This window comes from Muntiacus reevesi, chromosome 4 (assembly GCF_963930625.1).
Source record: "Muntiacus reevesi chromosome 4, mMunRee1.1, whole genome shotgun sequence".
NCBI classification, from domain to species: Eukaryota; Metazoa; Chordata; class Mammalia; order Artiodactyla; family Cervidae; genus Muntiacus; species Muntiacus reevesi.
Genome location: NC_089252.1, coordinates 119,015,500 through 119,159,678, shown reverse-complemented (window position 1 = coordinate 119,159,678; position 144,179 = coordinate 119,015,500). Strand labels below are relative to the sequence as shown.

The following is a 144,179-nucleotide window of genomic DNA, read 5'->3' as shown; positions in this document are numbered from 1 at the left end:
GTTCAGGTAGTGAACATTTCCCATGAAATTTTGTTTTGGGAAAGGAGGTGCCCAAGGACAGCTTTCACATTGATTCTACTTCAAAAAATCTCAAGGTCAGGATAATTTTGTGAGGCCAGTTTTCCATAGAAAACAGAGCATTGTTTCCTGGTTCTTGGTGAGAACAGGCTGTCCTTTGAATATTGCCAAGCAGAGAAACTCTTGCTTTATCAGGAAAGAAATAAAGTTGTTCAGGGAAATCTTTTGTCTTTTAAAAGGACCAAGCACAGTTATTTGCAGCATCCAAGGGATGGTTGAGCCTTGTGCTGTGCAACATGAGACTTGTGAAGGAGTAATTTTTGTATGATCTTAAATTTATTGTTCAATAAGCATCCTCATTCTATTCCTCTATCATAAAAAAATAATGAGCTGAGTATAACCTATCATTTCCTGCATTAAGGATTCACTTTGTGTGTCTCTAATTAATAGTATACATATATAATTTCCTAAATCAATGTCATCAAGGGTCTTTAACAAAATTAATGAGAAATATTTACATCTCTTCATCACCTTTGGGCCATTTGCATAATAGCAACAGATAAGAGGAATACAGCTCTACATTCTGTTGTATTCCCAGCTTTTGTATTTCTCCCAAACTCTTAGGCTCAGCAGTTCTAAGTTGTTTAAGCAAGACATCACTTGGCCATTTTGAATCCCAGTTTTTCCCCCATAAAACATAGCACCACGGATAATCACAAATTGAGTTGTTAGTACAAAAGTAATTGTGATTTTGGACCCTGAAATTTAAATCATTATAAAATATAAATCATTATAACTAGGCTCAAACACATCTTTATTAATCAAAATAGAAACCATTTCAGTCAACATACTTTTGCCAAATGAGAAATAAGTTTGTTTATTTCTGTAGGGTAAAAATCATGCTTCAGAATTTGATGAACTCTTAGAAAGCACTTCCTGGCAGTTGTGGAAGCATTTTCCCTGCAAAAAGTTGTTGAAATGCTTGAAGAAGTGGTAGTCAGTTGGTGAGAGATCAGGTGAATATGGCAGATGAGGCAAAACTTTGTAGCCCAGTTTGTTCAACCTTTGAAGCACTGACTGTGTGGGCATTGTTGTTGAGAAGAATTGGGCCCATTCTGTTGACCAATGCCGGCTGCAGGCATTGCAGTTTTGGCGCATCTTGATTTGCTGAGCATGTTTCTCAGATGTATTGCTTTCACCAGGATTCAGAAAGTTGTAGTGGATCAGACGGGCCGCAGACCACCAAACAGTGACTGTGACCTTTTTTTGGGTGCAAGTTTGGCTTTGAGAAGTGATTTGGAGCTTCTTCTCCATCCAACCACTGAGCTGGTTGTTACTGGTTGTCGTATAAAATCCACTTTTTTGTCACACATCACAATCCGATTGAGAATCGGTTCCTTGTTTTTGGGTAGAATAAGAGAAGATGACACTTCCAGATGACAACTGGATGCCAGCTCACAAGGCACCCACTTATTGAGCTTTTCACCTTTCCAATTTGCTTCAAATGCCAAACGACCATAGAATGGTCGGTGTTGGCTCTTCAGCAACTTCTCCTGTAGCTGTAAGAGGATCAGCTTCAATGATGGCTCTCAATTCGTTGTTGTCAAATTCCGATGACTAGCCACTGTGCTCCTCATCTTCAAGGTTCTTGTCTCCCTTGCAAAACTTCTAGAACCACTACTGTGTTGTATGTCTGTTAGTGGTTCCTGGGCCAAAGGTATTGTTGATGTTGTGAGTTGCCTGCAGTGCTTTACAATCCATTTTGAACTCAAGTAAGAAAACTGCTCAGATTTGCTTTTTGTCTAACATCATTTTCATAGTCTTAAATAAATATAAAAAAGCAACAAGTCATTAGCAAAAAAAAAAAAAAAAAAAAGCCAGAAATGCACATTAAAGTGATGTATAACATAACCACATTTATTTAAGAATGCATTCCAGTATCAAACAGCAAATTTCAACAATGCAAAAACTGCAGTTACTTTTGCACCAACTTCTATAATTCATAATGTTATTGCTAAATTTGAAAAAGTAACATAGAGTTTCTGGCATATGGGCATACATGTATACATACACACACACAAATACACACGAGTCATCTCCAAGCCCTAAAGAATTCAGGAAGAATGTTTGTAATAGGAGGGAGGATTTATATAAGCTTTGTAGCAGATGTCAGCTCTATTAAAGGCTTGCATCAATACTCTGTGAAGCAAAAAGGAGAAATGACCATCTCCGGTGGACCACTGCCCAGGTTTGAGCCTGAACTTCCCTCTGCTGTCCTGGCGTGCTGGGAGCAAGAGAGGCACAGTACCTGCTGTTTTAGGACTCTGGAGGGAGACTTGCCCAGGGTTTGAATCCTGGCTCAGGCACTTCACATTTCTTAAAGTGAGGCCAGTACATATTCTACTTCTGCTCTAGGGTGGCTGTTAGGAGAATAACATAAGTTAATGAATGTAAAATGCTGACATGAATAGCTAAACAGTGTTTGACTCATTATAAATTCTCCATTAATGATAGTTATTTGTGTTTGAAGTTCAACCAGGAATTTTACAAGGCACATAAATGTGAGAAAGCTGAAATTGAAAATTTAACACCATCAAATAGGATGGAGACAATTGATTACTTATTGCTCCCATGTTATGATTTATCATTTGGAAGATGTGATCTTACAGGAAACTGACACTGTTGTTGGCATGATCAATTAACATGTCTCTAGAGATGCAAGGGGAAATGTAACTTGATGAACCTGTTGTTGAATTGCCATACCTAAATTAAATGTAGAGTTAAGCTGGTAGCTGCCACAAGGTACCACTGCTGCTGTATCCTTAAGAGAAGCAAACAGGAATAGATTTCTTTCAATTACAAGGAAATTCCAAAACCTTCTTTGCTATGGTATCAGCATAGTTTCTTGGGAAGCAGGTGCCTATCCGTAAGTAAAAGAGGTATGTGTGTGTATGAAGTGAAGTTGCTCAGTCATGTCCGACTCTTTGCGACCCCATGGACTAATGTAGCCCACCAGGCTCCTCCGTCCATGGGATTCTCCAGGCAAGAATACTGGAGCGGGTTGCCATTTCCTTCTCCAGGGGATCTTCCAGACCCAGGGATCGAACCTAGGTCTCCCGCATTGCAGGCAGACGCTTTAACCTCTGAGCCACCGGGGAAGCCCTGTGTGTGTATACATGAACACAATCCCACACGCACTGTTGCATGAGTGACTTAAAGAGGTCAGGGATCACCAAGTGCATTGGCTACACAACATAAAAACAAAAGTAGTGGAGACTGATTTTGGATACTAGAAAGAGTATCTCAAATGTCTAGTGAAAATTCAAATCTCATAGTTCATTGAAAGTTGCATTCTTCCTGCTTTTCCCTCCCAAGATCACTTCACTTTTGTCTATCCACACACACTTTCCCACCCCTCCTCAAATTTCAGAGGTGTCCCCTCTTCTGTGCAAAGTTATGCTTTCCAAGTCATTTCTCCCCACTCCATCAAGGGGAGGACCCTGTTCCCTTATAGTTTCCTCTCTCATTTATGCTTGTGACTTCTTTGCATTTTCTGACTCTGACATTGCGACTCATGTAAATGCTCAAGAATTTCCTTATTTTTTTTTTTAATAAAAGTTTTTTTTTTTTTTTAATGTGGACCATTTTAAAGTCTTTATTGAGTTTGTTACAATGTTGCTTCTGTCTTATGTTTTAGGGTTTTTTTTTTTTTTTTTTGGCCCTGAAGCATGCGGGATCATAGTTCCCTGATTAGAGATCTAACCCACACCCCTTGCATTGGAAGACAAAGTTTTCACCACTGGACACCCAGGGAAGTCTCACTTCTCCATATTTTAAAAAAACTTCTCATGTCTTTCTTTACCTACCTACCCCTCTTACTTTTTCTTCCCCCCACTGAATTCATCCAAAACTCATGTGTAATTATCTCAATGTCCTCAACTCCCATTCACTTTTTAAAAAATTTAATTTACATTTTTACCAAAATGTAAATTTTGATTAAAATTTCAGCTTAAGGGGTCAGATAGTTTTCCAAAGCTTATAACATAACCCCAGACTTTGCCTCTCTGGCAGACCATAGGCAATACACTTTTATTTCTTTTGTTTTTTACTCTTAATATCTTTATGTAGCATACTACTTGATTTTTACATTGTAGGCTCTATCTATTGACCACTTCTATGAAAAATGAGGTTTCTTCTATTGTTAACTCTGTCCTTCACACATGTACTTCCAAGAACTCCCTTTCCTGTATAGTTAAAGACCAATTTTGGTGTCACATGGCTATGACTTTTAAATGTCATTCACAGGGGACTCACATGATTAGATGTCCTTTCCTGCACACTTTTAAAAATATTCCCTGGAGTTAATTTCTTTTGTCTTCATTGCTTAGTTTTTCTATGAACTGATTTAATCCCTCAAACACACCAGGTATTTTATCAGTTTCATCTTTTGCAGACTTCTTTACTGGAATTTCTGACCTGCTCCAGTTTTGACTGGTTGTGACATGCCTGTCCTTTTGTCAACTTAGCTCATCACTCACGATTTCCTCTGCCTAACCCTTGAGGTGGATTTCCTGTTTCTATACCCTCTTTTGGTAGAATAGTAACTTCTGGAGAAAGGGTACATAGGGGATGTGTGTAAATATTTTGGTTTCCTGCATGTCTAAAAATCTCTGCAGTCTTTCATTACACTTGGTTGGTAGTATGTTTCTATATATAATGCTGAATCAGAAGTCACTTTCTATTAAAATTTTGAAACCATTCTGCCATTGTTTTTGTGTTGCTAAGAAATCCAAAGATATACTAATCCTTGATTTTTTGTGACTTAATTTTGTTTATTTATTTACTTTTATTAAACAATAGTTGATTTACAATATTAGTTTCAAGTGTATGACATAGTGTTTTAATATTTTTATAGATTAAAAATTTTTTTCCATTTATTTTTATTAGTTGGAGGCTAATTACTTTACAATATTGTAGTGGTTTTTGTCAAACATTGACATGAATCAGCCATAGATTTACATGTGGTCCCCATCCTGATCCCCCCTCCCACCACCCTCCCCACCCCATCCCTCTGGATCTTCCCAGTGCACTAGCCCTGAGCACTTGTCTCATGCATCCCACCTGGGCTGGTGATCTCTTTCACACTTGATAATATATATGTTTCAATGCTATTCTCTCAGATCATCCCACCCTCGCCTTCTCCCACAGAGTCCAAAAGTCTGTTCTATGCATCTGTGTCTCTTTTTCTGTCCTGCATATAGGGTTATCATTACCATCTTTGTAAATTCTATATATATGTGTTAGTATACTGTATTGGTGTTTATCTTTCTGGCTTACTTCACCCTGTATAATGGGCTCCAGTTTCATCCATCTCGTTAGAACTGATTCAAATGAATTCTTTTTAATGGCTGAGTAATATTCCATTGTGTATATGTACCACAGCTTCCTTATCCATTCATCTGCTGATGGGCATCTAGGTTGCTTCCATGTCCTGGCAATTATAAACAGTGCTGTGATGAACATTGGGGTGCACGTGTCTCTTTCACATCTAGTTTCCTCAGTGTGTATGCCCAGGAGTGGGATTGCTGGGTCATATGGCAGTTCTAATTCCAGTTTTTTAAAGGAATCTCCACACTGTTTTCCATAGTGGCTGTACTAGTTTGCATTCCCACCAACAGTGTAAGAGGGTTCCCTTTTCTCCACACCCTCTCCAGCATTTATTGCTTGTAGACTTTTGGATAGCAGCCATCCTGACTGGCGTGTAATGGTATCTCATTGTGGTTTTGATTTGCATTTCTCTGATAATGAGTGATGTTGAACATCTTTTCATGTATTTGTTAGCCATCTGTATGTCTTCTTTGGAGAAATGTCTGTTTAGATCTTTGACCCATTTTTTGATTGGGTCATTTATTTTTCTGGAATTGAGCTGCAGGAGATACTTGTATATTTTTGAGATTAATCCTTTGTCTGTTGTTTCATTTGCTATTATTTTCTCCCATTCTGAAGGCTGTCTTTTCACCTTGCTTATAGTTTCCTTTGTTGTGCAAAAGCTTTTAAGTTTCAGTAGGTCCCATTTGTTTATTTTTGCTTTTATTTCCAATATTCTGGGAGGTGGGTCATAACATGGTATATTTCTCCATCTATTTGTGTCCTCTTTGATTTCTTTCATCAGTGTTTTATAGTTTTCTATTTATAGGTCTTCTGTTTCTTTAGGTAGATATACTCCTGAGTCTTTTATTCTTTTTGTTGCAATGGTGAATGGTATTGTTTCCTTAATTTCTCTTTCTGTTTTCTCATTGTTAGTGTATAGGAATGCAAGGGATTTCTGTGTGTTGATTTTATATCCTATAACTTTACTATATTCATTGATTAGCTCTAGTAATTTTATGGTAGAGTCTTTAGGGTTTTCTATGTAGGGGATCATGTCTTCTGCCAACAATGAGAGTTTTACTTCCTCTTTTCCTATCTGGATTCCTTTTATTTCTTTTTCTTCTCTGACTGCTGTGGCGAACACTTCCAAAACTATGTTGAATAGTAGTGGTGAGAGTGGGCACCCTTGTCTTGTTCCTGACTTTAGGGGAAATGCTTTCAATTTTTCACCATTGAGGAAAATGTTTGCTGTGGGTTTGTCATATATAGCTTTTATTATGTTGAGGTATGTTCCTTCTATTCCTGCTTTCTGGAGGGTTTTTTTTTTTTTATCATAAATGGATATTGAATTTTGTCAAAGGCTTTTTCTGCATATATTGAGATAATCATATGGTTTTTATCGTTCAATTTGTTAATGTAGTGTATTACATTGATTGATTTGCAGATATTAAAGAATCCTTGCATTCCTGGGATAAAGCCCACTTGGTCATGATATATGATCTTTTTAATATGATGTTGGATTCTGTTTGCTAGAATTTTGTTAAGGATTTTTGCATCTATGTTCATTATTTTTATAGATTATACTCCATTTAAAGTTGTTATTAAATATTGGCTATCCTCCTTGTGCTGTATAGTACATCCTTGTATCTCATTCATTTTATACACAGTGGTTTGTACCTCTTAATCCCCTATTCCTATATGACCCTCCCTACTTCCTTCTCCCTTCTCTGTAACTGTGCATCTGTTTTGCTATACTGTATTTATTTTAAAAAAACTTTTAGGTTCCACACACATGTCAAAACATATAGAATTTGTCTTTGTTATTTTTACAGAGTATAATATGCTCCAGGTTCATTTATGTTGTGGTAAATGGCAATATGTCATTCTCTTTCTCTCTCTCTCTCTTTTTTTTTTTTTTACAGCTGAATAATATTCCATTATATACATTTTATATGTATATAATGCATATATGTATATGTGTGTATACCTCACATTTTCTTTATCCACTCTTCTGTTGATTGGACATTTAGGTTGCCTCCATATATTGGATGTTGTAAATAATGCTTCTTTGAACATCGGGTTGCAAATAACCTTTTTGAATTAGTGTTTTGTTTTTTTTTTTCCAGATACACTCAAGAGTGGAGTTGCTGGATCATATCATAGTTCTATTTTTAGTTTTTTGAGGTGCTTCCATACTGTTTTTAACAGGGACTACACCAGTTTAAATTCCCATCATGGGTACCAGGGTTCCCTTTTCCCTACCTTTTTGCTAACATTTGTTATTTGTGGTCTTTTTGAAAATAGCCATCTTGACAGGTGAAAGCTGATATCTCATTGTTTTGATTTGCGTTTCCCTGGTGATTAGCAATGTTGTGCATATTTTCATGTAATTATAGGCCATCTGTATGCCTTCTTCCAAAAAATGCTTATTCAGATCTTTTGCCCATTTTTAAATTGGGTACCTAATAAGTGGCTTCGTGGTGCTGGAGTGACTTTGAGAAGATACCTCACATCCTAGGGCACAGGAGAAGCCCCAACAAGATGGTAGGAGGGGCAAAATCACATTTAGAATCAAACCCTATACCCGCCAGAGATGCTCAGAGGGCTCAAACAAACCTTGTGTGCACCAGGACCCAGAGACCCCCACACAGACTGAGACAGAACTGTTTTTGGGGGTCTCCTGAGGAGGTACGGGTCAGCCATGGGCTGCCTCAGGGGCAGGGGCTCTGGGTGCAGCAGACCTGGGTATGGCATAGACCCTCTTGGAGGAGGTCACCATTTACTCCACCATAGAACTGCCAGAACTTACATAGGACTGAGGAAACAGACTCTTGGAAGGCACAAATAGAATCTTATGTGCACCAGGGCTTAGGAGAAAGGAGCAGTGACCCCACAAGAGACTGACCCAGACTTTCCCATGAGTGTCCAGGAGTCTCCAGTGGAGACATGGGTCAGCAGTTGCCTGCTGCAGGCTTGGGGGTTCTGAGTGTAGCAGTGTCTGCATGGGACCTTTTGCAAGAGATTGCTATTATCTTCATTACCTCCACCATAGTTTGGCCTCAGGTAAAAAACAGGGAGAGCACAGCCCCACCTGTCAACAGAAAATTGGATTAAAGATTTACTGAGTATGGCCCCACCCATCAGAGGAAGACCTAGTTTACCCTCAGTCTCTCCCATCAGGAAACTTCCTTAAGCCTCTTATCCTTCTCCATCAGAGGGCAGAGAGACTGAAAACCACAATCACAGAAAACTAACCAATCTGATCACATGGACCACAGCCTTGTCTAACTCAATGAAACTGTGAGCCATGCCGTGTAGAGCCACCCAAGACGGATGGGTCATGGGGGAGAGTTCTGGCAAAACGTGGCTCACTGGAGAAGGGAAGGGCAAACCACTTCAGTATTCTTGTCTTGAGAAACCCATGAACAGTATGAAAAGGCAAAAAGATAGGACATTGAAAGATGAACTCCCCAGGTTGGTAGGTGCCTAATATGCTACTGGAGATCAGTGGAGAAATGACTCCAGAAAGAATGAAGAGATGGAGCCAAAGCAAAAACAACACCCAGTTGTGGATGTGACTGGTGATGGAAGTAAAGTCTGATGCTGTAAAGAGCAATATTGCATAGGAACCTGGAATGTTAGGTCCATGAATCAAGGCAAATTGGAAGTGGTCAAACAGGAGATGGCAAGAGTGAACATCAACATTTTAGGAATCAGCAAACTAAAATGGACTGCAATGGGTGAATTTAACTCAGATGACCATTATATCTACTACTGTGGGCAGGAATCCCTTAGAAGAAATGGAGTAGCCATCATGGTCAACAAAAGAGTCTGAAATGCAGTACTTGGATGCAATCTCAAAAACGACAGGATGATCTCTGTTCGTTTCCAGGGCAACCATTCAATATCATGGTAACCAAGTCTATGCCCAGACAAGTAATGTTGAAGCAGCTGAAGTTGAACAATTCTCTGAAGACGTACAAGACCTTCTAGAACTAACACCCAAAAAAGGTGTTCTTTTCATTATAGGGAACTGGAATGCAAAAGTAGGAATTCAAGAAATACCTGGAGTAATAGGCAAATTTGTCCTAGGAGTACAGAATGAAGCAGGGCAAAGGCTACTAGAGTTTTGCCAAGAGAACACACTGGTCATAGCAAACACCCTCTTCCAACAACACAAGAGAAGACTCTACACATGGACATCACCAGATGGTCAATATTGAAATCAGATTGATTATATTCTTTGCAGGCAAAGATAGGGAAGTTCTATACAGTTAGCAAAAACAAGACTGGAAGCTGACTGTGGCTCAGATCATGAACTTCTTAATGCCAAATTCAGACTTAAATTGAAGAAAGTCGGGAAAACCACTAGACCATTCAGGTATGACCTAAATCAAATCCCTTATGATTATACAGAGGAAGTGACAAATAGATTCAAGGGATTAGATCTGTTAGACAGAGCGCCTGAAGAACTATGCACTGAGGTACCTGAAATTGTACAGGAGGCAGGGATCAAGACCATTACCAAGAAAAAGAAATGCAAAAAGGAAAAATGGTTGTCTGAGGAGGCCTTACAAATAGCTGTGAAAGGAAGAGAAGTGAAAGGCAAAGGAGAAAAGGAAAGATATACCCATTTGAATGCAGAGTTCCAGAGAATAGCAAGGAGAGATAAGAAAGCCTTCCTTGGTGATCAGTGTAAAGAAATAGAGGAAAGCAATAAAATGGGAAAGGCTAGAGATCTATTCAAGAAAATTAGAGATACCAAGGGAACATTTCATGCAAAGATGGGCACAATAAAGGACAGAAATGGTATGGACCTAACAGAAGCAGAAGATAATAAGAAGAGGTGGCAAGAATACATCGAAGAACCATACAAAAAAGATCTTAATGACCCAGATAACCGTGGTGGTGTGATCACTCCTCTAGAGCCAGACATCCTGGAGCCCGAAGTCAGGTGGGCCTTAAGAAGCATCACCAGGAACAAAGCTAGCGGAGGTAATGGAATTCCAACTGAGCTATTTCAAATCTTGAAAGATGATGCTGTTAAAGTGCTACACTCAATATGCCAGCAAAATTGGAAAACTCAGCAGTGTCCACAGGACTGGAAAAGGTCAGTTTTCATTCTAATCCCAAATAAAGGCAATGCCAAAGAATACTCTAACTACCACACAATTTCACTTATCTCACACGCTAGCAAAGTAATGCTCAAAATTCTCCAAACCAGACTTCAACAGTGTGTGAACTGAAAGCTTCCAGATGTTCAAGCTAGATTTAGAAAAGACAGAGAAACCAGAGATCAAATTTACAACATCTGCTAGATCATAGAAAAAGCAACAGAGTTCCAGAAAAACATCTACTTCTGCTTTATTGACTATGCCAAGGCCTTGACTGTGTGGATCACAACAAACTGTGGAAAATTCTTAAAGAGATGGGAATACCAGACCACCTGACCTACCTCCTGAGAAATCTGTATGCAGGTTAAGAAGCAACAGTTAGAACTGGACATGGAGCAACAGGCTGGTTCCAAATCAGCAAAGGAATTCGTCAAGACTGTATATTGTCACCCTGCTTATTTAACTTATATGCAGAGTACATCATGAGAAGTGCTGGACTGGATGAAGCACCAACTGGAATCAAGATTGCTGGGAGAAATATCAATAGCCTCAGATATGCAGATGATACCACCCTTATGGCAGAGAGCAAAGAAGAACTGAAGAGCCTTTTGATGAATGTGAAAGGAGTGTGCAAAAACTGGCTGAAAACTCAACATTCAGAAAACTAAGATCGTGGCATTCAGTCCCATCTCTTCATGGCAAATAGATAGGGAAACAATGGAAACAGTGACTGACTTTATTTTGGGGGGCTCCAAAATCACTGCAGATGGTGATTGCAGCCATGAAATTAAAAGACGTTTACTCCTTGGAAGCAAAGTTATGACCAACCTAGACAGCATATTAAAAAGCAGAGACATGACTTTGCCAGCAAAGGTTCGCCTAGTCATGTATGGATGTGAGTTGGACTATAAAGAAAGTTGAGTGCCAAAGAATTGATGGTTTTGAACTGAGGTGTTGGAGAAGACTCTTGAGAGTCCCTTGGACAGCAAGGAGATCCAACCAGTCCATCCTAAAGGAAATCAATTCTGAATATTCATTGGAAGGACTAATACTAAAGCTGAAACTCCAATACCTTGGCCACCTGCTGCAAAGAACTGACTCCGGAAAAGACCCTGATGCTGGGAAAGATTTGAAGGCGGGAGGAGAAGGGATCAACCGAGGATGAGATGGTTGGATGGCATCACTGACTCAATGGACATGAATTTGAGTTAACTCTGGGAGTTGATGATGGACAGGAGGGCTGGCGTGCTGCAGTCTATGGGGTCGCAAGGTCAGACACGACTGACCAACTGAACTGAACTGAAAAAATGACTCAAACTTCTCACTCACAAGGAAGGATATCTGAGACCCTATCTCTCCTCTTCCGTATCCCCTGTTAACTGTGTGGGTCCTGACTAGGTCACTTCTCCATGCTTTCCATCAGACTCTATTTGGATCTTTCCTTCCAGCTTTGGTTGTAGAAGAGTTTCTGCCAGTCTCTAGATTGTTTTCAGTGAGAATTGCTCCTCATATGGTCATATTTTTTATGTATTTTCAGGGGAAATTGAGCTCAGCATCCTCCTCTATGCCCTCTTCATCTTCCCTGCTTATATTTTCATTTTATTTTTCTCTACAGCTACTTTTTTAGGAATATGTTTGTGAACAGTGTCCTGAAATTTCTCAGGATATGCTTTGACATGGGATATTTTATCTGTTGTATTTTGGGGGGACACTCTGTGGATGTTTTCAATGTAGGACGTGTTCTTGAATTTATTATTTGATGATTTTCTTTCCTCCATTTTCTTTATTCATTCTTTCTGAAACTTCTATTATTTGAATCTTGAACTTCTCTTGTTGACTGTCCAATTTATTTTATTGTTATCTTTTGATCTACTTATTAGGAGATTTCCTCATTTTTCTTAGTTTTTCCTTTTCTAAGATTTCCCTTTGTTCATTTCTGCAAACATGTTTCTATTTTTCCAAGAGTTCTTTCTCATTTTTGATTGCTTCCCTTATCTGCAGCATGTCTATTCATGTTCCAGGGTAACACGTCTTGCTTCTCTGACATGTAAACATTAGTGTTTTCAGGTTTTCACCTCCTTGCACAGCTGATTTATTTGCTGCTTGTTTTGTTTTCTGCCTTTCATGTTAGTGGCTTTTTTTAGTTGTTTGGGGATCCTCAACTATATGTTTATGTTTAAGTTGAAGAACTTAAAAGCTGATGAAAATATCTGAAAGAATGGTGTGTATTCTGCATCATGGACAATAAGCTTAATGGTGGAGATGCGGCTGCCTGTTTCCTCAGGAATTCCTGGTATCCATACTTTAGGACTTGTCCCTTGTGCTGGCTGGAGTCTCTGGGAAAGCTGTTTCTAATCTCCTGTATGGAAGTTGTAATTCTAGCTGCCAGTTTTATGGGGACAGACTTGTCGAAGAGGGCTGAAGATTTCAATGTTTGGTATTCAAAAGTCCTCCTTTAAATCCCAATTCCCACTCACCTGGAATTCAGTATGGGTACACTTGCAATGACTGTGTTGGCATCTTCTAGTACAAGAACTTTTTCACTCTCTACAGACTATAAACTTCTAATCTTTTCTAAGAGGTGAAGTCTGTCTACTGGAGAGAGTGACCATCTTGGAGTCTTTTCTGTACAAATCCTCAAATGATTCTTCTCTTTTGAACCCCATGTGCATGCTAGTTGCTTCAGTTGTGTCCGACTCTGCAATTCCATGGACTGTAGTCCGCCAGGCTTCTCTGCTCATGGAGTTTTCCAAGCAGGAATACTGGAGTGGGTTGCCATTTCCTTTTCCAGGGGATCTTCCAGACCAGGAATTGAACCCATGTCTCTTATGTCTCCTGCATTGGCAGGTGTTCTTTACCACTAGTACCACCTGGGAAGAGACAAACTTCAGCAGCATTAGAATCTGGTGCCACTACTTCCAGAATACTTGGATAGGGGATCTGTGGAAAGAAATGATTGGCTCCTTAACTGTCTTCACTGTTGATTTAAGATTCAGCTTTCTTGATATCGTGTAGTCCTTTGCCACTCATCCATCAGTTTTCCAGATTCCAAAATTTTTTGTTCCCTCCTTGCTTATTGGGTTTGTGTCCACAGGTTAATGGGTTTCAAAATTTCTTTACTGTTATCTTGGTGAATTCAAGAAAGAACAAGAGTACATGAATATTTTCTATCTCCTACCTTTAACCAGGTATTCCTACTCATCTTTCTTTTAAAAAAAATATTTTATTTATTTTTTATTTTGTCTGAGCCTCGTGGCATGCAGCATGCGGGATCGTAATTCCTTGCCCAGGGGTCAAAACCCATGCCCCCTGCAGTGTCTTAACCACTGGACAACCAGGGAAGTCCCCTATTCACCTTTCAAGTAACTTCTCTAACCACACTTTTCACTACCAAAACCTACCTGGTAAGGAAACTGATGACTCAGATCTCCACATGATTTGTCTTACAAGTGGCATTTGAAACGAGCCATTTTATCATCCTTGAAGGGCTTCCCAGGTGGTGCTAGTGGTAAAGAACCCACTTGCCAGTGCGGGAGAACTAAGAGACATGGGTTCAATCCCTGGGTCAAGAAGATCCCCTGGAGGAGGGCATGGCAACCCACTCCAGTATTCTTGCCTGGAGAATCCCTGGACAGAGGAGCCTGGTGGGCTATAGTCCATAGGGTCGCAAAAAGCTGGACATTACTGAAGTGACTTAGCATGCACGCAGGCATCGTCCTTGAAACAATTCCTTTCCCTAGGATTTGCAACTCTCTCACTCTTGAATCCCCTACTTCTCCTCATCGCTCATCGCTTCATAGGGTCCTCTTTCCTAGCCCATACTTTTAATGTTAAAGTATCCCAATATTCTTACCTTTGTTTTTTCTCTTTTGACTTTTTGCCTGTCTGGGGTCATTTTATTTTTTCTCATGGTTTTGATTATCTCCTTACAATGAGAGATTCATGAATCTCTATCACTGCTGACTTTTCTCTTGAGTTTTAGTCTTTGGTATCCAACTTTCTGATCTTTGTTTTTAGCCTCAACTTTAAAATTTTCATAACTAAACTCATCTTTCCTCCAAAACTGTTTTTTTTTCTTACCTTCCTGTCCTTCACTGTGAAAGTAGCTAACTTTGCCTCCATTTGCACATTCATTTCAATGTTCTTGACCTACATATGGTCTTTGGAGTCTTTTTTAAGCTGCTTGTAACCTCTTACCAACTCCTTCATTAATGATTAATTAAAATCTAAATGCATGCTTATTTGATAGCTACATGAGTGTCATGACATTATTATTTTTTAAAAAATGCTTTAACAGTAACCAAAAGTTGTCTTGGGTGATTGTCTTATCTAATGATGATCCTGGATATTTTAAAATACTTTACATTATGGTCTGAATAAGACACACTCTAGAGATGATCTGAAGCTGTCCTTCATATGGGACATCAATATTATCATTTAAGATTAATAGAACACATTAGTCATTCAGGGTCAAGTTTAAAACCTTTTGTCTAAGGACAGGCCTGACTTCAGGGTCTTGGTGCTAAAACTTAACAATTCATCTCCTGCCATGAGGCTGGGAACAAAGACAATTTTTTTAAAGGTATGTAGAGTACCATATGGGGCCCTTATGGGGCTCTGGGCATATGGAATTAGAGATGTGGAAATAGTCTTGAGGATTATAGAAAGGAAGATTTGGCAGAATAATAAAGGAAGGAAAATTACATCTTGAACACCCTTTCAATCTTTATCAAATTATAACAATTTAAAATATCATTTAACCATAAAAGAGTATACCTTAATTAGATCCACTAAGTTCTGGAAAATGACAAAATATTGATTACAAAAGTCTATGAAAGGAAAGCAGGTCAATTTAGGACTGGCCACACAAAGAATAATTTGGACTAATCAAAGAAAAGAATCTGTCTCAGTGATATACCTTATTTATGGCAAACTTTGACAAGAAAGATAAGTTTAAGAAGGTCGAGAGTTAAAGAGTAAGATCTTAATGTATCTTGCTTTAAGGAAAAAGTTTATCATTTGTAATCAACACATTGATTGTATGCAAATTTATGTGGTTACAAAATGCTCAGAAACAAAATGTTTCCTTAATTAAACATTCTGCCTCCTTATATTTTGATTGCATTATTCATTTGCTTTACAGAACAAATGTGAATTCCTTAATTATCATTGTATTAATTAGTGAAGTTTTTCATAATATAGAAATCTAGAGAATGATTAATGAAGGAAAAAGAAAGGAAGCTGAATTTCTCATGAGATTTTGTTTTGTAAAATTTTCTATGTATTTCCCTCTTGTTTAAAGATGTAACTGCCAGTGCTTATTTTTTGAGTGTCTGTTAGGGTTTAGAAGATTAGTCAGTGTTCTGCAGGTCTTTATGGGCTGGCTACCAAGAGAATAAGGTCAACAGTCTTAGGAATTACAAATATGATCACTTGCTGAGAATTTACAAAAAGCAGTCTTGTGTTGAGCGCATTATATGTAGCTATCTTGTGAAAGAAGTAAAACAACTTTCCTTTTCCTGAATAATTCCCCCGTCAACTCTTTGTATGACTGACTCCTTATTTCTTCACATCAACTGAAACACTACCCCCCAAGAAATGCCTTCAAAGTAGATTCTTACTATCATTGACATTCTTGACAGCTTGTCCTTTTCCTTCATTGTTGTTGTTGAGTCGCTAAGTTGTGTCTGACTCTTTTGAGACCGCATGGACTGTAACCTGCCAGGCTTCTCTGTCCATGGAATTCTCCAGGCAAGAATAATGGAGAGGGTTGCCATTCCCTTCTCCAGGGGATCTTCCTGACCCAGGAACTGAACCTGGATCTTTGGCATTGCGGCCATATTCTTTACCATCTGAGCCACAGCAGAAGCCCATTACTTAGGGAAAAGCAAAAATCACAATATCTATTCATTGATTAGCATTTAATATTCACTAGATATGGATCATTGTATGAGAGACATGAAGTTGAAGAATATAAACCCTAGCTGCTTGCATACTAGTAGAAAGAAAATGCAAATAGACTACTAACTCTAATAGAGAATACTTAAATTGAGTTATGGGGGAAAATGCTGTAAGGGATGAGAAGGAAAAGAATTGTTTTACAATGTTGTGCTGGTTTCTGCTGTATAATAATGTGAATCAGCCATAAGTATATGGTTATCAGCTCCCTCTTAGGCCTCTCCCACCTATCCCATCCTGCCCTTCTAGGTTGTCACAGAGAAATGGGCTGAACTCCCTATTTTTAAGGCAACTTCCCACTAGCTATCTAGTTTACACTTGGTAGTGTATATATGTCAATGCTTCTATTTCAATTTATCCTACCCTCTCCCTCTCCTGCTGGGTCCACAAGTCTGTTCTCTACATTTGTGTCTCTATTCTTGTCCTTCAAATAGATTCTTCAGTGCCATTTTTCTAGATTCCACAAAGTGTTAGTCACTCAGTCATGTCCAACTCTTTAGCCCACCAGGATCTTCTGTCCATGGAATTTTCCAGGCAAGAATACTGGAGTGGGTTGCCATTCCTTTCTCCAGGGGATCTTCCTGACCCAGGGATTGAATCCACATCTCCTGCATTACAGGCAGATTCTTTATGATCTAAGCCACAAGGGAAGCCAGATTCCATATATATGTGTTAATACATGGTATTTGTTTTCTGCTTTCTGACTTCACTCTGTATAATAGGCTCTAGGTTCATCCACCTCAGTTCAACTGACTCAAATTCATTCCTTTTTATGGCTGAGCAATATTCCATTGTATATATTAATATGTACCACAGCTTCTTTGTCCATTCATCTGTCAATGGACGTTTAGGCTGCTTCCATGTCCTGGCTATTGTATATGGCACTGCAGAGAACTTTGGGGTACACGTGCCTTTTTGAATTATGGTTTTCTGAACATATATGCCCAGTAGTGGGATTGCTGGGCCATATGGTAGTTTTATACCTAGTTTTTAAAGAAATCTCCATACTGCTCTCTACAGTGACTGTATCAGTTTACTTTCCCACCAACAGTGCAAGAGGGTTCCCTTTACTCCACATCCTCACAGGAAAAGATCTATTTTAAAAACATGTCATGTGAGAAGTATCATTTGAGTTAAAAGTTGAACAGACCTGACTCTCTCAATGATTATTGATATGGGGAGAATATTTGAGGCAGGAAGAATGGAAAGAATAAAAGGATATATAGAGCTGGTAAAGTCAGAAAAAGTCCTTATTGATTGGCATGGATGGTACACATTGGGAAGTCTTAGAAATTAAGATTAAAAGGGGAGATTGGGAGACTGGTGTTGAAGGGTTTTTAATGCTCTTCAAGGTGTTGAAGGGCCTTGAATATGAGGAATTTATATTTTGTTTAGGAAACAGAACTATCCAAGGTATTTTTGTTAAATGTAAGAAATTTTTAATTGATTATTTGTTCTGACTGTTCACCATAAAGTAGAGAGATGAAGATTACATTGTGGGAAAATTCTCCATGGGTCTCTCACACTGCTGAATATCTTCTGAGCAGACATTGAAAACTTTTATTTTGGATAGGTTTTCAAGAATGTCCTTAAAAAAAAAAAAGAATGTCATTGGAAAATAGATATTGCATCTCCCCTGTGGCGGAGGGATTTTAAAGAGGAAGATTTTAAGAAGTTGGGATTTCGTAAGCTGAGTCTCTCCATGTGATATAAACTAACTATCCTCAACATCCACCTAGACTGCTGGGCATTTCTCCTTTGGGACTTGGGGATCCGAAAGAACCAATGAAAAAGAGGCTCATAGACGGTGCTGTGCCATGAGTTATATAGACATTTGTCTCTGATTCAGGAGTCTCATGTCTTCTGACAGCAACCATTCATTCAATTGCAATAGGCTAGTTTGTTAGTTTGAAAGTAGGGTAAAACATCAGAACCTTCACAGTTCTTGACAGACTGAAATGTTAAGATCCCAGGAGCCAGTTAATGTAGTAGTTTAATAATGTACGATATGGTTTTGGCAGTGGACTTGAGGCTAGAAGTTTTCAGAGATGGAATTAACAAAATGTGTCAGTAAACTGGAAGAAAGAATTAAGGATAAATATTTTTGAGTCTCAGCTTCCCATGCAATGATGCCTGTTTCATTAAAAAAAGCAAACAGGATTAAGGGAATGAAAACACAAGCCACAGAATGGGAGAAAGTATTTGCAAGACACATTATCTGACAAATGACTGTCTCTAAAACCTTAGCAATAAGAAAGCAAACAACCCAAAGAAAAACTGAGCAAAAGATCTGAAAAACACCTCACAACAGATCTACAGATGGTAAATAAAAGTATGAAAAAGGACTCATATGTTATTGAACAATTGGACATTAAAACACAGTGAGATACCACAACACACTTATTAGAATGGCCAAAATCCAGAATACCAACAACACCAAATGTTGGCAAGGATGTGTAGAATCAGCAATTCTCATTCATTGTTGCTGAGAATGTAAAATGGTAGATCTACTATGGAGGACAGTTGGCAGTTTCTTTTAAAACTAAACATACTCTTACCATATGATCTAACAATCATTCTCCTTGTATTTAACTATTTAACTAATTGAGTTGAAAACTCCTGTCCATATGAACACTTGTACATAAATGTTGATAGCAGCTCTATTCATGTTGCCAAAATTTGGACACAATCAAAATATCCTTTGATAGGAGAATGGATAAATAAGCTGGCATATCTATACAATGGAATATTCAGTCAGTTCAGTTCAGTCGCTCAGTCATGTCCAACTCTTTGTGACCCCATGAATCGCAGCATGCCAGGCCTCCCTGTCCATCACCAATTCCCAGAGTTTACTCAAACTCATGTCCATCGAGTCGGTGATGTCATCCAGCCATCTCATCCTCTGTCGTCCCCTTCTGCTCCTGCCCCCAATCCCTCCCAGCATCAGGATATTTTCCAATGAGTCAACTCTTCGCTTGAGGTGGCCAAAGTGTTGGAGTTTCAGCTTCAGCGTCAGTCCTTCCAATGAACGCCCAGGACTGAACTCCTTTAGGATGGACTGGTTGGATCTCCTTGCAGTCCAAGGGACTCTCAAGAGTCTTCTCCAACACCACAGCTCAAAAGCATCAATTCTTTGGCGTTCAGCTTTCTTTACAGTCCAACTCTCAGATCCATACATACATGACCACTGGAAAAACCATAGCCTTGACTAGGTGGACATTTGTTGGCAAAGTAATGTCTCTGCTTTTTAATATGCTATCTAGGTTGGTCATAACTTTCCTTCCAAGGAGTAAACGTCTTTTAATTTCATGACTGCAATCACCATCTGCAGTGATTTTGGAGTCCCCAAAAATAAAGTCTGACACTGTTTCCACTGTTTCCCGATCTATTTCCCATGAACTGATGGGACCAGATGCCATGATATTATTTTTCTGAATGTTGAACTTTAAGCCAGCTTTCTCACTTTCCTCTTTCACTTTCATCAAGAGGCCTTTTAGTTCCTCTTCACTTTCTGCCATAAGGGTGGTGTCATCTGCATATCTGAGGTTATTGATATTTCTCCTGGAAATCTTGATTCCAGCTTGTGCTTCTTCCAGAGCAGCGTTTCTCATGATGTACTCTGCATATAAGTTAAATAAGCAGGGTGAAAATATACAGCTTTGACATACTCCTTTTCCAATTTGAACCAGTCTGTTGTTTCATGTCCAGTTCTAACTGTTGCTTCCTGACCTGCATATAGGTTTCTCAAGAGGCAGGTCAGGTGGTCTGGTATGCCCACCTCTTTCAGAATTTTCCACAGTTTATTGTGATCCACATAGTCAAAGACTTTGGCATAGTCAATAAAGCAGAAATAGATGTTTTTCTGGAACTCTCTTGCTTTTTTGATGATCCAGCAGATGTTGGCAATTTGATCTCTGGTTCCTCTGCCTTTTCTAAAACCAGCTTGAACATCTGGAAGTTCATGGTTCACGTATTGCTGAAGTCTGACTTGGAGAATTTTGAGCATTACTTTACTAGCATGTGAGATGAGTGTAATTGTGCAGTAGTTTGAGCATTCTTTGGCATTGCTTTTCTTTGGGATTGGAATGAAAACTGACTTTTTCCAGTCTTGTGGCCACTGCTGAGTTTTCCAAATTTGCTGGCATATTGAGTGCAACACTTTCCCAGTTTCATCTTTCAGGATTTGCAATAGCTCACTGGAATTCTATCACCTCCACTAGCTTTGTCCTTTTAATGCTAACTAAAATGAAATATTAGTTACTGTTAAAAGGAAATTAATTATTGAGCCATGAAAAGTCATGGAGGAAATGTACATGCACATTCTTAAGTGAAAGAGGTCATTCTGAAAAGGGTACTCTGAGTTGATTTTGTTCACAACACTTCTGTTACCAAATAATGGTCTTTTTTCTTCCCCACACCAAGCAATTCTCCAACTTTCCCAACACCAGAGATGTCCTACAACTCTGTTCAGTTCTGGCATCACCTACTCAAAGTTAGCACAAGCTCTGGGGGTTAAGGACACAGTCTCACAGAGGTCCCCACATGCCTTCTTCAGGTTCTATAATTTGCTTATGTGACTCACAGAACATAGGAAGGCACGCTCCTTAAAATTGCTGGTTTGTTATAAAGGATACAACCCAGGAGCAACCAAATGGGAGAGGTATACAGTAGAAGGTGCTAGGGGATTGCTGTGCACAGAGCTTCCAGGCCTGCTCTGGTCATGCCACCCACCTGGCCCTCAATGTGTTCACTAATTTAGAGGCTCTCTCAGTATCATTAGTTAGGGGTTTTTACGCAGGTCTCATGAGATATACATGATGGGTTAAATCCTTAGCTATTGATGATCAATTCAATGTCCAGCCTCTCTCCCCTCCCAGAGGTCAGGGGCGGGGCTGAAAGTTGCAATCAAGCCTTAGTCTCTCAGGCAACCAGCTACCATCTGAAGTTATTTAGGGCCCCCCAGTCACCAGTCATTTTATTAGCATACAAAAGACATTGTTATTCTTCTGAAGGCTCTAGGGGTTTTGGAAGCTGTCTGCCAGGAACTGGGACAAAAGCTAAGCACATATTTCTTATTATGCCACAGGTTCAGACAGTAGAGTTCCAACTCTGAAGCATTTTGAAAATGGCAAGACTATACACAGAGTAAAAAATCAGTGGTTGCCAGGAGTTGGAGTGGGGGAGGGAAAGAGGACGGGTCAGTGGAGTACAGGGGAATTTAGGGCCATGAAACTATTGTGCATGATACTTGAACAGTGGGTTGGGTATATGTCATACTTTCACTAATATCCATAGAATGTACAACACAAAGAGTGAACCTTAATGTGAACTATGGGCTTTAGTTATTAATAATGTGTTAATAGTTAACACATCAATTGTAATAAATGTACCACACTAAAGCAAGATGCTGTTAATAGGGGAAATTGGTGGGGTCAGGGTTTTCTCCATCTGGGTGACATTGCTACCACCAAGTTGTTCACAGTAGGATTTGAGTGGCATCTATGATCCTCTCTTTTTCTCACCTTCAACACTGATTTTAGCTCTAAAGCATATGTTGAATCCAATTGCTTCTCTTCCTCTGCATGTTCAACCTAGACAAACCACCATCATCTTCTTCCTGGATCACTGTATCATGTCACTTTAACTGCTTAAAAGTTGCCGTGTTAACTTGCTAGGGCTACCATACCAAAGTACTATAGACCGGGTGACTTAAGATAAATTAATCTTCCTATAATTCTAGAGGATAGAAGGCTAAGGTCAAGATATTGGTATGTTGATCTCTTCTGAGGCTTCTCTCCTTGGCTTGTAGGTGGTCTTCTCTTTGCATCTTCATATGGTCTTTCCTCCATGTATGTGTCCTAATTTCCTCTTCTTATAAGGACATTAATCATATTGGATTAAGGTCCATTTTAGTGACCCCATTTTACCTTAACTACCTCTTTAAAGGGGACTTAAAGAGTGGCTTTAAGTCTTTGGTGGCTCAGCCATAAAGAATCCTCTTGCCTATGCAGGAGACACTAGTTTGATCCCTGGGTGTATTTGTGTATTTGTTTGCAACCTCAAGTTGGTGGAATATAAGGTTCGTAAGAGCAGCCTCATTTTTCTTTTGCAGTGTTGTATCCTGGCACATATGGGTATTAAAATGTGCCAATCAGTGTGCTAGGTAATAAGAAGGTAATGGTGAATACAATAGATGATCTTTGTTATTATTAAAAAATAAGCTAGTGTATTCAGGTAACTTGCTGTTTAGTCATTCACTCAATAAATATTTACTGAACATCTACTATAGTCTGAAAGTGAAAGTTGTTCAGTCGTGTCCAACTCTTTGTGACCCCATGGACTATACAGTTCATGGAATTCTCCAAGCCAGAATACTGGAGTGGGTAGCCTTTCCAGACCAGGGATCAAACCCTGGTCTCCCGCACTGCAGGTAGATTCTTTACTAAGCCACAGGGAAGCCTTGTGTGAAAAACTGACACATTGGAAAGACCCTAATGCTGGGAAAGATTGAAGGTGGGAGGAGAAGGAGACCACAGAGGATGAGATGATTGGATGGCATCACCAACTCAATGGACATGAGTTGGAGCAAGCTTTGGGAGTTGGTGATTACAGTGAAGCCTGGCGTGCTGCATGGGATTTCAAAGAGTCGGATACAACTGAGAGACTGAACTGATCTGAACTGTATTCTGAGTCCCAGGGACAGGTAATAAACAATACATACAGAAAATGTTCCCGATATTCTGAAGTTTCCATTCCAGAAAGGAAAATTTCAATCAGACAAAGAAATATGTAATCCAGTGAGTAGAGAGGAGAGCTATCTCACTCTGCAGATGAAGAGGATTCCCCAGAGGGGAGAGGAAATGGGAAGGCACTCAGTTGGGAGCACATTTGGCAAGTCCAAGGACCAGCACGGAGTCCACTGTGGCTGGAGCAGCCTGAGTGAGGGAGAAAGGGAGGAGGAAATGAGGCCAACGAGGCAGCCAAGGGCCCATCTTGTGTGGCTTTGGATTTCATTCTAGTTGTGATGGGAATCCATTAGAGGGTTCAAAGCCTGGGGATGACATAATCTTTTACTGCACAGAGAATTGTTTTATGAACTATTTCCTGAAAGTTCTTTACGGGATTGGCTGCGACTCAGTGGTTCTTGAGAAACTTGATATTTCTGGCTGATACTGCATATACATCAGGTCCTGTACTGGTAGCTAGAAATTCTGGAATATGTTCCCAGATTTGCACATTCCTTTCAGACGGGCCTTGGCTAAGCCAGGGTTTTTGGCTTAACAATTCCTCTTCACACTTGTACATCCAAGAAAGCATGAAGAGTGAAGAGGAAAGAGAGCAGAACGCTTACAGTAATTCTCTGGCTCGCTGAAGCTTCCAGTGGAGCACGCAGAGAAGGTTTGGGTCCTTTCCACAATTAAAAACAACCAGTACCCTTTCCTTTGGAATATTTTTGGAAGTTTAGTGATGAATGTAGGTAGAATTAGGAGTCAATATGACTCCATGTAGGGCTTCCCTGATGGGTCAGTGATAAAGAATCTGCTTGCCAATGCAGAGGATGCAGGTTTGATCCCTGGGTCAGGAAGATCCCCTGGAGAAGGGAATGGCTACCCATTCTTGCCTGGGAAAATCCATGGACAGAGAAGCCTGGTGGTCCACAGTTAATGCGATTACAGAAAGTCAGACACTATTTAGAGACTGAGCACAAGCATGATGACTTCGTGTAAAGTGAAGCAATCCCTTGATCTTGTTTTACCCACAGGCACTTGCATGACCCCAAGAGTAGCTTATTTAAAAAAGTTTTGACCTCCTCACATGGTTGGCCTATGACTGAAGCATTTTTTGAATCAGGCACGTTGTTAATAAATAAGAGAAGTACTTGGAAGTTCAAAGAAGGACACAGTACAGCCTGAGTATAAATGAAAAAAGGAGCTAGAGGAGATTTCTAGGAGAAATGGCATATTCCATGCTCTTTTCTGGAAAGATTTCACTTGGTTATTGTATCCTTAAAGATAGCTATTTGAATAGTGTACTTTTATTTGCTATGGATTGAAATTAGGGTGATCCATTCATACAGGCCAAGAGTAAGGAGAACGTAGCCAGGCCCTCTTGTTTCTAGGTGTTAGACCATAGAATTCCTGGGATATCTATTTTGTTTGCCTTCTTACATTAAGAAAGGCTTTCCAAGTGTACAAGGAAAATCTAAATAGGACTCTCCATGGTTAAAAAAAATTCAAACCAGAGTCTGAATTCTTTTCTACCTGAGCTTATAAGGGATACATGTTGCCTCTTACAGAGATGTGAAATGGAAGTTTGAGATTTCCTGATAAATGACTTCTTATAGTTATTTTCTGTTATGTATTGCCTCCTGGGAAGCAGAATAGACATGCAATTCATTCCCACTGTGTGAGGTTGTATAAACCTTTCTAATTTGGAATTAGTTACTTGTGAGATCCTAATGCGGTAAAATGTCTATGTTTATTTCTGACTAGTCATTAAAGAAGCCTGTGTCACATTTTCTTGGCTCCTTTAGTTTGAGAATCTGGTGTCTGATGCAAGCATTAAATATGCTTGTATCAGACAGCCTATTCTGTTTTGTTTTTTTTTTTTTTATCCCCACCCTATTTTATTTTATTTTTTTCTTTTTAAATTCTGTGTTGGTGGCCTCCAGTAACTTCCCTACCTCTTAACCACTGTTACCCCAAGAGCCTAATTATACTGGAAGCTAATGTGTACCTGTGAACTGTCCACACAAAGGCTGATTCAGGAAGAACTCATGGGAAAGTAGGTTGGCATTTAAACTATACATTTAGAAAGCAAACAACCAGGCATCAGCACAAAAATGAAGTATCCAGGGATCCTGGGTTGGTGATTACATAGCTGTGTTTTGCATTCTTCATTCTCTTGTTAAATGTCATCCATATAAGGGCCTACATCCCAGTTTGGAGAGAAGAATGATAAGATAGACCTCTGAGAAATCAGCTAGTAAAATCTATAGAAATGGACCAAGAAAGCAGTCATGTTTAAATGAATTTTTGAAATATCTAAAATGCAATGAAAAGGTGATCTTGGAAGCTGGACTGAATTGTAATTGAGTGAGTGAGTGCTAAGTTGCTCCAGTCATATCCAACTTTTTGCTACCCTATGGATTGTAGCCCGCCAGGCTCCTCTGTCCATGTGATTCTCCGGGGAAGAATACTGTAGTGGATTGCTATTTTCTCCTTTAGGGGATCTTTTCCATCCAGGAATCAAAACCAAGTCTCATGTCTCCTGCATTGGCAGGCAGGTTCTTTACCACTAGCATGATCTGAGAAATCAGTTTGGTAAATGGATACCTAGTCAATTTTGATGTCTTCTTATCTAGGGATAGACTGTGATCACAAGACAGGGCATGAACTGAAGAGAGTATAGGGCAAGCCACCTGGAGGAGAAGGAATACGGTGGTGCATTACTGCCATATTGTGGAAGAAGAATGTCTTTCGGTGGATTTAGTTTTTGGATTCCTCGGATGGTTCTAGACTCACCATCAGCTTACCAAATCTTGGCAATGTGTCTACTGCCTCCTTTACTGAATTTACTGTCTCCTCCTTCCACCATGAAAACCCCTGTGTGTGTTCTGGCTTCTCTGTTGCTTTCTGAAGGAAATGGCAACCCACCCCAGTATTCTTGCCCTGGAAATCCCATGGACAGAGGAGCCTGGCAGGTTAGATTCCATGGCATCACAGAAGAGGCAGACATGACTTAGCAAATAAACAGCAAGCAATAGTTGATGTACAATATTATATGTTTTAGGTGTAGCATATAGCGATTTACAATGTTTAAAAGTCATATTTCATTTATAGTCTTTACAAACCATTGGCTATATTTTTACACTGTACACATATCCTTGCAGCTGATTTATTTTATGTCTGGTAGTTTCCACTTGGTCCCCTACCCCTACACTGCCCCTTCTCCTTCCCTCTTCCCACTGGTAACTACCAGTTTGTTCTCTGTATCTGTAAGGCTGTTTCTTTATGGGAGAGGATTTTATGATCATCCTGTATCTCTTGCTAGATGGCTTGATGGGGGATAATTCTTATGATAAACTAAGAAATTGACATTCTCACTGGGAAGACCCAGAGGAATCGGGTGGAGAGGGAGGTGGGAGGGGGGATCGGGATGGGGAATATGTGTAACTCTATGGCTGATTCATATCAATGTGTGACAAAACCCACTGAAATGTTGTGAAGTAATTAGCCTCCAACTAATTAAAAAAAAAAAAAACTCAACAATCGAAAAACTAAAAAGAAATTGACATTCTGACTCCTGTGAGATAATTTAAAGGGAATCTGCTCTAAGAAGCAGATCACTTAACAAAAGGCTGGCAAAGCTGAATTTAGGGAGCTGCCAGGCCAAGAACCAGACCCCAAGCCCACCCAGTAGCTGGCCTTTTTCTCAATGTGCTGTAATTTTTACAAATATAAAAGGAATAAAAACACTGCAGTGAGGATTAATAAGAATTCATTGTTGTTGTTGTTGTTCAGTTGCTAAGTCATGTCCACCTCTTTGCGACCCCACAGACTGTAGCACGCCAGGCTTCCCTGTCCTTCACTATCTCCTGGAGTTTGCCCAAACTCACGTCCATTGAGTTGGTGATGCTATCCAATCATCTCATCCTCTGTGAAAAAGAAATCATAGGCATCTCTAATCCATCATGGTCAGAAAACAGATTTTTAATTACTGTACCATTTTGCTTCAATCTTTACTTAAAAACACAATAGATTTTGGTGATCCAAAGTCTGTATTCTAATACATACTTTCATATTTTTCTTTATGTGACCTTTATTGGTTATTAATTTTATGTCCAGGTGAAAATCCAGAATATTTGAGAATAAAAATACCCATAAAAGAGGAAGAATATTAGTACCCATTCTTCATAAACCATATTGCTACTTCACAATGACAGTTTCACTCACATTTTTTTTTTGAGCTAGAACTAATACTGCAAGTAGATATGGTGGTTTCAGAAGGTCCTACAAAGAAGAGGGATCATTCTCACTCCAGATGCTTCTTGTTCCTGGTGAGAATATGCAGAATGTTTTTATGAGCCAGGATCCATAAGCTCACAGGATAGGAAGCAGAGACCACTGTGTTCAAATGAAAGCATAAGAGGAATGCTGGTCTCTAGAATGCTGGAATCAGATCGGAGGCCAAGAGCCAAGCTTCTGCTCCTATAAAAGCGATCGTAAAACCCATAAATGAGCAACCTCGATTTTCCAAAAATAAGAAAAAAGGTTTTTCAAATGAAGTGCTAAAGAGTACCAAAACTTTCTCTTCACTCTTTTTAGAATGCGTGACCTCATCACCGCATGCACTTGCACATTCACATCTAAGCACAGTCATAAGGAAGAGAAAATTCAGCATTTTTCTTCTTGCTACTGTTATCAGCCTTTGAAAAATGACCTGAATATTCACAATGTCAAATATGACCCTGTAGTATAGAGTGATGGTGATAATGGGAGGCTGTATAAGATGAAAAAAATAATGTAATCTCTTCTCTACGACACATGGCTTGGTTTTTCAGTACCCACTCCACTGACAGGGACTTCCCTGATGGCTCAGATGATAAAGAATCTGCCAAGAATGCAGGAAACCCAGGTTCGATCACCGAGTTGCAAAGATTCTGTGGAGTAGAAATGGCAACCTGCTCCAGTATTTTTGCCTGGAAAATCCCATGGACAGAGGAGCCTGGTGGGCTACAATTCATGGGGTCCCAAAGAATCAGATATGACTGAGCAACTAACGCTTTCACACTTTCCACTGACAGATGTATTGATTAACTAGATTTTTGGAGCAAAATATAAAGAGGAAGTTGTCTTCCTCTCTGGTGGTCTAAAATCCAAGAGATCGGAACGTTTCTGTGTTTAGTGCCACCCCCCAGAGCTCTGAATATAGTGGGTATTCAACAGATATTTGCTGAAAGAATGACTAAATAGTAAGTTATCTGAATATGCTAACTTATTTTTAAAAATAATAACAAAGAGCATCTGTTTTTGCTCACATCATAATGAGGAAAAAACTTTCTTTTTAAACTATTGTTACCAAAATATCTAGTTACTCAAAATATCTAGTTACTCAGTATATATATTAATATATATACTTACATATATAATATATATAGTACTAGATTATATACATATATATGTGTGTATATGTGTATCTATATATACACACATATATCTATATAATCTTCCATGAAGGCAGGGATTTTTATCTTTTTTAGTAAGCTGCAGTGCTTCCAGCTCTTAGTATCATGCATGGGACATAGAAGACATTCAAAACATTGGTTGAATGAATTATTAGGCATATGTTGTAGAGGAAACATAGTGATAAAATTATGGACCTCTTGTCAATGTCTGTTTTCTGGTTTACATCCCAAATGTAGGCCTAATTTGCCTGATGACCTAGAGGAAATGCTGTATAGGGTATCTGACTGTTCTACTCATGCCCTTTCCTCTGCTTTGAACACAGGGAATCTCTCTTTTTTCTGTGCCAGGGTTCCCATAATGCTATGAAAACCTAGTTTAATACAACTGCTTTGTGGAGAGTCTTCATGATTATTCAGATTTCAGTCCTCATCCTGCTTTACTCTATGCAGTCACTGTGTGAGATAATAATTGACATGATTAGAGCGTTAGGAGAACTTTATCTAAATTTACTGAGACTTTTCCTTCTGCCCTACAGCTGTCGTTTCTTGTGATATCCCACTCTTCATTGATTCTCCTTTCAGACCTGGCCTTTCACTGGGTCTGAGAGTTACTAGTGACCCTCCCACCCCTCCCGCACCCACTGCTTGTCACCGTTAACTGTGTTATATGACAGTTTCTCCAGATCGAAGGCGCTAACTGACTCACAATCACTCTATGTAACCCAAGGGACGGTTTATGCAAGTGGACAGAATACTGATCTGATCATCATGAGGTCTCACTTCCAGAAAGAGCTCTGCCAGTTTTGTGAGCTTGGGCTACTCAGTCTTTCTGAGATTCCCTTTTCTCATGTGAGGATTTATCTAGATCGTTGTTTCTACATAGATCCACGTATATGTCTTTCAAAAATATGTTCTGAGGTCACATTCATTTGGGAATTGCTATGTGTATACTTAGTGGGGCTTCCCAGGTGGCTTAGTGGTAACGAATCCACCTACCAGTGCAGGAGATGGAGGAGACATGGGTTCAATCCCTGGGTCGGGAAGATCCCCTGGAGAAGAGAACAGCAACCCGTGTCAGTATTCTTGCCTGGGAAAAATCCCATGGACAGAGAAGGGGGTTGAAAAGAGTGGGACACAACTGAGCAACTGAGCACACCTACACACACCCCCACATACCCGCCCACCCCCCCCACACACACACTTTATCACCTACTTGAACATTAGCAAGTTGAGATGCTGACAAGTCCTGAAATAAAGGAAATAATTTACTTGGTAACTGACTTTTATTGTGAGGAGAGGAAGCATCTTGGTAGTTCCTTTGAAATTTATGAAGGAGTCCCAGTTGAACTTTCTAGAAGTCTTGGCTTTAATCACACATCCCTTTATTTTCCATGCTAGTTACTGTGGGCATAGAGATAAATAAGTCAGGATATTGGCCTTTCATGCATAAAAATCAGTGTTATAAAGGATAGTGATTTTAGACTAAAGACTTGTTTAAATTTTAGTAGCATAACAACTGAGAAGCAAGGAGGTCTTCCCAGAGTAGGGGCAGTGGATAAAGAAGAGATTTCCATAGGTGAGATGCCATTTGAGCTGAGCACTAAGAGGTGGTTGCAATAACTCACCGAATAGGGCTTGCTGCATGCTGTTGCTTCAGTCATGTCTGACTCTCTTGTGACCCCCATGGACTGTAGCCCACTAGTCTCCTCTGTCCATGGGGATTCTCAGGCAAGAATACTGGAGTGGGTTGCCATGCCCTCCTCCAGGTGATCTTCCTGATGCAGGGACCCAACCTGAATCTCCTGCATTGCAGGCAGATTCTTTACTATCTGAGCCATCAGGGAAGCCCTCAGCAAGTAGAGGAGGTAGAAAAGAATATTCCAGGCAGAAGGAACAACATACACAGAGGCATAACATCCCCAGGTATATTCTAGGTCTGTGAAATAATTCTGAGGTTATGGAGTCTAAGAGTGGAGGTTACCTAGGGAGAGAGGAGCAGGAGAAAGTTCTGGGAGATGTTTTAAGTCTCATTCTGTGAAGTCTGAAATGTATCCCGTAGGTAACAGGAAGCCATCCTTAGAATGGTTTTTAATCAGGGAAAGTACATGGCAATAAGTATTTTACAAAGGGAATTATGGAAAGACAAGAGAAAAAATTCTGGCATGCTAAGACAGATAGGAGAGAGATGAGACTGATAGGAAAACAAATTACGATTTTATTGAAATGTCTCAAGTAAGAGATGATAAAAAGTTGAATGACAGTGGCAAAGGATGAGAAGTAAGAAGCAGGTTTGAAGGCAATTTAGGAGTGCAACAGACTATGGGAAATGTTTGGATATGAGGCAAAAAAGAGGAATACAAAATGACTGTGTACCATTTGACCTGGGCAAATGGTGATTATCAAATGTACTAAGACAGAAACAGTGAGTTATTTCATATAGATTTTGTATTGGACTGAGGATTCTATTACACAGAGTAATTTTCCAAAAACACACACTCATAAATTTTCTTTTTGTTTCAGGGTTCAGTAGCAATTTAACCAAAGACTATATATATATATATATATATATATATATATATACATACATATTAAAGGAGATTCAACATCTATTGAAAAATCTATTTCAAACCGAAATTTGATAGGTACTCTCAATACATTCTTGTCAAAAAAACAGCATTTTAATCTATACATTTCTTTTGATTTTACCTTGAAATGATAGATAATCATTTCTAGGACTATAAATCCATTTGTTTTTCATTCAGTCAACAACTCTCTTCTTTCAGCCGTGGATAGTTCTGTATACATTATTATCTCAGTAGAAGTTTGTGAAATTATTTTTATTTTCTAGGAGAAAACAGCTCAGGACACCAATAATTTCATGATCATTTGAATGTTAAGCCAACATTTTTGTGTGTGAGTTCTCAGTTGCTCAGTCATGTCCTACTCTATGTAACCTCATGGACTGTAGCCCACCAGGCTCCTCTGTCCATGGGATTTCTCAGGCAAAAACACTGAAGTGGGTTGCTATTTCCTCCTCCAGGGGATCTTCCCAACCCAGGGATTGAACCCACATCTCTTGCATCTCCGGCACTGGCAGGCAGATTCTTTACTACTGGCACACCTGGGAAGCCCTCGTTATTTTTTTAAGTAACCCTAAATTTGGCCTTAACTCCAAATATTATTGCCACTATTACATTAAAGATTTGATATTTAGGGAATGTGATTTTTCAAAGGCATCTTTGTATGCCATTGAAAAATTAGAAAAATATTCTTTTAGCTCATCAAAATTTTAAGAAGTCCATGCTTGCTTAATGTGTAGAACTTCACAAAGATTTAAAAGAATAATTTTCCCCAACAATCTTTTGAAGTATAGAGTTCTTTGACTGGGGGGAAAAAGAACTCCCGTTTAAAAGCAGGATGTGGAAATTAGCATGACCCAAACTATTTACACAAAAGCAGTCTACACCTCCCTGATTAGGGCAGGCAATTTTGCCTTTACATGTGACAGCTGCCTTTTATATTGTACTGGAAACAAATTGTACAATCTATGATCACTGAACTATGATTACCTTCTTACTCTCAGTTTTCTGTTCAAGAGGACCAGGGTATACAGAAACTGAGTTAGTTGAGAGAAGTGTTGTTAGATACGGTTTTCCAGAGGAAGAGAAGTATAGTGCCCACCTTTAAAACCAACTGAGCTATCAGAATGGCTACACGTTGGAAAATGACCACAGTAGTGACAGTCAGAGAACTTTTTCCATTTTACTTCGTAAAGAAAAATTCAAAAGCTGAACAGTCTTAGGATGGACAGGGCCGCTTCTCTCCACCACCACCCCCCCCCCCCCATTTCCCTTAGCAGCAATGCATTTAAGGCAGCTTCATGGAATTGTTTTGAATTAAATTTTGAAGATTTGGAAGGGAGGTCTAAGTAACAGTTGTTCTCACTCTTCTGGGGTTAAGGATAAAGGATTGCTGTAGCTAAGCCTGAAGACTTTGCAGATTTCTAAATGCATTTTGTTGCATCGAAAACAAGTTTTGTACCCTTGAGAAAAGGCAGTGCAAAAATGAGGTGACACAATGTCCCTTTATCTCAGGGCAAAACGACCTGCTTTCGTGGTAGCGAAAGTAGGGGCAGGGGAAGTCAGTCTGTGTTGTCTGAACCCAGCAGCGTTGTGGCATGGCCGTGCCCTTCTGTCCCTGCTCCAGCCCCTCTCCCTTATCCTAGCAGTTACTTTAGGGGAGGCAGTTTTGGAGAAAGGATCATAAATATTCTGACCCAATACCCCAGGAGCCATGTAAGCAAAAGAACACACCTGCCTAGAGATAATCCTTGTGATATTTAAATGTGTGGGTTAATTTTTTTTATCCACTTTAATAACCAGATTATCACTCTCCCCTCTCCACTTCTTTGCTTTCTATTTTTGCTCTGAAGCTGTGAGTGCAGAAATCTCTGCAGGCAAATTACTCCAGAGCCATCACAGAACAATCCTACAAGAAAGAGTTAAACTCACAGAATCAGGATTCCTGATCCTTTTCCAACATGGCAGGTGTAAACGTCTGTATAAAATGTTCTATGTTTATCTTCAACTTTGTGTTCTGGGTAAGTTTTTCTTGTAATTGTCAATTTTATGCAAGAAACAGGATCTTGATACAAATAGCATAAATGAGAACAGACTGCACTAGAGAAATATGAGGAGGAGGAGAATATATTTTCCATTTACTTGTTTGAACATGTTTGTTCTTTCTTTGGTTATTTCAGTAATTGAAAATGAAACAATGACCCCAAAAAGTGCACTTCAGGTTCTGTGGGGATAAACATTTCATAAATGTTTTGATATTGTTATAAAACAATCACAGAGGAAAAAATATCCCTTAACTAAAGGACAGTTCTTAGTTGTACATCACACAGTCGTCCTCAGTTTGACTCAGTGAAAAATCTGATCTGATTCCACCTGGAGCCCAATTCCATAATTCTAACCTTTACACCTGGGGTTGAAACAGGTGAATGGTAGAGTGTAAAGACATCAGAAGAGGATCATTTTCAAAGGTCCAAAGAAGAAACAATGGTCATTCTAAACTTGAGAGAGAAACAATAAAATTATTTATTCATGGAAAAATTAATCTACCTCACTACTTTTGAATCAGAAATTTAAAGCTAGTATTTTGATGTATTATCACCTCATCTTTTAATCAATAAAGTTTGTGTTTTAGCCAACTCTTACATTTCTCTTGAAAGTCTACTGACATAAGAAATAACAGATTGATAAGCAGCATCTAACATTGAAAAATGGAAAAATGAGGTATGGATTGGGATGTTGGAAAACTGATGTTGTCATTTTAATATAAATGGTGCCATTAAGATTGTTTAATCTTCACAATGGTGTGATCACTCACCTAGAGCCAGACATCCTGGAATGTGAAGTCAAGTGGGCCTTAGAAAGCATCACTATGAACAAAGTTAGTGGAGGTGATGGAATTCCAGTTGAGCTATTTCAAATCCTGAAAGATGATGCTGTGAAAGTGCTACACTCAATATGCCAGCAAATTTGGAAAACTCAGCAGTGGCCACAAGACTGGAAAAGGTCAGTTTGCATTCCAATCCCAAAGAATGCTCAAACTACCACACAATTACACTCATCTCACATACTAGGAAAGTAATGCTCAAAATTCTCCAAGCCAAACTTCAGCAATATGTGAACCATGAACTTCCTTTGTTCAAGCTGGTTTTAGAAAAGGCAGAGGAACCAGAGATCAAATTGCCAACATCCGCTGGATCATCTAAAAAGCAAGAGTTCCAGAAAAACATCTATTTCTGTTTTATTGACTAGGCCAAAGCCTTTGATTGTGTAGATCACAATAAACTGTGGAAAATTCTGAAAGAGATGGGCATACCAGACCACCTGACTTGCCTCTTGAGAAACCTATATGCAGGTCAGGAAGCAGCAGTTAGAACTGGACATAGAACAACAGACTGGTTCCAAATAGGAAAAGAAGTACGTCAAGGCTGTATATTGTCACCCTGCTTATTTAACTTATATGCAGAGTACATTGTGAGAAATGCTGGGCTAGATGAAGCACAAGCTGGAATCAAGATTTCCAGGAGAAATATCAATAACCTCAGATATGCAGATGACACCACCCTTATGGCAGAAAGTGAAGAGGAACTAAAAAGCCTCTTGATAAAAGTGAAAGAGAAGAGTGAAAAAGCTGGCTTAAAGCTCAACATTCAGAAAACTAAGATCATGGCATCTGGTCCCATCAGTTCATGGGGAATAGATCGGGAAACAGTGGAAACAGTTTCAGACTTTATTTTGGGGGACTCCAAAATCACTGCAGATGATGATTGCAGCCATGAAATTAAAAGATGTTTACTCCTTGGAAGGAAAGTTATGACCAACCTAGATAGCATATTAAAAAGCAGAGACATTACTTTGCCACTAAAGGTCCGCCTAGTCAAGGCTATGGTTTTTCCAGTGGTCATGTATGTATGGATGTGAGAGTTGGACTATGAAGAAAGCTGAGCACCAAAGAATTGATGCTTTTGAACTGTGGTGTTGGAGAAGACTCTTGAGAGTCCCTTGGACTGCAAGGAGATCCAACCAGTCCATCCTAAAGGAGATCAGTCCTGGGTGTTCATTGGAAGGACTGATGCTGAAGCTGAAACTCCAATATTTTGGCCACCTCATGTGAAGAGTTAACTCATTGGAAAAGACCCTGATGCTGGGAGGGATTGGGGGCAGGAGGAGAAGGGGCCAACAAAGGATGAGACGGCTGGATGGCATCACCGACTCAATGGACATGAGTTTGAATATACTCCGGGAGTTGGTGATGGACAGGGAGGCCTGGCGTGCTGTGATCCATGGGGTCGCAAAGAGTTGGATATGACTGAGCGACTGAACTAACTGACTGAAGTCAGTAGAAAAAGCCCAAAATGCTTAAATCAAATAATTGTTTTGTGTACTGTTATTAAAAAATGACTTATACAGTATAAGCAGAAGAAAGTTCTGTTGTTTTTTTTTTCACCTGGTAAATAGGTAGCTGGTATCTACATGTTGGTAAATTTCTATTTCCTATTAAAATAATGATATTCTTAATTAAATTTAAGTAGAGGCGTACAGTCTTACTGCCCAGAATGACTTTCAGTGTCAGTAGTCGTAATGAGTACAAGTGATATATTGGTAAAGTAAATAAGAGAGAATATAGATAAATAAAATAGAATAAAGAAGTTTTGTTCTTTGTGCTTCCTCTTTTCTTTAGAAAAATGGGCTGCTTTTGCAAATATTAAACGAGGCACATGAATATATGCCAGATTTTAGAAGTTTGTTCTGATCAATTTCCTCCCTTTGAAATTTTTAAAATTGATTAAATATTGAGAATAGAATATAAACAAAGAAATGCCTATGTAGTTCAGCTGGCTTTGCTTTTAAGTTTTTATTATGGAGAACCTCAAACATTCACAAAATAGAAAAGGGTAATCAATCCCATCAGCCAAGCCCAAGAGCCATGAAACCATGGCCAGCCTTTGCCCCTTGATATTCTCATGTACTTTCCCCTCCACATATTATTTTGAAGCAAATCCTGGATACACCATTTCATCTGTAAATACTTTAATGTATATCTCTAAAAGATAAAGAATTCTCTTTTTAAAAAATTTCAACCATCACACTAAATTCATAAGAGTTTTAAAATTGCTTATCAAATATCTATTCAAGATTCAAATGTCCAATTCCTCACAAATGTTCCTCTTTGAATCTGAATACAAAGTCCAAACACTGTGATGGGTTGATATATCTTTTATGTCAGTTTTCATCTTTAGGTTCTCCATCTAGGTTCATCTCCCCACTCCTCTCCCAGAAATTTTATATAGTTGCATGTTTGGTTTGTCTTATATTTTCCATGATCTGGATTTTGCTCTTTGCATATCCATGATATAGTTTAATGTGTTCCCTTGTCTTCTATATTATCTCTAACTTAGTAGTTGCATTTGGCAATTTGATAAGACTCAGGTTATTATTTGGGGTATATAGGGGATAACTAATTTATAAGTGATATTTTGTTCTTTCATCAAAAGGTATATACTGTCTGACCATCTCACTTTTTGTGATGTTAGTAGCTATTGGTGCTTAAGAACCTAAACCTGTCAGTTCATTAAGCGTCTCAGAATGGTCATATCCTATATCTATTATTCCCTTCATTGATTAGCTGGAATAGTTTCAACAAGGAGAGATTTAGCATTTACTAATTGGTTAACATTAGTGTCCAGTTTTTATTTTTTAAAAAAGGCAGCATAAATGTTTTTACACTTTACTCAACAGATTTCAAAATGATGAGTTAATTTTCTGGTATCATACAGCAGTAATAAGCAAGTAGCTTTTTAAATATCCTTAAAAATAATAGAGTTAAATACTATCACCATTCTTATCCTCACTGATGTGTAATTTATTCCGTTTTTGGCAATGGGAGCATCTTCAGTTTGGCTCCTGAGTCCTTTCTACATGACCGTAATATCTTTGATAGCTTCTTCACTATTTAGGATGATAAGATGTTCCAGGCTCACTTTCTTGTTTCCTGCCCCAGACCTGGAATCGGCTATTTCTCCAAGAAGTCCTGATACCTGTTTTTAAAAAGCTGCAACCACTGTCTTTTTATGATACACAATATATATGGGCCATTTAAACAAACTGAAGTAGACATATGCTAATAAATATGCTTCTATTTTAATAACATGTCTCAGAGTCTTCAAACTAGTAGCAATCCTCAAATTATAAAGTCAAAATTTTATAGTCAAAATATATCCCTGTTGTATAAAAACAGCATACAAAATTTTGATGACGAGCGTAAATACATAGAGATCAGTGTTTCATTAAATTGCTTATCAGGAATTTGAAAGAAATCTGAATTTTAAACTGAAATGAAAAAGACAGTCTAGGAAACGGATATGTTACAGTTTCAGAATTATAAATTTAAGATGAGCGTACAAGGTGAGCTGTAGACATCTGTATATGCTGTACCCGAACATTGTCACTGCTTTTCTGGAAACCTGTGATTATTTTATGGTTACCTCTATCTCTGCTTTCCTGATAATCAAGTCTTTCTGATGGTGTGAATTTAAGTTAGATGTTTCTAACTTCCCTTAAAAGGCCTTGTTCTTCCCATCAGCATAGTGGTGGGATTTACAATCTTTAGGTATCTTGAGGAAGAGCAACAGTCATGAAAAGTGAAAGTGAAAGTCATGCCCAACTCTTTGCCACCCCATGGACTATAGTACATGGAATTCTTCAGGCCAGAATACTGGAGTGGGTAGACTTTCCCTTCCTCAGGGGATCTTCCCAACAGTCATAAAGGCTGATAATAACTTGTCAGCCAACAGGGGACATCAATATTTTCTTCCAAAAGTTAGAGCAGGAGGAGTCTGTGAGGTTAGGGAACTATCCCTATTCTATTCTTCCCTGGACTCCCAACCCAGAGTTCTCAGCTGGAGTTTTACAATCCTTCATAGGAAATTAGCAATTTGTCACATTTCTAATGTTTACTAAAGCGAATATTTTACAGTCCCACTGATGTGGTTTTCTTGTAGATATCCATGACCTTGTGTTTTCAAATGCATTCTTTCTGGTGTAACTTTCGCTAAGCTAAGCCTTTGTAAAGCAGGGCCAGATGTTGAAATAACTCCAAGATATGCATATGGTCATTTAAGCTAACACACCACTTTCTTTTGTAAGAGAACTTGAGATAAGTCATGTAAGTAGGCAGTGATTTCTACTGGTTAGAATATGTAATTGAAGAAAAATAAGTGAAAGTAAAAATCATTTTTAATCACTCATGCTAGAGTTTGATGCAAATTAGAGTGAATGAGAGGTATGGTAGAGAATATGTAAATCATAGGTATAAAACCTATTTCTCTGAGTCTTGTGTTGAAACAGATAAACGGCCCACATTTTCTTATGGTCCTCTTAGATAAGTCTGGCTTAGGAGTGTTTTGGATGCTTGGAGTATCTTATGGGTCTGGTGCAGAAGAAATCTGGCAGGTTGCAGTCCACAAGGTCACAAAAGAGTTGGACACGACTTAGTGACTAAGCAATGATAATGAGGAGAAGCATGGAACACAGGGCCTGCAGCACACAGATACGGTGAAATTATTGCCAGAGGCAAAGATTGTATAAAGGCTGGCTTTTCATGAAAGAAAGCAGAGTGAAGTAACTTTACTAAACCCAAATGGGGGAAGGTGAGAAGGAGGAGCCAGGTTGTAAAACCAAATGTGTTAGCAACTGAAGGAAGTTGACACATGAAAAGTCTTGAAGAGAGCAAAAGGATGTCAGGAATTGAGAGAGTTCAGAAACCAACATTTCAATGTCATTGTTGCATTTTTTTTATGGTACCTGGGCCTGTAGATTGGATGTGCTGAGAGCCATTAAAACAGTTAAAGCAGAGTAGGGGCTTTTGGTAGCTCAGTGGGAAAGAATCTGCCTGCCAACGCAGGAGATGCAGGTTCGATCCTTGCATTGGGACGATCTCCTGGAAAAGGAAATGGTAACCCACTCCAGTATTCTTGCCTGGGAAATCCCATAGACAGAGGAACCTGGTGGGCTATAGGCCACAGGGTCGCAAAGAGTCGGTCATGACTAGTAACTAAACAACAACAAAGCAGAGTAGACATAACCATGAGATGAGATCCCTGAAAAATAAGGCGCGATTATATTTCATTCTGATTGATGAAGTCCCCCAAGTTGAAACTTGACCATGACGAAAACATGTGAACTTTGAAAATATAATGGTTGCCTACCACTATGTAGTTAGCTTGGAACTATAACAATGACAAAGGTCCTGGAGCCCAGAGGTCAAGAGTTGAGTCTCAATTTTTTCATCACCAGTTGTGTGACTCTGGGGAAATTGTTTAACCTCTCTGAGCTTTACAATTCCTTATCATAAAATGGGAATAGTAATAGTTTTAACTTCACGGGTTGTTGTGAAGTTTGGATGGGTTCATATATACAAGGAACTCAGAATAATGCTGAATAAATGTTTAAGAAACAGATATTTCAACCATTGTCATATAGGCATTTTTATGAGATAGAGATATGAAACCACTCTGCATAGTGAGAAGTAAATTTTAATGTTGGATTTTGAAACAGAAGAAGAAATAAGATGGCAAGAATTATGGTAAGGCAGAAATTCTTCTATCATAAATTAGAAGAATGGAAAGAAAGTAGATTTTGAAGAAACTAACAGACTGAGATGCAAATCTTGAATCAACATTGCTTTGTGGTCTGTTTTCCTGATATTGACGTCTTTCTGTAGTTATGGATTTCAGTTATATGTTTCTAACTTCCCTGAAAAGCCCTTTTTCTTCCCATCAGCATAGTGGTGGGACCTACAATCTCTAGATGAGATATCTTGTGTAACAGCAACAATTGTAAAGACCTATATTCCTTGAGTTTTCTTTGCCTCAGTCTCTGCACTTGTTCAATGATGGTAATTTTATGTGGTAGGATCAGTGGTGAAGATTAACTAATCTACTTTATGAAAGTTTGTGACTAAGGACTGACACACAATAATAATTCAATTAATGCTGTTTTTCCAACTCCAGCAATCAAATTGCTTTTTAATTTAAAAATACTGGAATCTGAGGTGATAGTATTTTAGCCCTACTCTTATCCTTTTCCAACCTCATGGGACAAGGAATCTGTGGGGCTAGAGGGAGGTGTTCACTCCACTTTGGGTACATACCCCAAATATAGTCACATTGGGGATTAGGGTTTCAACATAGAAAGTTAGGGGGCACATAACTCAGTCCATAGCATACTCGTAAGCAAGTGTCAATTACCTAATTTCTTAGAATGCTGGTTCAGACCAACTGCATCCTAATTTCATAAAAAGAAAGATGTCTCAGGAGAGCTGAGTGGCAACAAAAATGAATTTCTTCAGAGAGAAACCAAAAAGGAGGGTGAGGTGGGTGAAGAAGGCCTAGTAAGTCCTGCAGTGTCCACTTCAGGGACCTGGGGGCCCAACATATCACTTCATTTCCTTTTACAACCTTAATAACAGACAGGAGGACAGACCTGGATGCTTATTTTTTAATTCATACTCCAAATTATTTAAGACATTATAAAAAGATCCAGAGTGAATTCTTAAAGTCAACTGGAGAAAGGGCTCTAAGAACCTGAAGATCAGTGTTATAATAATTGGGGTAAAACAAGTTAGTATCAATCATGACTCTAGGCTGATTGTTCTTGATATAAAAGTTAAATTTAATTAATTTAATTAATAAATTATGACACAGTTCTTAAAATTTTCTCATGCATAATTTCATTAAAAAGTCAAGTAAATATAATCATAATAACTATCATATAATTAATGTTATTTTCAGTTAAAGCTAAAAGTCAGAGTGACTATTAAGACCATTAATGTAAATCTACCTGTTAAAGGGAGAAAAAGAGAAAGAAAGAAAAATATCAGTCAACAAATTGAAATAACAAACAAAAATCCAACTGTTATAAAATTACTAAAAATCCCAGAGGGTCTCATTATCATTTGACATAAATTCTTACAGATTTATTTATTAACAAGAACCACTAAAATGAGCATTGGTCTTCATCTGCAAATGAAATTAGGATTTAGCAGAAAGAAGGAAAAGAAGTAAGAAGGGTTTTCAGACTCTAAAGCTGTTTTCTCAATGTTTTGTGTTTTACAGTGTGTGCGTGTGCACACCTATAAGATAATTAACTTGTATAGGTTATTTGGGGCTTTGGCAAAGAGTTCTTTAGTAGAAAGCTTTGGTTTTCCATTGTGTTTGTTGTTTTGAAGTAAGGGCAGGGCTAAATTTGGAGTGGTGCTAGATTTTTGCCATGCAACAGTTATCTCTTGGGAGATTCCAGTTTCTTTATTGAAATGAAATGTTTGAATCTAGATGATTTTTGAGATCTATTAGGAAGCATAGGTTTAGCCACTCGTTGCACTTACTATTGCTTTCACAAAGCCCTGGGTCTGCTTCCACACCAAATGTAATGAGAAGCCATTAAGTGAAACAGCTCTTTGGCGGTTTGGAACGTACGGCCCAAGCATTCATGAAAACAATGATGCTACTAGGTCACAGGGTTTGGAGGACTTAGACATTTCTCTGTCAGAGCACCCTGAGGCCAGAATAGTCTGGAAACTCCTCTAAAGTCTACTGCTGTGTCTGTCGGTTACCAAGCTTGTTCTTAACATCTCTGTCTAATAATTGATCTTTGATTTTTTTTAAGGCTACAACATCTATACCATAGACAAACAAAACAAAAAACCCAAACCTAAAAGACAAGGTTTTTTCTTACACTAAAGTAAAATGTGTTTCACATTTTATGTGTTGGCCTTGGTCCAAATTAAATAATCTGGTACAGTCATTACAGGAATTTAAGACTTTAAATACTGTTCCTCATTGTTCCTCTTCTCTGGGTAAGCTTTACTACCTAAAAGAGCTTATTTTTAAGAGTTTGTTTGGGTACAGTGTTGTAAACCATTGTTGCTTAACTGCAAATTTTGTCAAATGTTCTACTGTTGCCTGTATATCTGGCTTGAATCTTGTAGGAATTTTTGGTGATTATCAGTTACACCCTTCTTTTTCGGTCTAAGACAGCTTCTGAGAGACAAGCCCAGAGGTCCAAGAAGGATATTTTTTCTTAAAATTGTTATGACGTAACTTTTGTATGTTATGTGAGTGTGCATGTGTGTGCTCAGTCATGTCTGGCTCTCTGTGACCCCATGGACTCTAGCCCACCAAGCTCCCCTGTCCATGTAATTTTCCAGGCAAGAATACTGGAGAGGGTAATCAGTTCCTTCTCCAGGGGATCTTCCCGACCCAGGGACTGAAACCACATCTCTTCTGTTTCCTGCTTTGGCAGTTGGATTTTTTTTACCACTGAGCCACCTGGTAGTGCTTTGCATGCTAAAATCTAGCAAAAACAGAGTTGAAATATGGAAAACCATCTTTCCTATCCCCCATAGTGAAGATGACTTCTTGTCCTAGACCTATGAATGACTGTGGATGGGAAGCAGATTATTCTTATCAAACTTTGCAACTACAGTGGAACATTCAAGCAATTATCTATACATGAATATTCCTCACTTATGTCTTTTAGGTTATAATGGTAGAAGTAATGATAAACCACTGTAACCAGATGGCTAGGGTTGTATGGAATTAGAGTTTTAGTTTATCTTAGGCACATTCTAACATTTTTTTCCCCTTTTTTTTCTGCAGCTGTGTGGTGCCATTATCCTTTCCATAGCTATTTCGATACGAGCAGGGAAAATTGGTCAAGAGGTAAATAAATATGTTACACCACTGACAAAGTAGTTTATTTCTCTTATAGTGAGGAAAGTAACGATAGTAATAATAAAATGTTTTTATGGCATTTTCCTAACTGCTTCACATAATTATTTGTGCTACATGACTTTATAATTAATTAATCAAGGTTATGCACTCTATGCCTGGCACTGTATTAGGCATTAATGAGTCCTTCTGGAGAATGGAGAAGCTGTTATTCCCCAAACAGGAAGATTGCATTGACAGCAGAGGTGAGAAGGGGCCAAAGTAGAATCAGCCTGCTTTGTTATTTGTTAAAGGGCAGCCTAAAATTATCTGCAGGATATAGACTGCTTTGCCTCTCTAACCAAGAGAAATTTTTGTACAAGATATTGACAATTAATTTGGCTGATTTCCAGGGTGAGGTGTTGCTCCAAAAGGAAAGATGGTAAGATGTTCTCTTGGAGAAGAATTACTTGAATCTGTTATATTTCTTTTTTAAACTGTTTTAAAGGCAGCAAAATTCAAAGATAGTTGTAATGACTTGGGGCAGCTGGTATTGAGGGTAATCCCTTATAACAGTAAAAGGCTGGTCGTAGCCATGTAACTCAGCAATTGACTGGTGATGTCCCACTTTCTGACATCAAGATAAGATTAGCAGGATCCCGTTTCTCCCACCACATGCCATTCCATGGCTGCCAAAGCACTTATCAGGATTTCTGCAGGTCTGGAGGAAGTTTAGTTCATACAGTTAATTCTGGATCTAGTCTTTGATTTCCATACACATGGTTTCTGTTTGTACCAGTGTCACAGTGTGGAAAGAGTGTGGGGTTGCTCTGTCAATTTTAGTCAGCACAGGTGCCGGCACCATTTCCTGACTTCCCTGCTTCCTTTCTCCTGTCTCCCTTCTTCTTAGGGATGTTCCACCCTTGAGATTATGATTCTTACGTCTTGCAGGGCAGTTACCCTGTGCTCTGTAATCTGGATTCTCGCCACTGTTCAATCTCACATTTTCTACTCCTAGGGCCATTTCAAAGTGTTTGCCCAAGTAAAGTTTCCTCTTTAAGAGGAATATCGGTTCTTATCTAATAAGTATTAAGGTATTCTTAAAGCAAAAATTCAGGTAATGCTTTATCTATTAAAACTTATTTGACCATGGTGCAATTATATGCTATTAGACATAATAATCTAGTTGAAAGAAAAAGCAAGTTGACATCTCTTCTGATTCTTTTCCTAAAATGGGTGGGTTTTCTGGACCTTTCTTTTTTTTTTTTTTTTCTCACCTCTCTGTCTCTCACTGTTTCTCTCCTGTTTGTCTTTCTTTCTTTCCCTCTTTCTCTTTCCTCCTTCCCTCTTTCTTTCTTTTCCCTTTCTTTCCTTTCCTTTAAAATTTGCTTTCTAACATTAGAGAACCCAGAAAAGCACAGTGGTGATTAGGCACGTGCTCGTCCTGAGCCTCGCCATGGTGAGGACACTGAGGGGGAGACAACTGTGGTAATGAGAACATTCGATTCCATCTGGGCTTTGTTTTATGCTTATAAATATAATGGTGACTTCTTTGTGTCCTAGGATTCTGAAATTTGAGCCAAGAACAGTATTCAAAAATGCACAGAATCTTTGGGAAGCTGATGTCTGACTTGGGAACTCATAAATAAGCTTAGACATGAACACCCATTGATTTAGAGGGTGCTTTGGCCTTTTTTAAGATGTGTGTGCAACCTGTCTTTTATTTTAAAATTTTATTGTGTTTCTGGTAGATATGCAAATGCTGTATTTTCCCCCCCACCCCCCCATCCTTCTGGTAAACAAACTTGGTGTTTAGTCTCAGAAATCACACATATTGAATGTATTAAAGAGCTGTCCTCGAGACAGTGTTACACCAAATCTGGGGATAAGAATGAATTAATAGAGCTAGACATCATCTTGAGTTATATTTTGACTCTTGCACTCTGTCTCTTTCCCTAAACAAAAGGCAGTATATTCCAGGACAACTTTAACCAGCTTGATGTATATTTATTCAAAGTCAGTGACAAAGAGTCAAGACTGTGCAGAGAACCAAATTTTACTAGTGGAAAAACAGGAGAAGTTTTAGAAGGGGAGACCTGAGAGCAAACACAGAAAAGAAGGACAATAGGATGTCTTTGTACACATCTTTTAGCAAAGCCATGGGTGCTAAAGTGTCCCCTAGAGACGCCTCATTCTCCCTCAGGATGAACTCAGCCCTGCATGAGGCAAAGTGTACATGCAGCCATCCTAGGAGATCCCTTATAATCCAAAGAGGACCCTGAGCCTTCTTCTTCAAGGTTCTGTCATGTCCTTTCCTATAGAAATCCCCCCTCATCCGAAGACACACAGAGACAGTGTTCTTCCAAGACAGCTTTTAAAACTCTACTGTCTCTGCCCTGACTGCTTCCCAGGTGGAACAGTGGTAAGAATCTGCCTGCTAATCAATGCAGGAGATGCAGGTTCAATCCCTGGGTCAGGAAGATCACCTGTAGAAGGAAAAGGCAACCCACTCCAGTGTTCTTGCCTGGAGAATCGCATGGACAGAGGAGCTTGGTGGGCTACAGTCCATGGGGTCGCAAAGAGTCGGACACGACTGAGCCACCATGCACACACATCTGTCCCCGAAACAAACACCTGAACTCAAATTTTCATTTTGTTTCTAAATAAGAATAGCCACTTGTTGGGCTGGTTTTAAAAGAGACAGCATCAGGTAGCCAGCACATTGCTTTCTGGCCACGTTGGTAGTGGGTCCCTGTGCCCAGATCGGTCTCATAGAAGTGCTTCATTACCTGCCAAATAAGTGCTGGCCACACTATCCAGGGGCCTCCCAGGCGGCTCCGTGGTAAAGAACCTGCCTGCCAATGCAGGAAACTCAAGAGATGTGAGTTCCATCCCTGGGTCGGGAAGATCCCCTGGAGAAGGAAATGGCAACCCACTCCAGTATTCCTGCCCGGAAAATGCCATGGACAGAGGAGCCTGGCAGGTTACAGTCTGTGGAGTCGCAAAGAGTCAGACGGAACTGAATGACTAAACAACGGCAACAGCACACCATTCACGTCTCACTGGTAGCTGTCTGACCTCCTGTTTCTATATCTGTGTTGTCTGACCAAAGTACCGATAACTCAGCTGGTGAAGCTTCAACTGTCTTGGATTCCTTAAGGTTTTCCTGACTGGCTACAATGTCATGAAGCAGCCTTTGATGGTGAGTGGGTAGACCAGGTTTCCTGGTGCTGCTTTTTTGGGTTGTTATCTGTCTTCACTCAGATGCCATGCCTGGTTACTAACAAAACTGATTTCTTAGCTCCAATCTTAACAAGCAAACCAACTAAAAAAAAAAAAAAAGAAAAGAAAAGAAACCAAAAAAGCCTGAAAAAGAGGCAAAAAAAATCTTTAGTACATAACCAAGCTTTCTAAATATGCAAATTGAAACAGTATCTGTAAGCCTCAACTCTTAATTTCAAAGAAAGCCTTGGGTATTCACAGAGGCTGGCCTAATTCTTTCATAAGTGGGAAACTGGAGCCCAGTAAAGTTAGAAACTAATTCATGGTTAGAAGAAACTAATTTATAAAGACTCTGACTAGAATATAGATTTTGTTTTTAGTGTGCTTAAATCTTCAGCACATTCCTTCTTTCTGATTGTCAAACAAAGGCTTTGTCTAGGCTATGGATTGATTTTAAAAGTCTTTAAAAATGTAAAGATCATGAGTAGTAGTGTTCGTTTGTTTCTTCGTATTTCCTGTTAAAGGCACACATCTGCATGCTATGCCGCAGATCCCAGAAGGCAGCCTCTTAACTAGTGTAGTAACTAGTGGTCTGCCTAGAAATAACCCAGTAGATAAAGCTCCTGAGAGATGAATGGGCTGTGCGCAGCACTCATATGTAACGCAGGCACAGAGTTTCATTGTTTCACTGTGATTTGCTTCTGGTCATATCTGTAGAGCAAGAGATAGATTGAGGCTAGGTGTTATGATAGTGATGAAGGTTATGGATGTGGGGAAGAGAAGAACCAATTTATGCAGGATTGGTAGTCCGGCCTATCATAAAGAGACCTAAGATATTTTCCTCAATATCCCATTTCTAAATAGACAGACAAAAGAGTTTCTGGAAGACTCTATAGACTATACTTCCTGGGAACGAGATAGACTTGATACGGAATATCAGGAATTAGACTTATTTTCTTAGTTTAAAATATGGTTGGTTTGTTTTGGCAAATGTATAGACCTCTGTAATCACTATTACAATCAAAATGAAAAGAATTTTTATTAACTCATGAAAGTTTCCTCATATCCCTTTGCAGTCTGTTCCCTCTTTACTTGATACTCTGCTCAAAGTCCATCACTGCTCTGATTTCTATCATCATAGGTTGGATTTACCTACTCTTTTTTAAGTTCCCCATCTGGATATTTTTTTAAAAATCAAAATATAGTTGATTTACAATGTTATGTTAATTTCTGCTGTACAGAAAAGTGATTCGATTATACTGTACATATATATACATTCTTTTAAAATATTCTTTTCCATTATGGTTTATGACAGAATATTGAATACAGTTCCTTGTGCTATACAGTAGGACCTTGTTGTTTATTCATTCTGTATATAATAGTTTTCATCTGTTAACCTCAAATTCCCACTCCATTCCCTCCCACCCCACCTCCCCCTTGGCAAACACAAGTCAGTTCTCTATGTCTGTGAGTCTGTTTCATAAAAGTTCATTTGTGTCATATTTTAGATTCCACATGTAAGTTGTATGATATGGTATTTATCTTTCTCTTTCTGACTTACTTCACTTACTTTGATAATCTCTGGGTTCTTTGATGTTACTGCAAATGGCATTACTTTATTCTTTTTAATGGTTGAGTAGTATTCCTTGTTGTGAGTATGTGTGTGTGTGTCTTTGTGTGTAGCATTGTATGAATGTGTGTGTGTATATATATATACACACACAGAGCATATCTTAAAAAAATTTTGTTTTATTTTATTTTTAATTTGAGAATAATTACTTTACAATATTGTGATGATTTCTGCCATACCTCAGCATGAATCAGCCATAGGTATACATATGCTCCCTCGCTCTTAAACCTCCCTCCCACCTCCCTCTCCATCCAACCCTTCTAGATTATCACAGAGCGCTGGCTTTGGGCTTCCTACAGCAAGTTCCCACTGACTCTACATTTGACATGTGGTGATGTATACGTTTCACTACTACTCCCTCCAGTCATCCCACCTTCTCCCTCCTCTACTGTGACCAAAAGTCTGTCCTTTATGTATGCATCTTCTTTGCTGCCCTGCAAACAGGACCATCAGTACCATCTTTCTAGACTGACTCTATATGCATTAATAATGATATTTGTCTTTCTCTTTCTGACTTACTTCACTCTGTATAATAAGCTCTAGGTCCATCCATCTCATTAGAACTGACTCAGATGCATTCCTTTTTATAGCTGAATAATATTCCATTTTGTATATACACCACAACTTCTTTATCCATTCATCTGTTGATGGACATCTAGGTTGCTTCTATGTCCTAGTTATTTTAAGTAGCATATATAGCATATATTCTTTATCCATTCATCCACTGATGGACATTTAGGCTGTTCCCATGTATTGGCTATTGTGAATTGCTTTAAACATAAGGATGCATATTTTTTTGAATTATAGTTTTACCCAGATATATGCCTAGGACTAGGATTGCTGGGTAATATGGCAACTCTATTTTTTGTTTTTGAGGAACCTCCATACTGTTTCCCATAGTGACTGCAGCAGCTTATATCCCACCAACCATGTAGGACGGATCCCTTTTCTCCACACCCTCTCCCTCACTTTTTTGTAGACTTCATGATGGCCATTCTAAATGATATGAGATGATATCTCATTATAGTTTTGATTTGCATTTCTTTAATAGTTAGCTATATCGAGCACCTTTTCACATGCATGTTAGCCTTCTTTATGTCTTTGTAGAAATGCCCATTTAGTTCTTCTGCCCATTTTTTGATTGGGTTGTTTTTATTGTTGTTGCTGTTGATAGTGTTATGCCCGATGTCCGAATCCCCGAGCGGGAAGAGAGAAGGCTTCCGAGACAATGCAACTCGCAGGAAGGGAAGTTTATTACTGACTTGAGTCAGGACTCCCCGCAGCAACCAACGCAGTGGTGCGGGTCAGAGAGCCCCGAGCCCAAGCTGTTACACAATTTTGTAGGGCGAGAAGTGGATTGGTTAAACAATTTCATTGGTCAATACTTTCGCGCGGGCGGGACTTTCCTGGGGGTTTCCGCCCCATTCCTAATTTCCTAATTGGCAAACATCGGTGAAAGCTAATTGGTCCTAATTGGAAAACAGTGGTCATTGTTAAGCGAAAGCTACCTGATAGTAGGAAGGCCTGCTCCTAATCTAAGCTGCGTTACTTCTGCTCGCCTCACAATAGCATGAACTATTTGTATCTTTTGTAAATTAATCCCTTGTAGGTCGCATTATTTGCAAACATTTTCTCCCATTTTGTAGGTTGTCTTTTTGTTTTGTTTATGGTTTCCTTTGCTATGCACAAGCTTGTAAGTTTGATGAGATCCCATTTGTTTATTGTTGCATAGATTTATCTATTCTTGATGGCCATATAAATGGGATTATACGTCAGTCACTCTCTTGAATATGGTACATTTTGCCGAACATAATGTTTTAGAGATTTATTCATACTGTTGAGTCTATCAGTAGTTTGAGGAACTTAGGCTTTATAATTTAACTAAACTACCATAAAAACATATATATGCTGCTGCTGCTGCTGCTAAGTCACTTCAGTCGTGTCCTACTCTGTGCAACCCCATAGACAGCAGCCCACCAGGCTCCCCCATCCCTGGGATTCTCCAGGCAAGAACACTGGAGTGGGCTGCGGTTTCCTTCTCCAATGCATAAAAGTGAAAAGTGAAAGTGAAATCACTCAGTCATGTCCGAGTCTTAGTGACCCCATGGACTGCAACCTACCAGGCTCCCCCGTCCATCTGATTTTCCAGGCAAGAGTACTGGAGTGGGGTGCCATTGCCTTCTCCGATAAAACACAAACTACACAAATCAAAGATCACATCATGGATAAAACTACTGATCCTTCTGAACTTTAAAAAATTTTTGTTTGAAAAGCCTATTGCATTTCTTTCATCCAACATCCAATATAAAGCTTCAAAAGGCATAAAATTGGAAACATTGGACAAGTAACACCTCAATAGAAGGTAAGCTCCTTAAAGGCAGGAATTTTTGCTTGTTTACATCACTATGACATCTCAGTGTCTTAGAACACGGTTTGGCACATAATAGGTCCCCAGTGGATATTTGTTGAATAACAAACATCAAGAAAATGAATTTTCTGCCATTAATCTCTTTTTCATTTTCAGATTCTTGTTCCTGGGGATGCTAACCTTAGCCCCTTTATTGTTGTGAATATGTTAATTTTTGTGGGTGCTGTCATCATGATTCTGGGTTTCCTGGGATGCTGTGGTGCCATGAAAGAAAACCAGTTCATGATGATTTTGGTGAGTTTTCCCAATACATCTCAATACCCAACCTTCAGACTTTGGAGGATTATCTCTCATTCCCATTATCTGTCAGAAGGACTTGTGAAGATTGATGTAACTCTCTCACTTTATTTAGAGGGTTTTGTTGTGGAAGCTAATATAATTATCTCAAATTAGAGGGTACCATGAGAGAAGTAATCCAAGTCTATGCCCCAACCAGTAACACTGAAGAAGCTGAAGTTGAACAGTTATACAAAGACCTACAAGACCTTCTAGAACTAATACCCAAAAAAGATGTCCTTTTCATTATAGGGGAGTGAAATGCAAAAGTAGGAAGTCAAGAAACACCTGGAGTAACAGGCAAATTTGGCCTTGGAGTACAGAATGAAGCAGGGCAAAAACTAAGTTTTTGGCAAAAACAGAGTTTTGCCAAGAGAATGCACTAGTCATAGCAAACACTCTCTTCAACAACACAAGGGAAGGCTCTGCACATGGACATCACCAGATGGCCAGCACTGAAATCAGATTGATTATATTCTTTGCAGCCAAAAATGGAGCAGCTCTATACAGTCAGCAAAAACAAGACTGGGAGCTGACAGTGGCTCAGATCATGAACTCCTTATTGCCAAATTCAGACTTAAATTGAAGACAGTAGGGAAAACCACTAGACCATTCAGGTATGACCTAAATCAAATTCTTTATGATTATACAGTAGAAGTGAGAAATAGATTTAAGGGATTAGATCTGATAGAGTGCCTGATGAACTATGGATGGAGGTTCGTGACACTGTACAGGAGACAGAGATCAAGACCATCCCCAAGAAAAAGAAATGCAAAAAAGCAAAATGGTTGTCTGAGGAGGCCTTACAAATAGTTGTGAAAAGAAGAGAAGCAAAAAGCAAAGGAGAAAAGGAAAGATATACCCATTGGAATACAGAATTCCAAAGAATAGCAAGGAGAGATAAGAAAGACTTCCTCAGTGACCAGTGCAAAGATAGAGAGGAAAACAATTTAACGGGAAAGGCTAGAGTTCTCTTCAAGAAAATTAGAGCTACCAAGGGAATATTTTATGCAAAGTTGGGCTCAATAAAGAAATGGTATGGACCTAATGGAAGCAGAAGATATTAAGAAGAGATGGCAAGAATACACAGAAGAACTGTACAAAAAAGATCTTCATGACCCAGATAATCACAGTGGTGTGATCACTCACCTAGAAGCAGACATCCTGGAATGTGAAGTCAAGTGGGCCTTAGGCAGCATCACCATGAACAAAGCTAGTGGAGGTGATGGAAATTCAGTTGAGCTATTTCAAATCCTAAAAGATGATGCTATGAAAGTGCTACACTCAATATGGCAGCAAATTTGGAAAACTCAGCAGTGGCCACAGGACTGGAAAAGGTCAGTTTGCATTCCAATCCCGAAGAAAGGCAATCCCAAAGAATGCTCAAATTACCACACAATTACACTCATCTCCCATACTAGCAAAGTAATGCTCAAAATTCTCTAAGTCAGGCTTCAGCAATACATGAACCATGAACTTCCAGATGTTCAAGCTGGTTTTCAAAAAGGCAGAGGAACCAGAGATCAAATTGCCAACATCTGTTGGATCATTGAAAAAGCAAGAGACTTCCAGAAAAACATCTACTTCTGCTTTATTGACTATGCCAAAGCCTTTGACTGTGTGGATCACAACAAACTGTGGAAATTCTTCAAGAAATGGGAATACCAGATCCCCTGACCTGCCTCTTGAGAAATCTGCATGCAGGTCAGGAAGCAACAGTTAGAACTGGACAATGGAATAACAGATTGGTTCTGTTAGGACTGGTTCTGTTAGGATCTCCTTGCAGTCCTAGGAAAAGGAGTACGTCAAGGCTGCATATTGTCACCCTGCTTATTTAACTTATATGCAGGGTACATCATGAGAAATGCCAGGTTGGATGAAGCATAAGCTGGAGTCAAGTTTGCTGGGAGAAATATCAATAACCTCAGGTAGGCAGATGACCACCACCTTTATGGCAGAAAGTGAAGAAGAACTAAAGAGTCTATTGATGAAAGTGAAAGAGGAGAGTGAAAAAGTTGGCTTAAAGCTCAACATTCAGAAAACTAAGATCATGGCATCTGGTCCCATCACTTCATGAAACTCATTAAGGAAGACTAACAAATAAACAATTAGCTACAGCAAAGGTGGTCCAAGAAGAAAAGAGCAATGATAAAGGAGGGAACTTTCAAGCTGGAAGCAGAAATGGATAAGGTGTTTGTATGGGTAAGGGTGTGATGAGCTTTCCATGGAGAGAGCCTGGCAGTACAGCGCTAGCATCTTTGGAGAATTGAAAAATCTTGGGTATGGCTAGAGTGTATAAGGACTATTTTCAGTAAATGATGGAAGGTGGGTCTGAGTGTGGACTAGCATCAAATCACAGTCCATGCTAAGAAAATTGTAAGGACATGAGATAATCAGATTTGTCCTTTAGAAATCTTCAAGGATAATTTGGGTTGAGATAATCAACAGATAATTCACTTTGAACACTTACACAGTAGACAATAATAAGTGGATATAGAACAAAAAATTTTAAATTCAAGTATTTATTAGATAGAAATCTGACATAAGAGTTTATCAGAGTTCATCTGAACTTGTTTCTTCTCTACTAAAAGAAGTATTGTGTCAGTCCCTGAACAAATATTTTTTACCTGATGGTTTATTATGAGGCAAGGTAAAAGAGCTTTCAGTTCAGTTCAGCTCAGTTGCTCAGTCATATCAGACTCTTTGTGACCCCATGGACTGCAGCACGCCAGGGCCTCCCTGTCCATCACCAACTCCTGGAGTCCACCCAAACCCATGTCCATCGAGTCAGTGATGCCATCCAACCATCTCATCCTCTGTCAACACCTTCTCCTGCCTTCAATCTTTCGCAGCACCAGGGTCTTTTCCAATGAGTCAACTCTTCGCATGAGGTGGCCAAAGTATTGGAGTTTCAGCTTCAGCACCAGGCCTTCCAAAAAACACCCAGGGCTGATCTCCTTTAGGATGGACTGGTTGAATGTCTTTCAGTCCTAGGGACTCTCAAGAGTCTTCTCCAACATCACAGTTCAAAAGCATCTATTCTTTGGTGCTCAGCTTTCTTTATGGTCCAACTCTCACATTCATATATGACCACTGGAAAAACCATAGCTTTGACTAGATGGACCTTTGTTGTCAAAGTAATGTCTCTGCTTTTTAATATGCTAAGTTGGTCATAACTTTTCTTCCAAGGAGTGTCTCTTAATTTCATGGCTGCAGTCACTATCTGCAGTGATTTTGGAGCCCCCCAAAAATAAAGTCTCTCACTGTTCCCATTGTTTCCCCATCTGTTTGCCATCAAGTGATAGGACTGAATGCCATGATCTTAGTTTTCTGAATGTTGAGTTTTAAGCCAGCTTTTTCGCTCTTTTCTTTTCATTTTCATCAAGAGGCTCTTTTGTTCTTCTTCACTTTCTGCCATAAGGGTGGTGTTATCTGCATATCTAAAGTTAATGATATATCTCCTGGCAATCTTGATTCCATCTGTGCTTCATCCAACCTGGCATTTCTCATGATGTACTCTGCAGAGAAGTTAAATAAGCAGGGTGACAATGTACAGCCTTAATATACTCCTTTCCCAATTTGGAACAAGTCTGTTGTTCCATGTCCAGTTCTAACTGTTGCTTCCTGACCTGCATACAGATTTCTCCGGAGGCAGGTCAGGTAGTCTGGTATTCCCATCTCTTTCAGAATTTTCCACAGTTTGTTGTGATCCACACAATGGCTTTGGCATAGTCAATAAAGCAGAAGTAGATATTTTTCTGGAACTCTCTAGCTTTTACAATGAAAGAGCTTTAATGGAACTCTAATATCATCCTAGGTGGTTGCTTTTTGATTAATAAGGCCTCATTTGCATTTTGAGGACTTAATTACTTGAGGAGCTTTTTATGAAAAACTCATTTGTGGGAACCTCTGAAATTAGAATTCAGTATATCTGAGGCAGGTTTCAGGACTATATTTGTAAAAAGACTCCAGGTGATTCTCATAGTGGTAGAGACATTGTTTTGAAGTCAGTTCTGAAATTTGTCTTGAAGTTTGAGTTTGTATTTGATGAAGAAAAAAATCACATTCAAATAACTTCATTTCAGTTTTTTAACTTCCCTCCATTCAACATGGTATTGATACCTGCAATCCTATGATTCAATTTTAGTTTTAATCATTTTCCTTAATCAGTCTCTGGAGCAAATGTTTCTGAGCAGTAATGGCTCCAAATTTGATTCTTGAGGCGGAGAGGGGAATAAATGAAGAGCATGGTTAATACTCCTACTGTAATTAGGATCCCTACTTCAGAAAGAAGCGCCATGTCCAAAATATCCCCACATGGTTTCAGAATGTAATGGGGATAATATTGAATATATTTTCCTTTCCTTTTTTTATTTTTTTCAGTTTTTCGTAGGACTGCTTATGATCCTACTCCTGCAGGTGGCAGCAGGTATCCTAGCAACTACTAGCAAATCTAAGGTGTGTACCCGTATTATACCTGACAGTTTTGGAAAAGTCTGAAAGACTGACATGCTACCTCCTGGCATGAATCATTTAGCAGCACTTTTCAATTTTCAGACTGAACAAACTCTGAATAAGACTCTCATGATTAATGCACGTCTTTTGAGTTCAACAAATGAAAATGAAAGAGTATTCCAGAAAGCCTTTTCTGAACTTCAAGGAGAGGTAATTAGAACTTGTGGGTTATTTGGAGAGTTGGACAGTTTTCCTTTTACTTAATTTTTGACAGGTGTGTTCCTTAAGAATTGGAAAAATGTCTCCCTTTTGCATATTTTGACCAATTATTCTGTCACTATGCAATAAGAAGAATCTGGGACTATTTCTAATTTTTTTCCCAGCTTCTTATGAAGTTCTGAGGCAGTTTAGGACAGATATTAAGAGGATATGTTTATGATAGATTAAGTCTTGATTGAGCGAAATCAATAATTACTTTAATATTTACCATTTCAAAGGACAGTGTGTTTTGAATGCTTGGAATTTCCCTTCTCTCTCTGCCTCCATGCCCCACTTCTTTTAAAAATAATTATAGCTATTGTTTATTGTCGGAGAAGGCAATGGCACCCCACTCCAGTTCTCTTGGCCTGGAAAATCCCATGGACGGAGGAGCCTGGTGGGCTGCAGTCCATGGGGTCGCTAAGAGTCGGACACAACTGAGCGACTTCACTTACATTTTTCACTTTCATGCATTGGAAAAGGAAATGGCAACCCACTCCAATATTCTTTCCTGGAGAATCCCAGGGATGGGGGAGCCTGGTGGGCTGCTGTCTGTGGGGTCGCACAGAGTCGGACACGACTGAAGCGACTTAGCAGCAGCAGCATTATCTTTAATAGACAAATGAGGGGATTAGAACTTAGAGAGGCATGACAGCTAACAAGTGATGGAGTTGGAATTTGAATGCAGATCTGTCTGACTCACTAATTCTTTTTAATCAGTATGCTAGCCCCCCTCCCCCTAGGTATGTATGTATGTATTTACTTTGGTTTCTTCACTGTCTTCAGGGTAAAGTCAAGATTTGGACAGAGGTGAAGGTATTCCACTATCTGGCTCCTACCTTGTATTTTAACTTTACTAAAGAGAGCTCCAGAAAGCACTGTGGTCCAACCAGGCTTGTCTACTCAGGGTGTCTTAAATAATTCTGCCTCATCCTTGGAATGTACTTACTACTTTTCTTTTTCTTTTTTTTTCTTTTTGACTTGCTTTCTTTAAAAAAAAAAATTAATTGGAAGATAATTACAATATTGTGATGGTTTTTGCTGTACGTCAGTATGAATTGACCATAGGCATACATGTGTTCCCTCTCTTCGGAATCCCCCTCTTCCCTCTTTCCCCCCAGCTGTTGCAGAGCACTGGCTTTGACCGCCCTGTGTCATACATCAAACTCCCACCGGCTATCTGTTTTACATATGTTAATGTATATGTTTCAATGCTATTCTCTCAAGTCATCCCACCCTCTCCCTCTCCCACTGAGTCCAAAAGTCTGTTCTTTCTTTACAAATACTACCTGAACTTTGAGACTTGACTGAAATATTGCTCTGTGAAACTCCTCCCCTCTACAGTTTATTTATCCAGAATTTCCATCATACTAATGACATGTAGCATTTATTTCACGTATATCATAGAAACCCTCAGAATCTCAGAGTAGAGCAGGCTTTTACAGGACATTTAACCTGACTTGTCATTAATTGGGGCTTCCCAGGTGGTACTAGTGGTAAAGAACCCATCTGTCAATGTAGGTAGATGTGAGATGTGAGTTTCATCCCTTGGTCGGGAAGATCCCCTGGAGAAGGGAATGGCAACCCACTCTAGTTTTCTTGCCTGGAGAATTCCATGGACAGAGGAGCCTGTTGGGCTACAGTCCATAGGGACGTGAAGAGTCGCACATGACTGAAGTGACTGAGCACACACGTCATTAACTGAAGTATTTTATGTTTATGTTCATCCACCTTCTAACTAAGTATAGAAGAGCCAACAGTTTGCCCATTTTGCCCATCCCATCCCATTCCCTTTGCATCTAAGTCTGATGATTAATGTGTTCTTTCTTAATTTGAAACAAAATCTTTCTCCCCTAGAATTTATATAATTTAGTTTTAGTTCTTCCTTATGGAGTTTCAGAGGAAAAAGAAAATCTACTTCTACATATTGCAACTTTTTCTTTGAAACTGGCTTCTTGTATGACTTCTAAGAGCTTTGATTTTCAAGTCAAAACATCCTAACATCCCTGGTTTCTTGAACTATTTATCAGATGACATTTCCCCCAGAGCCCAGTTCCTATTTGGATAGACTCCAGCTAGTAAAAATTCTGCTTAAAGCATCATTTCCAGGAGCTGAAACCTGATATGAGTTAGTCCCTGTTTAACTTCCTCTGTGTTGTGTTTCTCCTAGCTCAGCCAGAGCTGCATTCCTTGATCCTCTCTCCTCCTGGATCATTCCTACTTTAGAGTCCAGATTAATCCAGATTTAAGAGCAGGAAGAATTTAGGCAACTCAGCTTCTCCACTGGGAGGGGCCAAGCATCCTTGATTTTCCCTGTTAATCTAGGACAAAATATACTACCGGTAACCACAGGGCCTCTGGGTGGGTCCTGAGTCACACTTGGCACATGTTGTCCCTGGTATCCAAGGTCTTAGTGTCACCCATGGGATTCTAAATGTTCTGTTTGTTGTAGTACAATTCTTTTTTAAAAAAATACATGTACATTTATACTTTTCTTCTGAAGACAATACACTTACTGTCAGATATTTTGATACTGAAGCTGAAGTTTCAATAATTCAGCCACCTGATGTGAAGAACCAACTCATTGGAAAAGACCCTGATGCTGGAAAGATTGGGGACAGAAGGAGAAAGGGGCGATGTGGATGAGATGGGTGGATGGTATCACTGACTCAGTGGACAGGAGATTATGCAGACTCATGTTTGGGAGATAGTGAAGGACAGGGAAGCCTGGGGTGCTGCAGTCCATGGACTTGCACAGAGTTGGGCACGACTTAATGACTGAACAACAACCACAAATAATTGCTTTACAGTGCTATGTTAGTTTCTATTGTACAGTGAAGTGGATCAGCTATTTGCACCTCCCTCACACCCCTCATCCCAGCCCTCCAGGTCATCACAGAGCACTGAGCTGAGCTCCCTGTGTGGAGCACAATTCTGACTTATTTCCGTGCATGAATTCTGTGCCTGAAGCTTCTTGGGTTCACAGGACTATGGTCCTCTTTTACAGAATTGTCTATTCTGGTTTTTGCTTGTTTTACAATATATATCCACCAGGACTTTCTTTTCTATCTTTCAGTAATGCTTCTTCGGAAAAAGAAAACTCTGGCTGGGTGGCCTGGGGTCCCATCACACAGAGATAATTTGTAGTTACTAAGTGACTTTCTTTTTGGTTTTCAGGGAATTCCCACGCAAATTCTCTGCTAATATACTAGTAGAACATGCCCATCTTGGATTCTTGGAAATGACTATTTGTCTCATTCACTGAGAAGTGCCTTGTTCATCCAATGCTACTACACTTTCAATACATCCCAACCAACTTCTTCCCCAGCTGCTCCCACACCTGATCTCATGACTAGATTCCAAACCAAGTTTAACCTTTCTACCTTCGGCTCTGTCTCCTGTGTATCTCTATGCTGTCTTAAGGGATACTGTATTTCAAAAATGGATTGATCTGTGAGTGTATATAGTGAGACTTATATTCTTTTTGATCTGCTGTGTCTGTATCAGTTAATATAATTCTAGTTTATTTAATCAGAAAGAGTGAGCAATTGATTGTGTCTACTGTGGAAGCAAGAAAGGAAGGTGTTTCAAGATTACTTTTTTGTTAATATTGATTGACTTTGAAACCATCTGAAATCTCCAACTCTTTTCATGTGAATATCTAATGAGTCATATATTTGTGCAAGTGAATCTTTGAGCCAAATCACAAGGCTTTATATCTGCCACAGTTTGGACCTGCTGAAGGCCATTGTGTGAAATATCTTTGGAACTCCAGTTTGTATTTAAGTGTATTAATCATTATTCCCATCTCTATATCAACTATAGAGTTGAAAAGGTGTTTTCCATAATGTTATCTAAAGTATTCATACTAGTGTTGAACAGATCCTGTTCATGTGAGAGTGTAAAGGAAGCTATAATAACAACCACCACAAAACACAATCAACAGTGATGATAACATATGTTGAGTACTTTCTAGCCCAGGCATTGGCTAAACACTTCATATCTTCACATGGATATTCTAATTTTATCTTTACAACAAAACTGTGAATGAATTAGACTATCATTAAAAACTATCATTATCTGTATTTTACAGATGAAGAAATTGTGGCATAGAGAGGTTTAAGGAACGTGAGTAACATGGTCACTCAGTAAGTGAAAGTCCTTTTGATATCCTTGTATGGCAATGCATCTGAGCCTTAGAAAACCATCCAGTCTTCGTTCTATTTTCTTAAGCATTTTTTTCTTCTTTTCTGCATGAAAAGTTTAGTCTCTAATTAGAGCAAATGTGACAAGATGAGAGAGAATTAGCTCTCACTTTCATCTAATAATACTATAACCCATTACTCTGAGTCATTGGGCTCATTGCTTTCTTGTTATCCTTTCCCAAATATGACCACAATTTCTCTTAGTGTTTGCCCATGTTTAGTTGCCTTAGGAAGCATCACTTCAAACAAAGCTAGTGGAGGTGATGGAATTCCAGCTGAGCTATTTCAAATCCTAAAAGATGATGCTGTGAAAGTGCTGCACTCAATATGCCAGCAAATTTGGAAAGCTCAGCAGTGGCCAGAAGACTGGAAAAGGTCAATTTTCATTCCAATCCCAAAGAAAGGCAATGCCAAAGGATGCTCAAACTACTATACAATTATATTAATTTCACATGCTGGCAAAGTAATGCTCAAAATTCTCTAAGCTAGGCTTCAATAGTACATGAACCAAGAACTTCCAGATGTTCAAGCTGAATTTAGAAAAGGAAGAGGAACCAGAGATCAAATTGCCAACATCTGTTGGGTCATAGGAAAAGCAAGAGAATCCCAGAAAAACATCTTATTCTGCTTCATTGACTATGCTAAAGCCTTTGACTGTGTGGATCACAACAAACTGTGGAAAATTCTGAAAGAGCCAGGAGTACCAGATCACCTTACCTGTCTCCAGAGAAACCTGTATAGTCAAGAAGTAACAGTTAGAACTGGACATGGAACAACAGACTGTTTCAAAATTGGGAAAGGAGTACATCAAGGCTGTATATTGTCACCCTGCTTATTTAACTTCCATGCAGAGTACATCATGAGAAATGCTGGACTGGATGAAGCATAAGCTGGAATCAAGATTGCCAGAAAAAGTATCAATAATCTCAGATACGTAGATGACACCACCCTTATGGTGGGAAGTGAAGAGGAACTAAAGAGCCTCTTGATGAAGGTGAAAGAGGAGTGAAAAATTTGTTTTAAAACAGAACATTAAAAAAAACGAAGATGGCATCTGGTCCCATCACTTCATGGTAAATAGATGGGGAAACAATGAGAGATAGTGAGAGACTTTATTTTCTTGGGCTCCAAAATCACTGCAGATAGTGACTGCAGCCATGAAATTAAAAGATGCTTACTCCTTGGAAGGAAAGTTATGACCAACCCAGACGGCGTATTAAAAAGCAGAGACATTACTTTGACAACAAAGGTCTGTTTAGTCAAGAGTATGGTTTTTCCAGTAGTCGTGTATGGATGTGAGAGTTGGACTCTAAAGAAAGCTGAGTGCAGAAGAATTGATGCTTTTCAACTGTGGTGTTAGAGAAGACTTTTGAGAGGCCCTTGGACTGCAAGGAGATCAAGCCAGTCAGTCGTAAAGGAAATCAACCCTGAATATTCATTGAAAGGACTGATGCTGAAGCTGAAGCTCCAATACTTTAGCTACCTGATATGAAGGTGGCTAACTCATTGAAAAAGACCATGATGCTTGGAAAGATTGAAGGCAGGAGGAGAAGGGGATGACAGAGAATGAGATGGTTGGATGGCATCACTGACTAAATGGACATGAGTTTGGGCAAGCTCCAGGAGTTGGTGAAGGATAGGGAAGCCTGGTGTGCTGCTGCCCATGACATCGCAAAGAGTTGAACATGACTGAGCGAATGAACAACAACCAAATGTTTGGTTTATTTTAAGCCTTAACCTTCCTGACATTATTCTAAGAATTTCATTCTTCATTTCCCCCTCTTTGCTGTTTTACAGATGTCTATGTAAAATTCAATCTCATGGAAGACCAACTGAGCATCTTCTTTGGGTTTTGAAATGCCTCTCACTCTTCTCCCCCTTTCCTCCAAAGGTGATCAAAGGTCTTGAGATAGAAATTCCACCTTATAAACCTCTCATATTTTTAAAGTAAAAGTGCTTTAAAGAAACTTCGACTTTCTTATGAGCCCTCTAGAAGCTTATTTCCTAAGATATAAGAAACATAAATCTGATTCTGCCTCTCTTTTGTCATTAAAAAGTAGAAGGTGAGTGCTTAATATTTTTTCCAAATTCTTCAGACTTTTGGACCTGAAACTTTATTTTTCCTCTGTTGATATGAAGTCCAAAATGGGATATTCTTTCATTCTTATTTCTACATTCAGGGAGGTAGGTGAGGTTACTCACATAATAATCTGGTATAAGAAGCATCTTTATAATGATTTCAAAAGAATATGATTCAATGTGTTAACAGTGTTTTTATCTTCTCTAGTGACTGTTTTTCACATCTACTTTTCATCAAACAGTTAAAATGTTGTGGTTTGGTCAATGGAGCTTCTGATTGGGGAAGTAATTTTCAACACTATTACAAGACATGTGAATGTTCAGGTGAATCAGATCCTTCTTGTACAAAGTATAGTGGAAAAACTATTTACAAACAGGTGAGAACAAATTCAATTTGGCACAGTAAGTGGTTCTGTTATTTTATTCACAATGAAAGTCTCTATAAAATATTACGTTGTAGCAATTACAATGGGAATCTTGATATAAAAGTCCCAGGAATTTCCCTGGGAAATAAAAAATAAACCCTTTTTAAAAGATAAAAGCAGATTTAAAAAATAAAAGTATTTTATTTCTTCTATGAGTTTGGCATCATTTAAACTCAACTTTACTAGATCAAAGAATCATTCTGCTACAAGGGGAGGCAAAGTACAAACTAACAGATAAAATTCATTTTTGTCCTCTCTTTGGTGACTTTAATAATTTTTTGTCCACTATTTTTTTTTTCTATTTTAACATATGCTTTAGAAATATATATTTTTACTTTAATTTTCAAAGTAAAGCTTTCTTTTTCTAATCAGAGTTTGCCTTTCTCAAGTAATTGTATTGAATGCAGATAATTAACTTGGGCTTTAGAAATTTCAGCTCTGAATATTAAGTGTACCTACCAATTTGCCTAATTATTGTTCCAGTTGAGAAGTTGCCTCATACCTTTAAAGTCAATGAAAACTTGGGTTTATCTTTCATGTGTTATAGACGACATATTTATGTTACTTGTAGGTATTAATACGTGGATGTCATATTCCTTATTATTGCTTAATTCATCAAATATTTATTGACCACTTCCTATATGCTGGCCTTTTATCAGCTGCTGGATATCCTTTCCTGAATATGCTGCAGTGTCTGTACTCATGAAGTGAATGCTCTCATAGGGAAGAGAGAAAAATAATTAGGCAACTTTAATCCAATGAACTACTGGTATTTCTTGGATAGGGATAGGCACAAGATATCCAACCCCATCTAACTCAGTCTTTGGGGTTCAAGATACAGCTTCCTAGAGGAAGTGATATCTACCCCTTACCATAGAGTTTTACATAATTTATTCCTTCTTCTTGGAAGAAACTTTGGATGGATGTGTACAAAAATGACAGTTGATATTAATGTTTCATTTATTTGTTATTGTTCTTTGGTGCCTACTATGTGTCAGGTAGGCTTCCCTCATAGCTCAGTTTGTAAAGAATCTGCCTGCAGTGCAGGAGACCCAGGTTCAGTTCCTGGGTTGGGAAGATCCCCTGGAGAAGGGCATGGCAACCCACTCCAGTATTCTTGCCTGGAAAATCCCATGGACAGAGGAGCCTGGCAGGCTATAGTCTGTGGGGTCAGAAGAGTCAGACACGACTTAGTGACTAAACCACCACTACCATGTGTCAGATAGACCCTTGCTAGAATTAGACATGCTTTTGGACCCTCTAGGAGATTAAGGTCTAGTTGGGAAAGAGATACATGGAAGATATTATATTTCAATGGCCTAATTTCTATAATACCTAAAGATTTATTTTCAATCTAGCATTGGTTGAGTACTGGCTACTGAGGTTAATTATACATTAGGAAATAAAAAGTATCTCAGGGGAAACATCTCACCTGTTGACTATCACAGCCCTTTTACTAATGGGTTGGCCAAACTGTTCATTCAAGTTTTTCTGTAACATCTGCAAGATGTTATGAAAAAACCAAATGAACTTTTTGGCCAACCCAATAATTTTATCAAATTAAGGAGACTGTTCTGAAGAGAAATTGCTGTTCCAAGTATTTGAAGTAACATATTGGGGGAGAAATTATCCATCAGGTTACAGAGCTACCAAAGTGATCTGACTAAAATGTTTTATTATTAATTTTTATACTCCTCTCTGTTCTCCTTCCCTCTACATAATTTTAGTGACAAAATCTCCACAAGGAAGAGAGGGAATAAATATGATGTTAACAAATGCAGTTTCCTCTTAGGTTAATGAGGGAATTGGTAAATTAAATTGCAGATTGCTATCTGTGTCCTGTTAAAGATTCAACTAAAGATATCTTTCCTGAGGATAGATTTTGAAAAGCCCTAGTATTATCCTGAAAAATAATAGATATTCCCTCCAAATTCACACATAATTCAGCTGAAGATAGGCTTATGGTTGCACCAGTTTCCCAAAAGGAAGATCATAAAGTCACAAAATACTTTTTTCTGCCTTGTGTCATTTGAAAGAAGTCTGGAAAAATAAGAAATCTGGAATGTCCATAATTCACATTTTCCCCCTTCCCTTTTACCAAGATAACCTGATTATCTAGAGGGGAAGGAGGGAGAAAACACCTAAAATATAATGAATGTGATTCAGTAGATATCATTAATCTCCTAGTTTATCTTGAATGATATAATAATTTCCTCTAAAGTTTACCATTTTGAATCAGATGAAAATGGAGAAACCTATTACATTCAGGAATGCAGGGGAAAAAACTGTTTTACTCAACCACATGGAGAAATTTTATTTAACAAACAGCAATATTTTGTTAACCCTTTGCACTTATAAGACTATCATAGGAATAATATATTTTCTAGCATTACAGACAATCCCACTATTATATTGCATATTATTTTTCCATTTTAGAAATTATTCACATAATTTACAATTGCTGAAAATTTTAGGTCTGGCCTAAAATATTTTTTAATGAATTTATTTTTAATTGTAGGATAATTGCTTTACAATGCAATCCCTATCAAACTACCAATGGTATTTTTCACAGATCTAGAACATAAAGTTCACAATTTGTATGGAAATACAAAAGACCCTGAGTAGCCAAAGCATCTTGAGAAAGAAGAGTAGAGCTAGAGCAATCAACCTGACTCAAAACTATACTAAAATAGTTTAGGCTTGATATTTCATGCTGCTTTGAATAAATGTTTAAAAATGTAGCAGAGAGACAATTGTCTAAATTAGTTTTTTTTTTTTTTTTTGTCTAAGGTAAGAATGTAACAGTAGATATAATGATTTTTTTTTCTTTTTAAGGTAAAAATAACCCTGAGACATGTTAAGGGATTTTTGAAAAAGAACTTGTTTTTAAAAATGAAAATCTACACTATAATTAGCTGAGACCTCAACTAGGGAACTCTCTGCTGCAGGTTACAAACCTAAAAGATACACTGTCAAGGTGATAATAGCTCTGAAATGAACAATCAGATGTTAGGATAAAATGAATATTTATAGCTAAATAGTCCTAGATTCAGCAATTAGAAAGTTGAAGCATAACTTTGTTCCTCAATGCTTCCTAATGTACGAACAAACCACAACAGTCACAACCTTTTAGGGGCACGGAGTAGGAGCTGGAGTAATAGGAATAATCCAATTCCTTTTTGTTGAGTATATTCCTTGGTAGTCACGTAAAAAGTCAACCCAATGAATAAAAATCTGTTCATATTAAAACAAGGTCAAAATTTGGCAAAAAGTAATTTTTCATACTTTTGTTTTTAACAGTCATGCTTTGCCTCGATTAGCCACGTATTTTCAAGACGTTTTTTCATAGTTATTGCACTAGCATTTGGACTGGCGGCTATTGAGGTACAGTATTATCTTGCACTATTCATTCTTTGTTTATTCCCTTGTTTGTTCATTAATTTTTCTAACAAATGTATGAAGAGCCAAATACAAACCAGGTGCTCCAGAAAAGCACTGGGTACCAAGTGCTTAAGGCCCAGCAGCTGCATCTATCGTCCTTGGGTCTGGGGAGGAGATTATAGTCTTAGGAATTCACCAGGGCTGAAGCTATTATTTTTGAATGATTTCTCTCCTGGGGGAGAAAATGGAATTAGTTTCCACACAGTTTTTAGTCCCAGCTATTCTTTTCCCATTGAAAACTAGCACAGAGTTAACGTTTCTTCATTTGAAGAACTAGCACCAAACAAAATGAAAATACAAACTTTATAATTTTTTAATCTCTCTTCCTGATTTTGAAACAGAAAATAACTGAGCTCAGAAGTGTGGAGAGCTATTTTCCTGCTATTCTGTTATAGAGAAATCTAACAAGTTCTAAAAATTAGACAGTTGACTTTGATTTTCTCACTGTAAGGATTATGGACTCACTTGGAGAAAGCTTTTGAGGAAGCTTTGCTTGAGATGACTGCATTTGCTCTCATCAATTTGATTATTGACTTGATTATTGAAAAAAAGAATTCTGTATAGGTTTTTATCTTGATGGGCCCTCTTGGCAGGACTTTTGCAGAAACTGAAGGAATTTTTTTTTTTTTAATGTGACCTGAAATTCTTTGCAAAAAGATGAAATAAAACTGTTTCAGGGAAGTGTTTTGGAATCAATCATCAGATCTTGCTAATTTAGATATCAAGTGAGTCAAATTCACTCACAACCCAGGTCAGGGTCTTGGCAAGGATCCTAACGGTGTAAGGTGTTTCCCTCGTTAACACCTCTGCAGGCTGGTTTGCTCAATGAAGTGACTTCTGCTTCACTCTCACAAATGCTGCCCAATGTTCTCCTTGGGTTTTCTGGTATTTTTTACCTCTCTTCTGCCACATCACTATCTGAGAGGAATTTTAGCAGAGATTGAAGCAATTTAGTATCCTAGATTGTCATTTAGGTTACTGGTGGACTTTCCCAGCCAAAGCATAAGAGACAGTGTTGGAACTATGAGCAGCGAATTGGGCTGTTAAGCCTGACCTCCTTGTGCGTGCTAAATCACTGCAGTTGTGTAAGACTCTTTGTGATTCAACAGACTGTATCCCACCAGGCTCCTCTGTCCATGGGATTCTCCAGGCAAGATACTGGAGTGGGTTGCCATATCCTCCTCCAGGCCTCCTTCTAGCCCAAATGAATAGGTCTAGGTATTAAGCATTTTTGGTGGGTAGATGTAGCTGTCTTTCTTTACATCCAATATATGACCAAACCCAAATGATGCTGGCAATAAGTTTATTTCTCTCTATTCTGCCCATTGTAAAATTTCCTTTGTTTCTCTTCTTTGTATTTTTTAAAATTAATTTCTTCGGCTTTGCCAGGTCTTAGTTGCTGCATGTGGGATCTAGTTTCCTGAGCAAGGATTGAACCTGGGCCCCTACATTGGGAGCCCTGAGTCTTAGCCACTGGACCGCCAGGGAAGTCCCTAAAATGATTTATTTTTTATCTGTCAGTTCAGTTCAGTTCAGTTCAGTTGCTCAGTCGTGTCCAACTCTTTGCCACCCCGTGAATTACAGCATGCCAGGCCTCACTGTCCATCACCAACTTCCAGAGTTTACCCAAACTCATGTCCATTGAGTTGGTGATGCCATCCAGCCATCTCATCTTCTGTTGTGCCCTTCTCCTCCTGTCCCCAGTCCCTCCCAGCATCAGGGTCTTTTCCAGTGAGTCAACTCTTTGCATCAGGTGGCCAAAGTACTGGAGTTTCAGCTTCAGCATCAGTCCTTCCAATGAATATTCAGGACTGATCTCTTTTAGGATGGACTGGTTGGATCTCCTTGCAGTCCAAGGGACTCTCAAGAGTCTTCTCCAACACCATAGTTCAAAAGCATCAATTCTTCTGCAATCAGCTTTCTTTATAGTCCAACTCTCACATCCACACATGACCACTGGAAAAACCATAGCCTTAACTAGACGGACCTTTGTTGGCAAAGTCTCTGCTTTTTAATATGCTATCCAGGTTGGTCATATCTTTCCTTCTAAGGAGTAAGCGTCTTTTAATTTCATGGCTGCAATCACCATCTGCAGTGATTTTGGACCCCCCCCCCCCGAAAAATATAGTCTGACATTGTTTCCTCTCTTTCCCCATCTATTTGCCATGAAGTGATGGGACCAGATACCATGATCTTAGTTTTCTGAATGTTGAGCTTTAAACCAACTTCTTCACTCTCCTCTTTCACTTTCATCAAGAGACTTTTTAGTTCCTCTTCACTTTCTGCCATAAGGGTGGTGTCGTCTGCATATCTGAGATTATTGATATTTCTCCTGGAAATCTTGATTCCAGCTTGTGCTTCCTCCAGCCCAACGTTTCTCATGATGTACTCTGCATATAAGTTAAATAAGCAGGGTGACAATATACAGCCTTGACACACCCCTTTCCCGATTTGGAACCAGTCTGTTGTTCCATGTCCAGTTCTAACTGTTGCTTCCTGACCTGCATACAGGTTTCTCAAGAGGCAGGTCAGGTGGTCTAGTATTTCCATCTTTTTCAGAATTTTCCACAGTTCATTGTGATTCACACAGTCAAAGGCTTTGGCATAGTCAGTAAAGCAGAAATAGATGTTTTTCTGGAACTCTCTTGCTTTTTTGATGATCCAGCAGATGTTGGCAATTTGATCTCTGGTTCTTCTGCCTTTTTTAAAACTAGCTTGAACATCTGGAAGTTCACAGTTCATGTATTGCTGAAGCCTGGTGTGGAGAATTTTGAGCATTACTTTACTAGCATGTGAGATGAGTGCAATTGTGTGGTAGTTTGAGCATTCTTTGGGATTACCTTTCTTAGGAATTGGGATGAAAATGGACCCTTTCCAGTTCTGTGGCCACTGCTGAGTTTTCCAAATTTGCTGGCATATTGAGTGCAACACTTTCACAGGATCATCTTTCAGGATTTGAAATAGTTCAACTGGAATTCCATCACCTCCACTAACTTTGTTCGTAGTGATGCTAAGGCCCACCAGACATTGGAATTCTCATTATTGAGTAAAACAGCCAAACTATGATATCTCTCCTTACTTGATTATAGCAACTTACAAGCACACACACACAAATCAGTGCTTTCTCTCTTCACTTTAATTAAGAAAAGAAAAAAGAAAAAAATCCATTGACACTGATAGTCACCACTTTTGGCTAAAAGCTATACCAACAGAAGGTCCCAGGAATGGAGCAGTTAAATAAGAGCAAATTTTTTAGATGACTTCAGAATATAGGAGCTTGTGCATATTACTTAACAAGATTATCTTGGGTCTTAGCGTACATTACTGTAGGATGATCTCCTAATTATTGCCTGTTTTTGTGAACAATGATACATTTTCTTTTCAGAGGCGGTGAAATGCAGGAAAGTGTGACTTAACTGTCTAGTTTGCTGATGCATGGTCAGCTTGTATGTCAAGTTTGCAACAGCAAAAAGTGATATAGCTGCCTCATCCCAGTGTTCTGGACATTTTCTTTCTTCTTTCCTGATACTTGTCTCCCAGATTTAAGGCTCGGGAGCAAAGCAAAAGACTAAATTGTAACATTTTCTCAAGTCATTCTAAAAGAATGACTTTTAGAACTTTCTGAATGAAAGTTATTATCCTCGCAGAGAATTGGTGTTGATTTTTTTTTTTTTGGTATGAAAAAAATATTGGGCAAAAGTTCTCATTTGGAGGGCATTTCCAGGAAAGGAATAGTGAGCAGGGCATCTTAGTACAGTGGGAGCACTGGAGATGACTCAGCATAAACGGTGTCTCACCCTCTCTCTGCCTCTCCTCGGAGGAGGCTGGTGGAGCCAAAACTTTCCATCCACAGTACACACAGGTCCTTCCTGTCATTTCTGCATCAAAGCCGCAGCATGCCACTCACCAACTTCAGAGCCATTTAGGCACTGTTTTGAGGCCCCTTATTCTTGGGGGAAGCACTTAATGAGATGGAAATTGTGCCCCAGATTTTCAGCTGTGCAATCTCACTTCAAGGGAAATTCCTGAGTGTTGCTATTCCCCTTAGATTTAGAAGCTTTTTAAGAAAAAAAGTTATCCCCCTTCCCCCTTCTTCTTAGAGATGCCTAGAAATATAGCAAGAGAAATTCTAGACTCCTTGATTTTTAGGTGGATGATGTAAACCAGATGATAGAAGTAGTCGGTGTCTTTAGCCCCGGACGCCTGAGCTCCCTGGAGTTCCAGGGCCATGACCTACAGAAGGGTATGTGTGTTTCAGAAGGTTGGGTTGCTTCAGTGGCAGTGCTACCGCATGATCAAATAGGGCTAGATAGAGCCAGACTGCCAGCTAAAAACCCTGATTAAGACAAAAAATACTCAGAAGCTTTATCAATGTTAGACTCCCAACAAGAGAGATGACTTAGGTTAATAATATTAGAATTGTCAGTAGCCAGAATTTTTTCATAAATAGTGTTCTTTTTATTTGTAATATATCTAGTGTTTCCCTTAAATTACACATTCCTCCTGTCATTTTATTTTCTAGGTGCTTGGTCTGATATTTTCTATTGTTCTGTACTGCCAGATGAGGAAGAAATAAAACTGTGGATGTGTCAAGCCATCATTGGTCAAACCCCTTTAAAGTTTTACTGTGGAGTTGTTACTTTAAATATATGAGTGCAATGTTAAGAGCAGCTTTCATATTAAAATGTGTCATTTAGCTGGATCACAGATATCTTTCTGTCATATTGAACATATTTACAATTTCAGAGACACAAGGAAATTATATGACTGTGCATTTTCCCCCGAAATAAAAGTAATATTCTTTACTTTGGTGCAATCCTGTGTGATTATTGTGTTCAGGTGGTACTGAACAAGCTTAAAACGTTCATCTGGAGCCACCCAGTGGAATAATAATCTCTGAGTAACAGGGCCATAGTTAGTCAGGGCTGTGTGTCTAGGCTTTTTAGAAGCAACACTCTCTCGAGATGTATTAACCATTGGTGGTAAGATTGAATTAAGCCTCATGTTGGAAGGTTGAGAGTGGCCAAGCAAAAAGTCACCACATCTTGTCTATGTTTCCTAGTGGTGTCTTGCCATTAGTTTGCTAGTCTTGCAAGGGTTTGCTAATGGGGGTCTCTTTTTCTCTCTGTTGAGGACAAGGAGATGCTTCCTTTCCAGCCAGTGAATTGCTGGTATGTCTGTGGATTTTCCTCTGGGACATAGTTATAAGTGCTTTTATCTTTTTAATTCTCATGAGCATTTTTGCATTTTATTTTATATTGAAGTATAATATGCACACAAGAAGGGTTTCTCAGGTGGTGCTAGTGGCAAAGAACCCACCTGGCAATACAGGAGACATGAGAGATGTGGGTTCGATCCCTGGGTCAGGAAGATCTCCTTGAGGCGGCCTGACAACCCTCTCCAGTATGCTTGCCTGGAGAATCCAATGGACAGAGGAGCCTGGAAGGCACAACTGAAGCGACAGCATGCACGCACATGTGCATATACACAAACGAAGTGTACAAATCTCAAGTATTCACTACCTGTATAGTATGCACTGTCCAGATGAAGATACAGAACATCTCCAGCACCCCAGACACCCTTCATGCTACCCTCCACTTTGGGGCATGCTAAAGCCAGCTTTCGCTGTGTCAACTAAAAAAGATGTACAATTTGAGAGTTGTGAGTTAAGTTTTATTTGGGACAAAATGAGGACTGCAGCCCAGAAGGCAGCATCTCAGAAAGCTCTGAGAGACTGCTCCAAATCGGCAGTGGGAGAAAGTCAATACATAAGGTTTTGGTGAAGGGGGAGTTCAATACCATGAAGCACTCATTTTACAAAAGGCTTTTTGTTAGTCATGAGGATCTGATATCACCATGAAAGGATTTAGTGCTTCTCTAGATATGAGGAGATGCAAGGACTGAGATCATAAAATCTGTTCCTAAAAACATCCAACCATCTAAAGACCTGTCCCACCAGATTCCCTGGAGCACAGAGTGCCTCACTCCACCCTGAACTCCCTCAGGGGTTGTTGAAGGTCAACAGCTATAGCAGCATGGGGTTCAACCTCCACAGAGGTAGATGGCAAAGGCCACTACTGTTCAGTCGTTGACAATGCTCTTGGTAAATGCCAGTTTGTAGTTGACAACTCACTTGTCAGAGCAAAATCTATACATATACATCTCTTCCCATCTTCGTGCTCAGTAACATCACATTAGCACCTTGAAATACACCGTTGTGGGAGTATTTAAGTATTTACATCACAGAAATTCTGTACAATCAGGGCATTTTTTTGGAGTACTGGTTGTTAAACATTTATCAATACACCACTACCCTTCAGCAAATGCCTCCCCAAAGGTAACCATTCTTCTAATTTCTATGACCATCAATTTATTTTGCTCCTTCTTGAACTTTCTACAAATAGAAAGTAAAGTCTGCATTCTAGCTTCTTTTGCTCAACATTTTGTGAGATTCATCTATATTGTTTCATGTCACTTTAGTTTATTCTCATTGCTGAGAGGATAACAGGCAGGAAGGCCAGGGGTCTCTAAACGGAGGAAAGAGGCTACAAGTGTTATGCATTTTTTATCTCTCTCTTAAGTGGCAGGAGGAAACAAATTACAAGTGTTAAGAGTTTTCCCCCTTCTCTATACAAATTCAAAAAGAGTTTTCTTTTAAAATTCTCTGTTGCCATGATGACACCTGGCTCCACCTGAACTTAACTTTTCTCAAGCCTTGAGCTAACCAGTTTTTCTTATAGAAATGTTTGTCTTAAGCTATGTTAATCAACTATGTATTTACCCTAGACCCTGTCTTCAAGTGGGTTCCTCCTAAGACTCAGAACGGATTTAACAAACCAGTATGCTTTACTCATACATTGTTCTCCTAATCTATGTTAATGAAACTCTATATTTACTTGGAAACCTGCCTTTCTTCAAGATTCATATCAATTGTTTAGTGGCCCGGGATGACTCACCTGGCGCCAATGTTATCTCAAAATTCATATTGTGGGTGAGGGGCCTGGTGCCACTCTGAGTTTTGAGACATCTCCTTTCTGTAATTAACAACTTGCTAGTAGCTATATAACATCTGGCTAAAGACTAGTGGGGATGAGGGGCACTCTTTCTGCCCTCTTCTGATGTCAGAAGCTTTCTCTATCTCTTTTACACTTTAATAAAACTTTATTACACAAAAGTTCTGAGCGATCAAACCTCATCACTGGCTCCTGATTGAATTCTTCTCCTCCGGAGGCCAAGAATCCCAGCATCTTTCATGATTCAGCAACAACATTTCATTGCTATGTAGTTTCTCATGGTATATGAACATATCACAGTGTATTTATCTGTCCTCTTGTTGATGGGCATTGGGTTTGCTTCCATTTTGGTGCTATTGTGACTAAAGTTGTTATTCACCAAATCTGAAGCAAACCCAGTGCCCATACACTGTGGATGTGAGGATGGATAAATACACTGTGATATATTCATATAAGGCGCTATAAACATTCCTTTGGGGCTTCTGTTGTAGCTCTGCTGGTAAAGAAACCACCTGTGATGCAGGAGACCACAGTTCAATCCCTGGGTTGGGAAGTTCCCTTGGAGAAGGGATAGGCTACCCACTCCAGTATTCTTAGGCTTCCTTGGTGATTCAGACCATAAAGACTCTGTCTGCAATTCAGGAGACCTGGGTTCGATCCCTGGTTTGGGAAGATCCCCTGGAAGAGGGCATCACGACCCACTCCAGTATTCTTGCCTAGAGAATCTCCATGGACAGAGGAGCCTGGCAAGCTGCAACCCATGAGGTTTCAAAGAGTCAGACACAACTGAGTGACTAAGCACAGCACAAAACATTCTTTTACGTCTTTTGATACATATATGTGTTCATTTCTAGGTAGACATGCAGTGGTGGAATTGCTTTGCATACAAATATTGTAATTAGATTTCATAGAGTCTGTCAAGATATTTTGTAAGTGGCTATACTAATCTATACGCACAGTGGGAAAATATGATAGATTTAGTCTCCTGTTCTGAGGAGGAGGCAGAGGAAGTAGATGATATAGATCAGAGTAGCCAGCAAGGTGTAGGATCTTGGCAGAGCCCTGGTCTGGGTTAGGCAGCCCAATTGTTTGCTTCCCTATTGATGACAATTGTAACTCTCCTCTGAGCAGGCCATTTCCCAGGAATATTCTTCTCACCAAGTCCTCATGAAGTAGATACTATTACCATCCTCATTTTGTAGGTAAGAAAATAATCTTATAGTAGTTAGGTAATTTTCCCAGATCCAGACCATTAGGAACTGGCAGAACTGGGATTCAAACCTTGACAATTGTCTCTCAAACCCTCTTGGTAGATCATGCTCTATTTGGCTTTCCTATTGTATTTCTGCTAAAAAAATGTGTCATATTTTATTATGATTACTTGTTCATGCATTTGCCTTTGTGAATATACTGCAGCTCTTTGAAGGCAGTGATTGTTTCTTATTTGTCTATACATCCCTAGTACCTATCCCAGTGCTTAGCACATAGTAGGCACTCAATAAATTGTAGCTAAAAATAACCTTCCCAACCCAGGGGTCCAATTCACATCTCTTATGTTTCCTGCATTGGCAGGAGTGTTCTTTACCACTAGCGCCACCTAGGAAGCCCCTAAAAATAATACATAGTTTTATTGAGGGCTTATTATACACCTAAAAATATTTGCCTAAAAATATTCTAAGTACTTAGCATAGAGTAACTCATATAATGTGAGAACAACTTTCTTAGGTTAGTACTGAAATGGATGAAGACTCCCATCTCTTCTGCCTGCCTTTTGTCTGTGGAAAACTTTAGTTAAAGAATAAGTTTAATAATAAGTTTAATCAGAGAAATGAGAACATGTGGAAGCAAAGGAAAACAGTCAAAGGAGACCAAATAATAATAATAATGTAGTCACGAAGCAAAAAGTCAAGGAACTTTAGCTCCTTTTCGAGGGCTATAGTTAATATTCTAAGCCATATCCTGTGAGCTGTCTTTGGATACTGAAACCCCCACCAGATGGAAGAAACTAACTATGTGACGACTAGACTGTAGCCATGACATGTGCTATGTGCTAAGTCACTTCAATTTCGTCCAACTTGTTGAGACCCTATGGACCGAGGCGCCTCTGTTCATAGGATTCTCCAGGCAAGAATATTAGAGTGGGTTCTCCAGGCAAGAATATTAGAGTGCCCTCCTCCAGGGGATCTTCCTGACCCAGGGATTGAACCTGCATCTCCTGTGGCTCCTGCATTGCAGGCAGATTCTTTACCACTGAGCCACTGGGGAAACCCTAGCCACGACATAAGCCTCCACAATTCCAAGAACTGGTCTCAAGAAATGGAAAAAAACAGATGCTGAAACTAAAGATTAACTGTATCTAGAACAATCAAGATGATGCTGGTCAGACTACTGATGGCCAATTTAAAGATGACTGTCAGAGCTGACTGTGCTGTTTCTGAATGTAGTTCCCTCCCTCTGTATATAAAAGCTCTTAGCCTTTCCTAGTTGGTGGAAGGGAGTTGGCCTTTGGACAGATATCTGACCTCCCCTTACTCCAGTTGCTGTCATCCAAAATAAAGTAAACTTCCCTCTCCACCATCTGACCTCATTATTGGCTTTTGAATGGTGAGCAGCCAGACCCCACTTTCAGTAACAATATTACTATCAGACCCATTTTACAGAGGAGGATACCAGGGCCTAATGAGACTAACTACCTTTTCTTGGGTCATGCAGCTGATAAATGGAGGAGTCACAATTCAATCTAAGTGTCTCAAAACTTGTGCTCCTCATGTTATATCATTTTGCCCTACCTTACAGTGTTTTTGGAAGAAATATATTAGGAAATGAATATGAATATAACTTTTGCATACTTAGACACATATTAAGATAGTTCATGGTAAATATTTTATGGTATCAACAATACAAAGAACTTTGTCAGTTAGGGTCAGTTCAGTTCAGTTCATTTGCTCAGTCGTGTCCAACTCTTTGCAACCCCATGAACCACAGCGTGCCATCACCAACTCCTGAAGTCAACCCAGGCTCATGTCCATTGAGTCCATGATGCCATCCAACCATCTCATCCTCTGTCGTCCTCTTCTCCTCCTGCTCTCAATCTTTCCCAACATCAGGATCTTTTCAAATGAGTCAGCTCTCTGCATCGGGTGGCCAAAATATTGGAGTTTCAGCTTCAGCATCAATCCTTCCAATGTACACCCAGGACTGATCTCCTTTAGGATGGACCGGTTGGATCTCCTTGCAGTCCAATGGATTTCCAAGAGTCTTCTCCAACACCACAGTTCAAAATCATCAATTCTTCAGTGCTAAGCTTTCTTTATAGTCCAATTCTCACATCCATACATGACTACTGGAAAAACCATAGCCTTGACTAGGCGGACCTTTGTTGGCAAAGTAATGTCTCTGCTTTTTAATATGCTATCTAGGTTGGTCATAGCTTTCCTTCCAAGGAGTAAGTGTCTTTTAATTTCATGGCTGCAGTCACCATCTGCAGTGATTTTGGAACCCCCCAAAATAAAGTCAGCCACTATCTCTACTGTTTCCCCATCTATTTCCCATGAAGTGATGGGACCAAATGCCATGATCTTAGTTTTCTGAATGTTGAGCTTTAAGTCAACTTCTTCACTCTCCTCCTTCACTTTCATCAAGAGGCTCTTTAGTTCTTCTTCACTTTCTGCCATAAGGGTGGTGTCATCTGCATATCTGAGGTTATTGATATTTCTCCCAGCAGTCTTGATTTCAGCTTGTGCTTCTTCCAGCCCAGTGTTTCTCATGATGTACTCTGCATATAAGTTAAATAAGCAGGGTGGCAATATACAGCCTTGATGTACTCCTTTTCCTATTTGGAACCAGTCTGTTGGTCCACGTCCAGTTCTAACTGTTGCTTCCTGACCTGCATACAGGTTTCTCAAGAGGTGGGTCAGGTGGTCTGGTATTCCCATCTCTTTCAGAATTTTTCACAGTTCATTGTGATTCACACAGTCAAAGGCTTTGGCATAGTCAATAAAGCAGAAATAGATGTTTTTCTGGAACTCTCTTGCTTTTTTGATTATCCTGCAGATGTTGGCAATTTGATCTCTGGTTCCTCTGCCTTTTTGAAAACCATCTTGAACATCTGAAAGTTCACTGTTCACCTATTGCTGAAGCCTGGCTTGGAGAATTTTGAGCATTACTTTACTAGTGTGTGAGATGAGTGCAATTGTGTGGTAGTTTGAGCATTCTTTGGGATTGGAATGAAAACTGACATTTTCCAGTCCTGTGGCCACTGCTGAGTGTTCCAAATTTTCTGACATACTGAGTGTAGCACTTTCACAGGATCATCTTTTAGGATTTGAAAAAGCTCAGCTGGAATTCCATCACCTCCACTAGCTTTGTTGGTAGTGATACTTTCTAAGGCCCACTTGACTTCACGTTCCAGGATGTCCGGCTCTAGGGGAGTGATCACACCATCGTGATTATCTGGGTCATGAAGATCTTTTTTGTGTAGTTCTATGTATTCTTGCCACCTCTTCTAATTATCTTCTGCTTCTATTAGGTCCATACCATTTCTGTCCTTTATTGAGCCCATCTTTGCATGAAATATTTCCTGGCTTTCTCTAATTTTCTTGAAGAGATCTCTGGTCTTTCCCATTCTATTGTTTTCCTCTATTTCTTTGCACTGATCACTGAGGAAGGCTCTCTTGTCTCTCCTTGCTATTCTTTGGAACTCTGTATTCAAATGGGTATATCTTTCTCCTTTGGTTTTTGCTTTCCTTCTTTTCACAGCTATTTGTGAAATAGAAATATTTCAGAGACAGCCTCAGACAGCCATTTTGCTTTTTTGCATTTCTTTTTCTTGGGGATGGTCTTCATCCCTGTCTCCTCTACAATGTCATGAACCTCCGTGACATAGGCACTCTATCAGATCTAGTCCATTATATCTATTTGTCACTTCCACTGTATAATCAGTCAGGGTAGGCACAGCTATTTCAAATAATGGAAATAGTCCCATAATATGGGAACTGCTGTTTTAGTTAACTCGGGCTGCCACAACAATATACCATAGACTAAGTGACTTAAACAGCAGAAATAAATAGTCTCACAATTCTGGAAGCTGAAGATCAAATTCTTGGCAGATGCTGTTTCTGGTGAGATCTCTCTTCTAGCTTGCAATTGGCCACCTGTTTACTTTTTCTCACATGACAGCAAGAGAGAGTGATCTCTCTAGTGTCTCATCATCAAAGGGCACCAATCCTATCAAATTTGGTCTTCACCCTTACAAGCTCATTTAACATTGTGCATGCACACTAAGGTGCTCCAGTCCCGTCCAACTCTTTACAACCCCATTGACTGTATCTTGCCAGGATCCTCTGTCCATGGGATTCTCCAGCAAGCATTCTGGAATGGGTTGCCATTTCCTACTCCAAGGGATCTTCCCAATCCAGGGTTCAGAACTGTTTCTCTTATATCTTCTGCATTGGCAGGCAGGCTCTTTACCACTAGGGCTACTTGGGAAGCCCCCATTTAGCCTTAATTACTTTGTTATTACAAATACAACCACACTGAGGGTTAGGGTACAAACATACGAAGTTGGGGTTGGAGGGGCATACAATTTAGTGCATAGCAACTGCTTGCACAGGTGGGTGATAGAAGTAAGAAGTCAAACGGGATGGCAAGGCAAACCAGAGATTCAGAACAGTAGGATATTGCTACCACTTGTAGACCTAGAGGGATGGAGAAATTGTAACCAGAAGCCAGAATCTTGGGCCACCCGGTGGAAGATGGAACCATGGCAGGGACATAGAAAAAAGACTGTCTGATAGGAATAGGAGACATGAAGGTGACTCAACAGCTGCTGTCAGAACAGAGAAAGAGGGAAGTGCCCTGGTTTCTTCCCTCTTCCTTTCTCTAGCCTTCTGCCAGTGCCTTCCATTAGCTGACCTTACCGAGAAGCCAGAAAGCAAGGGAGCTTGGGAACTGTAGTTTCCACTGATACAAACCTAGTCTTTGCAAGGCAAGGATTGGACTGAGAAGACTACCATAGCAATAGGAGATTTAAAAAGCAAGCATATGGGTGCTGAACATTTTGATAAAGGGCATGAGAATTGTGGAAATTATAACTAAGATTTAAATTTTTCATGTGAAATTACACAAATTTTCCTAGTTTCTTTCTGTTTTGATAACTATTCATTGTGTTTTAGAGACAGAGAAGACTTTAGAGCAGTTGTTCTTAGGGGCCATTTGCCTGAAGACAGTTTTTGGCTTCCCCAACTGGGGAGGAAGGGGAGTGTTACTGGCATCTGGTGGGCAGAAGACAGGGATGCTTCTAGACACCCTACAGTGCATCTCTTTATCTACCATGTCTAATTGGTCCCTCTGCCTTGTTGGTACTTTTATTCTATCTTCTCTCTTCCTCTTTCCTTAGTCATGGCCTTGGTTGAAGTCATCATCATTTCTCACTAAGACCATTGCAGTAATCTCTTGATGAATTTTTCTACCTTCTACTGTCTTCAAATATGTTCCTCATTGTGCCACAGGAATAATATTTCTAAAATGCAGATGTTATCATGCTCCATTGCACTCTCCCTAGTTTGAACATGACTACAAGTCTTTTGGTAAAAACTAATTCCCCTTTTCCCTGCTCATCTCCATACACTGCTTCATTAGTAGCCCATAAGCCTTCAACTTTGTTCTTCTGTTATCCTTTCATTTCTTTGCCATGCTGCTTCCTAATCCTGGAATGACCTCAGTACACTTTGGTTGGATTCCTTCCAAAGTGAAGTGTAGTGAAAGTGGCTCAGCCATGTCCAACTCTTTGCAACCCCATGGACTATACAGTCCATGGAATTCTCCAGGCCAGAATACTAGAATGGGTAGCCTTTCCCTTCTCTAGGGGATCGTCCCAACCCACGGATCGAACCCAGGCCTCCCACATTGCAGGCAGATTCTTTACTAGCTGAGCCACATGGGAAGCCCAAGATTACTGGAGTGGGTAGCTTTTCCCTTCTCCAGTGCATCTTCCTGACCCAGGAACTGAACTGGGGTCTTCTGCATTTCAGGCAGATTCTTTACCACTGAGCTATCAGGGAAGCCCACAGATTCCTTCCAAGGTCTGGCTCAAATGTCAGCAAAGCATTTCTGGATCTATCAGGACTGAATTAATTTTCCCATTCATCTGCATTTTCCCATTGCACATTATATTTATATATCACTAACCTTGTTTTTTTCCTTCTTTTTATTATAAGCTTATTGAGTATTCCCAAGTTCCTGAGTTTAATTTGTTCCCCAGACCCTGGCAAGGTACCTAGATTATATTAGAGGCTCAATATTGAAAAGTAGAGACATTACTTTACCATCAAAGGTCTGTCTAGTCAAAGCTATGGTTTTTCCAGTAGTCATGTATGGATGTGAGAGTTGGACTATAAAGAAAGTTGAGCACCAAAGAATTGATGCTCTTGAACTGTGGTGTTGGAGAAGACTCTTGAGAGTCCCTTGGACTGCAAGGAGATCCAACCAGTCCATCGTAAAGGAAATCAGTCCTGAATATTCATTGAAAGGACTGATGTTGAAGCTGAAACTCCAATACTTTGGCCACCTGATGTGAAGAACTGACTTACTGGAAAAGACCCTGATGCTGGGAAAGATTGAAGGCAGGAAGGGATGGGGATGACAGAGGATGAGATGGTTGGATGGCATCACCGACTCAGTGGACATGAATTTGAACAGGCTCTGGGAGTTGGTGATGGACAGGGAAGCCTGGTGTGCTGCAGTCCATGGGGTCGCAAAGAGTTGGACATGACTGAGCTGAACTGAACCGAAGTATATATTGTCACTAATAGCACCAGTCCATTTGAAGAAAGTTATCCATTGTTACTTTATAAAGATTTTTATATTTATCAATTTTATTTATAATTATAATAAAAATAGTTAATGATACAGTGCTTATTATATGTTAGGTAATGCTCTAAGGCAAGTGTCCCCAATCTTTGGGATCTAATGCCTGAAGACCTGAGGTGGAGCTAATGTAATAATAATAATAGAAATAAAGTGTACAATAAATGCAATGTGCTTGAATCATCCTGAAACCATGGTCCCTGGAAATCCCAACCTGGTCCCTGGAAAAAGTGTCTCCCATGAAACCAATCCCTTGTGCCAGCAAGGTTGGGGGATGCTGCTCTAAAGAATTCACATATATTATTAAAAACTCATTCAATTCTCACAACAATTCCTTTATTAAAATTGTTTATCCTCATTTTATAGATAAGGAAACTGAACCACAGGGAGTTTTAGTAAGTTGCTTAAAATTAATGGAGTCAGGATTCAAATCCAGCTACCGTGGCTCCACAGTGTACATTCTTAAATTACAACACTATGGTATATCTCTTGGAAAACTCATTTGTTTAATAAACAGAGTTTTAGATTCTTTCCAGAGTATTTGCATTGTTGAGGGTAACTAGTGAACATCAGAGTATGTTGACATATTGCCACAAAGCCAGATGGAGTGGTCTTTCCTTCAGCCTTATGCTTTGTGAACACCCCCATCATAACATTTATCACTCTGTATTTCAAGGTTCTGTTTCCGCGCCTGCTACTTTTATCTTATAGGGAGCAACTGAGGCAATAAATGTGTCTTTTAACTTTATGACTTACCCACACATAGCATGGTACCTCCTGACAGACACTTATCCAACTAATGTTTATTAAATGAAAGAATAAGATACAGTGCTTGCATTTTAAAAAACATTAAAGTTGCCTCATACATAAATGAAAGTTGACAGATCCTATAACTTACAACCAATTAATTGATTCCAAAAGATACCTGGAGATTAAAATATCTTGTCCTCTTTCCTGAGAAGAGTTTGTTTAGTTGATCACTTTGATCTCCTCTTTCTTATAACAATGAGTGGTGATTAAGAACTATAGAATCTGGAATCAGGTATGTCCAAGTTCCAATCATGGCTTCAATGTCTAGTCTTTGAGTTATTTTGAACATGTTACTTACTTTCTCTGTGCCTCATCTGAAAGCCAAGGAGTTGGCTATTGTGAGATTAAATGAGGCAATCAATGCATACACAATATTTAGAACATATGCTACAGTTACTACTCAATAAGTGTTAGTAGCTATAATATCATTATAAGAATAAGTAAACCTAGCATTATCATTAAATACTCACTTATCAAGTTTTGGTTTTGATTATGAAGCTTCTTTACACTTCAAAGAAAGTTTGGAGCCATCATGGATTTCATTTTCAAAGATCTGAATTTTTGAAATGGATTTTGACACCAGCTCCTCCACAGAATGATAAATTTGCTCAAAATCTTTTTCCAAGACTGCTATCCAGTGATCATGTTAAGTTACAGAACCAAGAAAACAAGGAAGGAATAATGGGCCAGGAATTGAGCTGCATGGAATGACAGAGAGTGAATGAAAAGGGATGTAATCCAGTGCTCATCGTGATGTTAAATAGCATGCATCAAATGGAGAGAAACCTCAGTCAGCTTTGCTGGTAAGGCGAGACCTGAATAAGTTGTGTCTATTTAACACCATCTGAGCCTCAGTTGTGGCAAAGCCAAGAGCAATAACAAACTGAGGTGAACATGACATTGCACCTGGCTCCAAGAATAATTTGTGACATTATTTCAAGTGATTCCAACAGAACATGTTGTTCTCTGAAGAAATTGCAGTTTTGGAAAACAGGTTAGCGTCACAGCAACATTTCAAATTGGAAATGGTCAGGAATGTCATAAACATGCAAGAAATCATTAATAAGTTCATACTTGGAAGCTGTAATAATTGGCAATCGAACCTCTTTTTTTCCATAACCAAAAGAGAAAACCTTATCTAGAGACAGGCAAGTCAAAGAAAACTAAGCCCATAAGTACTAAGAATTAAAATGAGTATTAAATGTGTATAAAGAGCATTAAGATGTGAAGACTAGGTGACCTGGGGAAAGCACAGTCTCATAGGTCTGAAAGCTGGAGCTGTGAGGCTGTGGGCCTGGCTTTGTGTGATGCTGGCTAAAATCCCAATACCATTTTTATCCTCATTAATTATCCCCCAGTGGTTAAAATTCTGGATTTTGGAAAGTACTTCCCAAAGATCTAAAGATCTAAAAATCCTTAGATAGAAAGAGCAAATTTCTGGTGGAATAACCAACTTTCCTGGGCAGGATCCAATCATATAAAGTCTAAAAATATCTTGGAAACAGAAATATTTGAGACACATAAAGCAGACATGCTATTTCCTTATGCTCAGATTACTCTTATATGTAATTATCCTATATTTTTATGGTTAAATGGTAGTAATGTATGTCCTGGTTAAACAACTGAGAAAGGGGAAAAATAAAGAATTGTGCTAAGTCTCCAAAGAAAAATAGTTATTCAAATAAGCTTTTCTGAGATGGTTGGATTAAACTGAAGTGTTGAATTACCTGTTATGAAAAAAAAAGTTGGTAAAATAATTAAAATTCTTTGGGAAACTTACCCAATCATCCTAGGAAAAGTAAAGACAATATCATGCAGAGGTGGAAACTGGGACAGGCACCATCATCTATCTAGTAGACACCAGCTATTTGTCAGGTTCGAGGCTAGGCACTTTGCAGACTTTATTCCAAGTTGATATCTCAGTACCAATACCTGGCTCCCATCCCTTGAGATTTTGAATTAATTGATGTGTAGTGCAGTTGAGAACCATGTCCTTAGAGGAATTCAGCGAGAACCAGTTTCTGCTCCTAGTATCCTTTAAAAAAAAAAATTATTTGTATATTCAGCTGCATCAGGTCTTAGTTGAGGCACAAGGGCTTGTCACTGCAGGACAGGGGCTTTCTGGGTTATGGACTGCAGGTTCTAGAAGGTGGGCTCTGTTGCTCCATCGTCTGTGGAGATCTTAGCTCCCTGACCAGACAGCAAACGTGTCCCCTGCTTTGAAAGGTGAATTCTTAACCACTGGACCACTAGGGAAAGTGAAAGAAAGTGTTAGTTGCTCAGTATCTTTTCTGCATGCTGTTGAATTCCAAAAATTTTGTCAAGCACGTTCCCATCAGAGCATCTGCACGCACCTACAATATGCCCAGTAACTCCTAAATGTCACCTCACCTTGAAATGTGCCCAGTAACTTCTAAATGTCACCTCGAAATGTGCCCAGTAACTTCTAAATCTTTTCTGCTCTTTAGCCTGTGGATAAGCTTTAGAAATTCAACATTAGTTTTTCCATGGGTTCCATCTCAGCCTTATTTCAGAGTGAAAGTTGGGGTAGCTGATCAAACATTATTCTGTCTTCTATTGTCTAATGTGGAATGACTGCCTTCCTACAGACTGACTCTAATAATTCATAGCTATAATCTCCTTAGTGTTTGGTAGCATTCAAAGAACTTAAGAAATCTTGCATTGGAAGCAGGGCATCCCTGATGGCTCAGCGGTACAGACTCCACCTGACAATGCCGGAGACGTGGATTCGATCCCTGGTCTGGGAAGATCCCACGTGCCTCGGAGCAACTAAGCCCTTGTACCAAAGCTACTGAACCTGTGCTGTAGGGCCTGGAAGCTGCAACAGGTGAGCCCACGCCCCACAACCCCTGAAGCCCATGAGCTCTGAGGCCTGTGCATCACAACGAGAGAAGCCACCACAATGAAAAGGCCATGTACCACAACTAGAGAGTGACCACAACTGGAGAAAACCCCTGCAGCAGGGAAGACCCAGCACAGACAAAAATAAATAAATAATAACGAAGAAAGCAGCAAACATTATTCTGTCTTCTGTTGTCTAACGTGGAATGACGGTCTTTTCTTTAGACTTGAATCCTTGCCTCAGGTGTGCCTGTGGAGTAAGCACAGCAGCCTGTGTTGTAAAACCTCCACCATTTGGCTTAGGATGGGCTGATGGCAAACATCTCTCCTGAGATCCGCACTGCACCTCCTCAGCCCATACCAGGTCCTTCCACCCCCACGCCTTTGCTGAGGCCTCCATGGTCCAAAGACTTGTCCTGCCTCTATGAAACAGCCACTAACCTGTGGACAATATTGCCAAAAGTGGTCACCACCTGCCAAGGTCAAGCTGCAGCAGTTGAATTCCAGTCATGCCATAGTAAAAACCCTCTTGGCATACTGTGAGTATGGTTTTATGAACTGCCAAAGTAGCATTCTTTCCCCACACATTTAAATACATGGCCCATTAATACAAGCCCTATAAGAAAACTTCTAATGTGCTATTTGGGTCTATAAATTCTACTCCCAGTTTTATTTCTCAGTGTTCAAAGCACATACACCAAAAGTTGGGTTTGAGATAACATTCCCCAAGCTATAAAATACAGCCATGAAGTAAGCTGAGATGAATGCTGGCTTCTGAAGGGGAAAAGGAGGAGTTAAACCAAGGAGGCTCAGTGTATTATTTTCTAATTTACCACCAGATGAATCACTCTACCTTCTCTGGAGAGGGGATGGCATAGGATAGCTTGATGTTGAAGAGGGGCTGGGGATGGCATGCAGAGAGCCCTCCAGAGTTAAACTAACAGGGATCCCTAAATATGAAAGAAATATCAGATATGGGGAAGAAGCACTTAACAGTGCTCATTTGAAAGAAACTCTTTATTTATTTAAAAATTTTGTTTTTTAGGCTTAAAGCCTTTATATTTCCAGTTTTATTGAGATATAATTGATATACAGCCTTGTATAAGTTGAAAGAGTATTTATTTTAAAATTGTATTGTTTTACCATCTACTCAAAGAATGGTATATATTAAAAAAAAAACAACTAGAAGTGTAAGTTTGGTTTTTTCCCCCAAACTTTAAACTTTTTGTTTTATATTGGAGTATAGCCAATTAACAATGTTGTGGTCGTTTCAGGTGAACAATGAAAGGACTCAGTCGTACATATACACGTATCCATTCTCCACCAAACTCCCCTCCCATCCAGGCTGCCTCATGACATTGAACAGAGTCCACTGAGCATAGGGCTACACAGTAGGTCCTTGTTGGTTATCCACTTTAAATGCGGCGGCTGTCTATATGACCTTCCCAAAGTCCCTACAAGTGTGAGGCTTTTAAAGCAGATCTACAAATTCTCTACTATTCCTTTCTCCAAAAGTAAAGTCCAATTCTGCTCCCCTTGATTGTGAGGATGTAGTGAATAGAAAGGAATAGAAAGAAATGAATAGAAAGCTCTAATGAATAGAAAGCTGTAGAAGCGATAGTGTGTGACTTCTGAAAGCAGATTGTAAAAAGCATTGTGGTTTCCTCTTTGCCCCTGAGGTACTATCTGGAAGAAGCCAGATGCTAGATTCTGAGGACACTCAAGCATCTCTCTGGAGACATCTGTGTGGTGAGGAACTGAGGCCTCTCACCAACAGTCTGTGAGTGAACCTTCTTGGAAGCAGATCCCTCAGCCCCATCCAGCCTTTAGATGACTATTGCATTCAAGCTTAACTCTCTTGATGAGAGATCTTGAACCAGAACTACCTAGCTAAGCCTTTCTCTAATTTCTAGCCCAAAGAAATTGTATAATAACTGTTCATTGCTCTTTTAAGTCTCTACATTTTAAGTACTTTGTTAGACAAAAAATCAGTAAGTGTACAGCTCAGAGAATTTTTAGAGACTGAACACCCCAGTACTCAGATTGGGACACAGAACTTTACTCCACTACTTCCATTAATTCAGAAGCTCCTTTTCTGCTCCTTTTGAGTCATCAGCATGAAGGTGATGCTATTAGTGACTTCTAACAGCATACTTCATTTTTCCCTTTTTTGTACTTGATGTAAATGAAATTTATCAGGATATACTACTTTTTGTCTGTCTTTTATCACTCCATATTATATTTATGAAATTAAGTCACACTTTTTAGTATAGTTGTAGATGATTATTTTTCATTGCTTTATAGTTTTCCATTGTATACATAAAAATTATTTATCAAAAAGCATATAACATTTTAAAATAAAGTTTTATGTTTGGAAATATAACTGCCTGTAATCATCACTTTCTTTCCCATCTGGAGAGGGAGATGTTTTCTCTTAGTTTTTGATTCAGACAGATCCGACTTTGGTATTTAATTTGGTCAGTTCCTTTGTGTGTGTATGTGTGTGCTTTTGATCAGGTTAATGAAAGACATACACATAAGTCTATGCATGAATGTATATAGTATACAAATATTTAATCTACAAAGGGAATAATAAGAAAAATCATATAACTATCTCCATAGACACCAAAAAATTCCTTAAGTAAAGTTAAATGCCCTTTCCAGAAAAAACAGAACATAATAAAATAGAAGTCTGTGGATATTCCCTTAGCTGGTACCCTCAATTCAATATCTTACTTAATGAAGAAACTCAAGAAAATCAATACTAAAGCTAGCATACTCAGTAACAGAATTTGCAGAGGAAACAGACTATAAAATGTGAGAATAGAGAAACCATTAGTCTTCATATTAACAAACAATATGTAGTTAAAGGGGCTTCCCAGGTGGTTCAGTGGTACAGAATCCACCTGTAATGCTGGAGACAAGAGTTTGATCCCTGGATGAGGAAGATACCCTAGAGAAGGAAATGGCAACCTGCTCAAGTATTCTTGCCTGGGAAATCCCACAGACAGAGAAGCCTGGCAGGCTACAGTCCATGGGATTGCAAAAGAGCTGGATACAACTTAGAAACTAAACAACAACAATAACAAATGTGGTTAAAAGATAGAGTGAAAGATTGCATTTATAATAGAAACAAAAAAGATAAAATACTTAAGGCTGAATTTCACATGAAATGTTTAAAATCTGTATGAAGAAAACTTGAAAATGCTTGAAAAACACAAATAAAGCTTGAAAAAATATATAACTCTTGTTCTCGGAGTAGAAGATTCAATATCATAATTATGTCAATTACCTCATTAGTAGGTACATTTAATGCAATCTGAATATGAATATCAAAAAGCATTTTTTGAGCTAGATGAATTAGTCTAAAATTCATATGCAAAAAATAAGTATGCAGCAAAATGAAGAGTAATAATTAAAACAATTGATAATATGATGCAAATAGAATAGAAATTCCATAAACACCCTGAAGTCCATCTGACTAGTTTATGGGGAAAAATGAGTTTTAGTAAATTCTGTTGGAGCAATTGGACAGCACTTGATAAAGAATAAAAGTATATCTTCATACTATATCATAATAATTCTAAGTGAATCTTAAAAAAGAAAGCATATGCAGCAAAAAGAAGCATTCCATTCTTTAATAATCTAGAAGTAAAAAAAAATTTTTAAACTATTTCATAAAATACAGAAGCAGTAAAAATTAATACATCTAATTTTTGCTTAAAAGTAAAGAATTCTGGCCTGAGATATACCCACACTGTTGTCTATGTAAGAAGTAGTATAAAAAAGTGAGCCACTATTAAAGTCAAAAGATGAAGAATAAGCTGGAGAAAATATTTACAACTTAAAAGTGCTATTGCTGGGAGAAATAACAATAACCTCAGATATGTAGATGACACCACCCTTATGGCAGAAAGTGAAGAAGAACTAAAGAGCCTCTTGATGAAAGTAAAGGAGTAGAGTGAAAAAGCTGGCTTAAACTCAACATTCAGAAAACTAAGATCATGACATCTGGTCCCATCACTTCATGGCAAATAGATGGGGAAACAGTGGAAACAGTGGCAGCCTTTATTTTTTTGGGCTCCAAAATCACTGCAGATGATGACTGCAGTCATGAAATTAAAAGACGCTTATTCCTTGGAAGGAAAGTTATGACCAACCTAGATAGCATATTAAAAAACAGAGACATTACTTTGACAAAAAATGTCCATCTAGTCAAGGCTATGGTTTTTCCAGTGGTCATGTATGGATGTGAGAGCTGGACTATAAAGAAAGCTGAGCACCAAAGAATTGATGCTTTTGAACTGTGGTGTTGGTGAAGATGCTTGAGAGTCCCTTGGACTGCAAGGAGGTCCAACCAGTCCATCCTAAAGGAGATCAGTCCTGATTGTTCATTGGAAGGACTGATGTTGAAGCTGAAACCTCAATACTTTGGTCACCTCATGTGAAGGGCTGACTCATTTGAAAAGACCCTGATTCTGGGAAGGATTGAGGGCAGGAGGAGAAGGGGATGACAGAGGATGAGATGGTTGGATGGCATCACCGACTCAATGGACATGAGTTTGGTTAGACTCCAGGAGTTGGTGATGGACAGGGAGGCCTGGTGTGCTGCAATTCATGGGGTCTCAAACAGTCGGAGATGACTGAGGGACTGAACTGAATTGAACTGAAGAAATCATTCCTCACCTTGCAGGTTGACAAATATCTGAAAGCTTTAATAGTGTGTTTTGTTGGCAGCACTATAAAAAATAGGCCCTTTTATATAATGCTGTAGGCTTGCAAAAATGTCTAACGTCTGCAGATGGGAATTTAGAAATATCTGACAAAGCTATGTCTCTGATTAGCTTTTGACCTTGTAGTCTCAACATTTAGGAATCTACCTTGTAGTTCCACCTCCACAAATGTGAAACTGTGTGCACAAAGCTTGTATGTTGGTGTTATTTGCAATAGCAAAAGATTGGGGGTCCAAATAAAGGAGGTGAGTTAAATAAACTAGGTCCACTTATGAGGTACTATGCAGTTGTAAGGAAAGAATGAGGAAGATCTCTGTGAGCTGATTCCTGGCTATGAATTGATTTCCAGGCTATCTTGTTAAGGGAAAATCAATATGTATTGTGATGTCATACTTCTGTGTATAAGAAATAAGGAGATATAGAGATATGTATACACATTCACTCATTTGTGGAAAAGGAGACCAAGGGTAAAATAGAAACTAATGAAAATAATTGCCCATAGAGAGTATGGAAGGGAAGCGGAGGGAAAAGATTTAGGATGAGAGTTCTCTGAACATATCCCCTCAAAAGTACGTTCTTTTGACTTTTTAAGATGGTTTCAGCTGTATGTTGTTTCTTTATTATATGTTATTTAGTTTTTTAAAGGAGTTTTATTTTTGAAAATACATTGAATAGAACTAGTTTGTAGATCACTAATTAAAGGGAAACGAATTTTGAGCTTCCCTTGTGGTTCAGCTGGTGAAGAATGCGGGAGACCTGGATTCAATTCCTGGGTTGAGAAGATCCCCTGGAGAAGGGGAAAGGCTGCCCACTCCAGTATTCTGGTCTGGAGGATTCCATGGACTGTGTAGTCTATGGGGTTGCAAAGAGTTGGACACGACTGAGCAACTTTCACTTCATTTCAATTTATAGGTTAATAAATACATGTTTAGAGGTTACAATTTAAAATTTTCTCATTGCATCTTTCATCTCACTCTGTAATATGTCCTGCTTCAGATATTAAATTATCAAGTCATCTTTCTTCTATGATTCTTATTTTATGTGTGTATGTATACATCTATATCGATATCTATATCTATATATATTTGCTTTCTCAGCATAGCTTCCACATAACTGAATCTCTTATAGCTCCCTGCTTTTAACTCTCTGAGCTATACTATAAAATCTTAGATTTATCTTCCAATTCAATAATTCTTTTCCTGGGTCCTCTTCCTATGTTGCCTTATAAAAAATAAAATTAAAAATCCTGGATCACTAAAGTAAATATTTTTTTCCTCTTCCTTTAAAATATGCAAAATGTATACTTTCTAAAAAATAAAGTTATAGAATTAGCCAAGCATACAAAAATGATAGCTAGAAACCATAATTTTAGATGAAAGTCTTTTTTAGATGTTATATTCTTGCTGAATTGCTATTTCAATGAGCAATTATCCTTCAAGCATAGTCATTTTATGACTATTTAAAATTATTTATAAAGCTAAGTTACAGGTCAAGTAGAAATTTCCATAAACTGCTCTATCATGGTTCATTTATTACCATCCTCTAGGAACTTGACCCTTTGAGAGGGGACAAAAAGCTCAGGAAATAAGAATAATTCCATTAATTCCCTTAGTAGTCTTATCAATGGGTGGTGTCAGATGAAAAGACAAACTAATATTTTTAAGAATTGAAACATTATACTCTGACTCACAATGGAAATGCAGGACTATAGGGATCCTCTTGGACATAGCTGTGAGATCAGAAATCTCATTCTTCTGTTGGAAATCTCACTCATCTGCACTGCTCTATGTTCTCTTTCGGAGCGCTTTCTCCAGTGCCTTTTCCCCACTGTGCCCCTTACCTGTTGCTGAACACCTGTATGTGTCTGCTGTTTGATTCTGATGTACATTTTTTGCTTTTAATCAACTGTTAGTTTTTGTCTTTTAAGGTGTCAGAAAAGAAAGCTGAGAGCTCTACAAAGTGCAGTGAATACTTGACTGAGACCCAGACAAACGAATAGCTAGTGTTTTTGGCACCATGTTTAATAGAGGTATTTGGGGGCTCGCATTCCATAACATATTGATTTTCTCCTTACTTATTCATAAGTTAAAACATAAATTAATGAATGATAAAAATAGTAAATAAATGTAAGTAAATGTGTACTCACTGGGCAGCCAGCTAAAGTCAGTTTGCATGGATATTTTGCTTAATAAGCATTCTATATAATTAGGATGAAAATAGAATCAAACTAGGCAGGAGGCTTACTCTTCTTATGATCACAATAATACATATTTTAAGCATTTATTTTAAATAATTAAAATTTAAAGTGCTTTAAAGGATATAGTATAAAGGAGTAAACATTTAACTCCATTTTGCAAAAATTAGAAAGATGCTGCTGCTGTGACGTCATTGAATGAACATATAATCTGAACAATATTTGGCAAGGAGGAATCATTAGTCTATGAGCATATAAAGCCTCACCTGGGGAGAGTTATCTCTTAGATGCTTTTTATCCTCCTATTACTGAGTGAACGCTTGGGCTGGGAAGCAGTCAGTCATGCACAATCAAGATGAGAAATGTGAGCTGTGCCCTGAAAGTGAGTTCTGTCTAGTAGCTGAGGAAGTCATGTGTAGTCTCCTCTAAATACTGGGAGCTCATTGAATGGGCTAGTGTCTGAGTAATTCGTGTAAACATGGCCCAGAGGAATGATAACTCTAAAACACCAGGCATACCACTCTGTTGGTCTGAGACAAAGGCAATAGTAAAAGCAAGTGTCTAATAGTTTCTGTTGTCGTGTTCTCAAAAGCTCATGCTTTGTTTTGTCCTCAAACCTCATCATTTTAATGATATTCTCCAAGGGGGTGGCCAAAGTGATCTTTGAAAAATATAAATCAGATCATGTCACTTCTGTGCTTAACCCTCTCCCTCCCCATCCCATCCATGGCCTTCCATTGCACCTTGAATAAAATCCAACGTTCTTCAAGGTTCTATATGATCCGGGTCCCACACTCTGTCTAAACATCAGCTGTGATCTTTGATGACAGTCCTCTAGTCTTTTTTTTTTTTTTTTCTCTAAATCTCCAGTGCTCAGAATAGTCCCAAGATATATTTGGTAGTAAATACACACTTGTTGAGTAATTGAATGAACGAATGGTTCAGAGTAACTGTTATCAAAATCGGCAACACATTTGAATCACCAAGAAAACTTTAAAAAGACTTCTGAAACCCATGCCTAGAGTGTTTGGTTTACCTTCTGTTGTGAAGTGAGGCACTGATATTTTTTAGAGTTTCTCCAAAGATACTGATATACAGGTAGAAATGAGAAACAGTGGCCAGGAGCAAACAATAAATGTTAATAAAATAATAACATGGCTTGATCAGAACCTGAACTCTCGCCATCTATCACCATCATATAACCCTATATATTCTCAAAAAATAAACATTTCCTTATTTATTGTTAGAAGAATCTGCTAGATTTCAAGTTGCTAGTAGATTTATTGTAATGATACAATAAACTTTGGTTTACTTTTATTTATTCTGTCCTAAAATCACTAGGTTAAGTTCCTGGAAATTTCTGACATAGAAAAGGAAGGGCCATTTGAATCTGGTTTCATACACTACAGCTTTACTGATTAAAAATATCTGGGTCTCAGCCAAAGGTGTCGTCATGTTGATTATAAGACTATTGCAAACAAACCCCAGCACCCAGGCAGATCTGAAGTTCAAAGCTTATTTAGACTGGGAACTCTTATTAAAGAAAATGTCATCTGTGCTCAGAATAATGGCTTGTAAATCTTCCAGCACTATTTTTTACCTAATCGGATTTGTCTTCTACAGAGCAAAGTCAAAGAAGGAAATCTGGAAATTTTGGCCTGGTATGTACACAGAGCCCAGATGGCCGACAGGTACTGAGCTGGTTTCTGTAGTAGGGTACACTGAATGAAAAAGACAAGTCTCTGTAAGATGACAATAAATTTCCCAAATGGCCTGTGTGAAATCTTTAAAGTTTGAAGATAAAGGTTTTGGGTTACGTTGTCCTTAGTATGAAAGGGGGATAAATGGAGCCAGGTGGGCTGCTATTTCAGGCCTGAGCAGAGCTGTCTTCTGAAACTGTGAACATCATGAAAGAAATTGGATGGAGTTTGGAAGCAGTAAATTACTGTAGGGTTTACGTTGGAAGCACAGATGCTTGCTATCTACTTGCAAGGATCCTTTTGAAGGTGAGAAGCTGAGGTCTCAGTTAGAGAGGATGAACCATCAAAAGATTCTTTTAACTATTGAAAATGGAGAAGTCTTTTCTTTTCTAGACAGGAAGACACTAAAACAAACTGATTTTTCTTTCCTTCTTCCTTTGTTACACTCAAACCCTAATTCCACTACAGGTCCATAATCATGAGTCTCAATTTTCAAATCCAAAAAATTCTTGAAAGCGAATTGTTTTCATAATTAATTTTATTACAAAACTTGTCCTGAATTGACTTGAAGCTATCAATAGTCTTTATTCTACTGAATGTGGTTATTCATGTATTTCACTGAAGTCATAATCATATAACTGATTGTGTGTTTCCTGACTTCCCTGGGGATGGTACTCCATATATGATTCTTATTACCTTTCACAAATCTGAAAAACATGAATCCTAAAGTATATCTGACTTAAGTGAGGAATAGGCCCAAACTCATGAATCTGCATGAATTGAAATGCTCCCTAAGGTTGATGGATTGGAGATGCCCCACCTGATACTTTTATTTTTACCATGCCAAAAAGTATTTTATTTTTTACCATGCCAAAAAGTGGCTGTTTACAGGGATACATACCTCCGAGCTAGTCTGAACAGAGTAGAAAGACTCTTTTACAAGTTAAATGGTTCCTAATTCACAAAACAGAAGGCAACATCTAGTCATGTATCCTGAAGGTTCTTTTTAGCACTCCAGAGCTGGTAAAAGTGGAGTCAAATATGAATTTTTACCTTTTAAAAAAATTATTATTCTTTTGGCAGCCTTCAAGCCAAACCCTGAGTGCAAATTGTGATAATATTTGTGTAAACAGCACAGAGATAAAAGAATTGGTCAATTGAACTGAGTTTGAGCTGGGCTTGGGTAATTATTTTGGAATGATATGTAATAGATTTATTTGGACTAGATTTATTACAAGTTCCTTTCCTATGAAGTAGTCAAAGTTGGAAAAAAATGAGTCGACTGCTTTGAGTTTTGGCTATTTGGAGCCAGTTAGGCAATTTTTTATGCCTGAAGACAATTAGTAAGAATTTCACCTAATTCAGAGGCCTTAACATGAAGAAAATACATACTCACACACATATTGAATTACATAAATGGAATTTTTGAATGTACTGAATTCAGCTGTAATATCTGAGGCAAGAACAAACACATTGACATTTTTTTATCCTGGTTCAATAGTTGGTTAGAATATTGACAGTTGTTGGTTGACCATTGTGGATGATAGTTCTCCAAAAATCTGAGCAGGAAACTGTAATTTATGATAAGAAGATTATTGGGTTCAGGATTTCCTTGGGGTGTGTTAGTTGTTAGTATGTTCACTACAAAGACTATTTTTTTTTTCTTGGGTAATGTGTTGAAAACTACAGCAAGGTTACAGATGGTATAAATTTCTTTCCCTATACCCCAACTATATTCCTGGGAAGCATTGTCTTGAATTATCGCTCCTTTGGAATAATATAGACATCCTAAAAACTCTTGAACTGGAAAGATTTTTGCAGATCACCTACCAATCTCTATGTTTTACAGGTGAGGCAATGAAAAGTACTTATCATTTTGCCTGTTATATACTGAGATGATGAAATCCCAAGAAGCGAAGTGAATGTCAGTGTAACTTGTATGTTCTTCTAGTCTACTTGGAAGCCAGTTTAGGAAGCTCTCTGTTTTAGGCATCATGGAAAAGGAAGACTTTATATTTAATTAATCTCTTTATTATGGGAAAGTTTTCCATATCCCATAGTATGACTAGAATATGTTGATCATTAAAACTATACAGTTTATAATTTAATCTTTTTAGAGAATGCAGAAGGTTCTGTAGGACTATATTTGGTGTATTTTGCCAAGTCTTTTGACTTACATAGTTTCTTTAAAGTTTCCTCAAGCCTTTAGAAGTAAATAAAATAGATATTGTTATTATTATTATTTATGTTTTGCAGATGAGAAAAATATAGATAGTGTTTTAAGTCTGCTGACTTAACTAAATAGCTTACTGGAGTGGGTAGACTTTCCCTTCTCCAGGGGATCTTCCCAGTCCAGGGATGGAGACCAGGTCTCCCACATTGCAGGTGGATTCTTTACCAGCTGAGCTACAAGGGAAGCCAAGAATACCGCAGTGGGTAGCCTATCCCTTCTCCAGGGGATCTTCCCAACCCAGAAATTGAACCCGGGGCTTCTGCATTGGAGGAAGATTCTTTACCAACTGAGCTATCAGGAAAGCCTACTGAGAGTTAGGATTTGAACCCAATTTTTGTATTTCTAAATGATGTGATCTTTTCACTTTACCATTCTTTCAAGTGACAAATGAGCTAGGTAAGAGAACACTCTAGATCAGTTGTAGATCAGCTGGATTTTGGCTTCTTCTCTCAACATTGCTATGTTTAGTCACTAAGTCGTGTCTGACTCTTTTGGTGAACTCATAGACTGAAGTCTGCCAGGCTCCTCTGTCCATGGGGTTTCCAAAGCAAGAATGCTGGAGTGGGATGCCATTTCCTTTGCCAGGGGATCTTCCTGACCCCACGATTGAACCCAAGTCTCCTGCTTGACAGGCAGATTCTTTACCACAAAGCAACCAGGGAAGCCCTTTCTCAACATTATAGGCATATAATAAGGATTTAGCAGACTTATGACCCACTCTCTAGCCTGTCCTAGCCTTTGTTCAGAACCTAATTAATTATTTGGCAACAAAAAGCCAAAAGCCTGAGGATCTATCTGAGATTGCTGCTACTGCTGCTGCGGCTGCTAAATCGCTTCAGTTATGTCCAACTCTGTGCGACCCCATTGACGGCACCCCACCAGGCTCCACCGCCCTTGGGATTCTCCAGTCAAGAACACTGGAGTGGGTTGCCATTTCCTTCTCTAGTGCATGAAAGTGAAAAGTGAAAGTGAAGTCGCTCAGTCGTGTCGGACTCTTCGTTAGCCCATGGACTACAGCCCACCAGGCTCCTCCGTCCATGGGATTTTCCAGGTAAGAGTACTGGAGTGGTGCCGTTGCCTTCTCTGAGATTTCTCAACCTCAATTATCTAATGTTAGAGCTGAGCCTATTTATTTTTCTTTTTTAAAATTTCTATTATTGAGTATAGTTGCTTTACAATGTTGTGTTAGTTTCTGCTGTATAGCAAAGGGAATCAGCTATATGTTTACATATATCGCCCCCCCCCCCCCCACTGTTTTGGAGTCTTTCCCACTGAGGTCACCATAGAGCATTGAGCAGAGTTTTCTGTGCTACACAGTAGGTTCTTATTAGTTACTTATTTTAACATATTTTTCTACATGAATAATTTTTATTTTTTATTCTGATCCCTGGCATTTATTTTTAATCTTTTTAAATTATAATACACTCATTTAATTTTGGAATCATTTTAGAATTACATAAAAGTTTGAGATAGTAGAATGAGTTCCCATATACCCTTCACCCAGCTTCCTCTAATGTTAACATCTTAAGTAACCATGCTATATTTATCAAAATGAACAAAGCTAACATTGATGTTAAACTATTAGCTAAACTATAAACTTTATTCAGATTACACCAGTTGTTCCACTAATGTCCTCTTTTTCTGGTCTAGGATCCTAACCAGGATATCAAATTGCACTTACTACTCTTATCTCCTTAGCTGCTTCTAATCTGTGTCCGTTTTTCAGTCTTTCCTTGCTTTTAATGACCTTGATGTTTTTAAAAAAATATTTCATAAAATGCCCCTTAATTTGAGTCTGATTGATGTTTTCTCATGATTAGACTGAGGTCCAAAATCACTGCAGATGGTGATTGCAGCCATGAAATTAAAAGACGCTTACTCCTTGGAAGGAAACTTATGACCAACCTAGACAGCGTATTTAAAAGCAGAGACATTACTTTGCCAACAAAGGTCCATCTAGTCAAGGCTATGGTTTTTCCAGTGGTCATGTACGGATGTGAGAATAGGACAGTGAAGAAAGCTGAGCGCTGAAGAATTGATGCTTTTGAACTGTGGTGTTGGAGAAGACTCTTGAGAGTCTCTTGGACTGCAAGGAGATCCAACCAGTCCATCCTAAAGCAGATCAGTCCTAAGTGTTCATTGGAAGGACTGATGCTGAAGCTGAAACTCCAATACTTTTGCTACCTCATGCAAAGAACTGACTCATTGGAAAAGACCCTGATGCTGGGAAGGATTGGAGGCAGGAGGAGAAGGGGATGACAGAGGATGAGATGACTAGTTGGCATCACCAACTCGATGGACATGGGTTTGGGTAAACTCTGGAAGTTGCTGATGGATAGGGAGGACTTGCATGCTGTGATTCATGGGGTCGCAAAGAGTCGGACATGACTGAGCAGCTGAACTGAGCTGAACGTAATTTAGGAAAGAATACCAGAGGTGAAATGCCCTTCTCACATGGCAATATGGCTCATCACTAGTACTGTTGACCTTGGACAGCAAGGAGACCAAACCAGACAACTCTAAAGGAAATCAACCCTGAATGGTCATTGGAAGGACTGATCCTGAAGCTCCAGTACTTTGGCTACCCAATGCGAAGAGTCAATTCACTGGAAAAGACCCTGATGCTGGGAAAGATTGAGGTCAGGAGGAGAAAGGAGTGACAGAGGATGAGATGGTTGGATGGCATCACCGACTCAATGGACAAGAGTTTGAGCAAACCCCAAGAGATGGTGAAGGATAGGGAAGTCTGATGTGCTGCAGTTCTTGGGGTTGCAAAGAGTTGTACACAACTTAACGACTGAACAGCAACGAATGTTGTGAAAATGGTGTTTGTCAGCTTTCTCCAATGTGAAGTTTCTATTTTTTTCCCCTTTCTATACTCTATTCTTTGAAAAGAAGTCACTAAGTTGAGACCACACTCAAGGGGAGAGAAATTAAGCTCCACATCTGGAGAGAGGAGTATCAAAGAATTTGTGGACATATGTTAAATCCACCACAGTAATTAATACATATTTTGGGGGAGTCACACTGAGGCTATTCAAACATCCTCTTTCTCCTAAAAGTTTCACCCACTAATTTTAGCATTCATCCATGAATCTTGCCTGCAGCAATTATATTGTGGTGTTCTAATGGTGGTTTTCTATTTTCCTCATTCTTTTTACATTTGGTATTTTAAATTCTTTTAGAATATGTATTTACTGCCTTTTATTTATCTAATCAATCATGTATTTATATCAGTGTGGACTTATGAATGTCAATTTTATTCTTTCACGTATTATCTAATCCCATCTTTATTTTTTGCTCAAGTTGTTCTAGTTTTGGCCTTTGGAAGCTACTAGAATGCAGTGTTTACAGCTTTTTTGCCTTTACCTTTACGATTTTCTGACAAGATCTTGAAGTTATCTCCTTGTTTCATCCTTCCTGGGTCCACTTTGTCTGACTGTTAAGCATGTTTTCTTTCCTGAGGATTTCATTCTAGGTGTCTCTGGGCTGAATATGCTTAATTGCAGTGTGCATTTCTTGTGTTGATGCTCAGCTCTGGTGCCAGACTGCTGTTCGTCTGGAATCAAGAGGCATCATCTCTGACATGACTGAGACAGAGAACTGATTCTATGGTTCTGCATTGCCCCTGCGCTACTGTACATGGTTGATATATTTATAGAAGGTAGAAGAAACAAAAACCTAGCCTTACTATCTTTACATTTTAGGTACTTTTGAAGAAAATAGCTCTAAAATGCATCACGGATTTTCCAAAGCAATGCGAGCACAATAGATATTTTCTATACTCTATAATCTATGTAGCATCAAGAAAATTTTTAAAAATTCATTTTTTATGAAGTAAAGGGTTAAGAACATTTGATATGCATAATGCTGTTTGTAATTATAACCTGAATGTTCCCTGAATCCCACAAGGTAGTAGATCTTGAATGAGGTCATTCTAATCATTTGTATCCAAGTCTGCTGAATCAGTAGTTCCCACTTGTCAGCTGAGACTGTCAACCGATCTCAGCTCTTTCCCTCAAGAGAGGGATGTCTTAGATAGCATCATGCTCCTCCCAGCTTCTTCATCTCACTGCTCCAGCTGCTGTCACTTTCTCTTGTGTTGATTGTCTGCTGCGGGTTTACTCATTGCCTGTATTTCCTACACAGGTCTGTTAATTGACTCATCCATCAAAATCATCATTTATTAAATACCTGCTACTCACCAGGCACTTTTCTATAGACTTGGGCTACATAATAAACAAAATAGACAAGCATCCCACTCTCCTGAAGTATTCAAGTCAGCAGAGTCAAACAATTGGTGATATGAATCTCCTTGGGATGGTCTCTCCACTATTACTGCTCTAAGTACCTTGCAGGTTTATGGCCCTCTGGATCTCAGGCTCTTAACTTTCTGTCTTTAACTAGCAGCCATCTCCTGGGGTTCCTATAGCAGAGATACTAGGACCTCTGAATTTATAACCTTTCAGGGATAGAATGGGAGGAATTAGATGCAGTTCTCATGTCCTACCCCAGAATAACTGCTTCTTATCAACACATCATGTTCTGTTTCTAAACTTCCTTTGAAAAGAATAGCTTTTTTTTTTTTCTCCATGCAAGGGTCCCATGCAAGTTTAATTCTGTGACCATCCATTCTTGTTCTCTTTCACATTTCACATAATCTCCAATTATGTGAGAGCCTTTGTTCTTCCTATGACATACTTTTATACAATTGAAATCTTGGAATTCTGTTAGATACCAGTGATAGCATCACCTAAAAATCAAGCACATCTGAGCTTCAGCTTTGCTCCAGCTGTCAAAGAATAGTGAATATCTTCTCTAAGTTCCCTGTGTCTAGGAGTTCCTTTTCTATTTTCTAATTTAGTCTGAGTGGACAAACTATATCATTAATGTTGTTAGACTTCTATATAAAGTAAGGGTAAGTAGTCTTAGGGAGGGCTTTAGGGGCTCTCTTTTAAGAAATGTGCATGAAATTAGAATCTTGGTTTTGAGTTGTTCAGAGACTTGCTTTTTGATTTCCTTTTTCTTTTCTTCCTTCTGTTTCTGATTCTGTTCTTGGTAGGTAATTTCTAGTAAGTGAACTATACTGAGTAAATAATTCATGTGGCACATTTCAAAACATTGGCATCATGTATTGAATGAGGGCCCAGGATTAGAAGTTCAAAAGCTTGGAGGATTTTGTCTAGGTTTTCTGGGGACTATGATTCCAGAGAAAATCCTTGAGACTCTCTGTCTTTATATTTAAACTTGGCATAACAACTTTCTTCAAAACTTTCCAGCTCGACTTTCAGGTTCTAGCATTTCTACATTCTTATTTTAACTTCAAGGGCATCTGATGGTTAATATTTTTCCAAATTTACTGAAGGGAACACTTTACTATAAAGAAACTAAATGGCAAGTTTGAAGTCTCAGGGAAGCCAACTGATTTCAAATCTTCTATCCTTTCATCATTTAGTTGCTAAATCACGCCCAACTCTTTGTGACTCCATGGACTGTAGCCCACCAGGCTCCTGTGTCCATGGGATTTTCCAGGCAACAATATTGGAGTGGATTGCTATTTCCTTCTCCACTTCTGTTCTTTACATTACTCTTAAGAGGGGCATGAATATGTGTTCTTATACATATGACTGTAATATTGGAAAAATAAGCAAATTAAACTTTGAAAAATTTGAAAAGAAGGTATTATTTTATCAAATATAATGACTAATATTTCCTTGTTATCCACAAAGTGTCCTGGGCAGACAATTGAGATTTTTTTTTGGCATGTTGGCTCCCCATCTTGTGAGCCTGAGGAGAAATGGGTTTAATACAATCGTATAGAAAAAGTGGCCAAATGTAAATTGAATCCCACTTTCGTGTAGCAGAACCATATTTATAAACTTTGCAAATGTTTGTTTTCATATTTGTGTAGTCCTTGACTTTTACTTTCCAGATTTATATACAGAGAAGCAAAGACTGGCAAGAAAAGAAGAAACAGACAGAGACAGAGCGAATGCTGTGAAGAAAAACTGCTCAATAAAAAAAAATTAAGGTCAACTATGTAGGCTCACGAGGTTTATATCATTTCGACATGCTTTGAGTAAGTATCTAAATTGAAACAGAGCTAAAAAATGTTTGATGTTCATCCATTACTAAATTTAACCTGCTTTTTGCATTATGTGTGTTGCCATGTTGCCTTACTGGTACTTGGCATCCCTGGGGACAGTTTCCCATCTTTAGGATTCTTCCTCCTGTGGTTAGGAAAACAAATGTCACTTTCTTATATGAAGAGTCCTGAACTCTTGAATGTGACTGTGACAGACCAGGGCATGAGTGCCTTTGAAAGAGCATCTTACTTTTCTCATCTGTGCTACAAAAGTGTTTCATTTCATGCCTTCACTTCAAATAAGACGATTTCAAAAATCTGCTTCTTAGAGTATGAAAAGTCAGTGTTGTGTGCAGTATGGTGGTGGATAAACATAGAAATGCATAGTGATGGGAAAAAACTATAATCATCAACTTACTCCTATTATTTTGGTGAACTTTACTAAAAAGTAAATCCTCTACATCTTCAGCAGAGCCTGTGTTACTCTGATCACCCTCCAAACACTTCTCTTTCAGGGGCATCTGAGCAAGGAAATGAAGACAGGATCCAAGGAAATGTGCTTTCTGTAACCTCCTCAGATCTGACCTCATGCAGATGTTCCACACTATCTTCTGGAATTTTTTGCCCTCTGTGGTTTACCCTAGGACCTTGACCTTCAGCAATGCTTTGAGGTCTTTTCCATCTGACTTATTCTGTCTGTGCAGGTGTAATGATGGATCAGGGTGGGCACTGTTTTAGATAACTCAGTGTCATTTCATGTGGCTAATTATTACTGTCCTGTTACTTCTAATGCATTTTCATTAACATTTTATTGTAGCCTGATGCTAGTTAAAGTCCAAGAGACACTTTTATAAACCTACGCCCCTTCTCTTCTAATTCTCCATCTGCACTCACTAACTGGTTCACTGTGGGTCACTTGCAGAAACTGCAAATGATAAAGATTTTAGGACGGCTGACTGTATTTTTAGTGGAATAGGAGCTGAAGTTTGATTAATAAACAGCCATAAATGAAAAAGAAACGCATGAGTTTCTTTTCTAAGCTTTTTCAGTGAAGAAATACAAGCATGCTGCTGCTGCTTCTGCTAAGTCGCTTCAGTCGTGTCCGACTCCGTGCGACCCCATAGACGGCAGACCACCAGACTTCTCCATCCATGGGATTCTCCAGGCAAGAATACTGGAGTGGGTTGCCATTTCCTTCTCCAATGCATGCATGAATGCATGCTAAGTCGCCTCAGTTGTGTCCGATTCTGTGCGACCCTATGGACAGCAGCCCGCCAGACTCGTCTATCCACAGGATTCTCCAGGCAAGAATACTGGAGTGGGCAAATACAAGCATAATCATATTGAAATTCTCATTTTTTTAAAGCATTTTTTTTTAAAGCTTGTGACCTTAAACCATGGAAATCAGAAAAGGTTTCTCACTATTCTCTTAAAATTCCAACAGTGATTGGGTTCATACAACACAAGCAAATTGATAGCTCTTGGTTACAAAGAAATGTAGGAAATGAAAGAGAACAGGTGAAACAGAACCCGGATCAGGTAGAAAGGTATTGGAAGAATTTTGTATTTCAGGCCCAGGAACTTTGACCCAGTGGTGCAGCCTCATGTTGAGCCCCTCTCCAAACCCCCCACTCGTTTTCTACCCCTGTCCCCTCTTCACTTCTCCTAGAGCCCAATTTCAGCATTAAAGCTTAATGTGATACTTCCACTGTATATGTAGTTGTTTTGACTAGTTAACAGCTGATTTTGTTTGTTTTCCTGAATCTCCTCTCCTGAAATTCAGTTGTCTGAAGGACTCTTCTTTTGGTTCATTTCTTGTTTCCTGCCTTTCCTAACCATGGTGTCTAGAGTTTTTAATATTAGCAACTTCACCCAGACTTATGATCCTGAACACCTTACTTGACGGTTTAGCTTTGACTTTCTTTAGGACTATTCCTTTATGGTAGTCTGCCTAGAGTGACTTAGGTGAAAGAGCTGGAATCCAGTTACTATGGATGGATTCCCTCCATCTGAAGCTGCTCTCTTCATTTCTGTCACCTACAGGCTGGGTGTAGGTCTCAGTGCTGCATGAAGGCACACAGTCTTAGAAGCCTCTCAAGACCTTCCCACAATATTCAGCCCTTCTTGCCAATGGAAAGAGCAGTACTCTCTCTAAAATGATTTGATGGCCTCTCTTCTTGTTCCTGCTCTATTGAAGCAGTCGCTTTATTAGAACAATGGTGAGAATTCATCCTGATGATCTTTTTACATCCTTTCCTTCCTATTGAGTTTGCAGCTCTCCCCCTCAAGAACTCAGTGTTAATGGAAGACTTCACTAAGATTCACCAATGAGCACTAATGCTAACACATAATTTATTTGTAAAATGAAACATTGTGACAGGGGGTTGCGGAGGGAGGCAAGAAGATACTCAGAAGTAAAAGTGTACCTTGGTCCTCCCTGCTCACAAAAAGCTTAACGTCTAATTGGGAAGACAGCTTAGGTAGAATTTGTGAAGAACTGAACAAGTTGTAGTGATTTTAAATGAAGCTGGAGTTTGGAAAAGGGAGAGCAGATCATTCAGGGTAGCTTGGTCCAGAAGTCCTTCATAAAGGAGTTTGGAACTTAAACTGGCCTTTGAAGAGTGTGGAGAGTTCCAACAAGAGGGGAGAGTTTTGTGAAAGTATGTTTTTCAGACATGGTTTCTATATCCAGTGTCCATTTTCCTATATGTTTCTACTTTACATCCATATATCCATCACATTATTGTCAGCCGGCTTTGATCATAGGTTCCAGGATGCAAAAAATAAATTTTCTTTCATCCTTTTTGATAAGCACTGATGAATATGCTTGGTGAAAATAATAAATAATGAAATTTCTATTTCTATCTGTCTTCTGTAACATTGCAAGTAAGTGCTCTGGGATTTGTACTATTCTATTTTTTTTTTTAATTTAAAAAAGAAGAAACAAAAATGTACTTTTGAAAATAACAAAATTTACAAAGAGGAAAATAAAAATACCTGTAATCATAGTGACTCATTTTTATAAACTACACTCCATTTAAAGTCATTATAAAATATTGATTGTATTCCCTATGCTATTTGATATATCCTTATAGTTTATTGATTTATTTTAAATTTATTTATTTATTTATTTATTTGGCCACATCACATCTTAGATGTGCCATGTGAGATCTTTCCTTGGGGTTGCTTAGGCTCCAGAGCTCAAGGGCTCAGTAGTTACAGCACGCAGGCTTAGCTGCTCTGTGGCATGAGATCTTACTTCCTTGACCAGGGATCGAACCTGTGTCCCTTGCATTGCAATGCAGATTCTCAGCCACTGGACCATCAGCGAAGTCTCTAGCCTTTTTATTTTATGCATTATAGTCTGTACCTCTTAATCCCCATTGCCTATCATACCCTGTCCCATCTGTCTCTGCATTGGTAACTGCTAGTTTGTTCTCGATATCTGTGAGTCTGTGTCTGTTTTTTTAAAAATTAATTTATTTTTTAACTGAAGGACAATTGTTTTACAGAATCTTGTTTTCTGTCAAACCTCAACATGAATCAGCCTCAGGTACGCATATGTCCCCTCCCATTGAACCTCCCTCCCGTCTCCATCCCCACCCCACCCCTCTAGGTTGATACAGATCCCCTGTTTGAGTTTCCTGAGCCTCACAGCAAATTCCCGTTGGCTAACTATTTACATATGGTGATGTAAGTTTCCATGTTACTCTTTCCATACATCTCACCCTCTCCTCCCCTCTCCCCATGTCCATAAGTCTATTCTCTGTGTCTGTTTCTCCATTGCTACCCTGTAAACAAATTTTTCAGTACCATTTTTCTAGATTCCATATATATATGTTAGAATGTGATATTTACCTTTCTCTTTCTGACATACTTCACTCTGTATAATAGGTTCTAGATTCATCCACCTCATTAGAACTGACTCAAATGTGTTCCTTTTTATGACTGAGTAATATTCCATTGTGTATATGTACCACAACTTCTTCATCTGTTCATCTGTCAGTGGACATCTAAGTTGCTTCCGTGCTCTAGCTACTGCAAGGAGTGCTGCAATGGACAAGGGGATATATGTGTCTTTTTCAATTTTGTTTTCCTCAAGGTATATGCCTAGAAGTGGGATTGCTGGGTCATTTGGTGACTTTTACTCCTAGTTTTTAAAAGAATCTCCATTCCATCTTCTATAGTGACCGTACCAGTTTACATTCCCACCAACAGTGCAAGAGAGTTCCCTTTTCTCCACACCCTCTCCAGCATTAATTGTTTGTAGACTTTTTGATGATAGCCATTCTGACCCATGTGAGGTGATATCTCATTGTAGTTTTGATTTGTATTTCTCTAATAATGGTTGAGCATTATTAGAATGATGTTGAGCATCTTATCGTGTGTTTGTTAGCCATCTGTATGTCTTCCCTGGAGAAACGTCTGTTTAGGTCTTTTCCCCACTTTTTGATTGGGTTGTTTGTTTCTCTGGTATTGAGTTGTATGAGCTGCTTGTATATTTTGGAAATTAATTCTTTGTCAGCTATTTCATCTGCTATTATTTTCTCCCATTCTGAGGGTTGTCTTTTCACCTTGCTTAATAGTTTCCTTTGCTGTGCAAAAGCTTCTAAGTATAAGCAGGTCTCACTTGTTTACTTCTTATTTCTATTACTCTAGGAGGTGGGTCATAGAGGATCTTGCTTTGATTTTTGTCATGGAGTATTCTGCCTATGTTTTCCTCTAAGAGTTTTATAGTTTCTGGTCTTACATTTAGGTCTTTAATTCATTTTGAGTTTGTCTCTGTGTGTGGTGTTAGGAAGTGTTCTAATTTCATTCTTTTACATGTAGCTGTCCAGTTTTCCCAGCATCATTTATTGAAGAGGCTGTCTTTTCCCCATTGTATATTCTTGCCTCCTTTGTAAAAATTAAGGTGCACATAGGTGCATATATGTATGCATATATAGGCTTTCTATTTTATTTCTGGGCTTTCTATCTTGTTCCATTGGTCTATATTTCTGTTTTTGTGCCAGTACCATAGTGCCTTGATGACTGTAGCTTTGTAGTATAATCTGAAGTCAGGAAGATTGATTCCTCCAGCTCCATTCTTCTTTCTCAAGGCTGCTTTGGCTATTTGGGGTCTTTTGTGTTTCCATATGAATTGTAAAATTTTTTGTTCTAGTTCTGTGAAAAGTGCCTTTAGCAATTTGATAGGGATTACACTGAATCTGTACATTGCATTTGGTAGTATAGTCATTTTCACAATATTGATTTTTCACACCCAGGAACATGGTATATCTCTCCATCTGTTTATGTCATCTTTGATTCCTTTCATTAGTGTCTTATAATTTTCTGTGTACAGTTCTTTTGTCTCCTTAGGTAAATTTATTCCTAGATATTTAATTCTTTTTGTTGTAATGGTGAATGGGATTGATTCCTTAACGGCTCTTTCTGATTTTTTATTGTTAGTATATAGACATGCAAGTGATTTCCGTGTATTGACTTTGTATCCTGCAACTTTGCTAAATTCACTGATTAGCTCTAGTAACTTTCTGATAACTACCTTTAGGGTTTTCTATATACAGTAACATGTCATATACAAACAGTGAGAGCTTTACTTCTTTTCCAAACTGGGTTCCTTTTATTTCTTTTTCTTCACTGATTGCTGTAGCTAGGACTTTGGGAACTATGTTGAATAATAGTGGTGAAAGTGGACACCCTTGTCTTGTTCCTGATAGTACGGGGAATGTTTTCAGTTTTTCACCATTGAGAATAATGTTAACTGTAGACTTATCATATATGGCCTTTACTGTGTTGAGGTTCCTTCTATGCCCATTTTATGAAGAGTTTTACTCATAAATGGGTGCTGAATTTTGTTAAAGGATTTTTCTGCATCTATTAAGATGATCATATGATTTTTATCTTTCAATTTGTTAATATGGTGTATCACATTGATTGATTTCTGTATGTTGAGGAATCTTTGCATCCCTGGAATAAACCCAACTTGATCATGGTGTATGAGCTTTTTGATGTGTTGCTGAATTCTGTTTTCTAGAATTTTGTTGATTTTTGTATTTATGTTCATCAGTGGTATTGGCCTGTAATTTTCTTTTTTTTGTGTTGTCTTTGTCTGACTTTGGTATCAGGGTGATGGTGGCCTCATAGAATGAGTTTGGAAGTGTTCCTTCTTCTGTGATTTTTTGAAAGTGTTTTAGAAGGATAGGCATTAGCTCTTCTCTAAATGTTTGATAACATTCTCCTGTGAAGCTATTTGGTCTTGGGCTTTTGTTTTTGGGGAGATTTTTGATCACAGCTTCAATTTCAGTGCTTGTAATTGGGTTGTTCATAATTTCTATTTCTTCCAGGTTCAGTCTTGGAAGATAGACCTTTTCTAAGAATCTGTCCATTTCTTCCAGGTTCTTTATTTTATTGCCATATAGTTGTTCATAATAGTTTCTTATAGTCTTTGGTATTTCTGTGTTGTCTGCTGTAACCTCTCCTTTTTCATTTCTAATTTTGTTGATTTGATTATTCTATCTTTTTTCCTGATGTATCTGGCTAGAGGTTTGTCAATTTTGTTTATCTTCTCAAAGAACCAGCTTTTAGTTTTATTAAACTTTACTATTGTTTCTTTCATTTCTTTTTCATTTATTTCTGCCTGGATCTTTATGATTTCTTTCCTTCTATTATTTTGTTGTTGTTGTTGTTCTTTTTCTTCTTCTTCTTTCTCCAGTTGCTTTAGGTGTAAATTAGGTTGTCTGTTTGATGTTTTTCTTGTTTCTTGAGGTAAGATTGTATTACTATAAATTTCCTTCTTAGAACTGTTTTTGCAGTTCTTTTGCATCCCATAGGTTTTACGTTGTCATGTATTCGTTGTCATTAATTTCTAGAAGTTTTTTGATTTCCCCTTTGATTTCTTTGGTAACTTGTTGGTTATTTAGAAACATGTTGTTTAATCTCCATGTGTTTGTGTTTTTCACAGTTTTTTTTCTTCTTGTAATTGATATCTAGTCTGATAGCATTGTGGTCGAAGAAGATGCTTGATACAATTTCAGTTTCCTTAAATTTACTGAGGTTTGATTTGTGACCCAAAATGTTGTCTATGTTCCATGTGCACTTGAGAAGAAGGTGTATTCTTATGCATTTGGATGGAATGCCTTGAAGATACCAATAAGATCCATCTCATTTAAGACTTGTGTTTTCTTATTAATTTTTTGTTTTGATGATCTATCCATTGGTGTGAGTGGGGTATTAAAGTCTCCTACTATTATTGTGTTACTGTCAGTTTCTCCTTTTATGTCTGTTAGTGTTTTTCTTATGTATTGAGGTGCTCATATGTTGGGTGCATAGATATTTGTAGTTGTTATATCTTCCTCTTGGATTGATCCCTTGATCATTATGTAGTGTCCTTCCTTATCTCTTGTATTCTTCTTTATTTTAAGGTCTATTTTGTCTGATATGAGGATTGCTACTCCAGCTTTCTTTTGCTTCCCATTTGCATGAAATATATTTTTCCATCCTCTCACTTTCAGTCTATATGTGTTTTGAGGTCTGAGGTGGATTTCTGTAGACAGCATATATATGGGTCTTGTTTTTGCATCCACTCAGCCAGTCTGTGTCTTTCGGTTGGAGCATTTAATCCATTTACATTTAAAGTAATTATTGATATATATGTTCCTATTGCCATTTTCTTAATTGTTTAGGGTTGATTTTGTAGATCTTTTTTCTTCTGTTGTATTTCTTGACTATATAGTCAAGATTTATATAAGTCCGTTTAAAATTTATTGTAAAGTTGGTTTGGTGGTATTGAATTATCTTAACTCTTGCTTGTCTGAAAAGCTTTTTATTTCTCCATCAATTCTGAATGAGACGCTTGCCAGGTACAGTAATCTTGGTTGTAGATTTTTCTCTTTCAGTGCTTTACATACATCCTGTCATTCCCTTCTGGCCTGCAAAGTTTCTGCTGAAAGATCAGCTATTAAACATATGGGGTTTCCTTTGTTACTTCTTCCTTGCTGCTTTTAATATTCTTTCTTTGTGTTTAGTCTTTCTTAGTTTGATTAGTTTGTGTCTTGGCATGTTTCTCCTTGGGTTTATCCTGTATCAGACTCTTTGCACCTCTTGGACTTGATTGACTACTTCCTTTTCCATGTTGGGGAAATTTTCAACTATAATCTCTTCAAAAATTTTCTCATACCCTTTCTTTTTCTCTTCATTTTCTGGGACCCCTATAATTCGAATGTTAGTGTGTTTGATATTGTCCCAGATGTCTCTGAGACTATCCTTGTTCTTTGCATTCTTTTTACTTTATTCTGCTCTTCTGGTGGAAGTTATTTCCACCATTTTATATTCCACCTCACCGATTCATTTTTCTGCTTCAGATATTCTGGTATTGATTCCCTCTAGAGTATTTTTGATTTCAGTAATTGTGCTGTTTGTCTCTGTATGTTTATTCTTTAATTCTTCTAGGTCTTTGTGAATTTATTTTTGCATTTTCTCCATTCTGTTTTCAAGGTTTTTGATCATCTTTACTATCATTATTCTGAATCCTTTTTCAGGTAGTTTGCCTATTTCTTCTTCATTTATTTGGACTTCTGTGTTTCCAGTTTGTTCCTTCATTTGTGTAGTATTTTTCTGCCTTTGTTTTTCTTGAGGCAGTGCTGTCAGAGTCTTTTCCCTCGCTGGAAGTCACAGTCCACCTCACCTCCCTAGGTTGCCCTCCAACACTGTACTTGCCTATGAACCTGCTGTGGGGGCTGCTCAGATTCTAATCTGGTCCTTTTCCTGTGTGTTCTTGCCTAAAATCTCCACATCTATCAGAACTACTGTGTTTTCTTTTGTGGGAGTTTTCAATGTCCTTTTTTAATTTTTTTCATTTATTTTTATTAGTTGGAGGCTAATTACTTTACAGTATTGTAGTGGTTTTTGCCATACATTGACATGAATCAGCCATGGGTTTACATGTGTCCCCCATCCTGATCCTCCCTCCTGCCTCCCTCCCCATCCCATCCCTCTGGGTCTTCCCAGTGCACCAGCCCTGAGCACTTATCTCATGCATCCAACCTGGGCTGGTGATCTGTTTCACCCTTGATAGTATACTTGTTTCAGTGTTGTTCTCTCAGAACATCCCTCCCTTTCCTTCTCCCACAGAGTCCAAAAGTCTGTTCTGTACATCTGCGTCTCTTTTTCTGTTTTGCATATAGGGTTATCGTTATATATTCCATAGACACAGAGTCTGCCTAGTTGATTGTGTGGATTTAATCTGCAACTTGTATAGCTGGTGGGAAGGTTTTAGGTCTTCCTCCTTAGCCACACTGCCTTTGGGTTTCAATTGTGGTTTTATTTCCACCTGTGCATGTGGGTTATCCACTAGGGTTTGCTCCTGAGACTGCCCTGGAGGACTTGGGTCTGTTCCAGCGAGGGCCAGGTGTGAAACTGGTGCAGCAACTTGGGTTGCAGGGGTTATGTCAGCACCAGGTACTCAGAGGAGTTGGCAACCAGGACAGCAGGAAATATAGTACTCTAGAAGATATGGCAATCAGTTTTGGCCAAAACACTCCAGTATTCTTGCCTGGAGGACACTGGCAGAGAAGCCTGGCAAGGCCACAGTCCACAAGTTCACAAAGAGTTGGACATGACCGAAGTGACCCTGTGTGCATGGATGCAAGTTTTTTTTTTCCTGGGGCACCTCTGCCCAAGTGAGGTTTGAAAATGAAGGCGATGCAGCTGCTTGGCTTGCATGGACCGTGGCGGCACCAAGCGTGAGGTGACACGGACTGCCTCTGCCACAGGAGTCGTGGTCCTGTCAGTCTTTTTGCAAGCCTCTTGTAGCTGGCGATCAGAAGGCCTCTTTGGCCAGTCTCTAGCCATAGCTCTGCCCATTCAGGCACTGAGAGGGCCCCCTTGCCTGGGGTCCTACTCTGAGGATTAGCGCATCAGGCACTTAAAGGGACACCCTGGGGGCCCTACTCTGTGGTTCAGTGTGACAGGCGTCTGATGGGCCAGCCTCCCTACTGCTCAGCTGCCAAGGTCGGTGCATGGGGAGAGAGAGACTATGGTGATGGCTCCACCCCTACACGTGACTCAGCAGTATCGCCTTGCTTCCATAGCTGCCTGGCTTCCCTCCACAGGCGTGTCCCACCATAATCTGTCCACCACCCACAATGTCCCCTCCATCTGTCTCTTCACAGTCAACAGCAGCCTTCACCCTGGGATTGCTCCTTGTGCTTCTTAAACTCCATTCCCAGCTGCTGCGCCTTCTAGGGGAACTGTGTCCCTCTCCAGGGTATGTATGACTGTAGCAAGGACTGTTTAATTCTCATTTTATTTATGCCACTTCAGATAAGCTGTTTCACTCGGAGCCTTAAATGTTTCTCTCTGACTCAGACAATTGCCCAGATGTGGGGATCGGACTCCTGCTTGTTACCCCTCCCACTGAGGACAGGTCCAGTCCTACTAACACTCCTGTTTTTCCCCCCGTTCCTGTTTCCTACCACGTTTTGCGTGGTTCTATGTATTCTTTCCCACTGGTCAGGTCCTCCTGTCCACTCTCAGCTGGTGTTCTGCATGCACTTCTGTGTCTGAAGGTGTATTCCTGATGTATCCATGGAGAGAGATGTACTCCACTTCCACCAACTCCTTCACTATCTTGTTCTCCCTCCTTGTCTGTTTTTAAAGGAAACACTTGGTAGATGCCTGGAATTATGGTCATATACCATTAGACTGACATATCAAATGTACTCATACAACCTATTTTTACTAATTAATATTTCAAGATATTTTATGTATAATAAATAGCTATCTCAAACATATTTTTAAAAAGCTAACTGTATTTCAGTTTTTAATATGTCACAATTTAAAAGAAATTTCCTATTATATGATATTTGGAATTTTTTTAGCTGTTCAATTTAAATTAATGTCATAATGAACACCTTTGTAGGATATATATTTGAACTTTATTGTAGTGTTTTTCCTCAGGTTAAATTCCTAGAACAAGACCTGGTAGAAAAAACAATCAGAGCATTTAAAGAAATTTATGTTGGGGTTTAAGTAACTCGTAAAAAGTACACAAACCATAAGCGTACAACTTATTAAAGTAGAGCCTAGAACAAGAAGCAGGGTATTACTGGAATCCCACAGTCTCTCCTTGTGTTCCTTTTTAGTCATAAAATTCCAAGGGTAACCACTACATTGACTTCTAGGACCCTAGATTATTTTGCCAATTTTGGTACTTTATGCAGATGGAGTTATGGAGTGTTCATTGTTTGTGAGGTTCATCCATATCATGGCATATAGTTGAGGACAGTTTGTTCCACTCCTGCTAGGCTTTCATTGTAAGACAATACCACAGTTTATCTTTTCACTCTACTATTGAAAAACCTTGATAGTTTGCAGGTTTGGGCTGGTACGAATAGTACCACTAAAAAGACTCAGTACCCGTCTTTTGGTGAACATATGTAGGAATTTCTGTTAGGCATATGCCTAGGTAGGAAGCTGTTGGGTTGTAGGAAATACAAATATTCAGATTTAGAAAACTGCCAAACCATTTTATAAAGTGTTTTTATCTATTTACATTCCTAACAGCAATGTGAGAATTTTGGTTGCTTCACATCATTACTTGTGACATCTGTCTTAGCCATACTGGTTAGTGTGCATGGGTATTTCATTGTAGCGTTAATTTACTTTTCTCCCCCTCTAATGGCTAATATAAGCACTTTTTTGTGTGTTCAGTGATTGGCCATTTGGAAATCTACTTTTGTGAAATATCTGTTCAAATTTTTTGCCCATTTTTCTAACAAGCTTTCTGTCTTTTTCCTACTGATTTATAGGAGGGACTTAAACATTTTGTTTAAAGATCCTCTTCAAAATTGAGTGACTTATACAAATATTTCATCTGTCGTGAACTAGGAAGAATAGACAGTCCCTCGAATTCACACAAGGAAAAGGGAAATCTGTCATGTGAAGAGAACCAAAAGGATTTACTTTATATTTTAGAGCATATTTTAATTCTGACACAAAATTTTGAAAATAACACTTTCTATAAAATTCCTGATGTCTCAAAGAACATGAAACAAAATGCAAAAGTATGGATGTTTGTCCTGACATTTAATTTAAAAATATTAAAAAAAAATCAAATTGTATGAATGTTCCAGTCTGGCAATCTGGAAGTATAATGACAAGGAAACAATTTTTAATCTCTAAAGAAGAAATGAAGAAAAAACTTATTCTAAAAATGCTCAAGTTTCAAAATGTATCTCCATTTAGATGGTGATGATATATCCAGGGATATATAGCAGATGTGCTGGCCTGTTTCCAAGCTCTGCTTGGAGGCTTTGCATCAAGGAAGGCCGCTACATTATGTGTGAAATGCCACTTCAGTTCAGAGTCTGACAGTAAATTGGAAATACCAACTTCATAGTCTTTTGTGGCTGATTATCGGGAAAAGCATTCCCAGGTGTAAATATCCACAAGTTCAAATCATTTTTAAGGAAAAAAATAAAAGGCAGGAAACATCGTATTCTCCATCTCTGCACTATTCTAAACACTGTAGGCTGTCCCAATTTGTATTTTTGAAATAAAGTGGATTTAAGGGCCATAAGAGAGCTTACCAGGGGTTCAGTGATAAAAGCTCCACCTGCCAGTGCAGGAGTCACAAGAGACATGGGTTCAATCTCTGGGTCAGGAAGATCCCCTGGACTAGGAAATGGCAACCCACTCCAGTATTCTTGCTGGAATAATCTATGGACTCTAATCCATGGGGTTGCAGAGTTGACACAACAGCATGCATGCCAAGGGCCATAATATTCCTTTTTCCTGAAGAAAAGAATAATCTATGCCATTTTAAGTCTATACTATATAAATTCTGTGGGTAAAAAAGGCTGTCATTAAGAGTTAAGTAGAATGGAGGAATTGAGTGTTTAAGACTCTGTGTTTTCACTGCTGAGCACGTGGGTTCAATCCCCCATTGGGGAACTAAGATCCTACAAGCCATAGGGAATGGCTGGAGGAAAAAAAAAAGTTAAGTAGAGTGGACACTCATTAGTTCCCTTGGACATTCTTCCAAAAAAAAATCTTTACAAATTGTACAACTTTCATCAACTTTGGATCAGAAAAACTACTGTGCAAGACTGTTCATTACTTTCTTAGCTGTGAAAGGATCATCATTAAATACTAAACATAATGTGCTGTGAGCTTCTATTAGGCACTCTTTGAAACATTAGGAAAGGGTATCCTGTAGAGATAAGACCAAAGAGATCTTCTATTTTATTTTTTATTTTTTTTTCTTTTCCATTTATTTTTATTCATTGGAGGCTAATTACTTTACAATATTGTAGTGGTTTTTGCCATACACTGACATGAATCAGCCATGGATTTACATGTGTCCCCCATCCCGATCCCCACTCCCACCTCCAAAAAATTAATAACAACTCAGCATTAAGTCCTGTTTATATTGTCAATGAAAATGATAATTGGGAAGGTTCACACTAAAGGAAACAATTTAATTACTTCAAAAAAAAAAAAAAAAAAACCAAAGAGATCTTCTAGAGTGTGTGCTCAATCTTTGAATATCTAGCTAGCTCTCAGTCTCTTTCTTTCTTGTGGAGAAGAGCAATTTTTACTAGTTTGTGGAAAGGTCAAAAAAAAAAAAAAGGAAAGATATTTTAAATTGATAGTAAAAGTCAAATAAGAGGCCATATAAACAAGCAATGAAGGAACAGAGGTGTGTGTGTGTGTGTGTGTGTTTGGTCCCATCAAGAATTTCCTAAAGAAATCACAGAACTCACTGAGGTAATCAGTGCCTTATTAAGTACATGTCTCTGAAATCTTACCCAAGTTCACCCAGGAAACTTTCTAAATACACACCAAAGCACAAAACTTGGGCCAACATCCATCCCACAGGATAAAAAATTGGGGGTGACTCTTAGGGGAAATGCTGGTGATTTGAAGAACAGCTGCTCTTTATGAATTTCATCAACTTGTGTGATTTCATCTGCAAATGTTGCCTTTCTTTCTTCAATGAACTTTTGACCTATGATCATCAATTTAAGATCAAGGCACATGACCCAGCATTATCGTTCTGGGACTTATTACAGAAAGAAAATAAATCAAGAAAAGAAGAGTGAGGTCCAAATTAACAAAAAGTATCTTATTGAAGAGATCAGTGCAGACTCTGTGTGATTTAACTAGGACTGAAATGATTTCTAAGTGATATAAGTAGAGCAGGTATTTTAGATTCTTGGGCTGGAATGAAAGTATCATCTTTTTTGAAGTTGTATAAACAAAGAAGGAAAATATTATAGTATTATATGTTATTTTTCTTTGTTCAATAAACAATTTTTTCTAGATATATTTTATAGCATTTTATAAGAGAATACTTTGTTGTAAGATTGGTATTCATGAGTGGTTTGTGGAAACCATATCATTATTTCTAATCATGCTTCCTGCCTGTCTACGCATGAATTTCAACCCTTACATATGATGATTATATGAACAAGATGCATCAAAAAGACCATTATTGACTATATTTGAAAAAGAACTCTTCAAATTAGAAAAAAAATAAAAAGAAACACATAATTATGAGGAATAATTTACTTGAAATGTACCATTTTTATCATGTCTTTCATTTATAATGTTCACAGCATGGAGATCTAATCAGACAATTTTAAACTAGCTTTTCAGTCATTTTATTTTGAAAACGAGCTTTAAGGTAACCAGAGAATTAAAGAAGATAGATTTGATCATAGTACTAGTGTTAGTCGCTCAGTCGTGTCCAACTCTTTGCAACTCCATGAACTATAGCTTGCCAGACTCCTCTGTCCATGGGATTCTCCAGGCAAGAATGCTGGAGTGGGTAGCTTTCCCTTCTTTAGGGGATCTTCCTGACCCAGGGATCAAACCTAGGTCTCCTGCATTGCAGACAGATTCTTAACCATCTGAGCTATCAGGGAAGCCCAGATTTGATCATAAATCTGAGAAAATACTAACTCCAGATTTTCTCTTTGTGCTGAGAAGGTTTCAGATAAGACTTTGTCTGAAACAAAGAGGTATCTACCTATGTAAAAACGAATGCTTGACTCATGCCATTCTCCTATTCAAAATTATTTAGTTGATTTCTCTCTATCTTTGAGATTAAACTCAAACTCCTCATTCTGACATTTAAGAGCCTCCAAAACCGAAATTTCCATTCTTATTTCCTAATATTATCACTCATTCTTAAAGTATGGTCCTTGGATCACATGTCCCAAAATAAAACTGAATGCTTATTAAAGTTGAAACTCAAGTTCTTCAAGTAATACTTATACACATTAAATGCTGAGCTCCCCTATTCTATACAAGCCCTATGCACCAACAAATGCAATCTGATGTTCCCAACATGCTTTATTGGGTTCTGTCTTTGGGCTCTGGCACATAATAATTCTAGGCAAGTGTTTTCTTTCTATTTTATTCATTAGTCAATACTCAATTCTAATCTCCTTCATGAAACCATTTTGGGGTGGTTTCTTTTAAGCCTTAATTTTTTTCCATACATAAAAGAGGATAACAATAAAATATAAATAAAAGGGTTATTGTGAGATAATGATATTACTACAACTAAAACCCAAGTCCCAGAGCTCAGAGATGGTACTACCAGTGTGTTATGGCATTAGAATCCAGGTGTGAGTGATTTCAAAGACATTCATGCTCTTGCGTACTGTTGCTCCCAGAAATACTAACATATTGACTGGCTGAGTTGGTTAATGGTACCCTTTCCATCCGTTTTACTCAGCCAGAGAAGCTACAAATGTGTGGACTTTAAGACAATTGGTGAGCTCATTATTTTAAAGATAAGAGTCAAACAAGGAGTTTTAAATAAAATTTTCCCAGAAGGTTAGTATATTTAAAACTACTGCAGAAAGCATTGGTCTTTCAGAATTTTTAGGAGTACATCTTCTAATTCCATTTGTAAGCTCTAGGAAAATTCTGGACCCCCTGAGCATGTTTAGATCTTTGTGAGTTTATGTAGATTCTAGAGTCATACAGACCTGGGCCAGCATCTAGTCCAGGGGAGAGAGGGATAAGTGGAATTCAGAGTCTCTTCAAATATTTCCGGGTATATTAATAGTTAGACTAACTAAGGCAGAAGGAAGTAGGAGAAAAGTTTTGAAATAAAGCTTGCTCCAGAAGGTACCTATAATAAATCAAGGTCCCTTACCAGAAAGCAGCTAACAACTACCAAGCACATATAGATATGTTCAGGAAAGGCCGAGGACACTTAGATGTAGCTGGCAATGGGCTTGCTTAGGCTGTGGGAAACTCCCTAATCCCTTTTCTAAGCCATTTTATTTACTCCCACAACTATTTTTGCTAGTGATGTTTGGTTCTGCTCTGTTATCTCTGCATCATCTCTTAGTTACTCCCTTCTTAGGCAGAAAGACATTTCTTGAGAGCTTTTACATTTCCTTCAGCTGGTTCTTTCAGTCTATTTCCTTAATGAAAGTGAAAGTAAAAGTGAAGTTGCTCAGTCGTGTCCGACTCTTCACAACCCCATGGATGGTAGCCTACCAGTCTCTGCTGTCCATGGGATTTTTCAGTCAAGAATACTGGAGTGGGCTGCCATTTCCTTCTCCAGGGGATCTTCCCAACCCAGGGATCGAACCCAGGTCTGCACTGCAGACAGACACTTTACTCTCTGAGCCACCAGAGAAGCCCATTTCCTTAATAGCCTCACTTTAATTTGTAAATTAAAATTTTAATTTGTAAATGGAAACACGAAAAAAATACTCCTTGGGTGAGGAAATTTACAAGTAAAATTCTTAGAGTGAAACTGTTAATTCACAGGGAATGGGGAGGAGAGGAATCAAGAATTTACCTACTTGCAAATTCAGTTTATAAAAAGGAAAAGGTCATTTCAAGTAGTCACAAAGGGAAAGTCATGAGCTCAACCTGTTGAAGTCTGAAAGGCCCCTAGAAGGTAACTGAATGTGGGGAAATAGTCTTTCCAAGGAATACTTGACATTCACTCTTACAGGAGGGACAGAGCTTTTCTGACAAAAGGTCGAAGGACTCTAGACCACTTAAGAGGCATTATCTATTTTCAAATGCTAAGAGTTTGCCACAGAAGAGGAGGGGTAGCCAAGGGAACAAGTCAAGACTGACTTAAATGAAATATGGGTGTGGAATCATGTCAGCAGAAGAATGGATTCCTCATAGTCAGTCCATTTGATATAGACATCTTCTTGGGCTCCTGGAACTAGGAATTGCAAATTCATTTAGTGAGATACAGGTTTGTTCGGACCATGGATTTCTTTATTATAAAATAGAGAGACACGCAGAATTGAAAGAACTTTCAAGCTTTTCTGAACCATTCCACCTCTTTTTTATATTCAGATCTCATTAAAAAAATTCTTTAATTTCTACTTAGCTGTTTTTTCAAATTACTTTCTCCTCTTTAGTTTTGGAATCCGAGATATTTGGAATCTTTGTTATGAATCAATGCTTGTATCGCCCCAAATTCATATGTTAAAGCCCTAACCTCAATGCGGGTGTATTTGAAGATGGGGCCTCTTCAAGGTTATGAAGGTTAACTGAGGTAATAAGGGTGGAGTCCTGATCTGATAGGATTAGTGTCCTTATAAGAGGAGACACCAGAGATTTACTGTTCTCTTTCTCTCCATCTTTCTCTCTGTCTTCATTCCTTTAGTCCCCCCAGTTTATGTGAACATACTGAAGAAAGGCATTGTGAGAATATAATAAGAAGGCAGCCAGTTGCAAGCTATGAAGAGAGCTCTCACCAATCAAGTTGACTGTAACCTTAATCTTGGAATTCTAGCCTCCAAACTGTGGGAATAAATTTCTGCTATTTAAACCACTCAGCCTGGTATTTTGTTATGGCAGCCAGAGCTGACTGATGCAATCTCGTTTTTCTTATCATCTGTAGGATCTAAAGAACCAAAATTTCTGAGCCACCATTTTGTCAACTGTGGAACAGTCTAAATGCCATCCAACTCCAAGAGCAGCTGTAAGGATTGAATGGGAAAAATTGCTCACTTAGAGACGTAATAAATTTTACCTTAGCCTTCCCTTCTCTCTGCTTGGACATCTCCAGAAATGAGGACCTGCCATACCCTCGGGCTGAACACCTCTGATTTTCCAAAATCCTTTCTTCTGATTATGTCATCTGTGTTCTTAAACCTCTTGGCAGTATGACAGGGGGTGTTTGGGGACCAAAAATCAAACCCTCTCTTATCTGCCATACTTCTGAACCAACTGAAAAATAAAGCACAGGTGTCGGACACACATCGAAACATCAGCTCCACTGGTAAAGGCCACGTGAGGCAGCACCTGCTTGGATTTCCAATGCTCAACTGGACGGACTAACCACTTGGTTACAAGTGCAGTAGGAACCCTTTCCCCACTCAGAGTCAGAGGCTGTCTCAGGAACAGACCCGAGGTAAGCCCTCTGTAAGGAAATTCAGGGGAAACACAGCAGGGTAGGGTTGAGCATGTACAGTCCTCTCTCTGGTTGGCTACCCAGTTAAATCAAGTCTTCTCTTTGGTGAGGAGGGAGGGAAGCAGGGTAGGGAAGAAGGGCTAGACATTAAATAGTACCATTCATGCTCTGGAGAAGGGTTCCTACCTGGAAACATTAGGAGAAGGGAAAAAGGATTTCTCTAGCCGTAGCTTCAATTGCCAAAAATAAAATGTGACTTATAGTTGAAGAAAAATGCCAAGGCCTAGATGTGCTGACATGTCAATGTAAGTCAGGAAGGGAAACCAGAAACTGTCCGGGGGCACACAGAGGAACTCTGGCCATGCGGTATCAGCTGGTGTCAGACCTCCGTCATCACAGGGTGCTGGGAGGGAAAGTGAAGAGTAGGGATGAGTTAAAAGCAGACTGAGAAGACTGACAGATAAGAAGATTTGTATGTAAGTCTGTGAGAAGGAGAGATATGTATTCAGAAAAGTCCAGAGGAAATAAACTCTGACTAACAGAAGTGAGGGAAAAGACAAAAAAAAAAAAAGGTTGAGTGGAATTTCTTTTTTAAAAGTAAACTAAACTATGAAAGGAAACTTTTAAAGATAAAAAGCTTAAATGTAAAGAAAGACAATCTTTTGGTGTAAAGAAAGACACACACACACATATAGGTATTTCAAAAGAAAAGTTAAGGAAAGTTAAACACAAGCTAGAAAAAAGCGCATCAAAAACTAAAAGATTAAAAGGAAGTACAAATTTTTATAAAAATTTGAAACATTCCCCTTTCATTGTCAGGATTATTTGGCACACTTTACTTATTTAATGTTGGAAATAGTCAAATTATTAATTTGTTACATGATCATGGATATAAAAAATGGTTCTGCAAAGGTGCTCACATTTTGTATTGTTTTCACTGAAGCTAAGTTGTCATTGGTTGTAAAATGTGACATATTTATGTACCCCAAGAAAGAAAAAATTCTGTCTATAAAACTCAGGTATATTATCAGATTGTAAGATGCCTTCAAATCTCAGAAATGGTGAAATGGGAAAAATTCAATTTTAAAATTGATGAAATACAGTATTTTATTTTCTTAGTAGCATTTGCAGAAGCTGAAATTATGTTATTTGTTTATTACATCAATTTTCTGCTTTCTTTCCTCAACAATTTAAGTTCTTTGCATGCAAGTATTTTGCCTGCCTTTTTTATGGTTATCTTTGTCTAGGACAGTGTAGACACTTAAAGAAGAGTACTGTTTGATGACTGACTATTCTTGTACACAAGAGTGAAGGAAGAAGAGAATAAGAAACTGAGATATATTTGGTACTTTGTCATTCATTCAAAAAGATATTTTTCCTAAATGAATTCTCCTACTCAAAAATATTTTATTTATTCCCACTGTTTAGCAGTACAGAGCACTTCCCTTCTTCACCACCACCACCACCACACATGGCCTTCCAGTACTTGGCTTATCCCTCCCTTTCACCTGGGATTATAGTCTAGCTTCAGTGAGTCATGTGACTGTTGTGCATAGTTGAAATACCTTGGGGAATCCCCTAGGAAGGTTCCATATTGGAAAATAACAATATCTCTCAGAAATTCAAGCAATAGCCAAGTTTTCCCTTAGGGTAGGAACAGGTTATGGTTTCCTTTGACAGACACCAGGTGAAAGAATTGGCATATATTTAGGGGCCATGAACATGAAAAATGCATATCTCTAAATCCTAAAGTCACACACAGTGTGAGAGATGCTTTCACTGGGGGTAAGGCTGATGCAAAAGTAACAGATCCATGTCTCTCATTGCAAAGGCATGTGCTCTTTCAGTACAAGGCAGGTGAGTCACATGCAGTATTTAGATCTTTTATTTCTTTTCTTTTTCTTTCTATGTGCAATTAATAGAAGCAGAGTATATTCTAAGTACAAAGGATACCATCCCATGGATCATGTTTATCTTATGCATCCCGATAAGATGTTCTCTTTTATAAGATGAAGATAGAATTGATTATATGTATACTCCTGAATTATTTTTATAACACCACTTGTTAGTTCTAATAGTAATCCTTCACAATTCTAGAGTCATTTAAATAATGTTTTCCACCTCTGAATTGCTTCACTTTGCCATACTTCTGTGTTAGATAATATATCATAGAGTGGCCTCTAAATTCAAACTAACTGGTCTTCAATAACTGGTTTATCACCTGTTAGCTGTGAAACACTGAAAAAATTACTGGTCTTCTCTGTACTTCAGTTTGTTTTATTTCTAAAATGGGAGATGAAATGATAACTGATTTCTAGGATTGTTGTAAGAATTGAATTAAATAATTCATATAAACTTTTTACCAATAGTACATGGCATTTGATAACTATACAATTAAATGTGAGGTGCTAGCTACTGTTGCTCTTCCACACTAGTTATCTTATTTGATTCACATCCAACCCTATAGATGAGGAAAAAGGTTGTTTTCATTTCATATGAAAGAAACAGTTTTTTAAAAATTGGGAGCACTTCCCAAGTTCAGAGGTCTTGCCTGGTGAATGTCAGAACCAGACCTAGAACCAGTATCTTCTGGTACAGTATTCGTGAGATCTTCTGTCTTTTAAGAGCAGTGTAGTCTCCCTGGATTTCCTAATCTTTATCAGGGAAATAACATCTCCAAGATTACCTGAAGGTGTTTTGTTAGGTGTTTACTCTGTAGTTCCTGGGATCCTGAAGAGCCGTGTGCTACTTACTAGCAGTTGGTAAACCACTGATAAATAGCATGAGAGACGCCCTCAAACCAAAGCCCATCACAGTCAGATGAGTTCAGCTCTTGGACTAAGGGCTAGGTCCAACAGTCATTTATTCTTTATGGATTATTTCTGGAGTGTATGTTCATGGTGTTGTTATCATCACAATTTGTTATTTATTGAGTGCCATCTTTTTATGTGGGGCTGTGTGGAACACACACCATACAAGGTTTTCCCCCAAGGAAATGGAAATGAAATTCAGATGGTCACGATTCATGACATAACAATAAAGCTACTCAGGGTGTGTGAACACGGTTTGCATGAGATCAGCCTTGGAAGGCTCAGTCAAAGGAAATATTTGATAGGAGAGGAAGAAGGGAAAGTTGCTTGGCACTGAAGGAACAAGACACGTTTCAGGTATGGGGAGCATCGTGAAGGTAAGCAACAAAAGGAGTGAAAAGGTGGAGGGAGGAAGAGGGCACACCAGGATGACGTCAGCCATCAGAAAGGAGAACTGTGGGGAGAAGCAGGATGAGGACACATGACCCAGTGCAGAATCATGTGTTTGTGACTATAATCTGCTGCCTTATGCTATTTGTCCGGGGATGAACTGGAAGGACACGTCCCGCCTTATTAAGGGAAGTGTCTCCCTGCGGCTACCCAGACCAGGCTAGAAGTGGAGAGATATCACATCTGCACTGGTTTTTAATCTCTGTTTGGTTTTGTTTGTTCAAGTTAATGAAAATGATGTGCTATTGTTATGTAGTGATGCCAGAAAAATTTCACCAGAGACTTCAAAAATGTTTTTGGTACTGTGCCCATTTCATGTGGTTTCGCTTTCCCTGTCTTCTCTCCTCCCTCCTCTTTCACTCTCTCTTCCCCTGAAGCCTTTCTCTGATACTGGTGGATTAATATCATGTGACTGGAAGGATATCTGGAGAGAATTCAACTAAGCAGGCAAGCCAGCCCCTAAAGATAAAGTGATGGAAAAATCTAAGGGTGAATGGATTTAGTATCATTTATAGAAGACATATCTGTAGAACCATCCCGTAGAAATACATACATAATAGCTCTCAAATTCATAGCTGAAGCTAATGAATTAGCATGAATATGCCTCCATCTGGGAATAATCAATAGTAGTTTATAAACTCCTTAAGGAAAGGATCCATGTTTTCTCCTTCCTCAGTCAGTCTCCTGGGTGCCATAGAATCTGTTTTGTCCATCTAGTTTTTCCAAATTTATTAAGTACTAAGTAGTACACAAAAGCATTGGGAAATACCAAAGAAGAATAAGGCATCTTTACCTTCATGGAACTTAAAATTTTGGGAACGAGGGTAAAACAGATAGAATGTAATATCTGCCCTCAGTAAGGTAAAATCAAAGAGATGTGGGGCTTACTGGTGGAGGTGGCTGGAGCAGCCTATGAGTCAGGCTTCCCAATACCAAATGGCAGAAACTCTACTCAAACTTGCTTACAATGGAATAGGAATTTATTGGCTCAGTCCGCTGCAAAGTAAAGAGTGTTACTAGTTTTAGGCTGATCAGATGCTCAAATGACTTATCATGAGTGTCCTTCTGCACTGTTTTGGCTCTGCCTTCCTGGGAGTTGGGACAGTCTATCCATGCTGTGGCAAAAGTAACCTCTGGCAGCTTCTTATTTATGCTATGCCACCTGGGTAACAGTGGCAGCAAAAGAGCACCTCTTCCTAAGAACTCCAGCAAAACTCTTGGCATGTCCTCTTGTTGGAATAACTTTGGTAAAGTGCCCAACCATGAATTAATTTTTGTTGTCAGACTGATGGAGAAGGCTTATCAGTGAGGTTTATGTCTTGGACCACTTCTCTGAACCCCAAAAGGTGGAGTCAGGTCCATCCAAATCATAGAACTCAGAGTGAGACAGAAATACTTTTCCAAATGAAAATCAGAGTTATTAAAATAAGAGCACTTGAATGCTGTGTGTGCAAAAGCAAAAGGGCTTCAAAGATATTCCAAAGAGTTGATGGCAGTCTATGAAGGAATAGTTGTAACCTCAAAAGATGGGAAAGATGGGTGAGTTTGAGGGGTGGAGATGAGGACTGGGGGATCATATACTCCACTATGCTTCAACTTGCATATGAGAAAGTGTAGTCACCTGGGCACACCTCACTCATCTTGGGAGCTGGGCAAGGCTTTTCCTAGCCACGCCATCATAAGACCATGCTAGAAAGAGACTAGAGTTGGATCAACAGTTATCAGTTTCCAGTAAAAACAGGAGTTTACTGAGGGAGGCATGAAAGGATGCACAGAGGAGGTAACAACTGAGGTGACATCTGAAAGGAGGCAACAGACCAGGAGAAGGGTGATGATGTGTCTGTATTTCAGCTCTGGGCTGGAGAGACAGTGACCCACAGAAAATTATGCTTATAAATACAGGCAGATGTGGGAGAATTTATTCCTCAGAATTCGTGCTGTCACCCCAGGGTTTAGGACAGGAAGAAGAGAAGAGGGGAGGTATTACTTTTCTCTTCATGTAACAATATCATTTAATTTGACACAATGAACTTCCATTGCTTTTGTAATATTTTGGTCCCATAAAATAAAGTTAAGAAATTTGTAGAAAATGGCATCTAATACAGTGGAATTGCTGGAGAAGGAAATGGCAGCCCACTCCAATATTTTTGCCTGGGAAATCCCATGGACAGAGAAGCCTGGCAGATTAGAGTCCATGGGGTCGCAAAAGAATTGGACACGATTTAGCGACTAAGCAGTAATGAAACTGCAGACCTAAAAGAGAACTTTGGTATAATTAGTAGAAGCTCAGGGAGGTAAAGTAACTTTCTTAAATCTCATCCAAACAAACACAGGGATTATAATTCAGGTCACTTGATTTAAAAAATATATGAGGCTTTACAACTGTCTCCAACCATCCTTTATATTTTCTCCACTTTTTATTTGTGTGAATAATGGTAGTTTACTGAGCATGTGCTAAATACCTGGCACTGTGTTAGGCCATAAAAATACTGCAGTGAACATGGCATTTATGGACTCTAGGCTCATAGTTTCAGTCTAGCTTAAACTCACTCATTAATGCCTGTCAACTAGTAAAGGCAATGTAAACAATAAACTATTTTTTTTCAGGTACATGATTACTAGAAAAAATTATATTTGAAATCATGCAATTATGGTTATGTGGTTGCCTAGTATCTGGGCAGTAATTTTGCTCTTGTTGTTTCATTTACTTGGATGCAATGTGATATGTAAAAAAACATTTCTAATGAGATGTTGCATTATCTCATTTAGCAACAACTTCACCTTAAATTATTTATCTATCAGCAGTGTTAGGTGACAATACTGAGAAAAGTGTTAGCTAGTTAGTTAGGTTAGAAAGAGGAAAACAGGAAGTCTAATATTCTCAAGTTAAGTCCTTTAGGAGATGTCCTCTCCAAGAGACAAATATATGCATAGTCTTCCACTAGTGTGTTTTAACTATTTATTTAATGAAACAAGCACTATAGGAGAGATATAAACTCAAAGTTTATCACGAGGCATGACTTCGTAAGATTCTTTCAGATGTTCCCAGAACTTTATTTGAAATTCCAAGGAAATAAAAGACTTATTCAGGTAAAAGATGGGGAAAGTAAAAGTGGAAAGACAGGGGAATATATTCAAACACTCTCATCTGAAAATAAACTTATATTTGAATTGGATGGACAAAGTCAGCTTTTTCTAGATCCCTTTCTAAATTGATGCTAAAAGGATTTCTGAACAGATTTTTTAAAAGTAAATTTCATGTTTAAATGCTTTAGTTTTCCAGTTGAACACTTCTCCCCCAACATGAGCTAAGGCAGTGTAGTAAATTACACATGACTTGATTGGTCTTTGAACTTTCTAGCTGCAATTCATTGTGATGAAGCAGAAAAACACCGATCTATACTTCATTTGTCAGAAAGCTTTTGTATGGTTACAGGTTCAGTTTCACAATTTACTTTTAATTGTAAAAGTACTTTACGGTACTTTTAAGTGATAATCTGTCTCTCTGATTATTTCTTGGCATCAATGAGAACTTTTGTTTTCTCAAAAACAATCCTATCAGTCATTTCCAAAAAATTGGCCTTAAATGTAGTTCTAGACCTAAAAGCAATTCTGCACATCTGGCTTCTCTTCTCACAGTGAGTTACATCTTCATAGGCTTTTTAAAAATATTTGAGAGTAAGCTTCAAGTGTGGTTGGCAGTAAGAACATATGTTTTCATATGTTGGAGAAAAGGTGGAGGGCCAATGAAGTGGTCATGGAGGAAGATTTCTCTGGAACTAATTAATTAATTCATTAATTAATTCCACAAACATTACCGAGTGCTTGCTACATAACAGACACTCACTAGGTGCTGACAATTTACAAGTGCATAAGATAGATATCCTTGCAATAACAGAAACAAGGCAAAGGCAAGACAATTATTAGTCTCCAAAATAACTATTTCCCAATAATTGTGATCCCTACTATGTTGAGGGCTTCCCAGGTGGTGCTAGTTGTAAAGAGCCCGCCTGTCAATGCCGGAGACATAAGGGACACAGGCTCGATTCCTGGGTCAGGAAGATCCCCTGGAGGAGGGCATGGCAACCCACTCCAGTGTTCTTGCCTGGAGAATCCCATGGACAGAGGAGCCTGACAGGCTATGGTTCATAGAGTCACAAAGAGCTGGACACAACTGAAGCGACTTAGCATGTACTCATACTATGTTGAAAAGTTATGAGGTATTAGGAGATCATATTACAGAGGGGTTAAATCTGGCCTACGGAATCCAGGAAGATTTCTTCCAGGGGAAAATGACATTTGAACAAAATTTCTGAAAGACTAATGGAAGCCAGTGAAATGAGGGTTAAGTGAGAAAAGGTTCAGACAGAGGGACCAGCAAGTCCAAAGGAGTAGAGGCAGAACCTGCTGCATGTGAGGGACTAAAACATAGAAGATAACTCTAAGATTTACAACACCAGTCCCCATTTTCCCATGAAATCCATTCGCATCCATCTAGTTGTCAATGTGATATTTCCACCTGGGTGTCTAATAGACAGCTCAAACTCATCAAGGATACAACAGAGTTCTCGACTTTTTCTCTTAAAACTTGTTCTTCCTCCAGTGTTTGGCATTTTAGCATCACAGATACTTTATTGCTCAGTCCCCCAAATCTTGGGTATTAGACTCTTTTTTTGATCCTATGTCTTAGTTCTATCCCTTAGCAAATTCTATCGGATATGCATTTATACTGTGCATGTAAGTGTAGCTGTTTTTCGACAGCTCTTCTCAGCTGTCTTGGTCTAAATCACCACCTTCAGGCCAAAGCAAGAGCTTTCTGACTTCTCTGTCTCTGCCTTTGTACTGTCTCAATCTGTTCTGCAAGTAGGAGTGAAGTGTAACTTCTAAGCATGGATCAGATACTGGGACCCCCTTGCTCAAAACCCTGCAGCAGGAATGACTTCCTGTGACATTTGAACCCCAACTCACACTCTGTGCTACATTTTCTGGCCCTGCCTACTTTTCATTTACCATCTTATGCCACTCTCTCCTTTCTTCATCTGTCCCCAACAGTCATCTTGTTCCTCACAACGTGCAGTGCACACCCCAAGGTCTGCCTTTAGTGCTGTTCCCCAGGGTCTGTGCACGGCTGCACCCTCACCTCACTTAGGTGTCTTTTCAAAAGTCAACTTTTCAGGAACTCCTTGCTGGTCCAATGGTCAGGACTCTGTGCTTTCGCTGTCATGGGCCAAGTTTGATCCCTAGCTGGGGAACTATAATAAGATCCTACAAGCTCTGTGGCAAAGAACAACAACAAAAAACACACAAACCAAACAAACAGAAATCACCAAAACACAAACAAATGACCAGAACATCTCAGATGTCCTGAGCACTCCAACTAAAAACATACCTTGCTGCCAACTGTAATTTCTTGCCTGTTTTATTTTTCTTTATAGTATTTGTCTCTACGTGACACTGTATTGCAGATTCTATATTCATTTGTTTTATTGGGGGCATGGTCCTTATTCTTTTTGGACATTATTATAGTATGTCAATAAATATTTGTGGAATGAATGAATGAAAGCCAGAATGGCTAATATATGGTAAATAAGGAGAGGAATGGTACAAATGAAGCAGGCAATGTAGGTGCTTTTAAAATATACAAAGCATGTAAGCCATCTTAAGAAGTCTGTACTTTTCCCTAGAAGTGAGATGCCATTGAAGATTTTGAGAGGAAACAGAGATTTGCATTTTAAAAATTTTTCAGTGAAATTGTCTGTGAGCTCAAATGTTTTACTTACCTTAGTATCAGCCATTCAATGGACCTGCCACTAGAGAATGCAATTTTAGTTGCTTTATATAGCTCTATTAAACAAAAATCATGTGTGTGAGATTAAAAACAACTTCTATACAACAGAATAAACTGTAATTTGTAGTCATGTAATTTGTAGTCTAGAGGGGCAATAACTCCTATATGAATTTCAGGATAAAGCTTTATTTTATAATAATTAAAATTTTACTATTACCAAACAAAATATACTTTCTTATATTTTTATATATTATGTTAGGCCTTGATAAAAATTTTCTTTACATGCTGTGCTATGCTGTAATCCAGTATTCAAAATTTCCTAAAGGCATTTTTCTTTTTTATCCTCTACCTCGGAATAGGCCTTCTATTTAAACTACAACATAATATATAAATACTTTTATACTTGATATAGACACATATTTTTATATATTATGTTAAGCCATGATATAATGATGATAGCTGTGATATTAGTTTACTTTTATTCTTAGTTGGAGGATAGTAGTTTAAATGGAATGCCTGTTCTGAGGTGGAGGATAAAAAAGAAAAAAGCCTTTAGGATTTTTTGAAAGAAGACGGCACTACAGCCTAACACAGCATTTAAAAATGTTTATTTTACGGGTTACTGACATTTCCCAACATATGCAGAGGATTTTTACTAAACGGGATTTTGTTTCAGAAAGGATGGGCTAAATGAGATTGCCTCTTTAAGTCAGGGTTTCCAGACTGTAATTTACTAATGTGAACTGGGAATCCCAGGGTGGGGACTCAAGCAGCATTTCCCATCGCTATCTTTTCAGAGAGCACCTCTTCTGCAGAACACTGTTTGGGAATCACTAACTTATTGAATAATCATTGGAAGGACTGATGTTGAAGCTGAAACTCCAATACTTTGGCCACCTGATGTGAAGAACTGACTCATTTGTAAAGACCCTGATGCTGGGAAAGATTGAAGGTGACAGGAGAAGGGGACAACAGAGGATCAGATGGTTGGATGGCATCACCAACTCAATGGACGTGAGTCTGAATAAACTCTGGGAGTTGGTGATAGACATGGAGGCCTGGTGTGCTGCAGTCCATGGGGTCGCAAAGAGTCACACACGACTGAGCCACTGAACTGGATTGGACTGAATTGAATGTACTGAGACCCAAGGGACGCCGGTATAACGCATAGAGTACTAGCAAGACTGCTTGCAAGTGGTGACCTGGGCACTCCTACAACGCCCACTTCTCACTACAGGCTGTGTCTGGTTTACCCTCTGGTAAGTGGAAATTAAGTAGTGCAAGTGTTAGTCACTCAGTCGTGTCTGCCTCTTTGCGACCCCATGGACTGTAGCCCGCCAGACTCCTCTGTCCATGGAGATTTTCCAGGCAAGAATACTGGAGTGGGTTGCCACGCCCTCCTCCAGTGTATCTTCCCAAACCAGGGATCGAACCCAGGTCTTCTGCATTGTAGGCTGATTCTTAACCGTCTGAGCCACCAGTTTTGGCACCATCTAAATGTTTCTTGGAGAGAGAAATGGCAACCCAGTCCACTATTCTTGCCTGGAGAATCCAGGGGGTGTGGAAGCCTGGTGTGCTGCCGTCTATGGGGTCGCACAGAGTCGGACATGACTGAAGTGACTTAGCACCAGCAGCAGCAAATGTTTTCTACCTTTGCGCCTGAGTTTTGTAGGTGAAATCCGATGGGACAAGCAGAGGCATGGCATTTAGCACAGCGTGCGTGCAGGCGGGGTGAGGCCCACGGGGGCCCCAAAGCAGTGGAGCCGGCTGCACACAGTTCCTGGGCCCTGGGCCAGTCTGGGCCTCCCGGGGTCCGCAGACACAGCTGAGCTTAGATCTGGGTCCATACTGATGGCGCCCTTGAATGTAGCAGCAGGAGAGCCGCTGCAGCGACTGCCACAGCTTGCTGGCCGCCAGGAGAGAGGAAGGCTCCTTGCCGGGCCGCTGCAGGATAGGCTGGGAGGCCGACTTGCCTGTCATTCCCGTGGCCAGTCCAGTCCAGTGGTGTCTGCAGGTGTATTAACTTTCAGACCTGAGCATCGATCGGCACAGGACCTGCTGGCGCTCAGATAAACTAGTCAGCAAAATACTATAAAATAAAATTGTTCACATGAATAACCCAATAAAAGCATATTCAGGGAGTTGCCGGAATTCTTTAAAGATTTGAGAATCTATGGTTTCAAAAACTTCTGCAACACCACAAAACCGCAGAATTTTCTGCATTTTTAGACTTAGAAATTAAATTTAGAGATCATCAACAGTCATTGGAAAACAATGCAATTTTCATATAAAACTTTGGATGAAGCAATTATTAAAAGGAAAACTGTTTAAAAATTCCTTTATTGGTTGACGATAGTATACATAAAGAGGCACTTTTGAACTATGTGCAAATCACAAAGCCAGTTTCGTTTTTTGTACAAACTCCACAAGTCACAAGAAACGTCAGAAGAAACATTAAAATGTCATTGTATATAGTTGCATTTACAACTAAATTCAGACTTACATGAAACTGGTATGGGTGAAGAATTAAGTCTTTCTGGAAAATGGCTCCACAAGAATTATTAGTTCTAGGTATAGAAAATTCTTTCTGAAATAGCTTATCCAAAATTTATGTCTTTGTTGTCACAGTCTATAAAATATTCTTAACAGCTCTATTAGCAGTTGCATTAGCAGAAAGATGTTTCTGTAAATTAAAAATTATCAAATCATCTGTGGTATTCCATTTGCCAAGAATAGGTGACATCACTTTAAGTTATACCAATTGAAAATTAAATTGCTAATGGTATAATTTTAATGAGTTAACAAAAGTACTTTTAGCATTCCATGTCAGAAAACTTTTACTAGTAATCAAGATATAATAGAAAATATTATTTTTAATTTTATTGTATAAAATTGATTTTTTTTTCAAATTTGTGTTTCTGCCGGTACTCCTATATGACTATTACCCTCGTTATGTTTTATAAACATTGACATATTTTTAAGGGAAAATTTATGTTTTTGTGCTTGTTTTTTTAACTGAATTATAGTTTATTTACAATATTATGTTATTTTTGCTGTCCAGCAAAACTGTTTCTGTCCAACATACTGATTCAGTGTTTTTATACATTATACTCCATTTAAAATTATTGCTATTGTTTCCCTGTGCTATGCACTATGTCCTTTTCTCTTATTTTTTATACATAGTAAATAGTACCTCAATCCTTTAGCCCTATTTTGCCCCTCCTCCAGTACCTTTCCCCACTGGTAACCAGTAGTTCTCATATTGGTGAGCCTGTTTGTTTTGTCATATTCATTCATTTGTTTTATTTTTGAGATTTTACATATAAGTGAAATAACATAGTATTTGTCTTTCTCTGTCTGACTTATTTCACTAAACATAATACCCTCTATGTTTGTCCATGTTGTTGCAAATGGCAGAATTTCATTCTTTTTAATGGCTAAGTAACATTCCATTGTGTCCATTGTGTGTTTCTGGGTCTGTGTGTGTGTGTGTGTGTTTGTGTGTGTGTGTGTGTGTGTATCACATTTTCTTTAGCCATTTTTCTATTGATGGAAACCTAAGTTGCTTCAGAATTTGGCTGTTATAAATAATGCTGCTATGAACATTAGGGTGGGTGTATCTTTTTGAATTAGTGCTTTTGTTTCCTTCCAGGAGTGGCATTGCTGAATCATATGGTAGTTCAATTTTTGTGTATTTTTGCACTTTTAATTTACTTTTCTTCCGCTTTTTGAACAAAGTGTTTCACATTTTCGTTTTGCGCTGGGCCCAGTAAATTATATAGCCAAGTCTAGATGTGTGTGTGTGTGTGTGTGTGTGTGTGTGTGTGTGTTAGTAATTCAGTCATGTTTGACTCTTTGAGACCCCATGGACTGTAGCTAAGAGGCTCCTCTGTTCATAGGATTCTCCAGACTAGAATACTGGAGTGGGTAGCCATTTTCTTCTTCAGGGGATCTTCCAGGGATTGAACCTGGGTCTCCTGCATTGCAGGCAATTCTTTATTGTCTGAGTCACCAGGAAATCCCAGTCAAACTTAAAGACTAGACCTGAAAAGATAAAGTTGTTCTTGCTACTTCCTCAAGCAGTGAAGTTTTCAGTGAAGTGTCCAGGTAGTGGACAAATGCATGGTTTGTTTTAGGTTTGGATTCTGTACCAAAAATTACACTTTTTATCAGGCAAGCTTTAAAATCCTTCTCATCATCATAGCATGCTAAGAACCAAAAAGGCAATGTAGACCAATAGCTGAGAACATAGAAGATACAAAGAAAAGTTTATATATCCAGCATTACCAATAGAATTATCAGCGGTTGATTTCCTTCAAGAATTGGAAAAGTCATGGTCAACTCTTGACAGTGTAAATACTTTAAGAGTTTCCCTAAATGAGAAGTATCCATAGGATTGAGTACTTCCAAATGTTGAAAGGATGGCTTTTGCGTACAGCCTGAGAATGTCTGTGTGTGTAGTGTTGTGTGAGTGGTCGTGGTGGCAGAGCAGATGTTGGCGGTGACTGTGTCACTGGCATTGTTGGACGGGATGACTTGCCTGCGGAGATGAGTGTGAGGGCCCTCAGAGGCCATGCTATGAATGTGGAGATTTATTTTAGAGAATTGGATGGTCCTGTAATTCTGGAAGCAAAGCAACCTGTTTGTTCAGTAATCTTTCTGCTCATAACATGACACCGAAGAAATAGCTTCCCGCAGCATATTTCAACAACAGTTTACTAAAGAGCACTGTTGATTGATAACATCATCTTTGTAAATCAAGAGGTGTGATGAAAATTATAGCTTCTTTGTGAAGAATTTTCACAGGTTGCTCCCCAGAGGAAAAATTGGGCCAGTCTTTGTTCTAAGAAAGTTCTATGGCTACATAGGATGCTTTATGGCTTATTTCACTCCCTTTGATGAATTGATAAAGTGCTTTGAGCAGGCAAGCAGAGCAAAAGCTGTAACAATGGGTCTGAGTAGTTAAGAGGAATAATTATAGCATTGTGACTTTGTATTAATGAATGTTTTTCCAGCCCTGACACAATGTAGGAGATCATGCAACCTCAGTGATTATTAATAATCTTTGTTTTCAATGTGACCAAATATTAAAATTTGAATTCAGGTAAAAGGAATAGGACCTGAAAACAAAAATATTTGAACAAACTTAAAGCCATGTCCTAAGAATTTAGAGAACTCTCAGATTTGCAAAAATTACTAGATTATTTAATTTTTGTGTCTTTCAGTACAGTATAATTTAAAACTATAATTCTACATCTTGAACTTAATTAAACACTCCATTCTAAGCTTCTATATAATTTCTGGCCAAGAACCATTCACTTTTTTTCATTAACATTGCCGGCACTGGCAATTGGCCTTTTCAGGAGCATATTCCACCAAGGAACAAGAATTTATTACTTCTCAGGAAATGCTGAATAAACAATAATGAGTAAAATAGGAACAGCAGATTTAAATGCTTGAAAAACACTGGCAGTTGACATAACTGAGAAAAGAGAACCATTTAAAAACATTCAGGTGACTATTGTTTTAAGAAGCATAATGATCCATATGTGATAATAAATGGCAATTAAATTTGGTTTCATCTGGGAATAACAGCGAGTGGCAAGGAATGTGGCAAGCTAAGGAAGACACATCCAGCTGATTCTTGCCACATATGGATTTTTTAAGAGATACTGTAAATATTTTTTAATTAAAAAATATGACTTTTTTCAGTTTTTAAACTTTGGCTAGACTTTTAAATACCACATAAATCAAACAAAATATGTCATCAGGCTGATTAATTGCAGAGGCAGCCAGTTTGGGAATGCTTGAATACAGAATAATCAAGGCCCATTGAGATGCTATACCAGACAGTTTGCTAGGCTAATGTTCTCCAAAGAAGGATATAGAAGGAGGAAGGGAAGAGGGAGGGGGGGAGAGAGAGAGAGAGAAACAAACACCAAGCTCAAAATGTTTTGTTAATAAGTGTGAGCAATCAAAAAGAAATTTAGAGACCTTGGTTGTGCTACACTCACCAGCCATAGCACACCAGCCTTACAACTCATGAGATTCACATTTCTTTCTCAGCAAAATTTTAAAAAATTACTATAGAACTTCAGGGTAGCTTAAGATGAGCTGAAACTGCATCTATAAAGTGCTGTGCATCTTATTTATTTATTTAATCTTATTACCAATCAGTCCACACCATCTTTCCTTTCTTTTTTTTCTGTATCAGACCTCACTGACTCATCTCTGCCTTTGTTCAAGCTGTAAATTTGGATTTTTTACTTTCTGGCAGTTGCTTGTGACCAAGAGATAGAAGGTCCTAGAAAGGAGAGGCAGAATATTCTTTTTCTAATTGCTCAAAGCTTTTGATTCTCATGTGACTCTTTCCTTTGACCATATAGCAAATCAAATTAAAATCTAAGAAGCTCTTTTTATTCTCATTATTTACAAATCTGTGATTCTCTGATTTTCAGCTCCCTTATGCATTTCTCGGGTGTGATGGTGTCTTTCTAATGTGCCTTCAAGTATTCATGCCTCCTGCTCCTATCATGGGTCCGCCAGAATTTTTTACTCTCCACCTAAGCCTTACCCAGTAATTCTTCCCACTTTGTGACAATAGCACATGCTTGTTAGAATTCTGAGTGTTGGAATTTTAACTACAGTCTGCATCTCTTTGGGCTACCCAGGTGGCCCTAGTGGTAAAAACCCACCTGATAATGTAGGAGATGCCAGAGAGGAAGGTTTGATCCCTGGGTCAGGAAGATATCCTGGAGGAGTAAATGGCAACCTCCTCTAATATTCTTGCCTGAAAAATTTCATGAAAGAGGAGCCTGGCAAGCTACAGTCTTTGGGGCCACATAGAGTTGGACAAGACTGAGCAACTGAACACATACTGCATCTCCTTAGCTTTCAAGAATCACACTTGCCAGGTTTTCATTTGAAAGTGTTACTATTTTGCTTAATAGCACATGCTCACTGAGTCAAATTTTGAACACACTTGCCAAGGCAGCTTTCTTTTCAACACACACAAAGGAATACACTCATATAATCTTTTCTGTGGGGAAAATAAGCACATTCATTCGTAAAAAGCACATAGTAAATGACAAGTTTGGAGGTTTTTGTTGTTGTTTTTCTCTTATCCTTTGACAAAGAAACAAACAAGGCAAATGCTGAAAGTGATGATGTAGTTGAACCTTTACTGCTCCGCTGAGTAAGACCTCTAGGATTGTGGGCTAGAAGAGTAATGATAGAATCTGTATGTTGAGAAACTTTAAATGATCATCATGTGAAGAATTCATTTTATATACACGTGTTAGACTTTTCTTGAGGCCAATAGTCTTGTCAGAAATAGGGCATGAAAAATACTTTAAACTCTATTAAAACAGTAGTTCTAAATCAACCTGCTGATTCATTTGATTTGGGCAGAAAATGTGTGCACTTTATGAATGAAAGAACTGTCCCTGCATTGAACATAAATGGAAAAAAAGAGGGAGAATGCTTTAAAAATTGTTTCTAAGGCACTGTATTACTTATCTACTAATTTAACAAATTATCTCAAAACTTTGTGGCTAAAACAGTAGTAAATGTTGTCTTTCACAGTTTATGTGATTCAGACTTTGGGAGTAGCTCAGTGAGGTGATTCTGGCTCAGAATGTCTCTTGATCTAACAGTCAAGATGTTGGCCAGGGGTGCAGTCGTGTGAAGACTTGACTGAGACTTCAGGATCCATGTCCAGGGTGGTTCATACCCACGGTTGGAGTACTGGGGCTGCCTACTGGCAGGAGGCTTCAGGTCCTCACTATTTGGACCTTTCCCTGAGTCTGGCTGAGTGTCCTCAATATATGGCAGCTGTCTTCCCCCAGAGATCACCATAGGTGATCCAAGAAATCAAGATGGAAGTGTAATGTCTTTCATGACATAGCTTTGAAAGTCACATACCATCATTTCTGCAGTATCCTCTTTATTGCTCAAATCAGCCCTATTTACTATGAATGGGGTTGAATCAAGACATCCGTTGGAAGTCAGCTTGAAACCTGACTACCACAATCACTCATTAATTAATTCATTAATACATTGATGAAATCTCCCTGAGTGTCGATTATGTAAACCTGTATGGCTAGGCTCTGGCAGTAGTTGCAAAATTTTATTTATGTACTTATCAAGTATTTTTAGTACCTACTGTGTGCTAGACATTCTTTTATGCACTGAGTAATCTGCAATGAGCAAAACAAATCAAGTTTTGCTTCTGTGTAGCTTTTATTTTAGTTGGGGTGGAAAAGAAGAGAGGATAAACAGATAAATGGATAATACGTCAGGTGATGATGAGTCTATAAACAAAAAGCAGGTTAGAGACAGACCAATAGGAGAGTAGGTCCTATTTTATCTGGATGATCAAGGAAGGCTTCTGTGGAGGGTACCACTTGTGAAACAGCCTGGCTAAAATTGGGGGTGGGAGAGGGTGGCCCAGGTGCAGGGGTTAGAAGTTTGAAGCAGAGGAAACATTCAGTGCAATTGTTGATGGAAAGAAGTATGGGTGAGCAAAAGGGTCTATAGGAAGTACTTTATAATGACCTATTAGGGTTTCCCTGGCTGCTCTCTAGTTGTGGTGTCCAGGCTTCTCATTGTGGTGCCTTCTCTTGTTGTGGAGCATGAGCTGTACAGCTCAGGCTCAGTAGTTGTGATGCATGGGCTTAGTTGCTCCACAGGTCATGTGGGATCTTCCTGGATCAGGGATAGAACCCCTGTCTCCTGCGTTGGTAGGCGGACTCTTTATCACTGAGCCACCAGGGAAGCCCCTTCCTTTGCATTCTAGTTGCAGGTTCCACAAATATTTGGAATGGTACTGAGTGACCAGCTTTGCATGACAGCACAAGTTGGATGGTACATTTGCCCCAAAGCATGTACCTTGACCTCTGCACCTGCACCAAGGCCCCCTAACTGTCCTTGGCCTAACTCAGAACAACACAAGGTCTGTGTGTATTACTTCGTTACACAGACCTCATGGGTGTTTTTCATGCTTCACAGGGTCAAACACTTTGCTGATGGTGTTCAATAAATAATAGTGGCCACAGATGTGATGGTTGATGCCTGCAGTCTGTTTCCCTTGTGGTTATTTAAACATATTGTCTCTCAAAATAGTCATTGCCTACTGCTCCAGAGATTCACTTGGCTGGGAAGTGTTCACATCCTAGTCTTAATCCTCAAATTCCTGCCTTTCAGTTCAGTCTTATACTTGTCCATTCTGGGGCAGCTGTTCAGGCAAATACTACTGTGGAGATCCATCCACTCAAGGGACCCTTTGCACACAGCTGTGTGAACGCCAAGGTAGGTTTTAATGGAAAGTGATCTGGATTATCTCATGAGTATAAACCTGTTACTGTGGTTTTCACAGAGTGTGGGTCTCTTGTTCAGGTGCTTTAGTTGTAGCCTAGTTAAATGTTGTTACCCTATAAATCAGTGCAGTCAAAGTAAGTCTAAGTATATTGTCAACCTTTTGGGTGGGCTAAAACTGACTGGAGGTGCAGATCCAAAGGGGTATGTTATTTTTCTCCACTGAAAGTCAATGCTGAGGTCTTTTACTTTAAGTACAGGATTGAATGAATGAAAATAGCAGGTGGTAGTCAATCCTTATGGCCCATCTAAGCAGCTGAACTTCCCAAAGCTCTAGAAGGGTGCTGATCTGTAGTGCTGCCTAACTCACTGACCTGTGAGGGGGACCAGGCTTTAGGGATTTAAGTTAATGCAATGACATGTGAACCCATATTTCACTTCTAGTCATTTATAGTCACTTAAAAAAAAAAGACTGTGTGACAAACAATATTGGTTGGACCAGTTTGCACCCTATGACTTGGAGGTGACCTGCATGGTCTGATTTATGATTTCTACCACACTAAGAAGGTTTTTTTTGCCCTTAAATGAATGGCTTCCATTCACTTATATGAATGGAAGAGTGCTTGAAATTCCAGAGTTACAAAAACATTCTTTCAGATTAACCAATCTTTCTCTTCATGTTTCAGAAAAAAATAAAAGAATATGTCTTGATAGATGTTTATAGAGATACTTTGTTTCCTCCATGAGTGTTGCAGGATCCTGATGTGAAAAGAGATAGGGCACCATTGCAAGAAGAGGGGCAGAAGGAGGTTGGGAAACATAAGGTTCTGCGAAAAGAAGCTTCCATATTTTATTCAGCTATGACTGACAGGCATTCTTTAAAAGAGTATCTCATTTCTTTCTCCAAAAAACCTGTAATTTAGAAATAAGTATTTTTGTTACACAAGGAAACCACGTAGGTGCAATTGGGTGCGCTTGTCAAAGATCATTCAGTAGTAAGATGCAAGTTAAATAAAGTTCAGTCAATCAGTCATGTCCGACTCTTTGCAACCCCATGGACTACAGCACACCGGGCTCCCTGTCCATCAACAATTCCCGGAGTTTACTCAAACTCATGCACATTGAGTCGGTGATGCCATCCAACCATCTCATCTTCTGTTGTCCCCTTCTCCTCTCGCCTTCAATTTTTCCCAGAATCAGGGTCTTTTCAAATGAGTCAGCTCTTCACATCTGGCGGCCAAAGTACTGGAGTTTCAGCTTCAACATCAGTCCTTCCAATGAATATTCAGGACTGATTTCCTTTAGGATGGACTGGTTGGATCTCCTTGCAGTCCAAGGGACTCTCAAGAGTCTTCTCCAACACCACAGTTCAAAAGCATCAATTCTTCAGTGCTCAGTTTTCTTCACAGTTCAACTTTCACATCCATACATGACTACTGGAAAAAACCATAGCCTTGACTAGATGGACCTTTGTTGGCAAATCAATGTCTCTGCTTTTCAATATGCTGTCTAGGTTGGTCATAACTCCCCTTCCAAGGAGTAAGCATCTTTTAATTTCATGGTTGCAGTCACCATCTATGGTTATTTTGGAACCCCCAAAAATAAAGTCTGCCACTGTTTCTCCATTTATTTGCCATGACGTGATGGGATCAGATGCCATGATCTTAGTTTTCTGAATGTTGAGCTTTAAGCCAACTTTTTCACCATCTTCTTTCACTTTCATCAAGAGGCTCTTTCATTCTTCTTCACTTTCTGCCATAAGGGTGGTGTCATCTGCATATCTGAGGTTATTGATATTTCTCCTGGTAATCTTGATTCCAGTTTGTGCTTCTTCCAGACCAGCATTTCTCATGATGTACTGTGCATATTAAGTTAAATAGCAGGGTGACAACAAACAGCCTTGACGTACTCCTTTTCCTATTTGGAATCAGTCTGTTGTTCCATGTCCAGTTCTAACTGTTGCTTCCTGACCTGCATACAAATTTCTCAAGAGGCAGGTCAGGTGGTCTGGTATTCCCATCTCTTTCAGAATTTTCCACAGTTTATTGTGATCCACACAGGCAAAGGCTTTGGCATAGTCAATAAAGCAGAAGTAGAAGTTTTTCTGGAACTCTCTTGCTTTTTTGATGATTCAGTGTATGTTGGCAATTTGATTTCTGGTTCCTCTGCCTTTTCTAAATCCAGCTTGAACATCTGGAAGTTCATGGTTCACGTATTGTTGAAACCTGGCTTGGAGAATTTTGAGCATTACTTTACCAGTATGTGAGATGAATGCAATTGTGCAATAGTTTTAGCATTCTTTGGCATTGCCTTTCTTTGGGATTGGAATGAAAACTGACCTTTCCCAGTCCTGTGGCCACTGCTGAGTTTTCCAAATTTGCTGCCATATTGAGTGCAGCACTTTCACAGCATCATCTTTCAGGATTTGAAATAGCTCTACTGGAATTCCATCACCTCCACTAGCTTTCTTTGTAGTGATGCTTCCTAAGGCCCACTTGACTTCACATTCCAGGATGTCTGGCTCTAGGGGAGAGGTCACACCATTATGATTATCTGTGTCATTAATATCTTTTTTGTACAGTTCTTCTGTGTATTCTTGTCACCTCTTCTTAATATATTCTGCTTCTGTTAGGTCCATACCATTTCTGTCCTTTATTGAGCCCATCTTTGCATGAATTGTTCCATTGGTATCTCTAATTTTCTTGAAGCGATCTCTAGTCTTTCCCATTCTGGCACTGGAGCTGTGAGCAGCAGCTGCGAAGCACAGGAGCAGCAAGCTGTGTGGTGCTGGAGCAATGATATGATGCAACTAGGGCTAAAGTCTAAATTCTTTTGTTCTGAGGTTTATGCTCTTTTTATTGCACCTTTTATTTCCTAAATCATGTTGTCCAGCAGTAAATTTGTGATATTCCCTGCTGTGGATAATTATAGCTTCAATTAACCAAGCACCTTATATGTGTGATAAGCTCTTGGAAGTCAGGCAGGTCTGGGATTATGTCTCCATTCCATCAATTACAGGCTTTCCAGATAGTATAATTTGGGGCAAGTTACTTATTCTCCTTGGATTGTCTGTATAAATAGGAATAATAATCTTACCTACCTCGTGGGCTTATTTTGAAGATGCTTTGAGAAAGTACATGTAAAGTGGTTAGAACTTGTTGCACACAGTAACTTCTCAATAATTCTTAGCTATTATACTCGTTACCTCATTAAATCCTTCCTAAAACACTTGTAAGAAAGTATTATTTTTATTAATAGTCACGTAAATTAGACTCAGGAAAGCTAGTTGAGTTGCGTAAGATCAAGATCAAATAAAGCAAGATCAAACTAGCAAGAAGACTAGTTTATTTTACATCACGGTTCATTCTACACTCTACTGCAAGGTTGAAATGATACTTGCACATTTGATAGGACAAATATTTGATACTGTAAGTTATTTAATATAATACTTAATAAAGTTCAAGTTGTGAACTTCAAAGCTAAGATGGGAGTCACAGGCTGAGGGCAGGGATCGTCAGGTCTGTGAGGGTGGTGCGCCTGCAGGGGGCGCTGAGCGCGGCCGGAGCTGCTTCAGTGGACCTGTCCACGCCCCAGTTCTCCTGCCAGAAGAGGTTGTGCCTGAACTTGGCCGGGCCGTTCTGAAACCAGACAGGACCCACTTGGTGAGGCCCGTCTTTTGCGCGAGCTGCTCTAAGTCTTTGGGGTCCGGGCTGTGGTTAATGGCAAAGTAAGACTTCATAGTCGGAAGCTGGTGGTGCTTGAAGGAGGTGCACAAACACTTGTCTTCTGGCTCGATAGCTTTGACTCTATGGACTTTTGTTGGCAAAGTGATGTCTCTGCTTTTTAATAGCTGTCTAGGTTTGTCATTGGACAAGGCACTGGTGACCCACTCCAGTACTCTTGCCTGGACAATCCCATGGACAGAGGAGCCTGGTAGACTGCGATCCATGGGGTCGCGAAGAGTTCAACACGACTGAGCGACTTCACTTTCACTTTTCACTTTCCTGCATTGGTGAAGGAAATGGCAACCCACTCCAGTGTTCTTGCCTGGAGAATCCCAGGGACGGGGGAGCGCGGTGGGCTGCCATCTATGGGGTCACACAGAGTCAGGCACGACTGAAGTGACTTAGCAGCAGCAGCAGGTCTGTCATAGTTTTTCTTCCAAGAAGTAAGCATCTTTTTATTTCATAGCTGCAGTCACTGTCCCCAGTGATTTTTGAACCCAAGAAAATAAAATCTGTCAGTGTTTATGCTTTTCCCCCATCTATTTGCCTTGAAGTGCTAGGACTGAATGCCATGATCTTAGTTTTTTGAATGTTGAGTTTTAAACCAGCTTTTTCACTCTCTTCTGTCACCTTCATCAAGAGGCTCTTTAGTTTCTCTTTGCTTTGTGCCATTAGAGGATTATCATCTGCATATCTGAGGTTGTTGATGTTTCTCCTGGCAGTCTTGATTCCAGCTTGTGATTCATCCAGCCCATTTTGCATGATGTATTCTGCCTATAAGTTCAGTAAGCAGAGTGACAGTTTACAGCTTTGCTGTACTCCTTTCCCGATTTCGAACTAGCCTTTCCATATCTGGTTCTAACTGTTGCTTCTTGTCTTGCATACTGATTTCTCAAGTGGGAGGTAAAGTGACCTGGTATTCCCATCTCTTTAAAGTTTTTCCACAATTTGTTGTGATCCACACAGTCAAAGGCTTTTTCATTTGTGACTATATGGATTTCAAGGTTTTGAAAGCCACTGCCAATTCAAAAGAGATTCTGCAGACAATGGTCATGGCTCTAAGCGTCCACTTTGGAAGTCTGTCTCCAAAAGATTGCAGAGTTAGAGACAAAGCCTGAAGCAGAGCATTGACTGAGTGAAAGTACAGAAGAGGAACTGATGGGTGAATTTGGGCAGGTATTAGCATTAGGAGATGGTTGGCCAAAGAGAGAGGGACTCAGGCAAGGGGATTGCACTTCTACTTTGTAATGTTTGTCTTAGGTTCAGTGCTGAGTCCATGGAAAGAACCCAGATTGATAACTGTAAAGGATACCTTACAGTGCGCTTCCTTAGGAAGTGAAGGTGATTCCATTTTTCATATTTTGATTCCCACTCCCAGGTGATGAAATTGAAATTTAGAAGGATTAAATCAACAATACAAGGCCACAACTAATAAGATTGCTGAGACTGTGCTTAAACCTGGAGACTTTCATTGGCAAAACCCATGGCTCTTTTCACTACAGGGACTGCCTTCTTTGGCAAGTTTGTTGAGTGCTGTGTACTGGGAATGGAAAGGAAACAGAAATGTGAGACTGGATATTTAAATATGCAGTGGATTTCACATTGTGCTAGTTTAGAAACCCATTGTGGAAGGGTCCTCTGTGAAACTCCAGGATTAGCTTAGTTTGTGAGTAAATATTAAACCTCAGATACTCTTTTTGGCAGTCTGTTCATATGGATTTAATATGATGTTAAATTGCTCATAGAAGTTAAACAGATCTCAGGAACCTTACGTTTGATGGAAGTTTCCCAGAATTTTTTCACTGCATATTCATAAAATTTTACAAACACTGCAATGTGTGACTTCTGACCAAGTCTCTACAAAGGACACAATTAACTAGAGACCACGAGAAATCATCTCTCACAAGTCTTTGTAATTCCATGTTGTCATTCTTAGGAATTGCAGTCCCAGAAATATCCAAATTCAAGTGAGCCAAGCACAAGCTGGAAATTCAGCTGTCAACTGCAGAACTGCTCAAAGCAGAAGCAAGTCCAGAGTGAGAAGAAAGAATTTCAGTCTGTATGGAAACCATCAGTTTCCTTTCTTCCCTGGAGAGTGGATGCATAATTAAAAATAGGGTGTAATTACTGTTCTTCAGTATTTGAAAGAAAATTCAGCAAGGAACAGGCAACTGGAAGAATTAAATCACAGGTGAAGGCAACTTGCAACTTGGGAGGTAACTGCCACATAATTTATACTGCGTCATGAATCAGGCTCCAGATGAGGAACATATTGGTGCACATAACATGGAGCAGCTCATTTTTATAATAAGTGGCAGAAGAATATTTTAATCTCTCAGATCATCACTATGTTAGTGAAAGGCAAGAGTGATTTCAGCAAAAACTTAAACTAAATTTTGAACCCCAAACTGAAGTGATGCTTACTAATTTGCTGACCCTTACCCAGTGGGAGGTGATTTTTAAGTATATATATATTTTAAAAATAATTTACAATATGCCTACTTCCAGAAAGGATTTAGTACTAACTAACTCCACTCTAAAGAGAAAGCAAACTAGAATACAAGGCAAACAAAAATATGTGTGTTGCAGTCAGTCAGTTCAGTCACTCAGTCATGTTCAACTCTTTGCGACCCCATGAATCGCAGCACGCCAGGCCTACCTGTCCATCACCAACTCCCAGAGTTTGCCCAAACTCATGTCCACTGAGTCGGTGATGCCATCCAGCCATCTCATCCTCTGTCGTCCCCTTCTCCTGCCCTCAATCTTTCCCAGCATCAGGGTCTTTTCCAATGAGTCAACTCTTTGCATCAGGTGGCCAACGTATTGGAGTTTCAGC

The 144,179-nt window shown here is 38.9% G+C and overlaps 1 protein-coding gene across 1 annotated transcript; it reads left to right on the top strand.

Annotated features, from left to right (window-relative positions):
- The first annotated feature begins 33,187 nt into the window (after positions 1–33,187).
- Positions 33,188–70,083, top strand: TSPAN8 (tetraspanin 8). Its single transcript, XM_065932228.1, has 8 exons — positions 33,188–33,247; positions 42,881–42,943; positions 50,308–50,445; positions 54,871–54,945; positions 55,045–55,152; positions 61,727–61,861; positions 65,210–65,293; positions 69,873–70,083. Exons 1-8 carry the CDS (start codon positions 33,188–33,190, stop codon positions 69,924–69,926), a joined length of 717 nt encoding a protein of 238 aa, XP_065788300.1. The 3' UTR covers positions 69,927–70,083.
- The last annotated feature ends 74,096 nt before the right edge of the window (positions 70,084–144,179 follow it).

What these genes read in the sequence shown, in the direction of transcription:
- TSPAN8 (XM_065932228.1), top strand. Translation starts at nt 33,188, where the DNA reads ATGGCAGGTGTAAACGTCTGTATAAAATGTTCTATGTTTATCTTCAAC. An exon ending in CAACTACTAGCAAATCTAAG is followed by an intron (nt 54,946 to 55,044) that starts GTGTGTACCCGT and finishes TTCAATTTTCAG; the next exon opens with ACTGAACAAACTCTGAATAA. An exon ending in TTGGACTGGCGGCTATTGAG is followed by an intron (nt 65,294 to 69,872) that starts GTACAGTATTAT and finishes TTTATTTTCTAG; the next exon opens with GTGCTTGGTCTGATATTTTC.